Below are 107,211 nucleotides of genomic sequence, written 5' to 3'. Positions count from 1 at the left end.
AACTGCTTTGTTCACATAATGTTAATTTATGGTTTACCTATAGCAGGATGGGGATCTGAAACGTGATGCTCTGACAGCTTATCCAAGTTCTTTCTCTTGTTACAGAAAAGGAAAAGCTAAGGTCTACAGGATATGAATGTCAGTGTGTTTAGAAATTCTAGTTAATTGGATTATTAAAAAAAAGAGAAGATTTTGCTCTTTGTGTGTTTATATTATATTCTCATTATGCTGCTGGAAACTTCCGTAGGTAAAGTACAGAATTTATTTGAGGCAGTTCATTAGAGAACAAATCTTATGAGGAGCAGCTGAGGGAACTGGGATTGTTTAGCCTGCAGAAGAGGAGGCTGAGGGGAGACTTTATTGCTCTCTACAACTATGTGAAAGGAGGTTGTAGTAAGGTGGGTGTTGGTCTCTTCTCCCAGGCAGCAAATGATAGGACAAGAGGAAGTGGCCTCAAGTTGTGCCAGAGGAGGTTTAAGTTGGCTATTAGGAACAATTTCTTCACTGAAGGGGTTGCCAAGCATTGGAACAGATGCCAGGGCAGTGGTGGAGTCACCATCCCTGGAGGTATTTAAAAGATGTGTAGACGTGGCGCTTAGGGACATTGTTTAGTGGTGGACTTGGCAGTGCTAGGTTAATGGTTGGACTTGATGATCTGAAATGTCTTTTCCAACCTAAATGATTCTATGATTCTTGCATTTCAAGACCAAGGTACATTGGTGAAAAGCATATGATCAACTTGGTCAAATGCTAGAACTGCCTTTTGTTTAAAGAGTATCCCAGTTATTTGTCATACTTCACTCATGCTTCCTTCCCCTTTCAGCAGCTTTGACAGAATTTTTCTGTTAGAAGATACCTGATACTGAAAATTTTTTCTTGAAAATGTGGTGTGGAAATGAACTCTGTTCTGCCCATTCCAGAAGGAGAAAACTTGTATGCTTGCTATTTGGTATAATATCTGTAGCAATTTTTAACAGAGATGCTTCTATTCAGACTGTCTACATCTTTCCCAAAAATCCCCTACTAATAGAATATTGTTTGTGGTGTCCTGCTTAAATACTTCTTTTCTGTTAGTAATGCTTGCTATAACTTGTGGAGTTTGACCAAGGCTTTTGTACCAGCGATGTCATTATCCCAAGTGAGGTCTTGAGGACTGTAATAGTAAGGTTGTATTAGAATAGCCTATATGCAGATGTGAACTTGATGAGATGCACTCAAAGAAATTATTAAAAGTCATAAGATAAATTTGTCTAGTGATACATTCTTAATTATGTAGAACAAAGTATGTAGCTGAGATGTTCTACACCTGTGGTTAGAGCAAAGATTAACAGAAGCAGTGGCTACTCATTTGGGTTCCTGTTCTGCTCCTAGGTCATGGTGAACTTTTCATTTGGAACAACTGTGGCACCGGCTGTTTCAACTATTTCAGTTGTGGTTCAGCAGCTTATTGTCTTTTTGAGGAATGAACATAGTGGACAAATGACTTGTCATATAAATGTGTATTCTTTCAGCAGGCAAGAAATCCTGAGTGCCTACCACAGAGGTTTTTATAACCTGCTTGTGAAAAACATGTCTAACAAACACCTGTTTGTTAATTTAAATAAATTAATAGCTTCAGTATGAGAATGTCCCAGCGTGTTCTATGCTATGAAGTTTTACCAATAACAGTTGCACTCATTGGGGCAGCCTTTCATGCATACATGAGTCAGTTTTGTGAGGAAAACAGACCTGTGGGTAAAATTGCACTTTTTTGCAGTGATGCAACATACCTATCAGCATGTATGTGCCCATACAAAAACACCTGAGCAAGCAATTGTGGAAGTTCCTGTTGCAAGACAACTGAAGGGATAAGCTGAAAACAAGGTTTGCACCTAAGGGAGCTGCATAACTGCAACTTGCTGTTGAGCTTCTTAAGAAACCTGTGTCTTGTAGACCTCTTGCTTGATTTACTGTGTTTGCTTTGAAAGCAAAACCAATACGTTATGTTTTGTTGCGTGCAAGGGGATGGTGGAAGCAATAGGGTATTTGTTCACAGAGAGGAAAGAATACCTGTGTGATTGGTACAACACTTGATGTAATGCCTCTCCAGAGATGGTGTTACCAGTGCACTAGCAAGAGCCTCACAGTGATGTTTTTGTCCCTGCTCCCTAATATTTGCAGCCTCTTTTTTTGGAAATGCCTGTCTACCTGTCCAGTTTCTGAGAGGACACAGGTGGCTAGATCTGAAGAGGGAGCACTAGTGAAGGCATGTGTTCCAGCTGCTCTGGGAGGGGAGTGCTCCATTTCTCTTGGGCTATTGAAAGGGAAAGCCAGTACAAACTTAGATACAAAATTGTACCAGAAAAGAAAGAGTTGTGTGATCATTTCCGTGAACTGGGGTTCAAATGTTGAGCAGCAGTGTCAAGACTAAAGGTCTGTCCAATGTGAGCCAGCAGACACTACCCAAGGTACATGCTATTACTGCGTCCTGCTGGCTGCTGTATTGGGTTGGGATCCAACCATTTTAATCCATATCAGTGTATTGGTGAGTGGTCTGAGAGGCTTCCAGCTATGCCCCACTGCCCCAAGTGTTTGCTGCAGGAGGCCAAGAACCAGATGCTGTGCGGAGCCACGATTTTGCTAATATGCAAGTGGCCCTGGGAGGAACCCTTGTGAGAAAGAAGCACAGTGTGCTAATGTAGATTTGCAGGATTTCAATGTTTTGCAAGGGTGAATATGTTTCCTCTTTCATTCCTTGCCTGCCTCTTCAAAAAATGGTGGCTGGATTGGAACAGGAGAACTGACTTGAAAGTCCCCAACGGTATTTTGAAAGTGTTCAAGCGTTAAAGCAGACTGATTAATCTATACTAATGTCAGTAACCAAAGATAAAAATAGTCTTTAGGATGCTTCAAATAATCCTTGCAAATTTTACTAGGCCTCAGAACTGAAGACTAATAGATTAAGCATAATATTTAGCATAAAACAATATGGTGTAAGGCCATTACTGATAAAATAAAGTAATACTAGGAAAAGTAACTTAGAAAATATGCATAGCTATGCAGACAGCATACAGGAGCTTAGTCTTATGAATAGAAAGCTAAATGACCAAGAAATACCAGCTCTAAGAGAAAAATGGGCTGGGATAATTTCATGAGCAAAGAGAGGGTTAGTTTCTTGATGAACAGTATATAATTTTTATTAGTTTTAAATTGAGATAAGGTAAGATATTTGAGATAAGGTAAGATATTTGATTACATAGACTGTGATAATTTCATATTAGTCATTAAAATAAAAATGTGGCACTGCATTGAACTTGTGTTCACCCAGAGGTTCCCATCTGAAGTTACTCAAACGCCTCCTTGAAACACGATCTCTAGGTGCAGATAAACTACGTAAGGTTTTTCTGCCTTAATAGTTTAATTCCCACTAAGTGTTCCCTAAGAAGTATTCCTGTAGCATTATACCTAGACATAATTTTTAGATCCATGGCTTAGAGTGGTAAGGAGGAGGGTGTTGTGGAGCATGTGGCAGCAGCCCTTCTTATCCAAGGCATGCTTGTTGGACAGAGCACAACTTTCTCATTGCTTTCTAGTGTGTTCTCAGCAAAGTCCCCAAGAAGATACACTTAAATCTCAGAGCTGTTTCTGAGAAGGGACGCCATTTGGCCTGCTGAGGTGGAAGACATCTAATGCAGCTCTGAAGAGGTCCATTTGTAGTGTTGGAGTGATCAGGATAGAAGCACCTGGGACACAGCACGCCTTCTCACCCCCTCTCACCAGACAAAAATAACATGCTTGAGAAACTGAAGTTTATTTTTTTAACTAGGCAAGTCCACTGAGGTAGATTTGTATGTATATTATTTTGGTTTTAACTCACTCAGAAGTTCACCTTTTTGGGTTTGGTTTTTTTTGGGGGGGGGTTTAATGATTGGTCTACTTTCTAATAAAACTAGATATAAAAAAGTCAGCTTCCATTCAAAATTGCCATACCCATAATATGTGGTTCTCTCAGTTCTCAACTTGTTACTTCCTTTGCTCACTGAGGTCTGGTGTCCTCATTAGATACCATGTGGCTATTGCTGGTAGAAGAGTTTCCTCCTCCGATTTCTCTTTCCTTTGTAAATTAGTCCCTGCGACTCCCTGCTTTGTTGATTTGCTGTCCTTTAAAATCTTGGTTAAAAGTATCTGATTTTTCTTTTACCCTGTTCAGTCTATTTGCTATTATGCTGTAACTTCCTCTAATATATAAGCTTTTTATAAAACACATCATTCCTCTTGCTACCAGATTTTCTCATGAATCGTTATTTGCTCCTGATTAGGCAAATGTTTAGGCAAGTTTGTGGTGGGTTGACCATGGCTGGACACCAGGTGCCCACCAAGCTGCTCTATCACTCCCCTTCTCAAACTGGACAGGGGAGAGAAAACATAACAAAAGGCTCATGGGTTGAGATAAGGACAGGGAGATCACTCACCAATTACTGTTATGGACAAAATAGACTCAACTTGGGGTAATGAGAAATAAGAACAAATCCTAAAACACCTTCCCCCACCCCTCCCTTCTTCCCAAGCTCAACTTCACTCCTGAATTCTCTACCTCTTCCCTGCCCCAAGCAGCACAGGGGGATGGGGAATGGGGGTTGCAGTCAGTTCATCACATGTTGTCTCTGCTGCTTCTTCCTCCTCAGGGGAGAACTCCTCACACTCCTCCCCTGCTCCACCGTGGGGTCCCTCCCATGGGAGACAGTCCTTCACAAAATTCTCTAATGCGGGTCCTTCCCATGGGCTGCAGTTCTTCATGGACTGCTCCAGCGTGGGTCCCCCATGGGGTCACAGGTCCTGCCAGCAAACCTGCTCCAGCCTGGGCTCTTCACACATCCACAGGTCCTGCCAGGAGCCTGCTCCAGCGTGGGCTTCCTATGGGGTCACAGCCTCCTTTGGGCACATCCACCTGCTCTGGCGTGGGGTCCTCCCTGGGCTGCAGGTGGATATCTGCTCCACCCTGGACAGCAGGGGCACAGCTGCCTCACCATGGTCTTTTCCATGGGCTGCAGGGGAATCTCTACTCCAGCGCCTGGAGCACCTCCTCCCTCTCCTTCTTCACTGACCTTGGTGTCTGCAGAGTCGTTCCTCTCACATATTCTCACTCCTCTCTCCTGGTTGTTGCACAGCAGTTTTTCCCCTTAAATATGTTATCACAGAGGTGCTACCACCATCGTTGATGGGCTCAGCCTTGGCCAGCGGCAGGTCCATTTTGGAGCCGGCTGGCATTGGCACTAGCGGACATGGGGGATGCTTCTGGCATCTTCTCGCAAAAGCCGCCACTTCAGCTCCCCCGGTCCCAAAACCTTGCCACACAAACCCAATACAAAGTTTTATTTTATAAAATTGCAAAATAAAACAAATACATGGCGCTTGTAGGCAAAAGTATTTTGTCAATTGCTTTTAGCAGTTTTTTTAAACTGAAACTGTCATGCAATGTTTTAGAAAGTAGACATTTCAAACCTCAATTGATAATACGCTATAATTACTACTTGTAAAAGGGTTACTGGCAAAAGTCCATAAAAGTGAAGTAATTGTACTGTTTCCTAATTCTTCATACTAAATGAATTGCTTTTGCAACAGCTTTTGATTTCAATTCAAAGTAGACAAAACAGGAAACTCCTTTGCAAATGCAACCCTGCCTGCTACTGTGGCTAAACCTCAGAGATTTTCTTGAATATTCCCATTCCTGATAAGGATCAAAAAAAGATAAATTACAAGTAACACTGCAGATAACAAACCATGCCTTATTTTTCATCAAGTAATAATGTCATATTCTAGCACTTGGTGTCTGTATTAACACTAGGCTAACTAGAAACATGAACTGATTATCTAACTTATTCTATGTAAAATCCAGTCAAACACTGTTCTCAATTTTCTTATTGTGGCACTGCACAGTTGTGGGCTTACCAGGTACCTGTGCATCATAGCTTCCAGTCCCCAGTAAGCACTGCCTAGAGCAGAAATCACTAGTCACAGTAGCAATTTCAAGGACAGTCCCCTCCTCTAGTTCAGGGTTATACTTCTCCCAGTTGTGGGCCACAGAAGCAGACAAGAATACACCCCCAAACAAGCACCCAAATGTCATCAGCAGAGGTCCTCACTAGTGTCTGTTGCACAATATGTAGAACATCAAGGGATGCTAACCTTCCTGCTCATGATCCTCATTCTCCTCCAGCCCCCAGCATGGTAGCCCTCAGTAAGGTGCACCAGCCTCTACAAACTTACTGGTAACTAGACCAGAAGAGGAAATTCTGGTACTGACCAGAAGCAGAGTTTGGTCCTACTTTTGTTAGTGATTTGCAACTTAATATGTTCTAAAGTACATGAGTGTAGCACGAGATGTAGGGGAAAAATACAAAATACAAAGCACAGCTCTATTGTTTATAGAGATTTTTTTCCAGGACACCATATATTTCAGCCTAGGGAAGTATGCCTCCATGGGCATTCTGAATGGCAGTCTTTGAATGGGCTTTCATTTTAAGTAAATCAGTTTTCTTAAAGGCTCTCCAGCAAGCATTTGGAATGGATATTAGTGAAGTCTCCAGGTAATTTTGGTCTGCGGGAGCAAAGTCTCTCTTACCTCTGTTAACCTCTGTATAGATTCCTCCAGAGAAACGCACTTCCTTTTTCTGCTTTCTGCTCTAACAGCAAGGCCAGCTGTTTGGCAGCAAGGCTGGGCACTCAGCCAGAGCTCTACATCTAAAGAAGATTTTATCTTTCATAATGTATACTGTAAATATTTTGTTCTAGCAGATCTGATTTGAAACTTTCCTGGGTGATTGATGAGATCTGTCCTGAGACATCACAGACCATTTCTTCTTCCTTGTGGGTAACTGCAGATGTAATTTCTGTGAGACCAAAACATTTTGTCCATAATTCTTACTGTGTTCCATGTGGCCCAAATGAGAGAGTTCAAAATTAATGAGAAAGTTTGAATCAGGCCCAGCAAAGAATTACGCCATGCAGTACAAATGTCAAGAAATTGTTCTTAGCAGCTGTGCGGAAAGCTGAGGCAGAGCTGTCTATCCCATAAATGTCACAATCAAGGCTAAACCGCTTCCACCCTGTCTCCTAGCCCTATGCCAGAGTCATTGCTAGTAAGGACAGATCATTGCCAGGCCAGCACCTGGCAATAGGATCCTTACAGCCAGGCTTAGTGCATTATGCACCGTAACCTGTAACCTGCTGTCAACAAGAAATGTATTACACTCAGGGCAGGGGAAGGATTTCCCTTGTCACAAGGATGCAGAAAATAGAAAACAGCAGGAAGAAACACAGGGCAAAAGGTGAAAGAGGCAGCTTCCACATCCTCAGGACAACAGTTGTAGACAGATCCTTGTAGTTTTTGCTCTCCACTTCTAACAGATAGAGTCCAAGGGAAGACTCTGAAGTGGTCTGCACTTCACAGCCAAGAGTCAGCCACAGATTTGTGCAATGGCACTCCTGAAGCATCCCACTGGGTAGGATGGTGTATGGACTGGTACTATGGATTGTTCTCATAGGTAAGTTAAGGAAGAGAATGATCAAGAGAGAGTCCCCACTAGAGGTGCAGAGGGACTGGTCAATCTATACAAACAAGGAGCTAGAGGAGGATGACTGTACCATGTAGGAATTGGCTGATTCCCTGACACAGCATCCCATGAGAAGACTACTGTCAGAAAGGATCGCCTCTGGACAGCATGACCTAGACTATCAGCAAGGGAAAGAATCAACAGAAGCATTTAAAAGAAATGGCAACAAAGTTTTCAGAAAAGCACTTTTCAACCAGTAAGTGATATATGTGTGCAGTTGGAAAGGGCAGTAGCACGGCTTTACGCTCAGAATCACTTCTGTGGAGCTGTCAGTATGGCTAGTCTGAATTCCTCCTAACTCATGGTAGATGAACTGAGCCAATAAGAGGCAGAGACTGCACAAGAGTTGTTCATTCAATGCAATTTGGTTCTACAGTTTTCTCCCACCGTGCAAGACTCAGCAGCATGGATCTTAACTCTACACACTAGTAGCCACATGGCTTAGGCGGGTTCGGAGAATTTTGCACAATCCCAAAAAGCTTGAGATTTACATTGTGTTAATGTCTGTCACCTTCTGAATACATGCTCAAGAGATTATTTCCATCCAACAAAATTAGGTCTCATGAACCATGGCTGTCACCACCTCACGACGAACCATCTGGGATAAACTTCATAGATGTGACTAGGCAACTCTGAATGAGAAAACTGCTACATTTGCCTTGTGTCCAAACTAACCTGTTTCCAACGAGAAGGACATCCATGCATCCTTGCCGCCATGCCAAAAGAAAAAGATGGCTGGGCAAGTTCTGTGTTTCTGTGAGCAGAACGAGCGCTTCATCTACCTGCTCCATGGCATCAGTCAATACCACACTATGAGCTCTGCAAGAGACTCTGCAAGTAAAGGGTATCCCATTGTGAGCTTCATCTGGCAGCAACTATGACAAACAAACAAACAGCTTCTAGTTAGAGTTGTAGTACTGGAGGCCAGACTGTTCAAAGGCAGGCTCCGGGCTGCAGGGCAGTCAGACCTCTCACTCGGCTGGGAAGAACAAGAATCATCCGTGAACTCAGCAACCAGGACTCAGCAGAGAGGATCACTGGCCTGTGAGGCCTCCCTGTGGCCTCACTGGAGGAATCTGGAGCTCCTTCTAGCCTTCTGGATGCTTTGAGCCAATGGTGTTTTTGAGGCATGGGAAAAAAATGAAGCTGCCCCTTCATGAAGTTACATGGGTACTTCACCTTGGCACGTGGCAGCAGGAATGGCAGCCTCTACTCACTCCAGCCCATGACCTGCCTGGAGGGGCAATAGCTATTCTCTGAGCTCAACCAGTCACTGCAGGCAACCAGAAATCCTGATCTATTTCAGTGCTGACATTTCGCTCCTCCTTCTTCATGCCTTTTCTGCTCTCACCACAGTAAATGAATGCTGTTTCTTCAATATTACCTACATGTCCATAGAGTGCTCATCAGCCCAGGAGCTCAGAGACATAGACTTACTGTGGAGCCAATGCTTGCTGAGATTGGGCACTGGTATTGTCAACAGACTCCCTAATTCAGTTCACGTGGCCATGGAGTGGAGACTGCCATTGCAGATAACTACCATGTTCACTGCCGATGCCCACAGACAGGAGATACAGGCACTGCCATCACAAGGGGGGTTTGGGATATTCAGGTATGTCCTGTTCATCTACAGCCTTCAGGATCCCAAAGGTATGTCTGTTCCACTGCATGTGCACAAGGTCCCAAGATGAAATGGTACTCACAAACTGAAGAAGTCCTGGAGAAGTCCCAGCTGATCTCTGTCCACAGTCTGTCCATGCACTGCAAAGAACCGATGGTGAGGCTGTTTATCATGTCTCAAGGCAGGCAGAGGAAGTTGTAAAGTGCTATACGGTTCCAGTATTGAGCTCAGGAGGATTTGGTGCAAGAAAGTTGGAGTGCTGATAGAAAGTCTGGGGGAGAGGTGTCTGAATACTGTTCTGCTGGTCCCTGTCCTTGACTTTAGCTTCTTCAAAGAGCAAATGGCAAATATGTGTGCTGACGGATGAGTCAGTGCTCCGCCAGTTTTCCTGCCCCCCCTAGCCAACACCTGCATCTGTCCACACCACCTCCTTTGTTTTCCTTATTCCTAGTCCAGGTCTTTACATCAGATTAAATGTTCAGCCATGCTCTCTTACTGACTCACACTTTTTCCATCCTTGTTCCTATCCTCATTCTAAAGGACCTGCTAGACTGTATTATTCTTTCCTATCAGTCCCTATCTAATCTATCCTACAGCTGCTGCACATTCTTGTTACCTAAAAACTCTGCAAAAAAAAATAATCTTGCTCTCCTTTGATCTTCTGTACTCCTCTGCTCACTTATCTATGGGCCAAGGTGAACGTGGCTTGGGCCAGCACTTTTATACTGGCATCAAGCTGTTTCTCTTCTGGAAATCTCCTTCCTGAGATGTCCAAGTGATTTAGTTGTGGCCCAAGAACAGTTAAAAATAATAGCTTTGAAGGTGGAGATGCAGAACATAGACATACTTAAGGAGATGGAGGTGCACTGCAAGAGAGTGCAGTTTCTATTTAAAGAGCGAATGCCTATAGGTATGTGCATATACTGCCTATAGATGAGGACCAGTGGGCAGGATGAACCAATGAAAAATAGTGAAGCAGCTGACTACACAACATAAATTAGCTTCTAGAAATCTGTACAAGATCAAATATGTCTTTGATCTAGCTTGGGAGCTAATAAAAGTGGGTTATATCTTTCACCATGATAGTCTTGGCTGACACCCGATGTAACTTTTCTTTCCAGAGTCATTCTGCTCTGTGTAAATGATTCTTCCATGTTTAGTATAGCAGCAGCTGGCGCCCTACCTGGTGCCATGTCAAGATGGCAGATGAGGGCTCCAGGACACATCCTCACCAAGCAAATTTTACATCAGGTCTCTCACAGCTTGTCCCATATGCCTTAGCACTTTTTTATCCTGTTTTTATAATAGTATCTTGCTCTCCTCAGCAGAAAGTTTACATTCAACACATCTGAAGGAAAGCATTTTTATTGTAATATTGTTCCTAGGAGGAATGCATTGCCTACGGATTCTTTTCCTAGCAGAAGGTCTAGCCAGATCTACTTTTTCCTTCCATTTTAAGGGATGTGCAACCATGCTGTGAATTGGGATCCCTTCCCCTTGCCATGATTCACACAGCAGCCGTCCTCTAAACAATAGCCTGGAGAATGACAACTTAAAGATGATCCTGGGACCTCCTAGATTACAAACATGACTAAGGGAAGAATCCTGATCAGTTCCAGGAATTCGCTCCCATGAACTTTCATGAGAGTTTCCTTTATGTGTTCCCTCAACCTGTCATTCAAAGGCAAGTGATCCTTCTTATGAAAGCAACTCTTTGCGTGGTTCTGCATTAACCAGGACAGGAAAACAGAGCTCCTGATTTCATACAATTCTTCAGATCCCACTCAGAAAAATACTTTCAAGAGCTTTATAGATATTTAACATAAACCTCATTTGTTTATGATCTCTCTCACAGATTATTTTCTACACCTAAAATTATTCTTAAATCTCTCTCTGTTCTTGTTATCACAATCTAATTTCCATGTCTAAATAAGCCTTTGAAGAAAGAAAGTCTGTAAGATTTAATTCTCTTCAATTAGGTGTTAGTGCTGGCAGCATATACTCTCTTAAGAAATCTGACAAGTCTTAACGGCAGAAATTCCTAATCTCTGAGTTAAAAAAGAGGCCTTCCAAAATCTGTATCCTTCCAAATTTTCTCTGGATGAGGAAGGGAAACAAAATGGAACACAAGAACAATTTAAAAATTTGCATAGGCCATCCTTGAAACAGAACAATTAGATAATTATTTGGTTTATGTCATGGAAAACTGTAAAAAAATGCTGTGTTAAGTATTTAATTGCTGTGTAATAAGCCAAGAAAAGTATTCATAACAAAGCAGCATTTTGAAAGTAATCCCTATCAGAGCCCCAAATATATCAATGGAAATAGAACGTGGGTATATCAAGGTGACACATTTATCTTGCTCCTGTTGTAGTGCTGCACATCTATCCAACATACAGAGTGACAAAAGGTGTCCAGGACAGAGTACCTACCCAAAGTGCTGACACACATCCAGCAGTGTGAGACAAGAATCACACCTGGCTGTCCATGCAACCTCTCCCCCCGAAGCTGCCACCCTATCTGCAAGCGTAATTGAATGGCTTGTGAACCACCTCCCACACTTTCTCCATTTACCATCCAGCTATTTTATGTAGGCAGCTAGAAAAGGATTTTCATGTGTATGAACATGCCTGGCTGGAAGCCGCAGCTGTTCAGCTGTTGATTTATCATCTGTTCAGCTTCTCTGACACAGGGTTGGCAACCCTTGTAAGAGTGGGGTAAGACGGAGTGGGAAGAGGAGACGGCTGGTGGTTGGCAGCTGTTTCAGCCTCTGCACTTTAATTGGCTCTGAATATGCCTCAACACCCTAAATTTGGCTGACGCTCAGTGTTCATCAGAAGAGGACGTATAGCCACGAAGAGAGGAAGGACTGAGCAAAGTGGAAGATTTAATGAGGAAAAGATAACATGATTTTAGCCTGTTCAGGGTTACTCATGCCAGGCCTTCTTTAATGGGAGACAGAAGCCATTTCGAAGAAGGTAAAAGCCCGTGTTTCCAGCGGACGGATTGCAAGAATGCCCCAAATCATGCCTTGTAAGAACCAGAAACTCCTGTTCTGGATTTCTACTCGTCTCTCCATTGTGATGAGCTCTGTTTGAGGTATGAAAACTGTATCTCCGCTCTGCTCTCCAGGAATGTATTTATTGAAAAAAAGTGACAAGAGTGCAGCTAAGGAAACTGTCTCCCCTTTACCTCCTCCCCAACACTGTCTCCTGGTGACCAGCACACTCTGAAGGTCACTTGTTAGAGATGCACCTCCTTGGCTGGACAGCCTTCCTCTCACACCCCCATCCAGCTTGAGACTGTGGTTTCTTCAGTAGTTTCCTCTTCCCACCTTCAGGAGATATAAGTCTGGTCAGATATACTGCTGAACCCTGCCCTCTGTGCCTTCTCCATCCATCCTATGGGCCACAAGGGCGAAGAAGGAGATCAGAGCTGGTGAGCATGAAGGAGGTGATGCATCAGAGGCTTGCAGTGAGATTGTGGGTGATCTGAATGGAGGTTACGTGGGACAAAATCCTGGAGATGTCCTGGAGAGTGTGAACTGTTGGAGAACCTGTTGGTTGCCTCTCAGCTGCAGTGTCACCTTGCTGGAACCACACCTGCGGCAATTCCCAGCTTCAGAGAACAGAACTAAGATTGCATCACACGGGTATGCTGTACTGGCAGCTCATCATTTCCAGGAGTGTAACTGAGCCATATTAAAGGTATGAGACACTATCTGCCTTTATCTGTGTTAATGAGTTCCGAGACATTATTATTGAAAAAATAGATTAATAGCAAGCATTGAGCAACACTACCCTGTATGTAACCCACTTAGGTACTCAACTCAATTGCCATTATTTGCCAAAACATACAAACTATTCACAGAATTGGAACTGCAGCCATCAGGATGTCAAAGTCATCAACTACAAGGTTACCAAAGACTCCAGCACTGTCACTGTTGCCAAATCAAATATGTATTTGGTTGAAGCTGAAACTGAAGTATAATCTTCATCCAAGAGGGAGCTGTGGTTGTGTTCTCTGTGACAAGCAGCCAGATTAAAACACGTTATAACAGATTAATTAAATGGCCTCAGAAGCAATGAGACTACATTTTTAGTCATCAGTTCTGTAAGTTCAAAGTTAAATACTACCTTAAAGAAACTGAAGTCATGAAAAGAGTAGGTACAAGGACATTGTGTTACTGGCATAAGACAGGCAATACTAGTATGAAGCATTTTAATATGACATTAATAATCTGAATCAAGCATTTGAACTTCCCCACAGCAAACAAGGCATTGTGTCTCCTGAGGTTAGGATCTTTTCATTATCTTTGTCCTCACAAGTTCACCAGTGGGAAGGAAGCTCTTTTGAAAAGAAAGCAAATTTTTCTGATGTTCAAAACTATATTTGACTGTCAAACTTTCTGAGAGTCTTACCTTCAGTGAGTAGTTTCATTCATTAAAGGACAACTGAATTAAAATCAACCAGTCTCTCAAAAAAATCAATCCTTGCAAAGGAAATTCTCACTAACTTTAGAGGGAAATTCTCACTTCAGGGAGACAAGATTAGAAACATGCTTTATTTAGATTTCTTAATGGAGAAGCTAGAAACGGAGACCAGCAAGAGCTGATGTTAGAACATGACAGTTTTTCTTGTCCTTGTCCCATAACAGGCCATTGGGTGTTATTTCTTCATATTATACACACCTACGAAGGAAACATGTAACGTCTCCTTTTCTACAGAGATATTTCAGTGACTTGCTGCAAGCTTTGATGAATCATCATGGGATACATGAGTGATCTGGTGTATTAACAAATCATTGCTTATGGATTTCTCACAGGAGACTTCCTTCTTCTCCATGTTCTTAAAATGGAGACCCCTGAGCAGGTTGTGCCCAAAACTCCCATCCCATGTATAGACCCCTGAGTAGGTTGTGCCCAAAACTTCCATCCCATGCCCTCTGTTACAGTCACATGGTATTTGCTGCCTTGACCCCATAGAAAGAACTGACAAACCACCATCGTAGCTTCAGAAAGTCTGTCTTACAGGAACACAGTTTAAGTCAGTGTGAGGCAACCCCTTCTGAGAAGACTAGCTAGTTCGGGAAACAGCCCAGCCCTTTCCAAGACAGGGTTGGGATTGGTGGGAGTCTTAGGAATATCTCTCTCCTCAATCAAAAGCTGCTTTTGAGTTACTGCCTCTTACAAGGCAGTGGTCTCTACCAGCTAGACCTCAAAATGAAGCTGGAGATAATTTTAGCAAAGTGGGGAATCAGGCCCTCTTGAAAGCTCTGACTTTTAAAAGATGGCAGCAGGGCAGGGAAGGAAATAAAAACAGGTCATGAAATTGCAAAGCTTGGAATTGCCTCTGTAAGATTGGGCCTTGTGTCTTTTTTCTTCTTTTTCCCCAAAACACTGATCAGTGCTTCTTTATTAAGATTTTTAACTCAGCAGCTTGAAGACGTGATCTTCACCTGCCGTGTGAAAAGTCAGAACATGGAACTAAAAAGGCTGCAATCTGGGCTCTACGGCCTCCTCAGTACTTCAAAGCGGATCTACAAAGTAACCATTCTAACTACTAGCATACCACGCCGGCTAGGCTTGCGGAAATACTGCCGATCCTCACCTCTCCTTGCTGAACCTGGGCCATCATAGAGGCAAGAATGCAAAGTATTCAGGGTTAAAAGGAGACAGTATAATTCTGTGGTTTATTTCTTATGGCATTTATATAAAAAGAAGAGTTGAGGGACCTGTTTTATTTGTCTCCATTCAAGTTCAATTAAAAACAAAACAAAACAAAAATATCCAAAATCCTTTGGGAAGATGAGCTGTAAAACCAAAGATTGCTATCAGTAACTCAAGCGGCTGAAATCTGTGCTGAAGATCTGTATACCTAGTTGACCACGCAAGTTAGAAGGGCGCTTTGGTTTCATCAGATAGAAATTTCTGGTGAACGTGCTTTTATGTAAGACAAGCTTAACAGCTCTCTCATGTGGTTTCATTTTGGTTAGTTTATTGTGTACTTTTATGTGTAGCTTGGCTGTTATTCCTGACAACAAATCTGTCTCTTAACAAAAACAAATGAATGACTTGCTCTTTCTAAATGACTTCCAACAATAAACATTAGGCTGTCACCCTCAAATCAGTTTATCTTGCTCTGAAGTCTAAGGGTATAGTTAGAGAATACAGCTGCATCAAATACAACCGCCCTCTGCTAACAAATGACAGCCCTGTTCTCTCATCCTCTCTCCACCCCCTCCTTAGTGCCAGCTCTGATCACAAAGTAAGCTCATTCGAAATGAACTGCTGAAAACTATTACTTTTCTTCCTAGTGTGGTTTTCTGCTGAATTAACAAGTTAAATTGGCTCACTGATCAGTATCAGGGCTTGTGCAAGGGAGCAGGGAAAGGGAGCAGCATGATTACCGAGAGTGGGACCTCTCTTTCTCCTCTTCTGTGGCAGTAAGTTGTTAGATCACCTAAGATGTACCACACAACTACACTGGAGGGCTGTTGTAACTGGGATTCCCTGGTAGTATTTGTCATTATGCACATACAGCCCTCCTCTCTGCTGTTCTGCAGTCTGGTAAGGGCTGTATCCAACTGACTCGTGATTCCCGGACCACTGGAAACTCTGGGGGTACCCCGGGAGCAGGACACTTGATCCATACGTATGCTGACGCTGCTCACAGAAAACGCCAAATCACTGGATGAGAAAAAGAACAGTTATGAACATCATATGAACAGGCTGCCCAGATGGGTGGTAGAGTCACCATCCTTGGAGGTGTTCAAAAAAGAGGTAGATGTGGCAATTTGGGACATGGTTTAGTAGGCATGGTGGTGTTGGGTTGATGGTTGGACTGATGATCTTAGAGGTCCTTTCCAACCTTAATGATTCTATTCTAGTTTTACTTTCATTAAAAAATAATCCAGCCACCAAGCCAGGAAACATGAAATTAACTATTACCTTACCCTTAATTGGTTTTGTGGTGGATTTGGTAGTGTTAGGTTAATGGTTGGACTGGATGATCTTAAAGGTCTTTTCCAACCTAAATGATTCTACGGTTCTGTGATCATTCTGGAAGGCTGGCTGTTAAAGCTGATCTTTAGACCACAGAAAAAACAGAGCGTATCCGCATTTGATCCCACTCCAACAGCCACATGCATTTTACCCAGCGATCACTGCGCACGAAACCCATCCATTACAGAGACAGCCCCTGGAACAGGCGCTGACCCCCTGAGATTTAAACCCAATAAAAAACCCCAAGCATCCCGTGGAAATGTAGAACTTCACGGTGCTTTCTCGGTGCTTAGAAAGACAAGTAGGAGAGCGTCCCCGGGCCTGTCCGCCCGCACGGCCCGCCCGCCTCTGGGCCCGCCCTTCTCTCCAGGGGCTCCGCAGGGCCCCGCTCAGCCCCGCACCCCCGGCCAAGCGGCCCCGCTAGAGGCAGGGGGCCCGTAGTCGCTTCTCATCTCAGTTACTCCTCAGAATTCGCCATTTCTGCGGGCACCGGGCTACAGCGCTCCGAAGGGATAAGCCCCGGCGCGGAGGAGACCGGGCGGTGCTTGCGGAAAACCACCGCCGGCTGCTGCCCCGCACCGCGGCTACTCCCTCCGCGAACGGCCGCGGCCTCGCACAGGCCCCCGCCGGCGGGGTTCCAGCGCGGGGGCGGCGGCACCGCCACCGCCACCGCCACCGCCTCTCCCCTCCCGCCCACCCGCCGGCGCCCGAGCCCGGGCCGGCCCCGCTGGGGCCGAGGGAGCGCCGCTCCGCGCAGGCGCGGCGGCCGCCGAACCCGCCCGAGGCCTGCCGAAGGCTCCCGACGTCCCTCGGGCGCGCATGCGCGCCGGGCCGAGCGCGGCAGAGCGGGGGCCGCCCGCCCCCCGTCCTTCCCCCGCCCCTTCCCACCGGGCCCGGCGGGCCTGGCCCCGCCCCCCGGGGCGGCCAGCGCGCATGTGCGGTTGCCAGGGCGGCCGTCTCCAGTGAAGGTTTAAAATCTGCGGGGCATGCGCAGTGCCGGTTCTGGCCCTGGCGAGGGGGACGCCACATTGGAACGGCGAGGGGAGCGCTCCGGGCAGCGCCGGGCCGGGTACAGTTTGCGCCGCCTCCGCTCCTCCCGAGCCGCGCTCGCCTCGCCCGGCTCTGCCCCCTCTGCCCCCGGCCGCCCGCCCTCCCTCCTCCCCGCGACACATGCCGCTGCTCCCGGCCCGCGTCTAGCGCCGCTGCCGGGCCCGGCGCGCCGAGGCGAGGGGGTGCGCGGCGGGCGGTGAGCGGGCGGCGGCGCGGCGCTCTGGCCGGGCCGTGAGGGTCGGAGGCGGGCGGGCGTGGATGGATCCCCGCGTGGCCTGGATCCAGCCCGAGCAGAAAGGCCCCGCGAATGCGCTGTGGATGCAGATCTGGGAGACCTCGCAGGGCGTGGGGGGCCGGGGCGGCGCCAGCTTCCCGCACTACCTCTGCCTTAACTCCCCGGCGCTGGACTCCGCCGCCGCCGCCTCCCCGCCCCGCGGCCACAGCTGCGTGCGGCTTGGGGCGCCCGGCGGCGGCGCCTGCTGCTCCTCGTCCTCGCCGCCTTCGCCTTCGCCTTCCCCTCCGGCCCTGCTGACCGGACTGGTTCCCGCTGCTGCCGCCGCCGGCCCCGCGGCGGTGAACGGCGGCGGCGAGGGAGGGCGGCGGCTGCAGAAGTCGCCTTCCGTGTCTTCCTCCTCCTCTTGCTCGTCGGTGGAGTCCGGCACCGAGAGCCCCGGCTTCTCCTCCTCGGGATCGTGCAGCGGCGGCGGAGGCGGCGGCTCCTCCTCTTCCTCCTGCGGCCCCCGGGCGGCGGCGGTGGCTCCTCCCGGGCTGCTGGGCAGCGGGGCCGGACCCGGGGAGTTTTTTAACTTCCACGAGAACAAAGTGAACGGTGTGAACGGGCACCACCAGCCCCCGCACCTGGCGCGCAGCCCCCACCCGCCGCCGCCGGCGTCTCCCCAGCAGCACCAGTACCACCCCGGCCGTAGGAAACGAGAGAATAAAGCCAGCACCTATGGGATGAATTACCTGCTCTCCGGCAGCCGAGGCGTCGCCATCAACAACTCCCCCCACCAGCAGCGGCAGCCGCCTCAGCCAGCACTGCAGAGTCCCGGCACACCCTGGAAGACCAGGAAATACAGCCCGGGCGTGCAGGGGTGAGCAGCCGGGGCCACTGGGGCTGCTGCAGCACCAGAGGAAAGGGGGACCTCGGCAGCCTCTCCTGCGGCCCCTCCGGGCACGGGGGCGGGTGGGTTGGGGTCACACAAACTCCGATGGAGCCGGCTGCGGCGGCGAGGTCGATCATGGGGGTGGTGGGCCACAAAACCGTGCTCTTGTAAATCACCTTGGTCTGTGCTGGCGGGGTGGCTCCCGGCTGAAGCAGCGATGCAGGCAGGGCCTGGGAACCCATAGATGCAGGGAGTTAGGCCTTGCCTTGTCGTAGGTCGAGAGGTGAGGTGGTCAGGCCGCTATCAAACGGCCCCTACAATAATTAAAGCAAAGATGGGTGGGGGATGCTTGTCAAAGCTCCTAGGGGTCAGTTTGGGTTGCAAGGGGAAAGTGGAAGGCTTTGGTTCAGAGGAGCTCAAACAAAACCCTTGCACTAATTCTTGAATGCCTCTTCTTGCACTGTAGCAGACTGGTTACTTTGGGGAGCGTTAGGAATGTCAGTTGAAAGGGAGGTGCCCAATTCTGGGTGAAATAAGCGTGGAAGTCAATGTGGTCTTAGAACATTTTTGAGGGAAATGTTCTGTCTCTAGAATAGATTGAGCCAGCCAACATCTGAACTGAAATCTTGGCTTTCTAAAGAGAACACTCTTATGAAGCGTATCCCATTCTGTGGCCATAACTTTCTCATATAAATGGGTAGTTAGTAAGGCTGAATATTCAGTTTGGTCTGATCAGCATGTAGAAGGGCCTAAACGGGTACAACGCACCTCTAGGTTGGTCCGTGAGGTTTCTGTATTTCAGCTGTCAAATTTCACTCAGTCGAGGGGCAATGTTGCTTTCTAATGTTAAGGTTGTTTTATTCGTGGGAAAAGTGCTAGCTGCATTGATTGACCATAGCAGATTTCTGGTGTCGTTTCAAAAATAGTTTCTTGGAACTCCTAAAATCCAAGACCCTTGGATGCCTGTGGAGTAAAGGCATTGCATATTTGTAGAGGGGAATAGACGAAGATAACAGGGTGAACTTTCAGAGCTGGAGAAATTTAAGTGAGAGATTTAACTTGAGGACAGTATCTTCCTTTTCTCTTTTGGGTGGTACTGTCAGGCATTGAGTGCATTGAAGTTATCCAGAAGTATTAAAAGATGTTTCTAAAGTTCTGTTTTTGCAAACCATAGCCTCTTCTGGGGAGGACAAGACTTGTGACAACTGCTTTTTAATTCCATGCTGACACTGAAAATGAAAATTGCTTACAGGAAGCTAAGATTTGGATGTTTAAGCGGTGTCATATGCTAGGAGCTTTGGGTCCTGTACTAATAGGATGTATGTCTAGAATTCCAATATTATCTTAAAAATAGTCTGAACTTCTTTGTTTTATTTCCATAGAGATGCAGTAGAACAGTGAGTTAATATTCCAATTTATCTGTGTAAGACAAGTCAGTGCCACTGGGGTAGATCTCCAGGCAGGCAGATGTGGGAGTTGCCTGAGGTCACCCAGCAGGTCTATGGCAAACCTGGGAATTGAATCCAGGCACTGCAGGTTCTGTCCTCTAGTTGTTAGGCAGCACCACCTATGCCAATCACACATCTTTATCTTTCATCTTCTGTCCTTTTGTTTTCTGTTGGCTTTCCTTTAATAAAGGTTATGCCACTTTTCAAGTATAACTTTATAGAGAATCCATACCCAAGAAAATTGTTTAACCAAGCTTCAGTTGCACTGTTCAGTTCCATAATACAGGTTGTTCTTTTGCTGGTGAGTTAATGACAAGTTCTTGGCTAAATATCTTTGAAAGTGGAACCTGTGTTTCCTGAACCTCTCTCAACACTACTACAGTGAGACCTGATGCTAGGGGTGGGACACAGGTGACTACCGCATATGTGATCCCATAGTTCCAGACTGTCTCATGATGAATTTGTCAAATCATTAAGCTTCACAAAACTGTACAAATGTCATAGATTTCCTTAGAGTAGCGGGGAACTAGTGCTGAAGGAGAGCATGGAAGTTGAGACCAGAGACTTAAATATGAGAAGCAGTTTCTGCCTTAGACTTTGAGTTCTGTTACCCAAGGTGAATCCTGGACAAGCATGTATTCTAAAACAATTTTCTGTTTGGTGTCAGAAATTTTTTTTTTATGAAGTACATGATTGAAGTAACAAAAATATTGTCACTGACGGAGTGGCTTTGGGTGTCTATCTTCTGCAGTAATTCCTGACTATTGGTGAGTTTAACTTCATTTTCCTGAAGCCTGGCTGGTGTATTACTTGGCTGCTCAGATAAAAATCCACTGAAAAGACTGGGGTGGGAACAGGTCCTTGCAGAAGTTTCTTCTGAATCCTTTGTATTCCGGATTTGTTGCCTGGTGTTACTTGGAACAATCAGCCCAGTCCTGAAGCATCACTTCCATAACTGTGATGGTCAGTTGACAGAGCATCTTCAGTGGTGTCAAACTGGTGTGTATGCAACTGTCAAATAATGTGATCCTAACAATCTTCAGTTGCAGTCTGCTTTGGGCATAGATTATAGGAAGGAGGACTTGATCATTGATACTTTTGTGCTCATACTATACATGAATATTAGACCTTACTCTGCCATGAATATTGTTCTCCGCAGAATGTTTTTTTACAACACACTGAAATTTCCAAGTGATATGCAGTAGCTCATGGTGCTACTGTAGTGTTTTTTGGTAACAGACTAAGCAGGGTAAGCTCTGTTTGCCCTTTCCCAGGCTGCAGTAGTACTTTTGATGAAATGCCTGCATGCTTTGAAATAGTACTGTGCTCTCTCAGCTTTCTCATTCAGAGCTGGAGATGGTCTGTAATGGTGCAATTCATCACCTTTTTTTTTTTTTTCCAAATGGATCATATTCAGTGGCTTCGTGATGGTAGGTGTGGTGATGTTTAGGAATGTTTTATGTTGTAAAGGCTGTGTTTTACTCTGTTTTATGTACAGCATTCCTTTTTTCCAGTGGACTCACACCTATTGCTTTTGCCACCTTCTGACAGGAGCATGCCAATCTTTGTGTTGTAAAGGAGATTCTCCCTCTCATAAAACACAAGTGTGAATAGCCATGCTTGATTAGATTTCATCCTAAAGCTATGCTTTAGGGATACCCTAGATTGACCTGTGTCATCTTTTTCCAGATTTTTGGAAGGAGTGAGGAGAATGAAGCCATATTTATTCCAATGCTTCAACAGAGTGATTAATATAGCAACAGTGTAAATTCTTAAATGCCTGGGTTTAGGTTAGGAGTACAGCACAGTAGAGATGACAAAATGATTGGCTTCAGATGTGATGCAGATATGTGTCCTTATTATAAGGTTAGCTCAAACTGTTGTGACTGGTGTTCAGAACTACATGTGGTTTCTTGCTACTGTAAAGTATCCTCTTGAGTGGTTTTAAACTACATCTAGCATCTTAGGGTCTGCCGCCTTTGTACATCAAAGTAATACCTTCTGCTTCTGTAAAGTCTGTATTTTAAATATATCTGACTTAAGCATCCAGAGAGTTTAAAAATGCTGGAATTTTATTTCAAAATATGGAATCAAGCTAGTCTAAACTTTTTACTAAGGACACTACTGCTAGGTTTGCATTGCTTGGATACACTTAGTGCTGAAATACCCGGCATATCCATTTGGTCCATTACAGTGCTGTGCAGAAACAACGGAACTGGCTTGTTCAGGATTAGTGTGGGTGCCAGAAGTGTTATGATACTTTGGAATGATGCTCTGCCTGGACTAATTAGCGTTGTATAGCATCTGATGATTTACTGCATTCATTTTTCCCCCTCCATACCTGTTGTCTTTAACCATATCTTGATAATGACACAAAAGTTCTGTTGTAGAGTACAAGAGCACAATCACCTTTGCATTTGGTTAGGCTGAAGGAGGATTCAGGCCAGCATTGTCTGGTCACCATAGCAGATACCTGGGGAGAGTTCTCGTAAGCAAGGTAAGCATCTGACGATGCTTCCCCAGAAGGCTTGCTTCAGTGTTCACCGGTTTGCAGCTGAAGGATACTGTGTACCAAAAGTGATGTCCAGAGATTCATTTCTGTAGCTACTCAGATGTGGTGGTGTTAGTATATACTAAGTCTATATTAGGTTTTGTTTATTTCTTCACCTGCATGCTAAAGTGTTTCTAATTCCAGTCTTACTGGTTTTTTTGCTTTTGTGATATATTGCTGAACTTTGACCAAGATAAATGCAATTACTGGGTTTTCTGCAATGCACTGTTAAAAATGCATTGCATTCAGGACCTTCCATAGCTCTAGTTCCATGTTTGTCAACCCTTGCTTCTTACTATGCTGCTGTCAGAACTGGACAATGCAAATTAATGTGTAGGGATGCCACATTGTCAGCCCTTTTTGCAAATTTTATTTTCTTGTACTTTGGCTGAGCTGAAAAAATACAGACTTTGGAAACTCTGTGAAGCCTTTACTGTCAGGACTGGGGTGTCTAGCACTTGTAAGGGCTTTAAGGGATTCCTGGGGTGATACTCGAACTCCCCCCTGTACATAACGGTGCTGTCTTGCTCTAATACCTTCTAATAAAGAATCAACACAATGGACTATGTTTCATCTATTAAAACATTAGTGTGTGTTATCTGCGATGTTAGGTAGATACCTGTAGTGAAGGTCTTAACGTAAGAGGCAGGCGGTGCTGGGCAGTGTACACTCGATTCTTGTTTCGTCTGGGTTTAGGATCAGGGCAGAACTAGGCAGTACATACTGTAGTATGCAAGGAGGAGGGTGGGAGTGGTTGCCCATTAGTTGTAGTAAATGTCTGGAGAACGTCTTGAGAGAGCATTGGGACGTGGTTGAACAGATGGTTTTCACGCCTAAAGGTTGGTACGCAGAAGAGTTCAAGGGTAGCTGCTGGATGAACTGTCGAAAGAACAGAACATATCTTTTGTGGTAGACTAAGTTGACTAGAGTAGGTAAAGCTCAAAGTTGCCTTGTAAAGCAAATGCCTAGCATAGAGTTCGAGACTGATGCTTTCGGTAATGGAATGAAAAGAATATTTTGGCAGTGGTAGACTTGAGAGAGACCATCATACTAGAGGTCAGAAATGCTGAGATACAGTAGTAAAGCATGAGAAGGCTTTGCATGACAGGTGCTCACGTCTGTGTGTAAAGGAGAATGGGACATGTTTGGAGCAGTTTAGTCCTGGCAATCGGCTTCATGATGCTTTTCACAGTTGTTAGGCTTTGGCAGTAGAGATAATTGGCACTAAGAACATAAACAGCTGTACCGGGTGAGACCATTAGAGGCCAATGCCAAATGGTGGGAGAAGAATATATCAACATGATCACCTGTGGTGATATTTCCTGGAATAATCTCTCAGATTTCAGTGGTCTATGGTTCTCGGACTACCTGGGCTACAGGCAGTGCATTGTTAAGCTTATTGTGGATTTTATGTATGAATTTGTCTCATCTCATCTTGAGCTGGTATGAGCTTCTGGGATCAGCAGCGTCCTGTGGCAAGGTGTTCCCCAGTTAAGCTATGCATTATGTAAAGATCTATCTTTTTTTTTGTCCTGAGGCTGTCTCTACGGTTGTAGTTGCTGCCAGCCACAGGTCTATGTATTAATGAGGCAGTCCATGAGTGCTTTTTGCAGCTGACTTGAAAGAGGGAAGGGAAAAATTGAATCACCTGTCAGTTGTCTGGTTTTTAGTTTATTTAATCATTCCTCCTATTGAAGCTGTTTCCTGCCTCTAGATGTTTATCACCTCTGTATGCTTTACACTTCTGTTGTATCTTTGGGACTTGGATGAACCGGACATGTGTGTGATAGTGTCACAGTATTCCTACATCTTGGGCTATCTTGTTCTATCTTGTACTTTGTTTCCTGATTAGTAACATGGGACTTGCCTGTTCTTTTTGGCTACTCAGTGTTGAACAGACCTTTTAACAGAATTCCTATTTCAAGATCTTGATTCTCAGTGTTTAGAGCTGGTGCAGAGCCTCTCATTGCATCTTTGCAAAGATAGAATCTTCTCATATTCCTCTGTGCTTACATTTATCCTATCTCAAATTCTGCCTGCTACTTCATTGTGCAGTCTATATTTTAATGTCCATCTGCAGTTTTTGAGCTGGCTTATTCTAGATAACCTTGCAGCCTCAGACTTTTCTGCTTTACTATTTGTCCCCTTGCCAGATCACATACGAGGATGTTGACTAGCATGGGGTGCTTTGGGGCTTCACTGGTGATGTTCCTTTAATATGGAAACTAAGAGTTCCAGCTGGTTGTTTTCTGTTTAAAACAGTTCTTTATCTATGTGGAGGTCTTCACTCTCATCCCATGTCAGCTTAGTTTCTTTGTAAATCTTCATAAGGACATGTGGGACCATTTATCTAATGCCATTTGGAAATCCAGGTAGATAACAGGATTTCCTTTGTAGTTCACAGATTCTTGCAAATAATTCCTAATGTTTTTCTTTGAGACACTGCTACCATTTATGAAAGCTATGTTGACATCTTGATATAGTCAGAACTATTCGTGTGTTGCATTCATTCTACTTTTGACTAGTTTGACTATTATGCATGTCAAAACTAATGCTTTTAAATTTAAAAAAAAAAATTGCTGCTTAATGTTCTTCTGATACAAATGCAGTATCAAGTCAGTGCTTGGTGAATACCAAATTATTTTGCTGTGAAGTGTTTTCTACTAAAAAGTAGGTTTGGGACAAGTTCTCCCTGTATAGTTAGGGATCAGGGAAACCTGAGGGATTAAAAAAAAAGAAAAAAAAAAGCTTCTCTACTTGTCATGCACTGTGATTACTTAACTTTCTCTGTTCTGATCACTTAATTCACTTAGCAGAAGCAGGTTTTTGGGCTCCTGAGCTAGTTTATCCATTCTGAAACATAGGTTTGCATCTCATTAAGTTGTTCCTCATAATCCTTTTTGATATCCTTAATCTTCCAATCCTCTTTTCCTGCTTTGTACATGACTCCAGAGTTTCTGAAGACATTTTCTAATGAAATCCTCTGACAAAGTAGTAGAAGCTCTTTTTTCCCTCAGATCTGATCAGTGATGCACACTTTTGCTAAACAACCAGTGTGGTATCTTTAATAGTCTGAGACATCTTACTCTTTCAGTTGAGATTCTTAAATTAAGAAGCTTCCTTTTTTTATATGGTGAACTGCAGCAGCACTTAAATCCAGAAAAGGCTTTTCTAGCTTTTGTTGCCTTGTAGAGACACTGACTTTGAATGTGCAGGGTTTGCTGCTGGTAGTGCTTTGATGGATGCATTTTGAATTAGACTCTGCTGCTCAAGATTATGTCAAGAGTTGCTTCTCTTAAACATTTCAGTGGCTAACCTGGTGTAATGCATACCTGATCTACATGGGCATAATTAGTCTTTCATCACTTACGTGTTTCCGCTGTTGCAACCTTTCTGACTTGTCTGGGATGTGAGTTGCTTGCTATCTTTGGGCATTTGGAAAAGAATAGTATTAAGACAGGAATTTCAGTGTTTAGTGGTTCTATTTATTGGCATAGCGAGCTTGCTGACTCAGTTCCAAGGTTTAACATATGGTATGCTCCTTCACTGATTCAACAAAATAATTGTGTGATGTTTTCTTGGTGTTGTGGTGAAGTCCAGCAGCCTAAGTCAGGAGTAATGTACAGCTGTTCAGAAGCTTATGTAGTGGATCTATTTTGCCATGTATTAACTTGGAGATATATATCAGTTTCTTTTCTAGATTTTTATAATGTAGCTTTTTCAAAGTACATCCAGCCATTAATAAGGTAATTGGTTGAGTTTTATTGGATTGACTTACTTTGCAAAAATAGATTAGGTTTTGAGTGTTCTTCTCTTCCAAAATGCAAACAAATTCTATTACTTAAATCTGGAAATTTGCAGTGTGGATCAGTCCATCAAGCTTAGTTTCTTGAGCGTGTGAACTCTCAAAGTGCTCCTAAGAGGTAAAATTTAATTGGCAAGAAACTCAGTCTAAAATTAGGACTGGGTCTGATCTGCAAGTGTGTGGGGCAAAGAGAAAGCTTAGAGAGGAAATAGGAACAATATGATCTCTTGTGGAAAAGGTACAATGTATTTTATAAACTACTCTTTCTTCTGTGGATGAGAAAAGTACTTTTTTCTTCCATTCTCTCCTTAGTAGCTAACTTGCAAAGTAAGCTTGGTTCTTATTTGAGTTTAGTATTTAGGGTACCTACCTGTAGAACATTTCACAGCTCTGACTTATGAGTTCTATATAGCTGAGATTTTTCTTTTTATTCTGCCAGTCTTTGAGTTTGCTGCCTTCAATACAGTTAGTGACAAAGATAATTGCTGTCTGAATTACACAGTAATATGAGACTGATTTGGTGTGCCAGTACAGTCTGTGAACATAGGACTCTCTTCATAGCTTCTCTCCTCTGTATGCTTAGAACATTGCATAGGGCTAGAGTACTATTACCTGAGTGTTACTGGTAGTGAGGAGGACTGGTATAAAAAAGTAAAGGCACCTGATGGGTGTTGTGAGTGGGGTGGGAGGAGAAGAATTGTAAGTTCATCTCCTCTTCTTGGTCATAGTTCTATTTTTGCTACTTCTGCAGATATCTTAATCTTACATCATATTGGAAAAAGTCTGTATCAGAATATACTATTGCTTTCAAAGATCTGTATATATATTCTCTTTTATTTCATGAAACTGTGTTCCCAAGTTTTAGAGTGTAACACTGATTTCAACTACTGAATGCATTTGATTGTTGAGTGTAAGATTTCACCTGCATTTCCATGGTAATGCAATTGTGCTTTGCAGTAGTTGTAGGTGAAGGTATAGTTCAACAGATTTCTGCAATATGCACAGTGGCTGCTGGGCCTTTCACCATTTAATCTTGAGACAGTGAAGTCCTCAGGCATGTTTCAGAGTTCACACTTCATTGAAAGAATGTATCCTATTATTTGTAACCTTTATTTCAACAAATTTTCTGTTGAAATGCTGCCTATGCCTCCACATTTCTTTACCTCCCTTTCCTACTCACTGCTAGTGTTACACCCACATGCTTTAACTGTGGTATCTATTGTTTCCTTTTATAAGGGTTCTCAGCTGATGTGTTAGACTTTTCAGTTAGAAAAATATTCTTTACTTACTAGAATTGAGTATGTTTTTAAAAAGAATCAGTTATCCCACGTAAATGGTGCAGTCATGTTTCTGTTCCTTTAGAATTAACGTGCTTCGTAGTGTAGACATGTTGTTGAGAAGAAACAGGATGCTTACTTGAGAGAACAAAATCTTTGTAGCTTTTTATTCACCTTCTGGTTTGTTGATGCTGTTTGAGAATTTCATTTCCTTGCATTGAAGTTAGCCCTTGAAGTAATGAGTCAATGTTATATATAATAATAGTTGTAGATACAGTAAATGAGTAAAGTAAATGATCTTCTTTCTTAGAAACCTGCCTTTAAGGAAAAACATTACAAAAGAATGAGAATGTCTTCTGAGTATTATTTTAACCTGAAGACTAGAAGTGTGTCTGCCTTTCCTAAAACAGTAAAAGGGATAAATTTTTGGTAAACAGAAGGTGTCAGTTATGTTGCATAGTTCAGCCTGTTTGCAGCAGATGTTTCCTGTGCTTAGCAGTAATAGCATTAGCGAATGGTAGGCTCCTACAGGCTGTTAAAATTAGCAAGCTGAATAGTGTAGCAAGTACAAGTAGCCTCTCGTCTGCATCCCTGTGTTCTGTTTTCCACCTTGCATTAAGAGTACAGTTATATCTCACCAAGTTTCATTCCCAGTGTTTCTACAAATATGATGAAACTGCCTTGTGAAAAAGTCAATTAAAATGCTTGTCTTTGCTAGGAAAGTAGTATAATAGGCATCTTAAAATGTGATAGTAGATAGCTAGGTGCTGGAATGCTGTTGGAGCCCAAATTCTTTATGAAGCCAGAAGGAGATTGAGAAGATTGACTTGTGCTATATGTTGAAGGAAGTTCTATTTATTTTTTAAAGAAGAAGAGTTAAGGTGTTAGTTATATCTGCATGTACATCGTGCTGCAAATTGAAATTCTGTTAAGATACTGTCACAGTCCTGATTTAAGAAGTAACAATTCTGCTTATGAAGATCATAGAGGCTACATGGGCAAAATACTTGGCTGAAAACTATCCTTGTATTGGCTGGGTGAATATCCTGTTGTGATCTGTTTTCTCAGACACCAAGTTCAGACACTAACTTCAGTTAGTAGAGAAGTTACTCTGAGATTAGTCCTGAGCAGCATATAGCATCTTGTTTTATGTATATCAGAGCTGCTTTTGTGACTGTGTTCCAATAACCTTGTTTGAGCAAAGATGTTTAGAAAAATGTAAACTATAGCAACATTAAATTTTAAAAAAGCATCTCAGTTTTGAGAAGCTTCTTCAGGAGGAAGCCAAAAGGGTAAAATGCTTGAAAATGCTGTATTAATATGGTTGTGTTGTCATATGCTGACTGTGATGATAGCATCGATTCCTATCCAGAAGGACGTAGACCAGGAAGATGATGTTCTCTGAGAAGTAGAAGCTGTTGAATTAAGGAAAACAGGAAGGAGCAAACAAAATGGAAGTCTGTTGAGACAGAGGGTTTGAGAACTGGTTTAAGTGCTTAAAACTTGAAAACCTTGCACATTAAAAGCAAGAAATTTGCCAGAGTCACTAGGACTCAGACATGAAAGGGCAACCCGGAGAAGTCAGATCATGTAGTAAAAACTAAGTGAACTAATTACATTACTTTTTGTTAGAGAAGTGCTTAAGAGACTTCTCACCAGAACTTTCTTTGATTCCAGGCAATGGTCATTTTAAATTTCAGTAAGGAGTGTTGTACAGCCATGTCTGGTGCTGTGTGCTGAAGAATTCCAGAGGAGCTTAACCACGAAACCATGGCGTATGGTTTGAACTTTAAATGATTTTTTGATTATCTAGCTCTTGTGCTGTTGTCCCATGCAAACTGAAGCATTAAACGAAGTGCTGCCTTGCCAGTGCAAGGTAGAAAATATGAAGCTGACTTCTTACAAAGTAGATCAGGGAAGAAAATGTAGACCAGTGATGGGTGTTATTCTTTTGAGTCTTTCATGATGTGATTAAGAATTGCAACTGTTAATCATCTGAAGAGAATGGGGCAGAACAGAACAGTGGGACACTGAAGTGAGAGAGTGCTTCTGTGCTTGCTGTGTTTCTGGCCTTATTGCCACACTAGGGACTGCTTTTGAAAGACTGCGCTGTGTATGGTAGAGGCTGCAGTGCGCAGGGGAACTGAGACCCCTTTTATTCTCCTCCTTCCCTAACATAGGATGGCTATAGTAAACAGATTTTTTTTTTTCCAGGAATGTCTGGATCTCCTGGAGTGGTTGGATGGGGTTGATGCCATAACAAAACAGAACTTGCTTGTGTGACGGTACATAAAGAAAGAGGATAGTGCATGCTTTTATAAAGGTAGTTGCATCTTGCAGGTCTGATTTCCTCGAAGGATTCGTTGTTGATCCTTATTCATGTGGTCAGTCTGATAACACAGAACTGTTGGATTTTTTCAGAAGAATGTTTCTGAGATTCTTTTTTGAAGACTTTGTAAAAGCTGAACAGTCACAGGTTTGCTGGGCCTTATGGGTTAACTGCTTAGAAGTAACCAAAGGAAAGAATAAATTATTTACTTTATAATAAGTTAAGGTTACCAGTGGAATCACTCAGGGCTGTTGCTTGATATATTCATAAATACCTGGAGGGAAGAAATGAATGAGAAAAGGATAGAAAGGATAATAGAAAGCTAGAGCTGACTGCAGGCAGTCGCAGTGGGAGTTCATTGTTCATTAGGTTGTAAAATTGCTGATAAAATTAAATTCTAGTAAATATGGAATCATGAATCTGAAGAAAAATAATTCAGGCTGAATATACCCAGTGGGTGGGCTTTATGGTGTTGGTGGTTATTGTGCAGGAACCACCTTGAAGCTCCTTCATAATGGTTTCTTTTAAAGAGCAGCCGTATGCTCAGATACCCTCAAACAGCAGTTTGCAGCAATCTTTTTGTTACCAGCAAAGTTACCAGCAAAGACATGGACAATAAAATGAAAACAGGTGTGTGTCATGGACTGAATGGCGTAATTATGTGTTGACTCTGTGCATTTCTGGCCACCTGTCAGAAAACATGGTGCATCTGAAAACAGGCTGAAGAAGGTTAGCAGTGATCAAACTTTGGACCTGTTCCTGTGTAAAGAAAGAAGAACAGATAAGGATTGCTAGCTTGAAAAAGAGCTGGTGGCTAGCAACAAGTGGAATTGAGAGCCTGAGAAGTGTTATGTTTGGAGATGAACTGCTGGTAATAAGTCTTTTCCTCCAAGAAAAAGAGCATCAGATAAAATCATTAACAGGCAGCAGCTTAAAATAAAGCACTTTTTTATTCTGATGCATACTTAAATTCTCATAGAATGCCATGAGTGACAAAAGCATAAATGGACTAAAAAGACCTGGAAAAATTAGTGGAAGAAAAGTCCTTTGAGCTAATATGTGTTATAGTTGGGATCCACCCCAAAAGTATGCCAAAAGAAATTACTGGAGGCTTGGGAGGACTGCTGCAAGGGAGGTGGATAACTGCTTTGTCTGTTCTTGCTTTCACCCTTTATCAGCCTACTGCTGATTTTTATAAGCAGGACAATGGGAAGTCTTTAGTTTGGCCCCACTGCTGTTAGGTGTATTCAAGTGTTTTCTTCGTCAGTCTTTACATCTTGGAAAGAGCAAAAAAGCATACTTTCTAGAAACAAAATAGAATAGGAGCATGCTAGTTTGTATTTTCTGTCTTGCTCTGAAGGGATTTTTGAAATCAAGTAGATTCATCAGCAAATTGAAATTTTTAGTTGGTAAGCCTGCTGTGTAGGTAAATGTTCAGTTCTGGATCCAGGCCCAGTTAAGATAAGAGAAAGGACAAACTAATTCTAAATATGTATGCTTTTTAGAAGTATATTTGTGCTTTGCTGCTAAAATCTCTTTGTGTATGGAAAAGAATCCTGACACTTAAAAATTGGGCATGTGGTCTGTTGGAGGCTATCTGTTAGAGGGGGAAATCTCTAGTAAAATGAGTTGCAAAAGTCTGAGTGAAGAGTTCTACTAGAGATGTATAAAATTTTCCTTTTGGAAGGCTAAGTATGTTAACTAAGGATTGAACCTGTTTTTTGGGGGAGGGGCAGTATTTGGATTTCACTACAATGTTGAATTGATATGTTTGTTGAATTACAGAGAAATCTTAGAAATATGTCAACATGAAAATGATGGTTTTATAAAATACTGCAGCAGTAGCTATTTGCATTTTTTTGTTTTTGTTTGGCATGCCTTGATGCTTTTCTGTTGAAAAACCTGAAAACTCAAATTGATCTTTCAAACATGGCAGCAAGTGTTCTATAGCATCTGGAGATGGGAAACAGAAGGCTTTAACAGGTGTATAAAGATCCAGTGTCAGAACTCCTCATATAACACTGGTATTAATGTACTTTACGCTTGAGAATATATTTAACACTTTTCACTTTGAGTAGTTCAGTTGTAGAGGTCACTTTCTATATGAATGAATGGCTAATAAAGGGCTTGAGTGGTAAAAGCAATCCCTGTTTTTCAAAGTGGACTTTTTCACATCAAGGAATACTTGAATGTCCCTTTTATTGCACTCTACAAAAACTTATTACTGCCAGTGGTCTGTTCCCAAGTCTGTGTAAACTTCTGCATACACAGAAGTAAGAACCCCTGGAAGAACAAACCTACTTGAAGATTTTAATTTTTCTTGTGCTGCTTCACATTTGGATCATTGTGTAGTTTTTAAGACTATGCCTTGTTTTTTAAAGAAAATAATCTTTGGGAATCAGGAATTGAATTTGACCTTCACTGTTGAGCCAGTGAGGTTAGTAAATATCTACTAGTGTTGGTGTCCTGTGTCTTTTGACATCTTTAGCATTTAGGTAATGTGTTGAAGGCTGATGTGTAGGTATTGTGGAGATTACTGTGAGGTGCTGCCATGAAAACCAAGTATGAATATATCTGTCCCAAATCCCAGATCCCAAACCCTCCAGTTTCCCATATGAAAGACTAAATGTTGTGGCATTTACCTTTCTTGAAAGTACTGCTGGTTTTGGTTAAATGATGATATTAAATAAAGCCTAAGGCCTGTTTATCTTGAAATTTATTATAATAGTTAAATTGTCATTATAACTGATGCTACCTTCTCCTTTAGACTACACGAAGAAATAATTGACTTCTATGACTTCATGTCCCCTCGTCCTGAAGAAGCAGCTATGAGAAGAGAAGTGGTGCAAAGAATAGAAACAGTCATCAAAGATCTTTGGCCTACAGCTGATGTGAGTGTAATTTAAGTGTTAATTTGCTTCTCTAGTAAATTGTAGAGCTTGGTTCACTTAGTCTTGCTATTATCTTTCTGTGTTTTAGAAATGAACAGATAAGACTTCAATCTTAAGGCAATTGACTTAATATCACAGCTCTTCAGTACTTGGCAGTTTATTTTAAAAAGTGGAGGAAATTTAAAACCTAGATTTCAGGCTACTGATAATTTTTTCATTTTGAGAACTGGGGGTGTGAAGAACTGTCCACTTTAAGAAGTGCATTTCTTAAAGTAAAAGGTTATTAAATAGATTGTCTCTGCATAACTTCATTTTGAATATTAAAGTGAGACTGACTACCGATGTAGCCATTTCTGTGAGGAGTCCTGAGTCTGTGGATATTTGTAAACACAAGTATTTTACAAAAGAACAGTTAAAAACAGTTAAAAAAAAAGTTTTTGTACTCTTCACAAATCGGACATTCAGGGAATTACTTTAGCCCTGCTTTAGTGGGAAAATTAGACTTGACTTCCTGAGATATCTTGCAACCAAAGTTGTTGTATTTTCAAATCCTTTATTACCCAAAGAGTAAGTTTCCTCCAAACAAAAAAACATCCAGAAGGAATGTAATGTAAACTGTATCTCCAGCATCACCTTTCTGATTACCAGATAGTAGTGTTGTCTTTAACAAGCAGAAAAACATTTCAGACCACTGTGATTTCATAGCCTTTCATGACAAAGAGTGAGGGCTGTGGCCACAGCACTGAGCTAAAGATACTGTAAAGCTCATCTACTTCACCCTCACCTGTGATTTTCCTTAGTAATAACACTTTTCTAGCTTGTGGGAACAGATATAAACTGAAATGGCCCAGTGTTGCCTAGCCTTTTCATAGATCACTTCAAAGAAATGAACTTGTAAATTGTGCTCTGCTGTAGCAGAGGGGGAAGAACGTCTCAATTCTCTAGATTGGAAGTATACTGAAAGTATTTGATGTGGACTGTGAATGTCTCTTCAGCGTGCCTTCTTTTCTGCACACAAACACCTACCACAATTTCATAGTCATCTGTACAGTAAAATCTGGAGTATTCATGTTCATCTGAATTATATATTTAGATGCATTCACTGGTTTTTAAACCTAAAAATTTGGAAAAATGTTTCCCTTAAACTCTTCCAATTTCAGTAAAGCTGTCCTATGAGGAAAGAAGGGAGCAGGAAGGAGGGAAATTTATAACAGCTTATACTTCTGCTGAACTGGAAATGAATAGTGAAAAGGACTTGTTTCAAAAGTTTGTGCTCTTCTGGTAGCAGGATTGGTAGTCATTTCATGTTAAAAAAACCCCAGCTTCCTCTAAAGCTGCATCTGTAAGATAAAGTGTGTTTGTACAGGCTCAACAGAGTATGTAGTAAAGTAAGTTCAGTAACTTTTACTGGGCTGTATCCTTAACAGGTCCAGAAAAATTTTAAGTCTTGTGAAAGTGAAATGAAGTGAGCATTCATAATTACAAGATATTTCACTGGTGTGGGTTTTTTTCAGGTCCAGATATTTGGCAGCTTTAGTACAGGGCTTTATCTTCCAACTAGGTAAGTAATAATTTACTTTTATATAAAAGCTTGTCCTCTCTTTTAGAGTAATGGTAATTTTGAAAGGGGAATTTAGACTGGAATGTGTAAACCTGTCAAACTTCCAGTAAAATTTTTGCCTAATGGCTAATGTGACAAAGGGAAGAGCTTTTGAACTTGCAGATTTGAGATAAGTATTTGATATATCATTGTACTGCTCTAGGTATTTACTGACTGGTCAATTACCTTTTCTTCCTTGTGTCTGGGGTTAGTCTTTGGCTCTTTGTTTTCAAGGTACAGTGAAATTGAATGTTTAGTATTTTCTGTGTAAAGATTGTGTTTTGTTAAATAGTGTGAATTACTGAGAGTGTGTCACCATAGAGTTACTGTGCAAAGTCAGAGGAGTCATCACAGCTTTGTTTTCCCATTTCTTTGGAGAACAAAATGTCTTATTTAATTCAGTGTTTTATATTGCTTAATGATTCAGTAGATGGATGTGGAAAACCTGTGTAGCTGTGTCTTACAGCATGTTGTCTTTACATGAATTAAATTTTCAGTAGGAAGGCACTGGAAATTTCTTTTCTATGAATAACAATCACTGATAAAAATTGTTTGGACTATTGACATGCCTGTCAACACGAGTAGATAAGGGATGGGATTGGGCTGTGGAAGTCAGAGAGGAGGGAACAAGACAGGTTAAAAGGGAGAGGAGCTCAAAGAACTGGTTAGAGAACTGGAAGCAAGAAACTAGAATGCTACTTTGGGTCCTAAAGCACACTAGACCATCTCTTACTTAACATTGCTAAAGGAGGCTTATTGGGAACCTAGATTAAAAGTTGCAAAATGATCACCCTGGAGGATTTGTAATATGTAGAATGCCAATTTTACCTTCTTTTTTTTTTTTGGTAGAGTATTATGCTTTAGACTTAATGGATCTCATGCTGTGTTCTTTTTGTCTAGTGATATTGATCTAGTTGTTTTTGGGAAATGGGAGCGGCCCCCTTTACAGCTGCTGGAGCAAGCACTAAGAAAACACAATGTGGCTGAGCCATATTCCATTAAAGTACTTGATAAAGCTACGGTAAGTAATAGTCTTCGGAATACTGAACTGAAAAGCTTTCAGACTCCTTAAGATGTTAGTGATAAATAGCGTTCTTAATTCATGAAGGAAATGATATTGTCTGCAGCACAATGTTTTGGTCTGTGCAAGATTTTAGTAGAATCTGTGTTTAGCAATAGCACACAGTTTTTTTACATGGACAACAGTAATTTTGTGTACTGTATTTGCTGGAAGGCTATACTTTGTGCTTATTTCATCAATAAAGATCTGAAAGTCAGTATTTGCAAAATATCTAGTAAAATAAATTAACTATTTGTATAATGTTTTTCCACTGACTTTTGGGAGGACTTTGTTTAGCCAGGGGCCAGTAACTAGAGCTGTCTAGCCTGAAACCCTGATTTTTCAGGCTGTCTTGTTTCTGATGGCATAGTAAAGTGGTCCAAACCTAACAGTTGTTTTTCCCTTCCAAAATATGCTACTTAAGAGCTTTATTTGATCTGTGAAACTGATGTGTAGTATCTCTTGCATCTGTCTTGTAAGCCTAACGGATCACATTGAATGTACTAAAAACTCAAGGTATGAGAGCTTTGTGTAACTGAGCAAGTGGTGTTTTCTCCAGGAGACGAAGCAGAGTATTCCAGACTTCTATTAGCAAGCTGTTGGGTTCTGTGGTCTCTGAAATAGGGTGACTCTTTTAGGTCCAGAAGATTCCTATGGCTTCTGTTGGAGTAGCAGTACATGATAGTAGCTCTGGTAATCTTCGGTTTACCTGAGAATGAGTGGGATTTTCAGAATCAGTGATACCAGTTAATGATGGAAAATGGCACTAGGCTAGACTTATCAATTTTACTAGCCTTTCTTATTTTATTCCCTCTGCTGTTGGTATGTAATTATGCTATACTTCTGCTCTCTTTTGTTTTCCATTTCAGATTAAAAATACAAGAAAATAAATTTAAAATATATGTTACCAGCTGAAGTTTAGGTTGTGGTTGTAAGATGATTTTGTAGGATACTGACTTCAAGGTGGTGGTGTGAAACTGAACTACATATTCAGTAGTTCTGTGATAATTTACAGCTGCCAGAAGAAGAAGTATTGCTACTTCTGCTTTGCTTTTATCCATTCTGGCTTTTGTTTGACTCTGCAGTGAACCAGTTCAGCTTGATAAACCAATAGACAGTGCTTTATTTTTTCTGCTAGGCTAGTCTTCTGTCAGTTTAGCAAGTGAATGGTGTAGTGCTGGGTCAGATGAATGCAGTTCCCACAGATTATGAGTAGAATATCTCCTATTAACAGCAAGTCATTAAATTAAGTAAATTTAGTTGTCTTACAAAACACTGATACTGCATATGAAGGCAGATATCTAGTAGCTATGTGAGAGTACACGAGTGAATCATAAGTTAATGTGGTCACGCCTGTGTTTTTAATCACCTCACTAAAAAGCATTCCCTTGTCAGTCAAGTTAGGATTGTTATCTTTTCTCAAAACCACGCTTCCTTGTCTTGATAGTTGCATTCATTTGCATGATAGTATCCATGTGTCTTAAGTGAACAAGCTGGAGAATAGCAGCATTGTTATATTTCTGGGGATTCATAAAACCTTGTTTTAATATTTTCAGGTACCAATAATAAAACTTACTGACCAGGAGACAGAAGTGAAAGTTGACATCAGTTTTAATGTAGAGACTGGTGTGAAGGCAGCTCGATTTATCAAGGAATACATGAAGGTATCAGCCATATAATGAATATTATACTACTTACCAAGGATGTGCTAGATGCTTAGCTAACCTTTTTTTGGTATGGCTTAAGACTTTTGAAAATTTATTGCTGAAGACTATTTTCATTAATACTAATTAAACATGGATATTATAATTTATTTTCTACTGGTGTCTCTTCAGTGTTGCCTTTGAGTGCTAGGTGTTTGTGTGGATAAACCTGTACACCGAAAGGACTTCTGCAATGATATCTAGAATCTGCAGATAGGTGCTAAACTTTGCTTCTAAAGCCAGTCTGTTCAAGTTTTGCTCACCTTGAATTTAAGTGTTGCTTGATTATGAATGCTATCTTGCTAAACAATGTCTAAAAACAATTATTCTGTAGCTATATACTTAAAATCAAGTTTACTTTTATGCTCTGCGGTATAACTAGTGTTTAGATTAAAAGCTTTGACTATAATGAGTGACACTGGCATTCAAAGAAGGATATAAAAATCTTTCCTGTTTAGGGGGAGAAATAAATTTGATATGTAAGCTATTTGATCAAATAAGAGTTGAAGTCTATTAATCTGTTTTCTAGAATTAAAAAAAAAAGCATGTTTCAGTTCTTCCTGTGAAAACACTTTATAGCACGCTACTGGATAACATTTTTGTACGAGAAGATGAATCTTCTTGTGTTGAGATTGTGTGGTTCGTTCTTTGTCTTGGAATGTTGACATTGTCATTGATAAGACTTATTTTGCTTTGCAGAAATATTCTTTGCTGCCTTACTTGATTTTAGTATTAAAACAGTTCCTCCTTCAGAGGGACTTGAATGAAGTTTTTACTGGTGGAATTAGCTCTTACAGCCTAATTTTAATGGCAATTAGTTTCCTGCAGGTAAGTCTGTTCCTTATTTCTTTTAAAATATTTTAGTTTCTGTACTTATGCCCTATTATGGTGCTGTTTCTTTAGACTCCCCTAGCACTGCATGGCTTTACTGTTGTGGCTCTAGGTGTTTGGTCATTGGCAGCTCCTGTGGACTACCTCTCAAACCTCTAAGAACTTCTGTTCACTGTGTGAAGTGAAAGAGCAGCAGGAGCCCTGTGAACAGCATAGAGGCTGTGCATTGCGTTCTACACCAGGGCCAGTGATGTGGATTATTCTTCCTGGGCAGCCTATTCCAGTACCTGAATCATCTTACTGGTGTTTTGTATATCTGCCAGGATGCAGTTTAAGTCTGTTGCTTTCTAGACTAGTGATACTGAATGTGTGGAGTAGTTGGTTTCAGTGTTTATTAAAATTATGAAATCAAAGAGTCAAGTTGTTTTTTAATTATATGTTTATTAGGTTTTGATGTACTTAAAACTGGCAGATATTGTAGGTAATTGATGAAATAGCTAATGAGTCACTTCTTCCAATTCGTTTTTGTGACTGTAAGCTTTACATGAGTATGACGAGGTTTAATGTTAGTGTATCTCAGCAGCTGTGATAATGGAAAACCCTACATATTCTGCTGCTATTAATGATTAATTGAAATGTTACTATAGATTTTTACATACTGTATATAATATGGGGAGAGTGAGAAAAGAACTGTATTTCAATTGGGATAAATAGATTCACCCCCCGCTTCTGAAAATGGTAAGACCAATGGATGTTCTGTGAAAAATCAGGTATTACTTTGTTACTGAGCTGTAATGTAGTATGCAGCACTTCTTTATTGCTTTTAGCTTATGGAAAAGAATTTACTAATCCTCAAAAGAGGAGGGAAGAAATAATTCTTTGGCTTCCAGATACTGCTGAAGTGCTGCCCCCTCTTGGTTATGTGAAAGTAGTTTAAGTGCATGTAGAATTAATGACTCAAGTCAGATTTGTGTAGAGATTATACTCAGCTGTTTAAATGAGAGCTTTTTGTTGCACTGTGTTACGGTCTGAAAAGCATTAATTTTTAATAATTAACTGTTCTGTGTCACAGCTGCATCCAAGAATTGATGCCAGAAGAGCTGATGAAAACCTTGGAATGCTTCTGATAGAATTTTTTGAACTCTATGGAAGGAATTTTAACTACTTGAAAACTGGTATTAGAATAAAAAATGGAGGTGCCTATATTGCCAAAGAAGAAATTATGAAAGTTATGACTAATGGATACAGACCATCCATGCTATGTATTGAAGATCCTCTCCTGCCTGGTAAGACTGTACACTTCTTGGAATATTCCGGAGCTCTGGCTCAACTTGTGCTCTCACAGCTTATGTTAGCGCCCCTAAAATCTGTCAAATGAGTTAAGAAGCAGCACTGAGAAGAGACTGTTGCTGGTGTTGAGGTACAGGTATGGAGATGGGCTTAAGGGATAAGGACCTGAAGTCTCCCAAGATTCACAGCCTGAGTAAACTGGATTGCATACAAACAGTGCAGATACATAATGCATTGGAGATTCAGAACTGTGAGTGTATAATAACATTCTGTAACAGTGCTGAAGGGTAGTGAAAGAAAGGTCCAGGAAATCCTGGAAGGGGGTTTTGTTAGTAGGAACAGCAATCTGTTGTTCATTATGAGATAATGAGAATGGAAGGTATAGCTTTTCCTGCCACAGTTTGTGGTGCCGTACTTCAGATAAATTATACCATATGGGAAAGAAATGCCCCGGATGAGGTACCTGTCCTGCAGGGCGGTGTAGTAGAGACTGCACAGAAACATGGGTGTATATCCATGAATGTGTAGCAAGGGAGCAGCTGTATTATGGTGTGGGTGTGAAGAGTGGTTTGCATAACTGGCTTCTGTGCTGCACAGGGACCTTTAGAGAATGCCAGTTATAGTTGCATGTACTTTTGAAAGTAACTAACTTAAACTATTTTTTTTTCTTTAAGATTTGGTTTTGATTCAGTAACCTTCAAAGTAATCAAGATTAATTTTGGCTGAGCTCCTGAAAAAAATTTCCAGCTTTATAGTACTCAGTTTGGATTCTATTTAGACTGTCACAAGTAGCTGAAATTCTAAAACAGCTTTTTAACAAAGTCAATTTTCAGTTAATATGGACTTCAGCATTAGTATTTCTAGAACGTAATTGGCACTCAAACTCCATACTGTCACGTCTTGTGGGTAGACTGCTTATGTAGTGCAGTACAGCACTTTTAAAGCAAATACCATGGATCAGGAGCTGAAGTCTGGCACCTCTCTAAATACTCACTATGCTGAATGTTCATAGTTCTCTAGAACAGGTTGCAAGCTAAGATACTCATTTGTCTAACCACATCTCTGATATGCTTGTAGCTCTGAGTGTGTCCATCATGACTCTTGCACTTGGCCAGGCATAGGTGTGATTTTGCAGAACTTCCATTGTGTTATTGAGATTTCCTGCAGTAGCTGTGTACTTATTTGCCTGAAGACCGATTCGAGTAGCAGCATGAGCCATGTTTCTTTAGAGTCAAAAACCTTTACTGTCCTCCAGTTCTGTTCCTTCCTATCTGCTGAGGACCAAAAGAAGAAATTATGTATGCTGCACAATGTTTTAATCACTGCTAATAGTACTTTGGAATTTTTTTCTTCTCTTCAATCACTCCTCAGAGAAGAAAAAAAAAAAAAAAATTGCAAGTCCAGTAGGGGCTCTAAACTGTTCCTCCTAGCATAAATCTTGCTGAAGCAAAGAACTATAGTTTAGAAGGAAGATACCTGGTTATATGCTATCAAACAGTTGATAAGAATTAAAATTTAGATGATTTAGATTAAATTTAAAATTTAAATTTAAAAATTTAGATTAATTTTTAAATTAGGCTGAGATAATGTAATTCTTACAGGAGAGAAGGTGTTTTGGCAAGGGAAATGAAAGCTGACAATAACTTGAAGTTATCTGACCACTGTGTCCCATAGAGATACTTTCTGGCAGCTACCACAGAGGTTCAGAACTTGCCTGATGGAACTAGGAGGAAAATTACATAGAACATGTAGGATGGCTTTTTGAATTGGTCTCAGGAATACAGCCACCTTAGATCTAGACTTAATCAGATAGTCTTACAGTATCTAAAAGTACCTGTCAAGTGTATGTAGATAATGTCTGGAATTCTATTAATTAGTTTAGTTCTGTTACTGCTTGTCCCAGTACAAAAAACTTTTCCAAGGGTTCAGGTCCTTGCCCAGTTGACAAGTCATTGTCTCTGCTTGATTAGTTTGTGGTCAGATAAACTCAGGGTCTAACTCCATGAGGGTCAGTGCCAGTACTATGGAGGAGATGGAAACAAGTATTTTGGTAAAGAGTGTTTCTGGACTTAAGTTAGCATAAGCTGCTGTAGAATTTTTCCCTCAAACCTGTTTTTGCACTGTATGCACAAGTTTTTAATCTTTTTTTGCGATCCTTTTTTAGCTTGATCACAGCTTTCTCTAAAGTTCTGGTTAAGCCTTGGAAGAAGACTTCAAAAGATGACTTCTTAGTCCAGAAATCAGACAAAAAATACAGGGATGAAAAAAGCCTTTCAGTTTCTCAGGATTATCCAAGTAGTGTAAAAGTATCTCCTATGAGTGTATGCACTAGTTCAGCAATAGGATGCTGAAAGGTGTAACTCATAAGAATAGGCAGTCTTGTAGGGGACAGGATTAAGTTCAGTGGGATTAGTTCTTTTATGTTGGAGCAACTGTTTTTTCTTCAGTGTGAAGTATTGATGTCTGGCTAACAGATAAATGATGTCATCAGAAGAATATGATATTTCAGTTCTACCTGCTCAGTACCTTCTGTTAGTTCCTAGATTTGGAAAGGAACAAGCATCAACCTGTTGTGCTGCTGTTTTGGTCATAGTTGGTTTTGTTGATATTCTCCTGGGTGCTGTGGGGTTTCCTCTGAGACTCTCAAAGATTATTGGGTGCTAGAGGATTATAATTTCTGTGATTTGAGAACCAAGATTCCAACAAAGGTGTCAGAAGTCTACACTTGAAGTGGGAAGTGTGTTGAAGTCTGGATTTGACATGTGAGACTAATCTAGCCGGTTATGCATTTTAAAGTGGTAGTTTATACTTAATCTTCATACATAGCCTAAGATTCTTCATCTTGAGTTAGTGTCCTAGGACAGGGTAATGAGATGAAAATCTTTCCCTTAGCATCATCCAGAGAAGGGAGTTTCTATAAACATCTTGTAGCTGCCACCATTTCACTTTCTTAAAGCAATTATCCTTTCTTTGATGTGTAAAAAGTGAAAGCATTCATTTAGGAGAAGTGCAAACCAGGCACTCAGAAGTCTGTTCACAGGAACATGTTGGAGCAGGGTAGATGATATCCTAGAAGAGGTTTGTGCAGAGTTGGTCTAGCAGTATCCTGTCTTGAGAGAGAAGACGTGAGTCTGGTTGCAGATCACTAATCTGTGGTTGTAAAACAAACTTGGCATTTATTTGGAAGGTTGTTAAGGAAGCTTATTATTTTATGCCTTTGAATCAGGTGATTATCAAGGTCCTTCAGTCATTTCTGGTGCTTATAACAGGAATGATTTTGATCTTGGTTCAGATTGGTGGTGGCAAAAGTAGCTAAATTGCAGTTTAAGACTTGGAGTTCCACCTGCACTGCTCCCTTCATGAGAGAGGTTGTTCTTCACTCTGAATTGCCATGAGTACTAACAAAAGTTCAAAACCTTAAATTCAATGCTTTTTCTTTCAAAAGAGACTCTTCAACTTGCAGGACTAATTATGCTTCATGTTGCTTGCTTTTGCATCTTGATAGGCCACAAACACAGGAAGTAGTTAGATCTGAGATTGGCAACAACTATTACCTGTTTTAGCCTTAGTGGCTGCCCAAAGTTATCCATTGCAGCTTTTCAATATCTCCTATTTGTCATTACAACCTGCAAATATATGTGTGTATATAAAATACATGCATTTATAAAAATACACAAATACATTGAAGTTAGGGTCTGAAAGAACCCCTTTAATGCTGAGTGTTGCAGAAAGGGTACGTACTAGATAATAGCTTAACATAAAGGGATCTGCTTCGGTCCTAGCTCATGGTCTTACCTTTACCTTTCCAGGCCATGTTCTTAAAACTGCTTCAGGTAATGGAAGGCTACCTGACAGAGTGGTAATACTGACAGTGAGTGATGGAAGTCTTAGACATGCTCCTTTATGGATGAAGGCTTTGTAAGAAAGAATGCGGATTGAATTATACATGAAATCACACACCATTGTTATTTACTAATGTACATCTGAGGATTGAACTCTATATGATTTTTTTAAAGAGTGAGAGCATTTGGGTTACATGGTTTAACTGCTCAGTCTGTAGGTTGTGACAAACGAAGGATGCTCAGGTATGTAAGACGTGATCTGCTAATGAGAATGATCTCAGAAGAAAATCTATTCAGGACAGCAAATGCATGATCTTCTGGCTTCTTTAATACGTTGCTTTCTGGATTGGGTAGGGCCACCTCTACACAGACTTGACTAGTACAGTTCACAGTAGCGCACCTAGTAGCTTTGGCTTCCATACCTGCTTTTCAGACTGCAGCTCTGCAGGCTGTATAATTGAATAAGACTTGTTTATTCAGACATGAATATGAACTAATTACAGGTGCAGAATGAGGCAATCCAGGAACCTAGGCATGCTATCGCATGAGCTATCCTGCCTCTGTTCTCAAATCTGCTTCAATCAAGACTCAAACACAACTTTGGTGGTTTAAACTAAACTGCCTGAGTTTGCCGTAAGTGGATTAGGGAAGCCTTATGATTTCTTTTGCTGGCAACAACAGTGGAGGTGGCAACAACTGACAAAAGGAGCAACCAACAGTTTGTAGCAGCAGTGTCTTCATTTTGGTGGAACTCTGAGCAGGATGCATGTCAAATGTAGCTGCCTTAGCACCAGATTAGACTAAACTAATGCAATTTGTTTGAATGTGTATTCTTAATTCCTGTTACGTGAATTTATAGAATCATTTAAAGTTGGAAAAGGCCCTTAAGATCATCGAGTCCAACTGTAGATGGACTTGAATTTAGTGGTAGGTGCAATTGCGTGTGTTTAGCCACTTGTATATATCCATTTCTGTATTGCTTCTCAATTTAATTCTCTTTTGTATATATGTTTAGCATATCATTATGTGGAAGGTGGCATTGTTGCAGGGCACAACAATGTGTCCTGCCCCTGGAAAACCTGTACTGAATTAATCATAGTTTTGCTAGTAGAATTAACATTTTTGTGTTCTGATTTCTTGACCACTGAAATACCTTGGCCTCTATTCAGCTGCCTTTGGACTAAGTCCTTCGTGAAGTCCTCTGCTACTTTGTAGTGCAGCTCTGAATTTAACTACAATGTGTTTCTTCCTAGATTCAGTGTCCTAGGCCCACATTGGTCTCTGCTTCTGCTTCAGGATAGAGTCCAATTGCAAATATGCCATTTAGAGAAGCTTCTGTAATTTTGAGCTAGTAGCTGCTGGGTACTGCAGTGGTGTGTTCGGAGTAAGATACTCAGTTACTTCAGTAAACAGGAAGTATTCTTGATCAGTTATTTGACCATATAAATTACTGAAGAAATTCTGTGTTCACAAAATGCTCTTATGTTCCCAGTCTGTTTCCATTGATTATGCTTTTCTGTTAAGGTGGCATTATGGTTGGAGAATCTTGAAGGACTAAAATGTGTTGTCAAGTAGTAAAGCCAAGGCTGGTTTTTTTTCCCCCTGGATGGCAGACCTCAGCATGTTTGTCTATAATGACTTGCTGGACAAAATTCTTCAAGAAGTGTTCCTCTAAAGTCAAATTTGGACTCATTGGATTCAGTCCTCCAAAGAATAGATTCTGTCCTTTACCCATCAATTTTCAAAGCAGATTTTTCATTAAAACCTGTTCATGGGCCCTGATCTGATTTTCAAGCTTAAAATAAACATGTTTGGTGGTTCATCCCTTTCCAGTGTTCTCACAGCATTTCAAGCATCATTCTGAAGCAGGGAATGTTTTACTCTAAGCAGGTTTCTACCCACTCAAGAATTAGTCTGTATTTTAGACATGCAGTTTGAAGGAAGTTTTCTTTGTGTTTCTTAAATTGAGTGGTGACAGTGAACCTTTCGTGTCTGGTGCCAAATATATCTACCAAAAACCCTGAAATGTTTCTTCTTGCTACTAATAGTAAGATCTTTCTAGGTGTCAAATGGGAGACCAATACTTGCACATTGTCACTCATACAGAAGCTTTAGCATGTTCCTAATTTCTGCAGTTCTTACACATGGCATTGGATTTGGAAGGAGTTCTGCTATAAATGTCACTCATCTTTAAAGAGAAGCAGTCAAGAAGTACCACTAACTTGATCAATAAACAATACTGTACAAACTTCTGGAATCCTCTATGATAGATTTTGACAAACTGGTTTATCTTGTGGAGATAAATAATCTGTATGAGCTGGTTTATTAATCTGTAGTTTTGATAAGGTTAAGTAGGGGTTGATGTAAGTATACCTGACCATATGAAGATAATGTGGTTGCACAAATGGAATTTTAAGCTGAATTTGGCCTGCAGAAACTTCTGGTAAGTGAGATGTGATGCTTTAGGCTTGGTAGGTTCACTCTTAGAAGACAGCTATGAGAGCTTTAAGCTGATCTCTATTCTTTGTTTCTTTCAGGCACTGGTACATCGGTATTTTAAAAGTGGTAAATTGAATGCATAATGTTAAGTGTCATTCCTAAGGTTAGCTACTTTTATTGAGATAGGCACACTTAGTTGTTCCTGATATGAGTAGGGTGGGCTAACCAGTTTAAACAGAGTTAAGCTGTATTGTTAAGGCTTCTGAGCTTTAAGTATGAATAATTTTCTGGTTACTGATATTAAAAAAAGATGATCTGATGACTGTCACTATTTCAGGAAACGACGTTGGCAGAAGTTCTTACGGTGCCATGCAAGTGAAACAAGTTTTTGATTATGCCTACATTGTTCTTAGCCATGCAGTATCACCACTTGCAAGATCATACCCAAATAGAGATTCTGAGAGGTAATTAGTCCACTTTTTGAATATCCATTTGTCTGTGTAATCAATTAGGAATGTTTGGGTCTAAATCAGTAAAAGGAGTATTGTTATTTATTGTTTAACTGTGGCTATATTGAAACCTGCCCAGAAACTTAGGCTGCCTGGTGGTATGAGAGTGTAATACTTCCATGTGCGGCACTGAAATGAAGATATCATGACAAAACCCAGGATGAGTTCAGTGTGAGGTTCTCTTAAGTGTGGAAGGGAGCCAGAATATAATTGGTCTTTCCTCATTCTGCTTAAAATATTTCAAAGGAAGGTTTGCTGGTTTAATGTTTGGTATGATGTATGTCTGTACTATGGCAGAAAGAAATGTGTGTGATCAAATTCCTTGTTTAGACACAAAACTAGACATCAATACTAGAAATTTCCCTAGTTCTTTAGTACATGCTCCCATAAGCTGTTTTAATAAGCTTGTTATGTAATTAAGCTATTAAAAGAAGCAGTTCAGTTTGGCCATAATGTCAGAACTGCCATTAAAAGTAGCATACTTCTAGATGTGCCATTTTTAATGCAGTTCTTAATGTCTTTCATAGAAACGCTGTACAGCTAGTACTTTGTCAGCTCTCACCTTTGCAAGTTTTCTGTTTTTGAGAGGGGGAGGAGAAAGAGAATGAAGGCATGTCAGCCATGTTGCATTTTCATTCATGTATCTGCTCTAGCATCTGTTATTCTAACCCTCAGTACAGATTGAGGCTAGATCAGAGGATGTCTCTTCCCTGATACTTCCTTAGAATCCCAGTGGCTTTGAGCTCCCCAGCTAATCACAGGGAGGGATAGCTGTAACAAGCCACAGAAACCATCTAGGTACAATTCCAAACTCTAGTCAAGCTGTTAACTTCCAGTATTAATGTCATTAGAAGGTGAAATAGTCCTCCTATATTAAGTTTACCACAAAGTGGATGCAGTCTTTCACTTGTTGATTTAAAACTGACAGTATTTTAATAGTGCCTGTGAATTTCTAGTTTTTTTGAGGTATTAAATTCACAAAGGTTGAGACTGCACTTGTGCCTGTGATGGAGATAGAGGAAGAGTGGTACATAGTGTTACACACTGACATTTGAGACTGCTGTTTTAAGATAAATGAAAGGTGTATCTGTTAAATGTGTACTGGCTGATAATTCTTGTTGCTGAATGAAACTTCATTCTTATCTAAGTATAGATAGAACAACTTAGGGATTTCTGAAGTTTTGCTTGTGTCTCAGGTCCTGGCCTTCATTAACTTCTCTGTCATTCTCCAAAGGATATTGTCATTATCTTATGAGGTACCTGTATTTATTACAGACATCAAAAAGTAAATTTGTAAATGTATTTAATGGAAGCCTCAGATGTCATCAATGTGCACTTCACATGTACACTTCTTACTGTATTTGGGAAAATGTTTGAATTTTGTCACAACTTCAAACCTGGGGAGAAGTCCCAGCAGAAGTGTTCGGGTGTTGTACATCTGACCTGTCTTTCTGCTAGTTCTGGGCTGTCTGTGCCAGTGATGTCTGAGTCTCAGAACTTGTCATGCCAGTGGCTTGCTATTCTGTCAAGGGAGTACTGTCACAAGAGCAACAGCATTCAACAAAGTCCTGAATGCAAGTAGTTCCCCCAGCACCAGTCTTGTCAGTGCCAAAGGACCTGTGGGTAGATGATGTTCTGCAACAAACTTGTTACCAAACAGCTCATCAGCAGCAGTCCATGTTCAGTCTCAGTTTTTAGTTAAACCTGATGTGCTTGGGCAATCCAGGTGTGTTTCAGATCCTTCTTGCACCTGTTAGGCGGAGTGGTCCAGGCTCTGTATAAAGACTTTTCTGGTGGTCTGACCTAAAGCCTTAGACATCCAGGAGCCCTTTGTCCTGATCCAGTTTTTTTCCCTTTTCTAGGCTTGTTAGTGGTAGGTTAAACTAAACAATGGGCTCCCTTTAAGACCAGTGACTAGCTATATGACAGTTTACTAGAAGGATCAACAGAGACTAAATGAAGAGCACTTGAAAGGGTAGGAACTTGCAGGAGGCTGAACTCCCCGGGCTGGCTTGAGTTTATTCAGTTTTGTTGTAATTGGAGCTACCTTTCCCCTAAGTGGAATGGTTTGTTCTTGAACTACCTGGTGGGTTTGAATTCATGTCAACTCTTTCCAGGGAAAATTTCTGTGTACAGAGTACGCAGTATTTTGTAGATGACAATCTCAATAGATTTAAAATCTTTCTGGGTGATCATTACTGCTCTTTTTCAGGGTCAGTCCAACTCAAAGGAGCACAAGCCTAAGTTAATTCCAGGCTTCTTGGCCAGCTGCTACTTCTGATATTCCCAGCGGGGGAAAAGAAGGGTCAGATTTTGGTCCTTCAGCATAGGCCTTTTTCTTGTCCGTGTTCTGTATTAACAAGTCCCACAGAATAATAAGGGGTGGATTCAAATCACTCACCAGCATCTTCATTCAAGCTTCCAGATGTAACATCTGGAGTGTAGTGGGAGTTGAAAGCTATCTTCTATCTGAGTAGAAACAGTAATCAGCTGAGTCCTGAAAGCAATTCTTACAGCTACAGAAATTACTGTAACACTGTTTTGTCCCCAGTCTCAGTTTTGTTAGAGCAAACAGATTCCTGTCATCTTGGAAAGAGGGATTTTCCTAGTAGGAAAATGAGGATGCTGATCTGTTTTGAATCTGTACAACTTGTATGCAAGGTCAAGTTTGGTGTTGTGACTTCAGCCAAAATGACTGAAAATCATGATTGATTTCTTAATATTTGGGGCCACAGGGACATGAGTCTAGCTGTAAAATACAGTTATGGACAGGATGGCTCCTGCTTAAGGGTCAGTGTCAGTATGTGCTTTGAACAGCTTTAGTATGGTCTTTTGGCCATAGCCTGTCTCTAGAGAAGAGTGTGTCATCTTATGTGAGCTCACTAAAGAAGTCTGTAAGGAGTGATATTTTCCAGTTAATGGCCATTTTCTCAGTTTTATTCTGTTTCTTGATAAACCACAGGAAACCTTAACAAAAGTTTGGCAACAAGCTCTTGCTTGTTGATTCATGTTCTTTGAAATAGCAGACTATCTGTTGCTACTGTGTCCATGGGCTCTATATTAAGGTGCAATTTCACATGATACCTTGCCTAGCCTAACTGTCTGTGGGCTATCTCCTGTCAGGTGCCCTTTTGCTTCTTTCTCAGTCTGTATGTTCCTGACTCTTGCCTTGGATCAGATCTAGCAATCCTGCAGTCAGAAGGTGAGTCAAATGAACTCTCTGGTCTGGTTGCAAACAAATACATCAATGCTTCTGTCATGTCAAGAACTTGATCCAGCTTGTGGCTGTGTGATGAGCAGATCAGAAGCAAAAGAAGCAGCAGGAGTTTATGTTTGGGGGAAGATGGAGACAGTGGTATTGTACCATATGACAACCATAAGTTATGCTGATCTGGACATGACAAAGATGCATCCTTAGGTTAATATGTATGTCTGTAGAGCAGGATGTTGACTTACATGTTGGCCTGTTGCATGGTTCAGGTACAAATGTGCGCTCAGACTGCACCTCTAAACAGCAACGTAGCTGCATTTGCAAGGCAGACGAGGTCATATGAAATGAGGAATGGAACACTGGTTCTGCTGTGATGTGCCCTTCCAGTATAACTAAGACTTTTGAAACCTTCCTTCAGTTCCCAGAGCTGCAGATCCGTAACAGGTTCCTCCTTATTTGTGCTAGACATGGTGCAGGTGGATGAGGGAAAGGGACTGTCATGCCAACAGGCCAGAGTTCAGAGTTTGAGGAAGCCTTGGCAGGGTTTTGTTATTGCATGTCAGGGCTTGTCATTCACAGGTGATAATCTTCAAAACAATAGTCTGGGCCATATGTAAAGTGATTTTTCTGTCTCTGTGCTCGAAAGCTGTATGAAGCTAGGTCTCTTCCTAGCATACAGTTCAACTGATCTAACTGCCAGCAGGTATATATGTTTGGATTGTCCTGGCTGGCCAAGATAGTCCTTGGAGCTCTGGGAGCTGTCAAAAGGAATGTTAAATTTGCTAGATCTGCTGACACAGAAAGCAGAAATGTGCTTTCTGAAATAGTCCCTCCTTTGCTTCACCTCTTGAATGATGGGTGGCTGTCACTAGAATGCATGCTGTCTCTTAAGAGGTGTCAGCAAATACCAGCTTTTCCTACACAGGGTATTTGTCTGGGTAAAGGTTTTAGATTTTTTTTTTCTTATCCTTGTGCTCAAGCAGATCCTTCTGAGGTGCTCCTTAGTCTGCTTTTAGATTATATTGCCCTTTTAATGTTGGGGGATATTTCATAAGTTCAGTTAAGGCCTACTGAACAGTATTTTGACTGTTCTTTCACAGACTTGATGTTTTCCCTCCTCTGCTGGTCATTCATATGGAGCTTGGCTGGAGGTTTACATATTTGATTTTACTGAATCTTATGTCAGCAATCTGAGCCTTTTAAGAGTGATCTTAAGATTTATTTGAACTGTAGTTATGCTGTAATGACAGCTAGAAAGTGTCCCTGTGAACTGAAGGCTTGCAGTGTGTAAAAAGAGGAGCTTCTAAGCTCGTATCATAAAATAAACTAGGTATGTAAATAGCTTATTCCTGGTTTTACTATATGATAATATTAAGGGAAAAGCCTTAAAGGGGTATCTTTCATAGGAGAGCTGTCTAATTTTATTAACCAGTTAACTGTGTTTTTTCCATGTCTTCCAAACAAGCGTCTTTGTAGAACTGTGGGAGTCTCATATCTGTAGAAATTCTGGCCTCAGCCAAAAAACCACAAACCCAAAAGTGTGGAATTCCCTCATACTAAAGGCTGAGCAGATTAACAGGGTGGTGGGGTTTTTTTGTTCCTAAGCATTTTCAGTGTTGAAAACAGACACAAGCACATTTTCAAAATGTTTATTTAAAAAAATTGTTCTCTGACCCCATGATGTGCTTGAGTCCCATACATATGAAATGGTGTTCTTGGAGAGCAGTATCTAGTTTGATCACACTTGCTTCCTCTTTATTTGCTGCTATATTAAGTATATGGCAGTATAGCCTTAATCACCTTTCAGTTTCTGATGTCTTACAATGTTTTTAATTTTGGTGTACAAGCAATGTAGCATGGATCTGCCCTTGAACTCCTGACCTGATAACTTAGTGAATTTCTGTTTTTCTACCTTTCTACCAAAAATGAGAGTTTGGGGCTTTGCTCTCTATTCTCTGTGAAAGGAGCTGGGGAGAGAGGAGATTCCCAGGTTCTGTTTGTGCAACTCTGCCATAATTGTTGGTGTAGCAGTAGTTGCACCCTTTACACCTATTTGATAGCAGGCATATTTGGTATATCAGTCTCCCAGGCTGATAAAAATACCATCCTATATCATTAATTTTCCTTCTGGTATTTGAAGGCATGACTATAGATTTACTTTGGGGAAAGTACTCCAAGAAGCTTCAGACTTTACAAACTCCTTCTCCATAAGAGCTTATGTTGTTGTATCCATGTTCATTTTCTGCTTCTGGTTCTAAGACCACTAGTAGTGGTTGTTAAACTTACAGGTCATCCTGGAGTAAAAGCTCAAATCTTTCTGAAGGTATTCTCAGATGAAACTTCTTAGCTGCAAGATTTCCTTCTCCGTCCCAGTGCTGGAGAGACCCAGCATGTGTATGTTTGAGTCCCATACTGGTGCTGCTGCCTTAGGAACTGCAACTTCAGGGCCACAGCTGATTCTCTGCTGTGTTGGTCATCCCTGTCTTCATTCTGTCTCCTCCGGTTTAACTTCCTTTTTGAGACTGAGAAACCAGAACTGCACCCAGTGTTTAAAATTCTGTTATGTCATGGGAGTGTACATTGACAAAAATGCTATCCTCTGTTTTATTTGTTCCTTTCTTAATGTGCTCTACTTAGTTATTGAACTGTGGTTTCCAAAGAATTACCTATTATAACCCAGATCTTTAGTTGCCGAGTCCGAGTGGTGACAATCATGCCTTTAATTCTGCATGTAGAATTCAAGATTTTAGTTTCCGACATGCATCGCTTTATCTACATTACATAAATAGAATGGTGGATGACATTCATTCTGTCTGTGGGACCCTTCTGCAGCTATTGGACTTGTAACCTTAGATATTATTTGGTTCAATGTTTGCTTAAAATGGTGGGCTGCCTTTTTCAGTACTAATACACCAATATGTCTTTCAAGTTGGAAGACTAAATGTGGAACACGTGGTATTTGATCTTGCATGAAATAGTAATCCCTAAGCCAGTAGGAGAATTATTGCTCATTTTTGAATTGTTATTATGAAATGACCTAGTAAGGGTAGTCTAAATACATTTAGGCTATGTATGTCCTTCCTTCCCGTTATACACCTAAACAAAAAGAAAATTGCAGTACAGGTACAATGTACCTTTATGATATGAAATACAAAATAAGGTTTATTGTAACCATTGAAGATTTTCAAAGCTAAAATAACACTACCTTCTCCAAGACGGTAACTTTTCACAGCCCATTTTTGTACAATAGTCAGACCTTCATGTGTCTCGAGCGTGGAGTTTATAGTTAGTGTTTCAGCCACTAGTCCCTGATGAGAGGAAAGCTTGAAAGTTTAGCTATCAAACAAGGACACCACTCCTGCTCAAGAAGTACAATTCAAATAACTGAATGTTGGGAAGGTATGTTGGAAAAATAATACTTTGTGCTTGTTGGTAAATGGTCACTGTTCAGCAGGACCAGGTAGGCACTTTCTCTGAACCAGTTACTGTTATGAATTTTCTTAAATTCTAACTTATCCTGGTTTTGGAGCCAGTCTGTTTCTTGTTTCCACTACCTCACGATCCATGGTACTTCCTTTATAATTGGGGGGATCTTACACCTTGTAAGTTGTATTGTAAATCTGTAAGCAAGGACTAGTGAAGGTCTTTGTCTTCAGTGTGAAGGTCAGCTGGGGGGCTGGGATATTAATGTCTTCAATGCATCCCCATAACTGTTCTAATCCAGATTCTGTGGAAAACATTTTCTTTATGGAGAAATGCAAGAACCTATAAATCGCTTTTATCAAGTACACTGATATCTGCATGTACATTCTTGATAAATAAGGTGCACTCCACTTAGAAATACAGAGTAAAAATCTTACCTATGTGTCAGTGCTTGCATGTTAGTATGGTAGAAGATAAGTAATATACTAATTTAAAAATTGTGATGCTTCAGTGGATTAAATGGTGCTCTAAGGAAATGAAAGATCAAAAGGATTCTTTGGTTAGGGATATCTTAAAGTGACTTTTAGCATAATTTGATTGCTTGTTGAAATGCTTGCAAATATGTAACCAACAGTCTTTGTTTAATACTTAACTGAAAAATTTTTTTAGCACATTAGGTAGAATCATCAAAGTGACCCAAGAAGTGATTGACTACAGGGCCTGGATTAAAAAGAAGTGGGGGAGCAAAATTAATTTATCACCTGAACTTGGTATGTATAGCAGGAATCTTTGAAACCAACTTTAATTTTTCTTGAATTTGATATAATTCAAAATACTCATGTCTTGAAATTAATCGCATTCATCTATGTAGGAAAAAATAAAAGGAATTTGTAACTTTCTAACCCAAGACTAGTTTTCTCTTGGCCTGTTTTTCAATTAGGTTGTTAAACTGCAGCTCTTCTTAGACTTCAAGGCCCATGTGTTCATATTCTGTGCTCTTAAATGATACTTATGTTTTCTGTTAACAGATAATAGGTTGAAAATAAGAGACCAGATAGCTCCGTGCAATGGAGAACAGCAACAGAACAGAGACTCTGAACCACCTTACAACCAACGCTTGGCTTTGTCATTGGCTAGCACACAACAGTTATCTTCTGGCTCATCTGCCTCTTCTGTATCATCACTCTCCGGCAGTGACATTGTAAGCTTTTTCTTTTAATGGGTTAAACTAATCAGAAGCAGAGTTTATCACACTCTTCAAAACCTCAACTGATACAACAGCAGTTAATGTGATGCTGTCCCTAAGCTGCTACAGCAAATTAATAGCTTTCCCCTGCTCAGAAAAATTACTGAAATCAAATATTTTTTCATTAAATTAAATGGGTCTTAATTCCATCCTAAATTTTTGGTACTCTTTGTGGTAGTAGTAAGATGTAATAAAATATAAAACCCCAAGTTAACAGTAGTTAATTAAGTAGAAGAGTAGAAATATATCTTTGTAAATCTTCCCATCAAGCAAAATGTCCCATTGTCAGATTTTGGTCCCTTTTCTCCACACCCCAAATTGAACATGAACATCATATCGTGCTGTGAAGGTGAATAATATTCCTTGCTATTTTCAGCCAAGCAGTCAGTTCATGTTTTAATGGTAATGGGGCCCTCATATGTAAAATCTTGCAGTCAGCTTCCTAGTTTGAAAGTGCAGTTTGAAAGTAATTGCTGGGCTTTATTGTAACTTCCTGGAAGAGGAGGCTGTAATCTCTTTAAGTATGTTCCCAGACTCTTAAGGTTCTATAAGGTGTTTTTGTTTCAGTATGGAGTTAAATCAACATGGAATTGGGCAGTGCGGATTATAAAGCACAAAATTGTATTGCATGGTATGAGGTGCTCATTATAAATCTACTGAAGCATTCTGTGCTAGGTAGAGGTATTAACTGGAACAAGATGTAACATCCAGTTAACTACAATAGTGAATAACTGGACGATGCCAAGAGAGGTCCAAGTACCTGTTTCTTGACTTCTTTCAAAAACTAGTCAAATATGGAATTAAAAGTTGGGAATTGTATTCAATAAAAATTTAATAAGTTTTGAGGGACAAATGCATTCTTTATATGTTCTGGTTACTTTCTGTAATTCCTTTACATTACTGAATTTTCTGTGTTGAATTGTCTTTTCACTCTACCTCCAGTAAATGTGGTAAATGCTTTAGTTGCACCATCTGGCTAATGGAAAAAGAACAGCATGATGCTTGCCAGTGATACTGCTAGCCATGCTCCTGCTTTCAGTATGTCAGTGAGAAAGATATTGCTGTAATAAGTTTTATGAGAAAATGCAAATATTTGCTTAATATTGTACACTCTCAACATAATGGGAGGTGAGTGGTTATGACCTCCCCTTAGTCCCTTTTTGCCTGATGTTGAAGATGAAACTTCATTGCCTGATGCCAGAGAAATTAATGAAAAGTGAAAAGGAAGCCCTCAACAAGACAGACCTGCAATCAGTTTGGGCATCTACAAAGTAAATGGAAATGCTACCCTTTTTAACAAAATAAAAAGCCTTATACCCATGTGCTTGTGACAGACCCTAGTTTTAAGCCCTGGTCATTTATTGGTATTATGTCCTTAGTAGACTGCCAGCATGTTATCTTAATTTGGAATGGAATAGCAGGTTTCTGACAAATAACTGCTGAGTTCATCCTACTCACGCTTGGATATGTGAGGATGAACAAGTTCTGGTTGAGCAATCCTGAGCTGCACCTGATTCAGGAAGAGAAACCTATTCTGACGGAGTCAAAGAGGCTATGTGTGGCATGATCTGGCATAATACTATGCCCAGGTTCCAGCAAAGGAACATCTAGTATGCGTGACAACTGGTATTTGTGCCACAACTTCTGGTGTGCTGCAAATAGGTACGATGCAGTGAAGTTTGGTACCAGCTTCAGAACAAGGAAATGTGAATATGATGCATTTCGTCACTAGAGTTATATGTAGTGTTAGTTCTGATCTTGTGGTAGGCTTGTTCTTCAGGAATGATTCTGTATTCATTTAAAGTTAAATCTTCTGAACTTCTCTGATACTGAAGACTGAAAGCAAGATACCGATTGGAAAGAAAATGCAGGATACAGGGAGGTCCTAGATTGACAGTTTGCTAATCTCTTCCCAATAATTAAGATTTTAATAGCAAAATATTCATCCCTGTGATGTCACTGTTAACCTTAAACACAAGGTCTTCATCAAGACACCATTTCTGGAGATGTGTTTTTGCATGACTGCGGAATATCTTTTGCTGTGTATCAACTACAGGATCCTAGCTGCCAAACTAGAGGGACTTGGTAGTGTATTTGCTTTCCAATTCACTGCTAAAGTTTCACCGGTAATAGTGATCAGCTGCACCTTGACATTTCTGAGATCTGCCTACCAATATAACAGAAGTCAACTTACGTATCTTGAGGAAGAAGAAATATGCTTGGCAACTTGTGACTTGGTCATATTGCCCCTCTCTGAACTTCAGCTTCTACTGCTGGTCAAATATTCTAGCCGTCCACTCTAGCACAGTGGTAACTGTGTTCTGAAGTCATCACATCACTGTACACCGGCTGTAAGTCTGGAGGCCTTGCATATATTTGTCAGTATGTCCTGGAAGTAATATTGGCAGTATATGTTGGTATGCAAGCATTATCAAAACAGTGCAGTATTGCTCATAGGGATTGTAGAGTTTTATTAAACCCTGTAGTTTAATAGTTGGTTGTAACAGTAGTTAGTTTAGTTGGTTATAATACAGCAAGCTGTATGGTTTTTAAAGATTTGCTTCCTTGAAGTTCTGGCAGCATTACAGATTTTGCCTTATATTCTGTAAATATGGCTCAGCAGCTGAATAGACAGGGCTCCTGGTGTCTTGGACTTATGGGCACTTCAGAGATAGCAATGACTATAGATTTGTTCCAGCAGCAGGAGAACAGGTATCAGAATAGCGCAATAAAAAAGAGCAGGTTTTTCCGGAGATCAGATTGGCATAAACCAGAGCTAGCATATAGAAGTCAGCCTCTCAACTTCTGTACATACTCAGAAAAATGGAAGTGTAGGGATATAAGAGCTTAAAGTTACCACCCTGAGTTCTTTCCATTTCTGCTACTGCTTTCCTTTGGGGACCATACTGATGGTAACCTTCTGAAGATGAGAACTTGTGTACCACTGAGGAACAAGAGAACTGCCTCCTTCAAGGACAGCCTTCTCTTTCCCTGTATATTTTAGATGTATATGCTTTTCCTCAGTACACTGCCTCAAATTCAGGATGATGATTGCTTTCATCTCTGCAGGTCCAGAACCGCTTGCAGGGGAACACACTTCTGGGCCACTGTCTACACAGCCCAAAACTAAGAACAGGATCTAATGAGACTAAATCATAATTTGTACAAAAAGTATCCTTTTGTGGATTTTTCAAGGCAGCAAAGTTATTTACAAAATGCCTTCTGCTAGCACTGTCTGGCTGATGAAATTCTAATTGTGCTGTCTTTTGTAAGTGTCCTAGCAAACTTGTGAAATCTTAGTCATAAAAGAAAGCTTTCGTAAGGACCAGTAAATTTTGGATCAAAGACTTGTGTAGAAGAGAAATCTGTCTGTCTTGTCATATCACTATTAGTGAGATAGCTGTTCAGTTTATGGGTTTGTCTTACTGTACATGTCAATACAGAGCTCCGACTCCCTCACTGGCACTTCTAATGTAGTTCCTTGCAAACTACCGAGTACTAAAGTTCCTGCCCTGTTATCTCAGCTCTGTGAAGAATATAAATATTAGTGATCAGGAGCAAACTGAGGAACACATGGAAATAAACCTTTGGATACAAGGAATCTGATCATCAGAACGTATTCAACTGCGCATACGTTTTTCTGGATTCTGTTAATTATCAAACGGATCTATGTAGTAAGTCTTTTCTCAATGATTAAGTATTCTGCTGTGCAGGTATTTAAAATACCATATGCTGCCCTGACAAAGAGGCAGTATATATTCTTCACTTACTCATGCAAACAGGTAAGTTACAAAATACTGTGCATTCCCACATGATCCAACAAATGTTGAAGTGAATAATGGAAGATGCTTTATAAATATTTTTGCCATCAAGGACAGTGCAAACTGTGTGAGTTTTTACTCTATGGGAGCAAGAGTCAGACTGTTCCACAATAGAAAATAAGCCTCTGGCATTAGGAAATCTCACTTTAACCTTCATACTGAGTTAAGTGCTTGTCATGAGAATCTGAAACCAGATGAAATGAGCTGTGTTTGCCCCCAGCTCTCTGCTTGTTCTGGCTAGTTGCAAATGTCAGTCTGAGAACCTAAGCAGTGACTAAATTCCTCTTGAAAACACCTTTTTTTCCTGGGTGCTTTTTTGTTCTGGACCTGCACTCTGTAAGTGGTGACCTGGATTTCTTGTTGCTTAAGCATTGTGGAAAGCTGCTTTTTATTAGCTCAGGAGGTCCTAGAGTAGTGATGGAGAATATCTGCTGCATGATCAACAGTCTCTGCCAAGTGAAAAATAATCCTAGGTATGTTTTTGCAGTCTCATTTTGGTCTGGTATAATCCCTGGTGCTAAGTATGCTCCACAGTTTTGATGCTGTTATGCCAAATAAAGCATAGCATTTTATGTGACAGTGATACCTGCATATCAGTAACAGATGTAATGGCTCATAGGAAAGTTGTAAAGCTCTTTTCTGTTATATAATGGATATAGAATCTCATATCCAGTCCAGCACAGAATCTCAAAGTTGTCTGTTAGACGTTTGGATCTCAGAAATTTCATACACTTTATCTCAGTGTTTCTGGTGATAATGTTCTTTGGGCTTCTATGACAAGATCATTTTGTGAAGTTTTGACTTCTCAAGACCATGCAGTCATGTCAAGGTAGCTGAAGCTTCACTGAACAAGGTACCTGTGTAGTCTAGTTTGGGGGAGAACACAATCCTTGCCTCTAACTTTTTAGCATTTACAATATATTCTTTCAGACTGTTCTTGAAATTTTAGTAGTAGCCATTGCTGTTCAGGCTTTATAATAACCTTTCATCGGAATGTCAGTGCTTGATCTGCCCACTGTTCTGCCTTCATCAGCTAGGTGATACGCTGAGCAGTACCTTAAGTGTTTCTTGGAATGTGTCTTTTCACTGTCTTCAAGTATTATGTATTCAGTACTTTGATCGGATGCTTACATTGTGAGAGTAGTATATAAATATGACTGATAAGACTAATACTCATTATTCCTATCATTCTGCTGAATGCACACAAGATCCACACTGACTTTGGAAGTTACTTCCTCTGCAGTAATTGTGGCTTAGTACTTGAACTCAGGGTGCTTAATGAAGTTACCACTGTCTCCCCTTCCTTCCTGTTAGTCAAAGACTGTGAATTTCAGCTTATTAGCAGGAACTGTTGTACTTCCCTATTCACAGATAGAGGTGATAGAGTATATGACATACCTTGTCCTGATAAATGTTGCTTTTTTTAAAGCAATTAAATTTGCAGGTGTAAGGCATGTGCTTATCTGCAGTAGAGGGACAGACACTTCAGAATAGTTACTGTAACAGCTCTTCTTGTAGTCTTAAGTCTGTCTTAATGACTGTGATTAATTTGTAGAGTTCCAGCTGAAAGTGTGTGTAGGGAGAGGGGGCAGAAGGGGGTGGCCCAACAAAATTCCCAATCTGAGAGCAAAAGCTACACAGATTTTCTCCCTTCTTTCTACATGCATGAATATTCTCATGTCCTAAAAAAAAAAATAAAAATTCAAATATGTGTATGGATAGTTGATCATCTTTTTGTAGAAGAATGCAGATTCTATCTTACTCTTTTCCCTTTCCCCAAACAGAGGCAAGTGCTCTAAAAAGTAGGCCTCATATCTTTCTTTAAAGACTAAAGATTAAGTGCTGACTTGCAGCCAGCTTGTCTCCAAATAAAGCAGTGGGCAACCCTGAGCGCACAGACAACCTGATGTTACCAGGGAAGAGCATTTGATTCACATTTGATTTGGGGCGTTTAAGAGTTTGAGCCCCAAATCCTTTAAAACTCTACTACTTTTGCCTGGTTTTGCGCAGATTACTGACAGTTTCTGTGGACCAGAGGGGAACAAATTTTTCCAGTGCTGCTTTTGCCTGTTTTCCTCTTTCACCATATAGTCCCAGAATTGTTTTTGGTTTTTTAACCTGTATCTCTGACCATGTGTTGTTTTATACTGTCTCATCCTCTTCTTCAGTTCTTCTGTCTCAATTGCTTAAGCAGTCTTTTAGCTATATCCACTTGAAGTAAGAGTAAATTTCTGCAAAGCTGCAGGAGGCACAATTTTGAACACAAAATTATGAAGTAATTTTAAAAACAAGTTATTTTAAGCAGCAAAGGGTTCAGAGGGAATGTGTAAATCGGCAAGTAAAATTGGATTTTACTGCTGTGATGTCAGTGAAGTAAGGAGAGCACACAGTTTTATAAAAGTGAAGCTCAGACTACTTTCTGATGCCAAAGGCCAGTCAAATTCTTGCCATATTTTAACATTCCCTCCCCTGAAAAAAAAAAAGAGGTACCTAAGTCATTTTAGGATGGAAGAAAACCTAAATGAATTATTTATATTCTAGTATGGTATATGTTCAGCTTGCATAATGAGTCCTATAATTTAGTGCTTAACTTGAAAAACACTAACTTAAAATAGTACTGTACTCTTAACAGTAAAGACCAATTGAAAGTGTGTGAAGTAAAAGTATTAGGGGTAACAAAGGAAATTGGAAATTACACACTTCTGGGACCTTTTTTTATTTAAGATGGCTTATCTGAAATACAGTGAGTATTGATAAAACATGGAATAAGCCCGCAGTCAGGCCTAGCAGCAGATAATGAGCTGAGGTTAAAGGGGTACTATGCTTGTATTTAATCTTGGCAGATACTAATTAGATTACTTTTTTAGTTGTCTTTCTGTAAAACAATCATTAATGCTTTTGGAGTATGCATATTTTTCAGTTTGTGTATCCTATATATCTTCTTTCTCTTTTCCCCTCCTGTAAGCACAATGACCAAGGTATTTTCCTTTTGTAGTGCAGTTGACCTAAAGGCAGAAAAATCAACCAATTGCTTTTTACTGAAGACTGTTTTGTATTGTTTATAGGCTGGCAAATGGAAATGGTGCAACTGTACTGATGCACATTCTTTACCCTGTGACCTCCCATAGAAGTAGAAATTTTGTTCCTCTCAATTCTACTTTATTTACACCATAGTTAAAGTTATGGCTCCACCTACCAAAAAGGGAAGTGGCAAAAGCTGATGTGGAAGAAATTAGATGGGGGGGTGTAATCCATGAAATCATCTTGGAACCATGTTGCTTTATCAAGCAGAGTTAAGTACACTGGGGCTAAAACCATTCAAGCAAGAGCATGCATTGAATTTCTGCTCCTGCACGTGGCCCCAAACTGTGAAATATCTTGAAGTTTTCTGGTGTTACTTTTATGCTCCAAGGAGCGTGATTTTACATTTTACTAAGCCAGTACAGTAGTTAGGTGTTCTTGCTAGGGATGTTTCTGTTCACTAGCTGCTCCTGCTTTTCTGCACTGCTGTTCACCTAATCCTTAGTGAACTGATTCAGAAGGTGAAGCTAGTAAAAAGGGGATTACCTTTTCTGTGGTTCATCTCTGTGAATTGGCTCATAATAATGTCAAATGCTAATGCAGGTATAATGGAGAAGGCCATAATGGGAAAAGAGGCAAAAGGAGTATGACTGGCAGCAGCTGTCTGTTAAATCACTTTAATTGTAAGAAAGGAGAGGAGCACGTGAAAAAAATCTGTATAGTGTAAAATGTTAAGTATAAACACCGCTCTTCTCACTATTTTCAGTTCCTTGCTTTCAAAGATGGAACACAATTTTTACTGAAGTGGTCATTGTTCTCTCGCAGCTTCCAGCTCCTGAATGTTGTGGGAAAGAGGAGAAAAAAAAAGTTTAATTAGTGGGAGAAGTTTGGAGAATGGAAACAATAAGAACCTTTTTGCCAAGACCTCTGTTGTTCATTCTTGAGGAGTGGGGTATAAGAACCCAAATCTGTCACATTAGCAAGAAACTTGCATTTTGTTCTTTAAGTTTTGATTTTAGGATAGACTGTTTTACTACTGGGCCAAAACTTAAACAGGCTGGGATCATGAATTAATCTTCTTAGGCCACTCTAGCTTTTTAAAAAAATATATTGTCTTGGAAATTGAAAGCTCTAAAATGGTAACTATTGCCAATCAATTGAAACTTCTCGACTGACTACATCATGAAACAAAGCAGAAGGCACCACTTTTTCATGCATTTAGAATCATGGAAAGGAAGCTTATAAGTATAATTGAGTGCCCGTGAAACTCATGGAAAATGAAGTATTGTCTTGATGGATAAATGTACTTGTGCACTTTACCTTGTATCTTAAGCCTTGAGTTATTAATGGAATTGAAATAAGCTCTTAAGGCCAGACCTAGTTAGGAAGGAGCTTCTGGCGAGTAAATATTCTCTTGCTGATGAGGTCCTGGGACTTTTTATAATGGGAGATAATTTTGCAGAACAGTAAAAGATTTTTTTTTTTGTTCTCTTCTGATGTCAGGAGAAGTTTGGATTGTAAGATTGCTTCAGCTCTTAATCTTTCATACGACTGCAGTGTTTCACTGTTTCTGTCTGGACAGAAGGCTCAGGGATCCAATTTCTCAAGCAAAATTTGCAGTTAGATGAGAGTTCATCAGTAACATTTGAGTTTCTAGGTCTCTTCCATACTTCTTTCCAACATTAAGGTAAATTAAGAGTCCTCAGTAATCAAGGCTATGAATAGTAGAAATCTTATTTCCAGGTACTGAGTTCTTACTCAGGAAGTTGAAACTGGTTTAAAGAGTGTGTTTTAAAATGGAAACTTTCCAGTAGGATAAACCTATATTTGGTAGGCTCTCTTTGTTTCCAAAAGCATCTCTTCAGAAGATATTTTCCTTGCAGAATGAGGCACTCTGTATGATTGGCATTCATAGTAGTAGTATTCAAGAGATCAGGAACTTATCTTGGCTCTTAGTGCAGTCATTGTAGCTTTATCCCTAGATTATTTGCTAAAAACAATTGAGTGATCTTACCCCTTTATTTTACATTCATCTTTTTACAATGTGACCTCTGTAGCCCTTACCTTAGTAAAGGTCAGAGCTTTTGTCTTCCAGACATGGATCTAAAGTCAGGGTATTACCTGTATGCATTCACTTACTTGTGGGTCTTCTGAGCTTCTGTAATGCTTCAGGTTTGCACATTACACTTAAGGGTCCTGTCCAGAAGACCAAGTAAGACTTATTCCCTCAGTGTAGGCAGTGCTTGTGGAAAATCAGTTTTGTTCACATTAGGCTCGATTTTCCAATCACTGAGGTTAACCTTTCAGTTTGAGGAAGAAAAGTAATGCTCTCCTTCGCAAAAGGATTTTGATGCTGATGAAAAGTCAGCCTATCAACTCCATATAATAATCCTGTTAGCAATCCAGGATGGCCTCAGAACAGGGATACAATCTGCTTGTATGAGACATGTATCAGTAAATAACGTTGAGGCAGAGGAACATACCTATTACAAAATTAAAATAAAGCACCACAGGCTTCCTTGTGCTGAAATTAATCTAGTCTCAAACCATATGACTCCCTTTTTTCTTCCATCTGCTGCTGCTTCCATACTGTAGTTGACTTTGTTGCACAAAACCCCTTAGAAATTTTATAAATGGGAAGAGTCCCATCTGAGTTAGGTATGTGAATCTTCAGGGAGTCTAATTGTATCTAAGCAGAAGAGAAAGGGGAGACTCTTTGAGTGGACAGACTAAAACTATTCTTCGTTCAGGTTTGTGAAGGTTGCATCGCTGAAGATAATGCATTGGGTTTGGATAGATGGTAAGATCCCCTTTTCCCTCCCATCTGCCTGCTCATGGTTACTCGTGAGCATGCTCAGAAGTTGTCTGTTCAAACATGATTACCCCCTCTGTATTTTTCGCTCTTTTTACAAGCTTTTTACTAATTCCATGACCAATAGTGTCTAAAGAAACTTCAGCTTAGAAATCCAAGTTCTTGCCCCTGTACCTGACTCTACCACCTACTTAGGAATGTATCAGCTTCGTCTTTGTAGTGACCTTAGTCTGTTCCTGTGGCTAACACTGTAGGATTGGGCAAAGGAGAAAAATGCCATTTCATCCAGGCAGTCAGCTTTGCAGTTGCATACAACAAAGCTTAATTTTTTGATCAGTGTGCTACAGCATGTGGTTGCCCACTGTGGACATATTTATTAAATGGTAAACAACTGATCTCATAAATAAGACTTAAGTTTCTGCACAGATTCTTGCTACTAGTATGATCTGTCTCTAGTGAATTCATGATGCAAATATCTGAAACTGTTCCACAAATGCATACTGTAACTTTTACCACTAGTTGACCTAGTAGGAAAGCAGCTCCTTTCTTTCTAGAACTTATTTCTTAGTAAGCACAACTTTATATGGACCAATAAAGGAGTGATTGTTCTAATAGCTGACAGTTTTATTGAGGACTGTTTCTACTGTAGGTATTCACTTCAGCTAGGATGCAAGTTTTGCTTTCTAGTAGTTCATTGCTTAGGCTGCTCAGTATTCACGGCTGTCGGTCTCTCTTAAATGACCTTCTCCTTTCCCCAGGAAAAGCTTTCAAATATTTTCTTGTTTCTGTTCTTGAAATATTTTCCTAGACAGCCTGTTCTCGAACCAAAGAATCTAATTTGGAAAGCAAGGCCATGAGAGGGCCAGTAGTAGTGCTGGAGGTCTATTTAAAGTTTGCTTGGTTTAAGTGAAGAGTGTTTGCTTCCAGGCAATTAATCTTTAAAGAAAGAGCAATAGAATATTCCATTAATTACTTTAGCAGTAAAAGATCCTTGATGATCTGAGCCAATAATGTCTTTTAATATGGTAACTACTAATTGGCCAAGCCCCATCTCTTGCTATACTTTGAGCCAGATGCTTGGAAATGGAAAAAAACAGTAGTGTTTTGGGGTAAAGAATAAGTTTTCCATTATTTTCAAGTTCAGAATAATTTGGAGTTAAGGGCAAGGTAAAAAGCAGTAGTAAAATCTAGGGAAAGCTACTTATCTGTTGCCATTGTGTTATGGCTCAAAAATAAGTTTTACAAGATCTGTGTTCAAAGTGGTTTGAAAAGGCTGTAGCTTGCTTTTCAAATTTCTCAACTTAAAAAATAATTGGTCATTTAAGAATTGAGGCAGTCAGTTGGGTGTTTTCAGACTTCAGTAATTCCAGTAAAACCCCTGCATCTGTGCTTGCCTCCTTCCTTGTCTGTTAAGTGCTCCAGGCACACAGTGTTTCAGCATCACTAGTATGACTCTGCCTATGCATCTGTAATTGCTCTTGGGTAGGCTGAAAGGAGGAGGAATAGTAAACAGTAATATCAGTTCCATTACAGTATATTTTTCTGTAATCCTACATCGATCTTGCTTCCCTTGAAGAATTATCACTCAGATTTCCGATGGAAAGCGAGTGGAACATTGCTCCTAACCAGCAGTGAAATGGGTGACTGGTGCGCATATACTAGTCTTGACTGGCAGACCGTCTCCTTGTTTCTTGGTAGGTGGAGCCCTAACTTTGCTGTTGCTGGGTAGAATGGGAGAAGACTATAACAATTACAGTGAGTAACTTTGCTGTACAGATAAGTACAATCCAGAACACTGTTCAGAGGACTGATTCTGTCATGACACCTAAAATTCTAGCCCATGTATCACTAACGGTGTTGCTGTTCTTGTTCCCTTTTTTCCCCAACCTTAGTTCCCATCTTTTAATTCAAATTTGGTAGATACAAGTTTGGCTTTAGGTTGTGCTGACTGGAACTGACCTGTGATTGCCATAGACCTGTTGACATTGTCTCCTTGATGCAGGTTCAATTAAACTTTTGCTAGATGTGTAAAATAAACATAGTGCTGACTTGTATTTTATTTTTTTACCATTGAAAAAAAAATCATTAAATTTTACAGTATTCACATGAGTTGGTATTTGGGTGCATTTTCACGTGCATAGCCTGTATATACTGTACTTTCTGTAAAGTTGCTTTTCTTTTCCCCTTTTTCTCTGCCAAAAGGATTCTGATACACCACCTTGCACAGCTCCTAATGTTTACCAGTTCAGTCTGCAAGCGCCGACTCAGCTTATGGCCAGTTTACCACCCGCATTGCCTATGCCAAGTGGTAAACCCCAATCTGCGCCTACGAGAACCTTGATAATGGCCGCCAGTAATCAGGTATGAGCCAACTAAATGGAGCGACTTTTTCATGAGAAAGCGATCAAATCGGAAGTGTAGATCATTTGTGCTGTGCTGTCAGTCTAAAAACCTCTGAAGATAACCTTCATACAGCGTGTGCTAAACTTCATGTAATCATAAAAGTACTTATCTGCCATGTCAGAAGTGTGGGGAGAAGAATGGGGGTGGGAAAGGGTTCACTGTTTGAGATGCATCTCTGAATGTAAGAGCCCTTCCACAGCACACTGACAGCTAGGAATAAGTTGAAGGGGGAGTGTCAGATGTCTGACTCCTTAAGTTGTATTTGAGACTCCTGCTGCCTAACCAGTGGGATATTTGCAGATCTTTAGGCTATTTAACTTCCTGTTCTCAAAATGGAAATTTCATGTAGGTGGTGTATCTGTAAGCTAGTTTTTGAATCTGAAGAAATAGTACTGACCTGTCTAGGCTTGTTCAGTTTTCTTGATTTTGAATTATTAGAACAGATCTGGCTTCACTTGTAACTCTCTGTAATACATTTTAAAGATAGAGAAAGAAAATTAGTAATGGGCATGTGTACAAGAATTTTTACCAAAATATTAAAAAAAGTGTGCTTGTATGTGCTGGGAGGTGAATGTGCAGGGAAACAGTATGTTACTCAACTAGCCTGAAGTATTTTAGCTAATGTAACCATTATAGTACAAGGGGAAGAAAAATCCTCAGTTTTCCTTGCAGCCTCAGTGTCTCTGTTGTATAGGAAAATATGCCCTCAGTCTTGATTATTCAAACTATTAGTCAAAACAGCTGCCTCACATGAGCTTTGCAAGTTGTGGGTTGCAAGTTGCCTATGATAACAAAATAATGAGTGAGTTTCTTTGAAACCTAGTTTTGGTCAGGTTCTTACAATGTTTTCCTTCTCTTGGTCCTTCTGTCACAGTTCTTGGGAATCTAGGGCCAGGATATCTTTAATTTAATGACCTTGTCTTTTTATTTGATTCAGCACTTCCTTGACACTTTGGGCATGACACAAGATGTATTTGCTTCAGTTTATGCTCTCAGATTGTTCAAATATTTTGCAGAATCACAGAATAGTTGAGGTTGGAGGGGGCCTCTGGAAATCACCTAGTCCAACCTTTCTGCCCAAACCAGGGTCAGCTACAGCAGGTTTCTCAAGGCCTTGTCCAGTCAGGGATTGAGTATCCCCAAGGAGGAAGACTCCTCAACTGCTCTGGGCAACTTGTTCCAGTAAAAAAAGTTTTTTTTCTGAAATTTAAATGGTGTTTTCTGTATTTCAGCTTATGCCCATTGCTTCTTGTCCTTTTTACTGGGCACCAATGGGAAGAATCTGGTTCCATCATCTTCTTTATACCCTCTCATTAGTTAGACCCATCAATAAGATCCTTCCTGAGCTCTCACTTACTGAGATTAAACAGTCCAAGCCCTGTCATCATTTCCTTGTATGACAAATGTTTTAGTCCCTTATTTATCTTCATGGACCTTCATTGGACTCAATCCTGTATGTCCATGTCTCTCTGTTACTGGGAAGCCCAGACATGGGCCCAGCACTCTGTGTGGCCTCACCAGTGCTGAGTAGAGAGGAAATGATCACCTTCCTTGACCTGCTAGAGATACTCTTCCTAAGGTAGCACAGGATACCGTCCTAAGTTGGCCAACAGGCCTTCCTTGACGCAAGGGCATGTTGCCAGCTCATGTTCAACTTGTCTGCTGGGAATCCCTGGTCGGTTTATGCCAAGCTGCTTTCCAGCTGGTCAGTACCAAGTGTACACTGGTGTGTGGGATTATTCCTTCCCAAGGACAGAGTCTAGCATTTCCCTTTTGCAAATGTCATGAGATTCCTGTCAGCCCATTTCTCCAGCCTAATGAGGTCCCTCTTTATGGCAGCACAACCATCTTACATATCTGCCACTCCTTCCAATTTTGTATAATCTGCAACCTTGCTGAGGGTCACTCTCTCCCATCATCCAGGTCATTAACAAAGATGTTAACTAGTATTGGCCCTAGTATCAGCTCTTGGGATATACTACCAGCTGCTGATGCCCAGCTGGACTTTGTGCTGCTGTTTAAAATACTTTGAACCTGACATGTAAGGGAATACTTTTCATTTGGCCTATGAGTTTGATTTATATGTCTAGAGATGGTAACTGCCACTTACTACGAATTAAAAAAATAGATAGTGCTTTAAATGTTGACACTTCTAATGAATAATGAAGAAATTTAATCTGGACAGCATTTTCAATGTTCAGTAATATCAGCCTTGAGTTAGGGCATGTTTTAACTTGATGCCCAAATTCTTCATAGTTACTACACAAGTGCTTTTGGCACTTCACTGAAATGTTTTTCACCCTCCTTTTCATTTAGACCAGGCTACTTTCCCTTTGCATACAGCAGGTGTCCCGCTATTTCCTTGCAGGCAGGTTAAGATAGAAGGGGCACCATCTTTGAAAGCTGTTATCACATGCACTTCCCAGCTACCTCTGCAATTCTCAGTCATCTACCAAGCCCCAGTTGCATCTCAAGGTATGCCTTTTGTTTTAATCATCTAAGTGATTACACAGATTATTGTTCCTCTCTTCCCCCCTTTACCTGACCTCCCCTATGGCTGAATCTTACCTAGGCAAAACCAGCATATCTGCACAGGAAATGTTTTCTATTAGCTAATAGAACAATATATTGCTATTTTAGTGTCTGCAACTGAATATTCACATGCTAGTGTACAGTCTGAAACTTTGAAGTTTGTTTAAAATAAAACTGGAGAGCTATTTTAAGTTAAACTTCATTTAAAATACAAACTTAGTCTAGTTTATTCTTTTCCTTAAGAACTCTGTTTTTCTGAAGAGGTACCCTGGAGCTTAACTTCATCAAAATTACACAGAAAAAGAATCCAGTTTTGAGGCATGCAGTTGTTGGTAGAAAACAAGTTGGCATCCAGAGTTTTTGCCTCAGTTATGAAGAGGCAATGTGTTACGTGAATTTTGGATCTCTGTTGGAATTTTGAATCTTGGAAAACAACTGCTTTGTAGCACTTTTTCTGGCTTTCTGTTACTTGGCTGTCCTTTCCAATACTTGTTAACTACTTGTTTAGTAGTTTGTACAATACTTATATGTTTAAAATTGGGAATTCTTCTGTGGCTTTTGCTTGACAAAGATGTGCCTTTGAGATTCATGTTAAATCAGAGGTATTTCTTGCTATCCACACTTCAGAAATGGGATGATGATTTCTACATTGAATTTACCAAAAGCTTACATATAGTGAAATGTTCTTTTTTTGACCAAGTCAGAAATGGGAAATGAAATCATTCTACTCAGAATACTGTAAATGTCTCCTTTTCATCTGCAACTTTCTGGAGCATGACTGAGCTAGATTAGATTGATGGCTTTCCTTTCGCAGTTAATGTAACTTAAGACCGTGATGATTTATGACTTTAAATGGGCACATTTTACGAGCTCGGAGGACTCCTATTCTGATAGACTTGAACATGTGCAAGCCTTTTTCTTAACAGCAAGTGTTCTTTCATATTCAAAAAGTCTTTGAAAGGGATTTGTCTGCATGGTGTCTTCAGTCTTTTCCCTGGCAACTTTCTTTGCCTCAGTTCAGCTTGGAAGCTGTACCTAGGTGTCCAGTACTACCCTCAACAGCAGGAGGTGACAATGTCAAGAGCACTAACTGTATTTTGAACAACTTGCAGCCTTCTAGGCAAATTCTCTGCCATTAGAGCTTCCTAAAACTTCAGTTTTTGAAACAGCTTTGGTGTGATTACCAGTTCTGTTTACATACTGCATAATTAATTACAGAATTCCTAGGTAGTTCAGGGACTAATTAAACTCCTAATACAGGTCTGCGTGCTTTTTGGGATCATCATCATCATTTTCCCGTGGTAATCATTCTTCTACTATGCTGACAAGCAGTTTGAAATATCACTTGGGAGAGCAGAACAGTTTGTGAACCAGTGATGCCCACTGGAATAAGCAGAAAAACAAATACTGGCATGCATGTCCAGGTGAATGGAGGGGGTGGAAATTGCTTGGTGACTTCCCATGGAGAAGAGACGACTGCTTTCCTTGTTATTTTGTGTTGAAATAAGTTCAGTTTGTTCTTCCTTGGATTACTGATCCCTTAGTCACCAATGAAGACAGAAGAAACTTCATGTTGCTTTGGTCAGAACAACTCTTTTCTTTCACTTTTTAAGTTGTGGGTTTTTTCCCCAAAGAGTGGTCTTTTGATTCAAAAGTGTCTAAAGCCAGTCCTTCTGCTGTGCTGGCTTCCAGTGTGTCTAAGAAAACCTCCACTGAATTTCCTTTAGATGAGTGATGTCTGATCATGAATATGTTCATTGAAAATTTCATAGCAGCATTTACTGGCTCAGTTGTGAAGCACAGGAGACAACTAGGAAATGAAACTTTAGTGTGAGTGCTGAAATACTACAGTCTAAACTCTTAGAATAACTTGTAGAAGTAGTTTGTTTTTCAGATTCTTTTGTGTTTGGCCATATGAGGCCAGACACTTGAATTTATAAACTGCTTGTTTATATTGCTTTACAGGCACTTCACTGGCTAAAATGCTTTGCTTCAGTTTGCTCTTATCCAGAACAATTGTTAATGGTGTTGCTTTGTCTCACTGGTAATGCTGATACTGCTAGTACCTCTGGAACGATTCCTCAAAAGCTAGCAGCATTGGAAACAAAAATAACATTGGTCAGAGGCTTGAGTGAAAAATGTATTTCTTCTAGATGACTGCAAGCAGTTAAATATTGTTCACTTAAATGAAAGATAGATTTGTAAAGATACATTATAATTCATGTCAAGGCTGAACTCTAGTCCACTTTAGCAAATATTTCTGAGAATGCAGGTGTCATCAACTAGTTCAGATGTACAAATATGCTAAATCCCCTTAGTATAGTGTGATGCTTCAGAGTTTTTAGTATGTTTAGAAGTCACCTGATTTGTTTCTTCAATGGCATTATTAAGCCGTTTAGGTACTGAAGGTTTCTTCAGTCAACCAAATGCCATTTTTCTTTTATTTAGAGTGCTCTCATTTAGGGTGGAATACTTTTCTGGTGTCCATGCATTTTCTTAGGTAAAGGAAGTAGAATACTACTGTCTACTTTGGAAGCAGTTTTGATTCTAAATGTCAGACTCCCATCTTCTGTGTATGACAGAATATTGTTTGGCTTTTGATTTAATACATGCAAAATTAGGAAAAGAAGATGATGTTTTATTTATTTTCCTAAAGAATGGAGAGAAGAAAAAACTGCATCTGAGTTTCAGAGGCTGTTCAGCCTCAAGTACTCAAGATATTTTTCATCATAGATTGTCATATATTTATATGGACAGGCTTTATGTGGTGGTATCCTTCCATGTATGGAAACTGACTCAGCTTGACTAGACTGTGGATAGCCTAATCTGACTCTGCTTACAACAGAAGGTTGGATTAAATGATGTCCAGAGGTCTCCATATAAACATAAATATCCAGCCTCCGTATAGACATCCAGGTCTCCAGAGGTCTCCACATAAACATCCAGCCTAGATGTTTATATGACTGCATGAAAGTGTCTGGCCACCTTGGTTGCTTCCTGAGTGTTTTCTGAGTTGCAAGACAGACACAAAGTCTAAATAGTAGTTTCTAGGAACATAAATAAATCCACCACAAATAAAAGATAGACTTAGGGAGATGTAGAAATAATACCTGATTTTTGTTTGCGTAGTACACCTTTATCTTCCAATGTCACTATAATCAGATTGTTGTGTCCAAACTGAGACTGATTTGATATTCACATATGCATTACTTCTACTGACTTTTTCACATGTACTGTATTGATATCAGCTCATCGTTTGGAAAGTGTTTTGGGTCTGCTTACTGTAATAATACTTTTTTGTTCCAAATAAAAAGGTGAGAAATCTCAGTGAGGTAAGGTTTCCCTTTAAGGTTGTTGTGGTTTAACCCTAGCTGTCAACTAAGCACCACACAGCCCCTTGCTCACTCACCCCCCAGTGGGATGGGGGAGAGAATCAGGAGAGTAGGAGTGAGGAAACTTGTGGGCTGAGGTAAAGACAGTTTAATAGGTAAAGCAAAAGCCATGCAAGCAAAGCAAAACAAGGAATTCATTTACTACTTCCCATCGGCAGGCAGCTCTTCGGCCATCTCCAGGAAAGCAGGGCTCCATCACATGTAATGGTTACTTGGGAAGACAAATGCCATAACTCAAAATGTTCCTTCTTTCTTCCCCCAGCTTTACACTGCTGAGCATGATGTCATATGGTATGGGATATCCCTTTGGTCAGTTGGGGTCAGCTGTCCCGGTGTGTCCCCTCCCAACTTCTTGTGCACCCCACTCGCTGGTGGGGTGGTGTGAGAAGCAGAAAAGACCTTGACTCTGTGTAAGCACTGCCCAGCAAATTATTGTTTTCATTAGAAAACATCCCTGTATTATCAACACTGTTGTCAGCACAAATCCAAAACATAGCCCCATACTAGCTACAACGGAGAAATGTAGCTCTATCCCAGCCAGAACCAGCACAAAGATCTAAAATTGTCAGCTTTATGCTAGAGAAGCTATTATCTCTTGTTCTCCTTAATGACAAGCATGCAGATAAACACTTCATGGCCCATGTCACAACAGTAGGAAAGTTGCATTATGAGTTCTGTCTTCTGGTAGTGTTGTTTTGACTCTCACTCCTCATTTTTGAAACTTGACTGGTAACAAGATCAAAAAGGGTATTTATTTCGTGTGGCAGATTCTACTTTCTTTACCATAAGGTAGTTCAAAACATGCTCGGATTATGATGGTAGTTTCTACTGTCAGTCACTCATTCTGGGGACTAGGCCCTCTGATCTCTCATACTAGTTTATCTTTGAACTGGTCATACTAATAGTTGCCTAACCTGTTAAAGGTGAAGAGAACCAAGAGCTTCCCTTTGTTACAGGCTACTGGCAGAGCTACTGCACAAAGTAAGATAAGATAGGAAGGACCGATATAACCTGCTCCCTTGTGGCTTTGTCTTTCAGTTCTCTAGTGTTAGTAGATAAGAAACATGTAAAACTTTTCTTGCTTTTTGAGCTCTTTCTAGTCTCCATGTTGATTTTTTTTTTTCTTTGCTGCTCTCATAGCTGGTTGCATAAATGCTTTTTTCCCCTTTTAATGGGAGCAGAAACAGGTTTTGGCTCATTTTATAAGATCCGTTCAGGACTCAAGATCTTGTCAGCTGTAGCTGAAAGTAGCCAGTAGGTCCAAACAAGGGGCTCAAAATGAGGGGAAGCATCTTTGGTATTTGCAGTGCTTTGGGCCTTCTTTCCCCAGATCGCCAGTTCTAAACAACTTGAATAAGAAGCTATTTTGGTTTTGTTATACTTCAGCTTAGAAATCGAAACCACTTATGAATCTTACCAGGCTAGGAGTATGCAGGTAGCTGGTGCAAATATCTTGTAGAATCCTGTTGGCTAATTTAAAGTAATGAGGGTTGGTTGAACCACTGCCTAATACTTGATCTATTGCTTGTGCAGTAATGACTAAAATGTTGGTTAGGTCATTGCCCATTGTTTCTCTGCAAAACAGTGAATTTATTTCATAAAGAACAAGAAGTTAAATTTTGCTTACATGTAAGATGCATTTTTTAGTATATTTCCAGATGTTATGCTCAGAAAGTGGGAAAGTCAACATAAATCCTTTAAAAAAGGGTTCTTTATGGTTTTTTTTCCTGCAAGCCTAAAATAGACAATTTGGAAATATAGTAAGAAATTAAGAACTTTGAAATCTTTTGAGGATGTATATTAAGTTATTTAAAGGGATAGTTAAAATGTTAATGGTGCATTGAAGTTCTTCTGAATATTACTCTGTAATACTTCACATGGAAGTGTATGAGTCTGATTATAATTCCAATCAACTGCAGACTAGATTCAATCATGGCCATTAATCCTGTAGTCTTAACAACAAAATAGTAAATATGTGTTCTTTCTAAATTTTCTTCTGCCTTTTCTAAACTCTTCCTTTAGCTTTGTAGGTCCCTACCAATTATTTTTGATTGCTGTATGTATACTCTCTTAAAGTTAAGAGTACTGATACTTCATTTTAATCTCTATCACTTCTCTGTTTTTCTCCTTACTTTAGAGATGCTAAGAGGGGAAAAAACCTAAATGCCAAAACAATTCAGAAACCCTGTTTATGTTTAGACTTCAGCTCTGTTATGTTACTTGTGTTATTTCAAAGTGTAGGTGACTTTTTTTTAGTTATATATGTTCTTTTTGAATAATGACAGTCTTTGAATGTCAGCAGTTTTGTACAGTAAATTTGCCAGTATTTAAGAATAAAAGTTTGGCTTCCTTAGTGAACAACTACTTGGTATTTCAATTTCTACCAGATCTCTGTTGTTTGGGGTAAAGGCCAGGAACATCCTTTTCTTAAATTTCTGTGAAAATATCCGGAAACTTTTTTAACCTGGTATTTGATACAGAATTCCACCCCCACACACCCCCCTGGCTTGTTTTACATGCAATTTTTTTAGTTTTCCCTCCAGGTCTAGCAGCTTTTATTTGCAGAGGATCAAATTCAACAGGCTTGTCACCCCCACCCCAAACCAACCAACCAGTTCTGTCACTCAGCTGTTGAATCAATAGCCCTATGATGGGAGAGAAGATTATTCTATCAAGAGAAATAGATCTAAAGGAGTCAAAACATCTAAACCAAAGATTTGTCTGTCATATCACAGATGAAGGGCTTTCTTTTTTGACTATCTGATCTTCCTCCAGCTATCATCTGCTTACAGCCATGCCATTTTGCAGCAACTGTGGGAGTCCTGAGCATGTGAATATCCCGAAGTGTATGGACAAGAGAAAGCTGTTTGATACAGTCTCTTGGGATTTCCAAAAGATGTGAAGTATTTTTTTTTATGGAAGATTCTGAAAGAAACTAAGTGAAAGATGTGTGTCCTCTTGTAAACAATTAACTAGTTAGAAGATGAGAGGCAAAGATTCAATTTTTGTAGTAAAAGGAGCTCACCAGGAAAGCCCTGCAGGAGTTTGTGCTGGACCTCATGCTGCCTGACATCTGAAAGGCAATGGATGAAGTGTTTGTAAAGTTTGCTTGTGTTATTAAGCTCCTTAAGGGCCAGCTGAGAAGGGGTGCAGAAGGACCTTTCAAGGCAGTGCATCAGGAGATACAGAAATACTTTAAACTTTGTAGAGAGTGGTAGGCCCTGGGCTGTCAGTTTCTTGCAAAGATGAGATCTTGATGTTTTTGCAGAAAACTGCTTTGATAATGCATTCTTGATTTCCTACTGAGAATTGAGTGTCAAACCAAATTTCAGACATTATTAGGAATAAAGAGCAGAAATGAAAACATCATGTAAAAATCCATGTACATCCCTCATCATGAGCAGTGAGTATACAATTTTGCCTCCTACATCAGAATAAAAAGTTATAATACAAATGGAAGAATAGGGAAGGATGGTAAGAGTGGTCAAACATAGGCACTTGCTTCTGTGTGAAGAATGAATGATTCTTTAACCTGGAGAAGAAATGAGGAGGTATATGATCCAGGTCTGTGTAGTCATCAGCAGTATGTGGAAAAATCAGAGAGCAGGAAATTAATTACTCCAAGAACTGAGAAATCGTCAGATAGTAGGTTCGAATTAAACACGATGCTCATTTAAGCTGTGAAGTGCCATAGCACAGGATGCAGCATGCTGAAAGTTTATGGTTTCAAAAATCTGAACAAACTAGCAAACAATATGTAGTTGAGAACTAGTAAATATAAAGGCATCATCTCTGACTTAAGAGGTCCCTGAGTCAACTTCCTTAAGCACCTGCTCTCAGCTGATGAGTCATAAGACAGATGGATTCAGATTCTGCTCTGATAGTTGGGCAGTCTTTGCCTTGATGGCCTAAAAAAACATGCAAAATGTTTCATGACAAGCTAGAGATCTCTTTCTGTCTAGCTTATTAATAATTCTTTGGAAGTTTGATTACCTTTTGAACAAGCCAGGGATATGACTTCTTTTAGGATACAGGTAGATAGGCTTAATTGTCATACTTGCTGTGGTGCTTGTCTGATTTTGTGGTGACCTGCCTTCCTGCCCCCAGTAATTTTTTGGCTGAATCCTCAGATTGAGGATGAAGTTACTAGTTTTTTCACATTTCCAGCTGAAGAGGATAGGCTTGCTGAGACTTTGTGTGCTCCTTGGTCAGAGTTTTGTTCTGGTCTTTTTTTTTTTTTTTTCTTCTTTTTGCTCTGGTCAGTTTCCTCAGTCTTTTTTTCAGCATATAGTTGAGGGTAACTGTAATGACTGGCCATTTTTAGTGTTTTGACTCTTGAAGGATCATTTTTAGTATTTTGACCTCATTTAATGTAGATGCTTAATTGTCTGCTTACATAATTGAGAGTCAGTTGTACACTTATTGAACTAGAAAGCTTTGCTGCACAAGAATGTGACAAGATGGTGCATTTGCTTGAAGGACCACTTGCCAAAAATACAAACATACTCCAAATTTTTTTAGTCTTATGTTGTTGACTTTTATCTGGTAGATGTTTTAGCAACATATACCAATAACATTTGGGCAGTTGTGTCTCTTAAGAATGAGGGATGCTCAGCTTGCATTCCCTTTTTGTGTTTGTCCTTGAATATTTTACCATTGGTGGTCTGAGGGTAGCACTTAGCATGTCTGGGAGTCTAGAAGTTGCATGTTGAAGGTTGATTAGGTTGCTGTTGGACACACTTTACAAATTAAAAAAAAACAGTTTAGGGGTGTTTTACCACCCTGCAGTTAACTTTATTCTTCAATACTAGTCTTCACCAGTTTGTTTTTCTCCATGCTCAGTGTCTCTTCTAATTATAATTTGACAGTAAAATGTTGCTTGTGGAATTACGCCTCCAATAACTGTTTTGGTTTTGTGCACACAGTTGTAATGATGGCTTGATGTTCTCATGTTTCTTTCTACTCCAAACTTTTTTGGAAATATAGGTTAGTAAAGTAGCTGCAGATATTTCATATTCTAAGCAGTTGCCTCAAATGTTAGCTTTGTGCTGTTCCCGTTTAACCACTTACAGTAGACAAAATGATGTATTAGCTTTTGTTAAAGGCAGTCTGTTTTCTGCCTTAAAGTTACTGCTGTCAGACATCAGAAAAGGTTGCTTGCATTGAAGTTATCAATATTTGGGAAGTCTGTTTCAATTTAATCTTTTGAAACTCTTGTACCTCTTTTAAGTACATACACATTAAACCAACTTACTGTATACCATTAAGCGATAGGGACGCCTGTACTAGCTTATGGTGTAGTAGATTTACTCAGGCTGCCACTAAACCTTTTTGGCAGTTTCTGTTCCAAGTTATTGGAGATTGCCCCCAAAGAAAGTGTCATGTTATGTTCCCGTTCATTTAATTGTTTTGCCTTGGTCTGTATGTGAGGTGTGGTCTAGGAGCCATGTAGCCCTGTGATCAGACCAGTAGGATTTACAAGCTCCTTATAAGCTGTAGGTAGCTTACCTGTAGCTGAGTGAGATTATGGCCAGAACAGACTTGCGCTCTGTATGTATCACCTCATATGATCAGACCCTTACATTTCTCCATGACTTTTCTGAAAGTCTTACTGAGTATCTCACTTGGTCATGCTCTTGCTGAGATCCTCTAAAATAGACATGACTGTCACAATTAGAACTTAATGTGGAAGGTCTCTGTGTTTATAAGGGTGATGCATAGTGTATTTCATACTAAGATCCAAGGGTTTTACGGATGCCTTGAAATCTACACCATTTCATTTGCAGGACACTTACTTCAGAAAACACTTCTTAAGCTGTTAGTGCCATTGGACTTGCACAGCTAAAATTAGACAAGCATGAAAAGACCAGTTGCTTGTGGGAATGAGTTGTATCTTGAGGAAATACCACTGGTAATATGTGCTTTCAGTTGTTTGTATGCCTATACTGAGTGCTTATCTTGTGTTTTTTAGCAGCACAGTGGAATGAAGTTTTCCATGAAAGGAACTCATAACCAAGGCAACAGCTACAGCCCCGTCAGCAGTGGAGGCATGAGGCAACCAGTTGGTAACCGAGGACACCACCAGTACAATCGTAATATATGGAGAAGAAAAAAACACAGAGACAGTTTGCCTATTAGTCTGAGCAGATAATGGCAGATGCCAAAATGACCTTCCCTGTTCAGACAAACTGAGTGAGTGCCACTCGACTTGAGGGATGGAGACCAGCGTCCAGCACATCGTTTTATTGGTGTTGCCAAATATCTGCAGCTGACTTCTTTGCATGTTTCTTTGTGTGGTGGTTCAGTCCATCTTCAAGAAGTAGTTGTGCTTATCTGTGAAGCCTTATTAAATGTGGAAGTTTGTTTTCTGCCTTCCCACAATGGTTCATACAGTGCCGAAGCAGCTCTGACAATAGAACTGCAAGGACATTTACAAATGCTGTGGCTTTTTTGCTGTGGCTACATCTGTTCCTTTGTGGGTTCTGTTTTCTTTTATTTTAGAAGTGAAGGAAACTTCAGCCCCTTGGATTTATTTCTTTGCAGCAAATCAAGTTGGGAATTCATGAAACAAATTTGCTGCTCTCCTGTTTTTGTTTCAAAGTTCAGAATTTTTTGCTCTGTAAATATTGGAGGTATAATTTGTGCAATAACTTGGAATTTTTAATTTAATTTCATATTGTCACATAAGTTATATTTAAGGGGAAGAGGTTTTTTTAATTTACAGATCCTTTCCCAGGTTGCATTATCTAAGTTGGGTTCGTAGTTTTGGCAGGTTGTCTGAGCAGTGTTACAAACATGACATTTGGTAATTTTTGAGGCTTCTTGATTCACAATGAAAGTGCGATTTGGCTTACAGTTTTAAGAAGGTATTAAGCTCCAAAGCATTTTGACCCTGTGTGTTTTAGCTCATTGTCTGGCCTTTATCAGTCGTCTTGCTCTGACCAATGAGTTTTAATTTTATTCCTTTAACTAGACAACAAATCCAGCTTTTGTAGTATCAGAAGTAAGACATATGAAAGGGAGGGGAAAAAGGTTGGTTCAAGTCCTGACGTGAAATTAAAAAGCTGTGAACTACACGCTTTGATGCATTTTAGTAACGTAACCTGTGAATGTTTGGGTTCAAACAATGTTATTAAACAGAGGTACCCGGCTTAAGGAATGTGGAGAAAGGAAATATGTTGATTCCATTAAGGAATCTGTATAGCAGTATGCATTAGTTCTGTTAAGAGCAAATATATAAAAAGTACTTCAGCTGCTCTAAGCATTATGAGAAGTATCTTTTAATGTATTGCAGGAGAGCACAGCCCAGTGTTGTACACAGTATGAGTGGCTGGCACTTAATTTACAGATGCATACAGGTATACTATGCAAGTGTGTATTGCCATGACAAACACTGTCTTTAACTTTTCAAAAAATGTACATCCTGCCTAACCCTGAGTTTTTAAAGCACCACAGTTGTCCTGGGAGTAGGTCACATCTCATGCCCTCTGACTTCCCGTTTTTTTTTAATGAGAGTTCTTAAGCTATACAGAAAACTACAGATCAGTTATATAAGTCTACTAGCAGAGAAAGCTGAAGAATCCTGTTAACAGGACATCTATACTGTGTACAGATATAGAAGGTTTTAAAACTGGTATCTGAATATTAAAATGAGGTGTCAAGCATGAAGCTTTTTAATATGCTGTATGCCTTTGAAGCAGAAGTAGTTCATGTTATTACTGAATCTGTCAAACACAAACAGGTCCTGGGGGGAGAGGGCAACATTCCAAAGTAGAGTAGTGCATATCTGTTTGCAAAAAGTTTGTCTTAATGCTCCAGACTCATCACAATTTAAAAAAAAAAAGTTTTAAAAATTGTGAGCTGTTTCATAAATAATATCTAAGGGCTGTTACATGAGCCTGTACTGCTTAGTCTTCACACACTAGCAATATTGAGCATAACTACATTAAAGAGCCTTCAAAGGCTTTAGTTGGTGTCTTATACTAGCGTCCATTTTAAAGCAAAACTCATTTGAAAAGTGGTATCATGTAACACTTCAGTCATGGTGAACCAAATAAATTGGCCTGGCTATCACTGTGGTTGTGCTACAGGTTTAAAAAAGATCATGTTTAAATTTTTTGTGCGGACAACTATGTGGAAGCTAAAATTGACATATTTTTATGTAAAGTTTTCTATTCTTTGATTTTTAATAAACTTTGGAGACCAGTCATTCTTCTGTACCTTTTTCTGGGAAATTTAATGGATGAAATAATACTTGACCTATCCCATTGTTTGATGTACACTTTGAACATCTGCTTTAAATTATTCATATGAGCCAGACACCTTCAGAATGAGCTTGGAAGGTGGATGCCCTCTGCAAACATTTGTGACTTGTTTATAGAGGGAGTCATGAAGACTGCTGTTGGTTTCATAGTTGTGGATTTGATCCCTTGACAATATGAGAGCACAAAGGAGTTGGAGGTAGTTCCCAAAAATATTCTTAATGGAGGGGATACCTTAACTTTCCATATAATTTTTTAGTCCCTCCGTGCAGATTCTAACTTCCTTTCAAAATCTTTGTCCAGTTTTTAGCCTCCTCAAAGACTGAACATACCTTGTCTGTCTTGTTGATTTCTGTTAACACTCTGAGAGGACTCTGAAATGTCAATAACTGACCTGAATTCAAATTTCAGAAGTTGAGTCTTTGGGAGGAACTTGTGTAAATCCATGAACTCCAGGAAAGGGAACGGAAGTATTTTTAGTAATAGTAATGCAGGGCTAGGGATTCAGAACCAGAGAGGTCTGTGGTACTTGGTCAGTCTTAATGAGTGTCTGCTGGAGAAAAATAGGAAGTGGTGGGAAGGGAAAATAAAAAGCATTCAGTAATGTTTATCAGTATAGTGATAGATGCTTTATATATATATAAAAATATAAATATGTTATATATAACAGTAATTTTTTTCTGTCAAGGTCAGTTAGCCAGTGAGACATGGCTAACAGAGGGATATATAATCTTTGCAGACACAAAGATTTAGTGCAGCAGCATTGGTCTTGGAACTTCAGTTTTCCTGGGCTCTACCTTTTTCCTTTTCCTGTCTAGATGATGACTTTGCTTTATTCTTCCTACAGATTCTGCCCAGCTATTTATCCTTGTTAGTTGTCTCCTGTTAATGCACTGGGCATCTCATTGTGTTCCTTTGAACCCTTGTTCTCTGGTAATAATCTTACCTATCCACCTGATCTGTTTCCCAGCCCTACTGACTATTTTGTAAACTGTTCATAAGCAAAATTAGCTGCGGACTTTAGATGTGGAAGGAAGAGACTGCAAATTGAATGGGTGAATGGGACCCCCAGAGTATGTCATAGAAAGAGCTCAGTTTCTATCTGTTGCTATTTCCAAGTGATGTCAATGCTGGTGTTGCATTGGGCTTTTCCTGCAACTCCATCCCCCCATGCACTGAGGCAGGGTAAGAAGACAGAGATGTGACTGCTGGTACAGTGTTGCTGGTTCAGCAGTGTTTCTTTCCATGGGAATGGCTGTGGGACAGCATCTTGGGAATGGCCATAGTAACAGTCTGTCGAAGAGCAGTGTTGAAATATAGTATACCTTCAAGAAATGTGAGCTTTGTATCATTTGTAGGCAAAAAGAAAAGCTTAAATTGGGAATGCTAATGGGCAACAGATGGCTGGGGTGTGTGTGGGGGGGGTGAATGTGTCAACTTCTGAGCTCTCAAGGACAAGAAGCCTACTTGCTGCTGCTGCCAGTATAGTCTGGTTGTAAATTTAGTAACACCCGGACTAAACCAAAGTTATGTCCTGAATTATCCAATTAAGAAACATGAGACAGAGGCACCAATTAGGTGGCTGATCATGCCTTGTACTTGTGCACATAGACTATTTTGATTGGGGCTTGGAGTGTTCTGGAAAGGATTTTGGAAGTGGCCTTAGAAAGAAGGGGAGCCTGAAAAGAAAGTAAAGATCCCGCCTGGAGGAAAGATCCTGGAGATCAGGAAGGTGCGTGGAGGAAAAACACCAGGGGATGCCCTGGGACCTTGGCTGATGCTGCCTCGGACTGGTAACTGTGAGCAGCTGTACAGCATCAATATGTAATGCTCTGGGGGAGTGAGTGGATGCATGTGTGAAATGATCAAGTGGAATATAAGCTCTAATCTTGTTGGTTTGTAAATAAACCCCAGTATTCAGACCCAGTAGAGGTTGTTGTTTACTCTAATTCCCATGTAACAAGATGGTGTCAGAATGACAATACTGACCATTTGCTGAACCTCAGGCTCACAGCCAGAAGACTGTTGCAGCTGACCTTTCCCAAAATCATCCTCAGATGGCTTTAGGCTTTCTTTTTAACTGGGTTATTAACCTATTGTATTAAGTTTGGTTTTTTTACTTCCAACAGACCCCATAAGGTTCAGTCCTAGAGGTGCCTTGCCTATTTTTGGGTGACTTAAGTCCATTTGTTCTTGGCAGTAGGAGATCACTTAAAGACACAAGCTATCCATAGGTTTCCTTAAGAGACCTATTGGACAAAATGTTTTTAACTTTTTAACCAAGGATTATTACTAGAAGATCAGATGTATATTTCTGTTGTAATTTGTTAAAGTAATGGTCGCAGACTGCAGTTTTGTTTCAGTGAAAGGATGATAGGGATGCATCTTGTAGAATTTCTTTGTACCTGAAACATGCAAAATTGCTGTGTAAAGCTCTGGTCACGTTTCTTGGTGTTATGCTACTGCAAAGTTTTGGGACACAATGTTGCCTGTGGGAGAACAGCCTCAAATCAATTAGGGATTCTTCAACCATTTGCTTTTTTAATAAGCCTTTTTTTATTGAGGGATTGTTGCGTGAACATAAAAAGAAATTATGAATGGAGGGATTTTTTTTTCTTCAGGGAATAGCCCATACACATGCTCATACTATTGATATATATGTCTTTATGCTTGAGATCAGGAAAATTTTCTGCTGTAGTATTGCTAATGGCCTTTGTGCTACTACCTCTAGGCTAGGGCTGTGGGTGCAAAGGGCATCTCGTCTGACCCCAGCTACTTTCCCCTTACCTACTGATGTGACATGTTTTTCTGCTGTGAGTTCTTAGCTGTGCAGCAAGCTGTTTCCTGCTTGAGTAACTTATGAGTTGAACACTAGGTTGATTGACTGTCTTACTAAAAATGGGTTCCAAATAAATGCTTCACTAAACCAAGTAGGATTTAGGAGCACCTGTTACAGGATTTCCTGTGTGAGAGCAGGAAAGCAGTGCTTAAACTGGAAGTCCATAACCTCTGTGCTAAAATTACCACTTTCTATCAGTGAAAACTTTGGCACTGATCCCCTTTGGTGGTATTCTGTTGAGAAAATCTTTGCAAGAAGATTCCTTGCTTCTCCTTTCCAGAGAGGAAAAGCTGAATCTTCTGATGGGCTATGTCCACCCCTTCAGGATTACTTTTGGATGCATCTGGCTAATTTGAGGAGCTGAGTAGGTGAAATCCTGCCCTTGTCAGGAGTTGCCTGTCCAGGTGGTAATGGACAACTTGAGTACCACTTACTGTATAATCGTGAGTGAGATCATCAAATAATCTCTGTTCTCTCAGGAAAATTTCTTAGGAGACTGAGGAACAGAGAATAAGGTTAATCTATTAGTCATTCATATATGTGCGTGCTGTCTGATGTGGATGAACAGAGCAGAGTTGCTGTTCTCAGCTGCAAGTGCAAGGTTTGTTCTGTTGTCCTTACGAGGACCTTGGGGAGAGCAAAGTCAGCCCAGTAGATCTGTTTGCCCCTCAGATGAAGAGGAAATGCTGCCACTTCTACCCAAGAGCAGGTCTGTGCAACAAGTTTTCTGACTGCTTCCTGATAATAACAGTTGAACAAAATGACTTGCCATTTCCTTCCACTCCTCTGTTAAAAAGGAGTGGTCAAGGAATATAAAGTTATGCAAGTTACATGCACCGTATGGATCTGAGTGTTAGAAGTCATGAGTGGTTAAGCGCTGAATACAAATGCTCTAGGGTGGTGGTGAAATTTCTATCTTTTGAAATTTTCAAACCCTGCCTGGACAAAGCTCCGAGCAACCCAATCTAGCTAGTCAGTCCTGCTGGACCAGGAGGCTGGACCACATGACCTGTGTAGGGCTCCTCCTAATCTAAATTTTTCTATGGTATCACAAAAAAGAATAACTGTTTTTTGATTTATCTTTATCTTTGGTTTATGAAGTGTTTTAATGGGGGCAGAAGTTGGGAAGGAATTTTCATTTTTTTTCTTTGTCCTGCACTTGATAAAATATCTGCAAATTCTAGGACAAACAGGTTGAAACAGGTAAAAACCACACTGACTTCTGAAGTTAATAATCCCTGGAAATGCATAGTCCCCAAACATATATTACTGATCAAGAAGTAAATGAATAAATCTTCCTCACTAAAATGCTTTTTTTTGGTATCTTCTCTGTATTATTATTGATAAACATATATTTTTGTCTCTTCTGATTTCAGTCAACTTGCATTTGCAATGGTAACACAATGCAGATGCATGGGAGTAGTGGTTTGTGTAGGACATCAGCAAAAAATTCCAAAATGATAAGTCCTTCACCTTTTCTTCCTGATGAGAGTTGCATAGATTCATCATGGAAACTTTTGATAATTAAAATCTGCTTGTTTGCATTTATTCTGCACTACAGGAGCAGGTAGATTACTTACTACCTTTTAGGCAGTATTAGTGTAAAACAGCACTGATGGAACTGAAAGCATCATGACAAGGCTTTTTTAGAGGTAACATTTGGAGGCTGCTATTAGCCCGAATTTTACCTAAATAACTCCAGATCATATCTGTCTACATCAGAGCTGTCCCTTATTTGCATTGTAGAAATCAGAGAGAAGAATGTTCATCAGGAGTGGGTATATAGAAAAGGAAATTTCCACAAAGAAAAAAGAATCAAAATCTAAGAGCATAATCATCTTAACATGAAATATAAAATAACCATCCTAGAAGAATGGGAATTGTGACATGCCAAGCTGCAAATCTACTAATACGGACTTAAAGCCACCAGCAAAAAAACTCAGAGTGCTAGTATGATGTATGGAGAAGAGCTCCAGCATCTCTAAGATACTAGTGTCACTAAGAAATGACAAAAGTCACTATCTGGACAACTCATATCAGTATTTCGTCTTTATTTCTGTGGGAAAGAAGAATAGGGCTAATTAGAAATGAGGCAAAATTTAACACTAATTTATCAAATGTTTTGTAATGTCTAACTCAGTGTTGCTGCTATTAAGAAAAAAAAAATGTTTTTAATTGTTCAGTAAAGTGTATGATATGGTTCAGTGCCACATGGTGAATGAACCAGGGTGTTACCTTCTACGTAACCAGAATGGAATCAATAGATGGCGCTGAGTGCAAATTTTTGGGCCAAGGTGGTGCAGTTAGTTGAAGATTAACTTTGGAAACAGATTATTTTTGACTGTGTTTACTAATGATCATGACACAAGAACTGCCATGCACCAGCTGGATTTGCTGATGTGACAAATGTGGGAAGCATGGCCAATACACAGCGTTAGAGATTTGTAGTACTGAGTATTAGAGATGGGATGAAATATAAAGCACAAGGCTGGAAATTAAGAATTTATAGCTACTTCCAAACAGTGAAAGCTTATGGGTCAGAAATGATAAAGAGGAAAGACACCTGGGCATATTTATTGACAGTATGACTGAATTCACCAACCTGTCTTATAAAGATGATGTGTGAACCTAAGACATATCAGATGAAATATTTCCAGTAGTGTTAATAATTTTCTTTTATTACAAGTCCAGAGTTTTACTGGTTAAATTACCTGTGGCTTTCCTCATTTCAGGGGAAAAAAAAAAAAAACCAAACAAACAAACCAGGACAAAAAGAAAAGTGTAATCCTCTTTTTTTCTTTATTCAGTCATGGCAGGAGCTACAGACACAGGTTTAAAGGTTCTGACACCTGAGGATTTACTTCATCTGGAGATTCATCAAAGCTCAAGTTAGCTTTTATGATGTCATGTCAAACTTGTGTGAAGTACTAGGGATGACAGATACCATCACCCAGCTTTTTGCATCAGTTTGCACCATCCTTGTATTGACAAACTTTTGCTCTTTCACTTTGATGTAGGAGTGACTTGTCTTCTGGGGATGCTGAACATACTGTCTGACTGTCATTTCAGGTCTATGGATGACAAGTAGAAGATCTGACTGGATGTAACTGGTCTAGGGAATGTGGTATGACTGAGGTAGCCAGCCCTCCTTCCTCAATTTTTGTGGAGAAATGCATGTGGTTTTACTCTGGGTTTCCTGTCAGATGCTTTTGTGGTATCTGGAAGAAAGAGGCATGCAACATCTCAGACCCTTCCAATAACCCTGAGCACTTCAGTGCTTCAAATGGGGTGGGAATTTCATGACATCCTTTGACCTAGCCTGGCATCCAAGACCTAGTTCAGTCCCTGGTGACTCTTGCTTCCTATTCCTGTTCATTGACCTACTGATACAGATAGGTCCAAACTCAAATGTGTGGGAGAGGAGGGGTGGGGAGGCATCTGAGATTGTTAGGAATGTAATCCTGTAGGCATGAAAGCTATTTAAATTCTCATTGCATGGCTCCTGGCTGTCTGCGGTGGCTTGAAAAAAGGCTAGTTCATCAACAAGAAGGGTCCTCCCACGGGGAAGGAGAGATCTGCCACAGGATTGTTGTGACTAAATGGAATAAATTTCTCTGTCCCCTCCCGAAGTTCCTCTCCCATCTACTTGCACAGTTAGATATTAGTGACCTGAAAGAATTTTCTTCTCCACTATTTTAGTGTATTTGCTTTGACTTGGTATGGATATTCTAGACTGTCCCAAAGGGGAGAACTATCTCCATTAAGCTGGTTTTACCAGTTACTTGCTCTACAATATTCTTAATATGAATGCTCCCAGATTTATGCAGGATATAGTTGGTTTTTTCCTCCGTACACTCCTTGCAGCTCTAAATTTTATGCTTAAAAAAATCTGTCATGAACGTGCCCTTAGATTATAGCATGGTCTTATAGCTTATACAACAGAATTTCTGGTGGTTGTTACCTATCTCCTGGAATGAGCCAAGGTTCAGCACTTTATAACAGATTTGACCTTATTGAGTCTTTATCCTTGCTAGTTTCCTACTTTCAATCCTTTCAAGTGTCTGACATAGCTTTCTCTAAAGTGCATTTTGGATTAGGAAATTAATTTATTGGTTTATTTTCTCAGAGCAGACGCTTCCAGGCCAGAGGGATTTTTTAAGTCCTCTTGAGATCTAGGAGATGCTCATGGCACTAAGCCTTAGTCCCAACACTGTACCTACAGCAGAGGATGTGGGGACCAACCCTGACTATGCAGTTGTCATTCAAGCTGATGGGGCATATTAGATCATGTTAAGAGTCTGCTACATGATCACACGGTAACCACAAGATGCACTGTAGTGATGCGACCATGTTCCACCATGGCATAAGCATTGCATGGAGCTTTGCTAAGAAATGTCTCCATCTCTGATGTGTTCAGAACAGCCAGGTGGGATCTCCATGTGTACCTTCATCAACCATTATGGAACTGTTGAGACATCCAAGTGTATAGCAGCATTTTACAGAGCAGTGCTAAGATCGTTATTTGCTCAGACTCAGAAATGCTTGGAGAGACCCTAAGATGCAGGATGCTGCCTGGAGTATCCAAAGGAATAGAGAGTCATGTCAGCCAAGCCTCAGAGAAAGAAAAGGCTAATAAACGCTTCTCAAAATGATCCACCTGTTCATTCATCTCACAGCTATCTTCTCTTTTTCCCTACAGCCCTTTATGTTTTGTAGGAACTGAAAACCTCTGCTTTCTGGCTCTCAGGAACTCCTGAGAGGAGAGGGGATCACGGAGGAGGAGGGGTGGGGAGGCATCTGAGATTGAGTACTGTACTCCTCTAGGCGTGAATGCTATTTAAATTACTAAGGCAAAACATGCTATTCATTATGCATTTAAATATCAGAGGGCCTTCTGATGCACATGAGGTAGAAAGAGCTCAGCAGGGTATTTCTAAAGATGTTTTATGAAGAGGATTGCGGTGAACATGAATTAATTTTTTCGGCATTGTTTAATCAGATTGCTGTCAGTAGTTACTTCACAATTAGCTTGTCCTTAGTTCCTTCTAGGTAAACATTGAATCTGGGGAAAAAAGAGTTGTTTTCCTGTGCATTTTGCAGAGGGTTTTTTTTTGTTTTGTTTCTTGGGTTTTTTGGGTTTTGTTTTTTTTTTTTTAATTTTAAATGAAAGTGCCCATGGAGTCCTGGAACTGAATGTTGCTCATCTAGCAATAAGACTTTAAATTGACTCAAGTATAGGATTTTTTTTTTTTTACTTATCTCTTTATAGCGTATTACAAGATTTTCTGCTGTTAATAAGGTAAATGAAATTTGCTAAATTCAATTTGCCCTGACTGCAGAGAGGGTGCGCTCTTGCACTGCTCTTATGTCCCATCGCGAAATAAACTGCTTCTGGTTTGGAGGTGGTGCTACCTTTATTGAAAAACCTTTCCTGAGGCATAGGGTAGCTTTAAATGTAATTTCATTTTGTTTTGTACCGGTAATACTCAGAACACTTTATTTGTACTAAGTAATGGATCACTGACCAAGATAGTTGTTTTTCTATCAAAATTGTACCTCGAAAAACCTACATTCGATTTGCACTGTGCTGCTATACCACTAGCATAATGTTTCATACTTCCAGATGTTCAATTGTTGTTTCCTTCTTAGGGATCTCTCAGTCCCTTAACTACGCAAATCCAGCTCAGGTGCATGAGCTCCTAATTGTTTTAGCATGCAGAAGAGATTTTTTTTTTATTCCTAAGTGCTCTTGGGAATGGAACTGGGACACTGACAGGGTTTCTCTACCTAGCCTGAAATATCCATTTTTTTTTTTTCTCCCTTCAAGTTTAAGATGTCAGCTGAAAATAGAGTATACTCAATATGGATGTAAAAGACACTCTTGAAAATAGCTCCGAGCATCATCCAGACTGGGGATTCTTTGTTTCGTGCAAACAGGTACTAACGTTCCTAGTGTTATCCAGCTTTAGTTCAGTGGTCAATTTACCATTAACACTATTTGCTAAAGGTTAGAGAGTTGATAGAGTGAAATCTTTAGTCAGTAACATAATATCAGCACTCACCATGGCAAAAGAGTTTGTGTTCACTAAATATGCATGAGGAAGAATAAACAGGTATAGGACTTCTAACACAGAGCAAAGGCATGTGCAAGCCAGAACTTAATACAATTCTTCTGTGCAGTCCAGGCTGTATGCAAGGAGTCTGTCTTACCATCAGTTTAAGAGTTATTTTTTTACTTTTAAAGAGAAATTGGAATCACAAGTGAAACAGGCTGAATCAAGACCTTATATTTAAACAGGCTCTTGATTAAAGAACTTCTAAACACAACTATATTTGTTCACAAGGTTATCTTCTCCTGCCCCAGAATTACAGTTATTTCACTCTGGGTTTGGGTGTTGGTTTTACGTTTGGGTTCCACCCCCCGCCCCCGCAAAGCTTTTCTTTCTTATCTTCCTCCCTGCTTCTTCCTGGAAGTTACTGGAGATAAAGGTACTAACATCTGTTTCTCATCTTGTACCTTTTTGCTGGGATACTGCCTCCATTTAGACTAACATTCAGCAAGAGCATCTAAGACTTTCATTGTCTTGTGTTTATATTGACATTGTGAGAAATGTGTGGTTTTACAGAGCTTCTTGGCTTTGGTGTCAGAAGTAAGTGTTTGCTCTACTGTAGCAAAAGGGTCTTGAATTTTCTTCCAAAAGGAGATCTTTCCTGTTTCTCTCTCCAGCTACTTCCTAGGCTGTTGTCCTGGTTTCGGCTGGGATAGAGTTAATTTTCTTCCTAGCAGCAGGCATAGTGCTGTATTTTGGATTTAGTAGGAGAAGAATGTTGATAACATGCTGATGTTTTTAGTTGTTGCTGAGTACTGCTTATGCTAGTCAAGGACTTTTTCAGCTTCCCATGCTCTGCCAGGCGCACAAGAAACTGGGAGGGGGCACAGCCAGAAGAGTTGATCCAAACTGCCCAAAGGGCTATTCCATACCATATGACGTCATGCTCAGTATATAAACTGGGGGGGGTTGGCAGGGGAGCAGCGATCGCTGCTCGGGAACTGTCTGGGTATCGGTCGGCGGGTGGTGAGCAATTGCATTGTGCATCACTTGCTTCGTGTATCATTATTATTATTATCATTATTATACTGTTACTATTAGCATTACTATTTTACTTTATTTCAATTATTAAACTGTTCTTATCTCAACCCAGGAGTGTTTCTCACTCTTACTCCTCCGATTCTCTCCCCCATCCCATCGGGGTAGGGGGAGTGAGCGAGCGGCTGCGTGGTGCTTAGTTGCTGGCTGGGGCTAAACCACGACAGCTGTGTAATGAGCAGTCCTTCAGAAAAAATCATGGTTTGTCACTACTCTGTAACAAACCTTTTGTGTTTTGCCAACCCTTTGTCTGCTGGAGGTTCATCAAATATTTTAGATTTCTGGTTTGGTATAGTATGTCTTACCATGAATTCAACATACATTTAAAAAAGGCTTTCAGCAATGCAGCCTAGCCCATATGTCTTTTTTTCCACATAAGTTGCTTCCACATAGCTGTCAGTCATTACATGCATGCATCGATTCAGATTAATTTAAGAATCTAAACCATCTATTCAATGTATGGGCAGATTTTGAGATGTTGAGAGCAATGTCCTGTATAGTTTCCATATAAGACTGTATTCAGTACACAGATTAGGACTTTTCACCTTTCACAAAAGATAAGTGAAGATGGATATGACAAAGGTCTAAAATAGGCTAGGGAATAGTTGCCAGTCTCTTCTAATGACAGTTGAACAGCATCAAACAAATCAACGTAGGTGCAGGTTGAAAGCGAGCAAAGGGAATGATTTTCATAACTCCTGGTTAAGCTGCAGTATTTCTTCCTGAAAGATTTTGTATATGAAATCTTACTTGAGTCTGAAAAGCAGTTGGACAAATCCCAAGAAACGAAACCCGTTTGGGGCTATTAAATGTGAGATAACACCTCTGGATGCAACAACCAGAGCTGCAAAGGGGTTGGTTTGGAAAGGGGAGCTGTGTGCTCCAGATGGAGGCATCTCTCTCCTGCTACATCTCTTTTCATTTCCCTCAGAGGCAGGCAGCAGTTTCCAGAGTTTTGGCTGGCTTCAGGGTGAGGTAAGCCATCTCCAGATAAGCTGAGAGTGGTTTGTGTGGAGGAGGAAAGGGGCAGAAAAGAAAAGGAGTTTCTGCAATGAAAAGTATCTGGGAGAAGGCATAATAAGATGAAATTAAAGAAAATTGCATTAAAAAGGGCTGGTGATACTGGCTTCTCCAACTACACCGGAGAGTGGAGAGTGGTAAAGGGCTTTACAGTGAGGACAAAATGAAGAGTAAGCTAGATGCACACAGGTACTGGAGAGGGGGAGTGGAGGAAGAGATCAGTGGGACCTATGGCAGGTGAGGAAAAAGAGGAAGAACAAAACGAGAGAAAGTTTGCAGCCATTTACAAGACCTTAATACTTTCTTTGTCCATTGTCCCCCATTGTGCCACTTACCTACCATGTAATACTGCGTGGTACTAAAGCCTCCAGTTATTGTTGTCTTTTCTGCCATCCACCACTTCTCTGATTTATCTCAGCCTGCCACCGCTATCTTATGTGGCTGATGCTGTTTCTAGTATGGCTTTGCTCCTACCCACATGCGGGATTCACGCCAGTGGAGTCTATGGTAAAAATTAGTAAGGCTAATGTACTTATATGTATGAAATCAGGCTTTCTCTAATGTGTAGAAGCCTCTTTTGTATGTAATCTGTACCTTCCTCAATGTTGCACTGATTATTTTAATCACACCAAATTGCTGAGTGTTGCCTGTTGGGTCTGCCCTCTGGCTTGGGCTATTGGCAGTTCTGGTTGGGTACAGGTTAGGGCAGCCTGACAGCTACTGTAACATGTATGGGAACCCCTTGGTCATGCTTTTAAAGAATTTTTTTAAAACTAAATATGTCCCCTCTCTTTATGTATTTAATTCATACTACACAGTGTTTACTAGAGGTATGCAGGAATACTCTTAATTCCTGTACTAACAATGTCTAACACTAAACCAGGTTCCTTCCTGAAAAGCCAATGATTTCACATGCAGGGAATTACTCCATTTTTACTCCGTAATTACTCCATTTATACATGAACTTTGGGAGATGAAGTCTTGATGACTTCTATTACTTCATTACAAAAAACATTTACTATGCCCCCATGCGGAAAGAAAAAATAGATCAGGCAGACTGTATAATGCATCAGGGCAATTCTTTTCTCCTTAGCTGCCATCCAGTATTACTTTATTTTCTGTGAGGATGCTGCTTCTGGTGGTGCCTGTCAGAATACTGCTGTGGAATTAAATGATTTACAGCAGCTAAGAAAGTGCTCTCAAGAGTTTTAATATAATGCAGGATTTAATGTTTGTAAAATGTCTTGAGAAGTATAAGGTACTGAAATAATTAATAAGTGCTTATAAAAATCTGAGGGGGTGATACGAAGATTCAAATGTCAGCATCTTCAGTGGTTGATAAATGGAGTGCGTAGAAGCTGAATTCTGCAACTTTCCCTCCTCAAGTACACTGCTGTGACTCGGTGCCCTCTACCAAGCCGCTGACATTCACGTGACAGAGTAACTCAGTCATCTTCCTGATATTCACCCCCTTCAAGCCTTGATTGAAGCTGGCCAATAGAATCACATCTTCTAATAGAAGACATGTAGATGGGACAGCTAGAAAATGGAATTGCATAAGCTTCATTTTCTTAGGAAACCTACCTAAAAATATGGTCTTCTAGACCTATTCATCAGTCTTGCATCCCACTGAACTACAGTTTTTCATGTGTGACAGATATCAAGATTTGGAAGCAGAGAACATTTTGATTAAATTTGTCTCCTTTGTTGCCGCAGGTACATTCTGTGTATTCTTAGAATGTAAATCCTGCTGCTAATTAAGTTGTTCACTATTTGAGATGATAGTCTTAAAAAAATATAGCTCACCTCAGGGAGTCCCAGAAAGTAAAATGTCCACACACAGGATTGTAATTTACCAGGAATAACTACTGTATATCCATTCAGTGGAAACAGTTGAAGCTATTTTCATTTTTTATAAATTCTTTTCAGTTTGCAAAAGTTACTTTTATTCTCAAAAACTGGAAAGCAGTTATCGTTCTGAAAAAGTCATATATCGATGATTTGTATTGAGTTGAACAATGAGAATAAAATTGTTCGAGCTGATCTCTGTTTACTTCATGCTCCATTTTTGACTACAAAGAGGAGAACAATGAATAGATGTAATCACAATATCTATGCAGAAGTAACATGCTCAAAAGGCTACGGCAAATACAAATCTTAGATAATGAGTTTGATTGAATTTTGTACCTGAAGAAAACAAAACCCGATAGAAGCAGGCCGGTTTATGAGCAGCAGAACTAATGAATTTTAGTCTGTTCTGGTTTTATTGTTTGTCTCCTACCCTTGATCTCAGTGCCTCGTGTCTCCTGTGATATCGCCACTGGGCAGAAGCCTGTAACTAACCCGGAGCTGCAATTTGTCTGCTGACCATTGCCGCATGGACAGCATACCCTCTGAGTTATGACTGCAGTTTGATGCCAGGGCGCTCGTGCACTTGTGCTTCCCCTCCACCTAGCTGTGGATTTTCAGGGAAGCTGTAGAAAGTGAGTTACCTCAGGGATTGTGTGGCATGTGCCCTGCAGGGAGCGGCTGAGGGACTGGGACTGGCTCAGCATGGAGGAGAGAAGGGTTCAGGAGGACCTGATGAGCTGCCAGGACCCACAAGGAGGTTATCAAGAAGGTTGAGCCAGGCTCTTCACAGTGGCACCTGGTGGGACAATAAGAGCCAACATGTATAAATTGAAACATGAGAGGTTCTGACTGGTTGTAAGGAGAAACTTTTTAACCATGCTGACAGCCAAAGGGTGGATCAGAGTGCCCAGAGAGGTTGAGTAGGCTCCATCGTTAGAAGTTCTCAAGGCCAGGTTGGATAAAAACTCGAGTAATGTTTTGCTGATCCTGCTTTGAGCAGGAAGTTGTATTAGATGACCTTCTGAGGCTGAAGTCCCTTCCAATCTGAGATATTCTACAATCTTATTTTTCTGTCCAGTTTGGTTGACCTCATGAGATTGCTGCATGAAATATACAGGGAATTGCATAAACAGGAGATTGCTTTTATATTTTTGCCCCTCCTGCTCCCTTAAAGAAAGGCTTCATTTTGCTTATGATAAAAATAGGTACAAATTTTGTGTGTCTCCGTCACAGAAAGCTGGTAATACTTGGGGGGGAAGCCTTTCCTGCATGACACCCTATACCCATAGCAGATCAAGGAAGTGAGGAAAACTGTCCTGTTAAAACAGGACCCCTGTGCAAGATGAACTGAAGAAAGCTGTTTATGATTTGGTATTTCAGTTTATCTTGCAAGGGGTTTCAAAGTACTTAAGCATCTCTGTTCCCACCTATTTAAAAACTGTAATATTTATTAATATAATTTGTCTTTAGTTTCTTAATACTACTATTTATAAAATAGCTATTGGTTTAAAGTTTAATTCTCCTATAATAATTCATTCTCTCAGTAGGAGTGTTTACTGTCTTGTAAACTGACATCTTACAGAGCCTTTTTTCTTCTACAGCCATTCTTGAAAATGTTTCCCAAATCATGAAAGGAAGCAATCAGCTTAGGTAATCAGGAATACTCCCTATATTTCTTGCCAATTTGCTTCATTTAAATGTGGAAAAAGCTGACTTGGGTTTTCTCCTTGAGGTTATCTTTTTGTATACGAATTTGCTACACCTGTCTTAAGCATTCTAAGGTGTGGTGACTGCTGTATCCCCTTTCTGTATACCACTGTGACTATTTCCTGATACAGTTATTCTGGATGCAAACCCATTGCTGGCACTTTATTTTTGAAGATCAGGACTGTTTCTGAAGACAGCTTGTTACATCTGTGATATGATTGAAATATTTCTTTTGCATCATTAACCAGTGGAATTTTTTTCCCTTGAGCCATGATATGAAGTCAAGAGCTTAAAGAGGTTCAGGAAACAACTGGCTCTCTACTATTAATAAAACCTGTACTGCAAAGTTAGATAAGACTGAGAAAAAAACCAGCCAAACAAGGAAGATTATTAGTTTGGACACTATGTGGGCATCAAAAGAGTTCCAGGAAAATGAGGTGGGGGAGGGAACCAGCCCGTTATATTTTTGAGCTTTAGGCTAGACAAAAGGTTTTCTTATTACAAGTAGAAAATTCATGTTTTAAGTTTGACTTTGCTGAGGGAATATACTGAAAGATCAGCTTTAACTGCTCATAATGTATTTAAATAACCAGAATATTTACAGAAGGTATTGAAGGGTTGAAAAATACACTTTCTTCCTGAAAGGAGCAATAATTGATAAACAAGCAGCTAATTAAATATTATCAGTACCATTCAGAGCTGGCTTTAAAGGCTAATAGGAAAGGAGAGGAAAAAAAAAGACTATGGTAATTATTTCGGGTAATAGCAGCAAGGAAGTTTTTAGGTTTTTTCCCAATGTGTCTATTAGTTATTAGTTTACTCTCTGTGATAAATTGTTACTACTCATACCTGTGCCCTAGAATTTAAATCATAGTAGATGTATTTTCCTTTCAAGGGCGTAGTTTTCACTAATCCCAGAATGAAATGGCTTATGTGACAGCAAATTGATGCCACAGGGCACTGTCCTTTCCAGCACGGGCTGGAGCAACTACCCCAGGAACATGAGAGGTCTCTGCTCAGGTGCAGCTCCAAAGGAGGCTGCCACTCTCCGTGCCTGGGGCTGCAGGGGGTGCCTGGTGCCACTGGTAAGGCTGGGGCAGAGATGTAGATGTCCATACCTACAGGAGGTGTGTGCTTGTTGAGGAGATGTGTCATCGAGATAAGGAACCATGGGAGGAGGGTGGCACATAGCACAACATTAGGGATGATGAGAAACAGATTGGCTGGATCCAGACAGGACCCAGTCACTGCAGAAACAAGAGCCTGGACTCTCGGCCACGCGCAGGAACAGCCAGACCCTGTGCTCATCAAGGTAGCAAATGGAGGCTCCCATGATCATGAAGGCTTGTTACTTCAGGCAGCAGGAGGGCAGCTCCTTCTCCAGCTGCAGATCTGCAGCTACAGAACAAGTTCAGTGCCCTGGTAGCAGGTGAAGGGCTGGAGACCAGGTATGGGAGCTGGCCAAGCCTGAACCGCGTGACAGCACCAAGAAGCAGCGATTCATGGTAACAGTGGGAGACTCTCTCCTGCAGGAAACAGAAGCCCGCACCTGCAACCTGGCTTGCTGTCTAGGCAGGTTTGCTGCTCACTGGGGGCTTGGATCCATGACTTTATGGAAAGGCTGCCAAGGACAGCCCTCACGCTATTCCCCCCTGCTGCTTTTCCATGTGGGCATCAGTGGCACTGCTGGGGAGACCTCGAGCATGTCAAGAGTGACTGCATGTCTCTGGTGTTCAGGATCGAGTACATGGAGACCCAGGTGGTTTTCTCCTCAATCCAGCCAATGACAGGGAAGGGCTTGAGGCAAGATTGGATGGATCCTACATTTCCTCTTGTTGAACTTCATAAGAGGTTCCTGTCAGCCTGTTTCTCCAGCCTGCCAATGTCCCTCTGGATGGCAGCATGACACTCTGGCATATCAGCCACTTCTCTCAGCTTTGGGTCATCTGCAAGCTTGCTGAGGGAGCACTCTGCCCCATCATCCAGATCATTAATTACTCTGTTTTCTGATGTTGTGCTCACCCTTTCCCTGCTCCTCTGGATCCTACTGTCTGTGGTTTTATTCTGCTGGTGGTGGTGGTGGGTGTTATGGTGTGTTGTCAGCACCTGGTGTCCATTGCCAGGAGGAATATGATGTTCATATTGATAATTTTGTATTCCTCCTTCTAGGATCCACTTGGGGTAATTTCTGTATGTTTCCAAACACACTTTTACACTTTTGCTCTTTCTTCATTCATCTCCAGCTCTGTATTACATCAAAATTTACTGTATCTGGTGTCTTTTATGTGTTACTGTTAATAAATGTATTATTGTTCCGCTGTCTTACCAGGCCTATATTTCTCTATACTTTATCATTATGTTAGAGGCATAAATATCTCATTCTACATAGAAAATTTACTACTACTACTATCTATATAAAGCTATGGTTGTACAATAGAAAGATAAACGCAGGTAAAACAAATTAGCCATAGACATGTAGTAACCAAATAAACTAATTTAGAACAACCAAGTGAAGCAAACTTGCAGGCAGGTCAAGAAAAGTTGAGATAGAACAGGTCTAAGAATATTCAGGTCTGGTGTCTTTTAAACTCAGTGCAAAACTTACGGCTTGTCACCAGCCATTGTAAAACTGTATTACAGGGCTACATGGTCAAACTAGTAATAATTTGATTCCAGATTTCTAGATTTGTATCAGTTAGTAAGTTGGGATTTGGTTAATTGTCTTCAGGTCTGTTGTTCCTCCCATGTGAATTATGCATAAGAAATAGGAGTTCCTAAGTATGGTAATTTGTTGGCTTCTAACACCATGGCATACTGGATGCTGCGCTATTTCTATCACAGACAACTAGCATGTTTAATTTAATGGCCATGATGTCAGGCTCCAGGAAATGCCATATATAGTACAAGCTCTTTAAGAAGCAAATGATTTAGTTCTTGGGCTGTAGCAGTACTTTCTGTACTTAGACTGTATAAACACCCTGAAGTGCTTTCAGTTCAGCCTATTCTTCACTATCGGCTGAAGAATATCTCACCTATGTGTACTGAGGGAAACTTCCTGCCCTACTACTTTTAAGACCATGGGTTCATAGTGCTCTTAGTGTCATCGTGCTCAAATTGCCGGTGTTATCTCTTTCTTGTATCTTTTTGCCCCTGTTATACACCAGGTTAAGATAAGTGTAGGAGAGCTATCTAGTGTTTGCATTTTCATTGCCTTTCAGATTATCTGTACTTTCTAGCCACTGCATATTTACACTTCATTTTGTCTACGGGAAAAACTATTCCCACGGGTATTCTTCAATAGGCTTTGAATGTTTCTATATCATGTCAGTCGATTAATTTTCATTAAAGACCTAACCTTCAGGATACTCTGCTGGGAAGGTCTGAGACTGCCTGCTGCAACTAGTTGTGGACCTGAATAAAAAGCTGTCAGTTAAGAGCAAGGATGAGGCTGGCTAAACCCAGAAAATTATCACTAGCAGTTGTTTACGATGCAGTTTTAATATGAATTTAGATGCAGATACCTATAAATAGAATAAAACTTTGAATATAAAAGTAGTTAAATAGTTTTTTAAACACAAATAGAAGGCTCAATTTTCTGAGAGTTTTCTTTAGTATGGGTCTTTCATTTCCTGCTTCAAAAAGGCCATTCTCATGGGTTTAAATGATTTGATTTTAAACTTCACAGTAATTTACAGATAGGGAAACAGCCATGCAATATGCTTATGTTTCTACCCAAACTGTGATTGCCGCTGTTCAGTGGAACTTGGAAACAGCTCCTGGGTGGCCAAATCAGTCCAGATGTACTGCAAGCATGAATTTACTAAGACCCGTTTTTAAACTGTTGGAGGTTTTTGATCCTACTCTTCTCAAAACCCCATTTCAGAACATGATTGAGTCAATGGCCTAGATATCCTCTTCTAATTTCAAATGGATATTTATTCATGGCTCATTAAGAGTCATTTGTTCTCATGCATAATAGTTAATTTCCTTCCCTGATGTTAACTCAAATATCTGCTATTATGTGTATAGGTATACATGCTAGAATAATTTTTGCCTTTTAGAGGAGGATTGTTTGGAACCAAACAGCAAATACTTTCTCACAGTTTCTCTTAAAACAGCCCCCCTGACTCCTTTCATCTCTCAGGTAGGCCTTCTCCACATGCCTTTTAAGACTCATCTTTCTTGAGTATAGGTCATCAAACTTGTATCCACTACTGAGATGATGGTTCACAAGAGCAATTTTCCATCTACTGGGAATACCTCTGCTGACAGATTTTATGATTTTATTCTTGGGTTTTTTTAGTACTGTATCACACCAGCAATTTACGTAGGCATACCTGAGCAAAGTGTCCCAGCACTATCTATAGAAATAAAAGCGAACATGACACTGGCTCTCTGCTAATAAAACCAGGACAGCTCTGCCTGCCTTAGTGTACTGTGATGTACGCTGATCATGTTGAAAGCAAAGCTTTACCTGCTGCTTCTTCACAGTGTTGGTAATGACAACAAAGTTCTTCCAAAATCTCCACTGCCTTTCATAAAAGACAGAGAAAGAGAAATGAAAAATCTTATATAAAGTATTTTGCTAGCAAAAGATCTTCTCTTGCAATAATATGTTGAGAACAAAGACCAAATTTCTGAAGTTTTCATTATTTTACATTTCTGCATCTGAGGAGTTTCTTGGTTCATTGTTTATGACTATGATATTTACATCTTCACATATTCTCAGGGATCTATTTTAAATCTTGCTTGCTAAGTTTCTGTACAGTGTCTTGTCAGTTTTATGCCATTACATACAGTGTATTGCTATACTCTATGAAGGTAGATCTGAAATGTAGTTTGCAAAATGCTAGCTGGAGGAAAACTTACCTCCAAATTCTTATTTAGAAGAAATATGTGACTTGAACTGCACTGTTAAACCAGTTTCTCTCAAGGCATTGCTTTTCTTTCAACAAATCTGATTTTATTATAAAATATGTGAGGATCTGGGTAATACCCCACCACAAAATTTCTCTTTTCCGGTTCTTTCATCACATTCATCACAGCAATACCCATGGCTGTCCTGAATTCCAAAATCCGTGACTTTTGGGGCACTTGGATTTAGAAAGGTAGCAACAGAAATTAACCTCTTGGGTTTTCTAGATTCAGTCATGTCTGAAAAGCAGCTGTGTTGTTGTAGATTGTCTTCCTGCATTGCCACCTGTAATATTCATAAGATATTGGGATGCTTGACAGTACCTGTAAGGGGTGAAAGTTAGATATGAAAGGGTATGGAAGTTCCTGACAGAGAAATTTTTAAATTTTAAATTATTTTTAAAAAAATGAGTAACTTATAAAGAAAGATCACCAATGTATCTACAGGGACTTGTGCTGCTCGACAGAAAAGGAGGTGACCAATGGGTTAAGAAAATTGCTGATAGTGCAAAGTTATTCATAGTAGTAAGGTTTAGAGCAGGCTATGAAGAGTTGAAGGACATTTCCAAGTCACTCAGTCTTGTAATAAACTTACCCAGATGAAATTCAACAGAAATAAGTGTAAAGTGATGCACTTTGGGGGAAGATATGAATAACTTCAATTGTAAAATGATGGGCTCAGAGCTGATGTGTACAATTCAGGGGCAAGATGGTGGGGTTATGCTAAATGATTCCATGAAGACATTGGCTCAGCACCCAGTAATGGTCCAAATGGCAGACCAAATGTGAATTTTTAGGGGAAAAAAAAAACCAAACCATTGTTCCATTGTATAAACCTATTCGCCTACCATGTAAATTTACAGCCTAGCAAAGATGGGGGGATATAATAGGGGCTTACAAATCTGTTCACTGCTCTACAGTACAAAACCTAGAGGATTGTCGTGGTTTAGCCCCAGCCAGCAACTAAGCACTACGCAGCCGCTCGCTCACTCCCCCTGCCCTGATGGGATGGGGGAGAGAATCGGAGGAGTAAGAGTGAAAAAAACTCCTGGGTTGAGATAAGAACAGTTTAATAATTGAAATAAAGTAAAATAGTAATGATTATAATGGCAATATAATAATGATAATAGTAATAATAATATACAAAGCAAGTGATGCACAATGCAATTGCTCACCACTCGCCGACCGATACCCAGATAATTCCCAAGCAGCGATCACTGCTCCCTGGCCAACCCCCCCCCAGTTTATATACTGAGCATGACATCATATGGTATGGAATAGCCCTTTGGTCAGTTTGCATCAACTATTCTGGCTGTGCCCCCTCCTGGTTTCTTGTGCACCTGGCAGAGCATGGGAAGCTGAAAAGTCCTTGACTAGCATAAGCAGTACTTAGCAACAACTAAAACGTCAGTGTGTTGTCAGCGTTCTTCTCATCCTAAATCCAAAACACAGCACTCTTCCAGGTACTAGGAAGAAAATTAACTCTATTCCAGCTGAAACCAAGACAAGGATAAACTACCAAAGCTAGCAGGAAACGAGTTCAAAAGAAACAAAAAGAAAGCTGTTCTTTTTGCAACAATTGTGTTTACAGATTAATGGTCAAGTCTTGAAGATCTGCTGTAGAGCTTGTGCTGTGAGCAGCTTCTGCTCTCCATTTTTGCTGCTGTTTTCCTTTGTTGCTTGCTCTTCTAGCCACACTTTCTTCTTGCTGATACTGCATTTTTTCTAAGAGTTTCCTGTTGTTTCAGCTCCTCATTGGAGGGTCTGCAGCCCTGCAAAAAGGAGATGCTTGAACATGTGTTATTTTGTCTATCTCAGTCTTAACTACTGCAGCTGTAGCCTGCACAACAATCTGACTATTTTACAGTTTACAGCAGATTTCTAAACTGATCTGTTGCCCTTTTGTCAGGCTGTAGCTTCTGTAACCTGGAGTCAGAAACCATTGCCATAGGATGACTGCTACTCCTGGCAAACTTAGGTGTAACTTTTTATTTGCTGTTTTGTATTGCTCTTTTACAGACCATGTCCAAAAAAGACTACTTGGAGGAGAAGTCTGGGCAGGATGGCCTAGAAAATGCTGGTGCAAGTGGTCTCCCACTTGTGGGAGGAGAGCGGTGCTGCAGCTATTACCCGTAGCAAGTGGGCTGCAGGAGAGAGTGGGTGGTGCAGCAGTTCTCTGCTGTGTTTTTCCAGCCTGGTTCTATATATATATATAAGGAAGCAAGCAGTGTTCACCTCATCCCAAGGTAAGTTCGGCAACATCCTCTGTCCCCTGCCTGAGGTTACTGTTGACCCTCCAGTGACCCGCCCACAGACTGGGTGGTTACTGGAGAGCAACTGGGATTTTCTAGAGTTGGGTGGGGACTGGGGAGCAGAAGCAGTAGGGAAAAGAGCACCAGATGTCTGATTCACCTCTGTCACCTCCATATATGCATATGTCCACCTGAAATAACACTGTGCACTCCATTCACTTTTGTGCATACAGCCAGCACCTTGTACAAGGCTGATGGTGATTTGACATTACAAATCTCTCTCCTTCCTCTCTTTCCTCTGAGGCTTGGGAGAGCTTCAGACAGACAGCTACAAGGACCCATACCTACTTCCTTTGCTTAACGGTGCTGTTATCTCTGAGCTTGCTTCTACAGGATGATGCCAAGGGTACGAGCTCCATGTGGCAGGGGAAGAGGAGGTAGGGGCGGAGACAGGTCTGCTGAAAGAGTGTCGGAAAGGACAGTTCCTACCATCCGCTGCACTGCCTGGGCAGAGCAGAACATGAGGTGGACTTTGAGACAGAGGCATTATCTTCCCATGCATATGCAGTGTCCTGCATAACAAACCCCTGGTATGTTAGTGGGACCTCTAGGTGATGCACTGTGAGTGACAAACAGCAATAGACATAAAGGCAAAGAGGATCCCAGAGACAGACGCCACATACAGCAGAGAGGTTCTAACGATGGTTTGCGCATGCATCAGTAGTTCCGGCAATTTATTTCTGGGATAAGCTATTACCAAATTTTTTTCTGTTTAGGAATGATCAGCTTGGCAAATGATGGTTATAAAATAAAGACTCTTCAATTACTGACCTTAGGAAGCCCAAATAGCAGGTAGCTTTAGTAACTATCAAGACTGAAGATACATTGATAGACACAAATCGTATTTGCCATCATGAAGGTTATCCATCAGGAAGTGAAATATCAATCACCTTTTTTTCCTCCTAAAATTCAATACATACGGAGAATCTGCAGTTATATTTAGAGAAATAAGAAAGGAAATTACAACATCATTACTATTTCTCTATGGATTGTCTGTCAAAAGATTGCAAAGCTGGTATAAATACCTGTAATGAATTGGAACCAGACCCCAGACTAAACTTGAAGTCTTATGTGAATGTAAAATAGAAATGAACTTGTTGCTCATTTATCACAGTTCAGGAGAAATCGAAGTGGAGGAGTTCAAATTTAGAATATGTTTCCATTACTGTTCCATTTGCTGTTTTGTGTATCTCTCAAATCATTTATTACAGCTGGTATGACTTTATTAAACTATGACTTTATTAGGTTGAAGTGGTCCAACTGTTCAGCTCACAAACAGAAAATGTTCAGAAATTGACTTAGCCTATCTTTCTTTGTTATTTATCCACAAGGGACAAATTATTATTTATGTCTGATGAAAAAAACTACAGTTCATTTTGAGGACAATGTTTAACAGTGTCTACTCTGACGCTCTCTCCCTAAATTTCCTGAGGGATTCCAAATGTATGCTATTAGTTATGAAGATGACATAGATGGAAGAGATTATATATAATAAGCTGGCAGTAAAGTAAGACTTTAATGGTCAGTTGAGCGATTGTACTTTTTAATTCAGATGGAGATGAAGACTGTGCAGTAATAAACATTTAAAATAGAGGGAAATGAGAAACTGGACTATTCAATTTTAAAACAAAATGTTCTACTTCTTATTAAGGACCACAACAACCTTTTGTGCTCACTCTTCAGTGAGGAAAGATGGCTAGGAACAACATGAAAAGGAACCATTCATTTACTTCAGTCACTCCCCAGCCTACATGCCGGGCATCCATGTACCCACAACTAATTTTCATGACTACAGGTGACCTGAAAATTTCATTTGTCATGACAAACTGGAGACTAATATTAATCAGAGTTAAGCTTACATTTATGTAACTATTTATTGCCAAGTTAACAAGAGATTTGTCTAATTTCATGCTGTAATTTCTTGTTCCTATATACATTCTGACAAAAAGCTTTGTACAAACTGAAAATCTACAAAACTGGCAACATATAAAACTTTGGGATTTAGCAGTTTATCCAGGGATTTCTAATTATACACCCTGAAGGACTTCACTTCTAACAAGCCAGAACTCAGTAGATAGAGGTAATTTTGCATGTTTGATTAAATGTCCTACAGTCCTAGAGCTGAATTCCAGATTTATTGCACACAGTGAAGTCAAGTATTGCCAGAATCGAAGATGACAAATTCTTAACATTACAGTCACTTCCTATAAAAGACTATGCCCTCAAGAAACAACTCCAGTGATCACATCCTCCTCCTTACTGGGGGGAAAAAGAAGAAAATCTGGCAATAAACTATAATGAGCTAACAAGTGGTAAAATTCTAGTGGACCTTCCAGCTGGCACAAGTAACAAGAAAAGTTGAGTTCAATTATTAAGGAGGTATCCTCCTTAAAAATAAAGAACAAGAAAAGCTGCAAAACAGGAGAACTGAATTCCATCATCTACACTCCCATCATGACTAACACCCCTGGAAAAACCAAGCAAACTTCACCGAGAGGGTAATGCTTCGTCACTGGAAGAAGATAATGCATCTGGGGATGCTAGAAGTGAGTAAATGGACAATAACAAGGTAATCATTATGGTCTTCTTGCCTTGCCTCATTACATGCTCAGAACTTCCCCTCTGCTCACAGTGGATCCAAAATACAGTGCACGTGCGTGTGTCTCTTGCCCATTTGACACTGAATAAAGAAGCCCTACCAAAGTCCCTCAGTTAATCCAGAGGTCTGCACAACATCAGCCTGAATAGTCCTATCATTAGGTAACTGTCTGAACTTGACTCTGCCCAGTTCCACCTTGGCCTGCTACCATAGCACTGCTGCTAAGCCACTTGGCTTTCTACATTGTGGCTGTCACTCCACTGTTTTTGCCTCCAAAGGGTAATCTGAGATATATGGGATCCACTGAATAAACTCTTGTCCCAAACCAGAAACCCTTGGGTAGCTTTGTCAAGGTCCTCTGGACCTAGATGGGAGAATGAGAGTCCAGAAGGCCCTTCGCTCTAGACAGGTCTCTTACTTGCTTGTTGCCCAAAAGGGTTAGTAGCGGATTTTGCACTCCAAGTCAAAACTTAACAAAAAAAGCCCTGAACTGTGGTTTAACTGAAGTTTCATAAGGCTTGACTCACCCAGTCCCCTTGCTGACCAGAAGCCCTCTCTCACTCATCAGATGCCTCTGTTTACCCAGAGTGCTCAGGAAGCCCTGAGCTGCTCCTCTCCCTCACCAATAACAGTGTCTGCAGTGAGCTCCTCACTGTTTGGGACTCCAGCTACAGCTGGTTGTTAGTGGAGATAACATGTCACAAGCAGGGAGTTACGATGGAACAGGATACTTTGTTCTAGCAACATCCAAAACCAGCACCGTGTTTGCTGTTGTGTGCTGTGCCGACAGCTGCCTGGTCAACCCCACCGAGGGGGCTGCACTGCCTTCTGGAGGGGTGGGTTGGGATGAGCACTGAGTGCTCACGTGATCTTCAACTTGATTTGCTAGACTGGAAACAGCCATGCTGTCTGTACAAAGACAACATTGTCATTCTGTTTGACCAGACTGAACACCATTTTTTAGTAATTTGAGTGTGCCAATCTAACAGCCTGAAATTTCTGTCTCAAAGGTACACCTACAAGCAGTAGTTTGACTGGTTATCTGTCATCACAGTATAGCTAGCACCCCTTTCTGAACATCTCATTAAAATACAAGGAGTTTAAAGTGACAGCGGTTGCACACTGATGCAACTAAGATGCTCTGTAACGCAACAAATGATAATTTGTAGCAATACAAGGATTCAATTACTTGAGTACAAGACGTCCACAAATGCACGCATGCTCTCATTGCTCCCACCTGCGAGCTAAAAGGAATTGTGAAATTGTCATGAGCCCTGCTCCTGTTTTTACAAACAGAGGACATAGGCTGAGACTCATATTTAGCATCTGTTGTGATAGGACTTAAACTCTTGCTAGTCTTTGAATGGTGCAGGCTCCCATGGTATGTAGTACAGTCATATAGGTGCTGTGCAGCACCTGTATGGGGATCAGGATTGTATCTGCTCTGGTTTACAATAGTTAGTCATTAAAAGTGGATTCATTAGTACTATAATCAGTGACTGGGGCGGAGGCAAGTGGGAGTGATATTTACCCCACCCAGAAAGGAGGGAAAACGCTCTTCTCCTTTAACTGAGGGGACTAACGGAATTGCTATGGTACACAAAATCCAGCCAACCAATTGTGAATTAGGAGATTTAGGACTTAGAGTCTCAAGTCTCTTGTTTCCTTAATAGCATTCAGAGCTTCACATGGCAAAAATCATCACTTCAGGTACAGGAAGGTTTAAAATAGATGGAAAATTCATTATGCATTTTGTAATTTGGTGCCTGGATTTTTCATGAGCATCTTGGTTTTCAAGCTTTATTCTGCAATTCTTTGTTCATAGTCGGGATGTCTGAGTTACATCACCTGGAAATTTTCTCTCGTTATTTGTAACAAGAGTGTAGCCAGTCTAAGACTTAAGCATCACGGACAGGCTCAGAGAATTTGGGAGGGTGGAGCCTGGCATTAGAGTGCAGAGGTGATATAGGTGGAAGAAGTAAAAGGGATCAAAGACAACAAATCAGTGATACATCCAAGCCCAGCTCTTTGCACCAGCAGGACAAAACACATACAGTGTCTGTAATCAAAGTCTACATAACGTTATATGTAGCCTTACTTCTTGTGGCCTCTGATGCCATCTAAAGTATCTGTGCATGGCTGGGTTGACTGGAAGCAGCAGCCTTTGGGGCAAGAATTAAGTTCATAGCTACAGATTCTTGGGTGCCTTTGCTTCTCTGTCACCACCTTCTCATGGAAAAGATTAGGAGGAGACTTTATTTAATCAAAGTGTCAGCTAGAGTGTGCTAGAAAAGGAAAAATGGATGTTTAAAAGGACAAAAGTCACCAAATTTACTTGGAGTTAGAGTGTATTCCAAAGTCAATCACATGTTGTGATGATTTCGGATATAGGCAAGTAGGAAAGATGAAGAAAAAAATAAGCCATAAAAAATATTTTTCAATTTAAATTAATTACACAAACTCATAGACGCCTAGATTGAAGGCATCATCCAGGGCTTGCATATTTTTCAAAGCATACATCTACGGAGGAAAGAGAAGAGGGTAATAGAGATGAAAAATGTGAACAGATGCAAAATACCTGAAAGAACTACTCACAGTACATTCACAGGGATGAACTAGGAGATAAATTGTTCAATGCCATCTTGCTAGCAAACTGTTTTGAAAAAGTAAACCTTTTTTGGCTAAGAATGGAGTTGCTCAACAGAACAGAATCCAATCAAAAATGTAAATGATAATAATCAAGACAAAGAC

The 107,211-nt window shown here is 40.3% G+C and overlaps 1 protein-coding gene across 3 annotated transcripts; it reads left to right on the top strand.

Moving 5' to 3' along the window:
* The first annotated feature begins 17,525 nt into the window (after positions 1-17,525).
* On the top strand, positions 17,526-78,642 carry TENT4A (terminal nucleotidyltransferase 4A). Of its 3 annotated transcripts, XM_075704843.1 has the most exons (13): positions 17,526-18,361; positions 32,551-32,674; positions 34,189-34,235; positions 35,175-35,295; positions 36,891-36,998; positions 37,737-37,865; positions 38,941-39,154; positions 45,777-45,903; positions 53,252-53,352; positions 53,611-53,783; positions 65,685-65,843; positions 66,984-66,986; positions 68,258-68,386. In XM_075704843.1, the coding sequence occupies exons 1-13, from the start codon at positions 17,526-17,528 to the stop codon at positions 68,384-68,386; spliced, it is 2,271 nt and encodes a 756-aa protein (XP_075560958.1). The 3 variants fall into 3 exon arrangements, with proteins under 3 accessions (XP_075560958.1, XP_075560957.1, XP_075560960.1); XM_075704842.1 differs by lacking the exons at positions 66,984-66,986; positions 68,258-68,386 and adding an exon at positions 77,781-78,642; XM_075704845.1 differs by lacking the exons at positions 65,685-65,843; positions 66,984-66,986; positions 68,258-68,386 and adding an exon at positions 77,781-78,642.
* The last annotated feature ends 28,569 nt before the right edge of the window (positions 78,643-107,211 follow it).

The sequence above is a fragment of the Pelecanus crispus genome, chromosome 2 (genome assembly GCF_030463565.1).
Source record: "Pelecanus crispus isolate bPelCri1 chromosome 2, bPelCri1.pri, whole genome shotgun sequence".
NCBI lineage: Eukaryota > Metazoa > Chordata > Aves > Pelecaniformes > Pelecanidae > Pelecanus > Pelecanus crispus.
This window is presented reverse-complemented; position numbering and strand designations above follow the sequence as displayed.

What these genes read in the sequence shown, in the direction of transcription:
- TENT4A (XM_075704842.1), top strand. Translation starts at nt 17,526, where the DNA reads ATGGATCCCCGCGTGGCCTGGATCCAGCCCGAGCAGAAAGGCCCCGCG. An exon ending in TACAGCCCGGGCGTGCAGGG is followed by an intron (nt 18,362 to 32,550) that starts GTGAGCAGCCGG and finishes CTTCTCCTTTAG; the next exon opens with ACTACACGAAGAAATAATTG. An exon ending in TGAAGATCCTCTCCTGCCTG is followed by an intron (nt 39,155 to 45,776) that starts GTAAGACTGTAC and finishes TCACTATTTCAG; the next exon opens with GAAACGACGTTGGCAGAAGT.